This window comes from Theropithecus gelada, chromosome 11 (genome assembly GCF_003255815.1).
Source record: "Theropithecus gelada isolate Dixy chromosome 11, Tgel_1.0, whole genome shotgun sequence".
NCBI classification, from domain to species: Eukaryota; Metazoa; Chordata; class Mammalia; order Primates; family Cercopithecidae; genus Theropithecus; species Theropithecus gelada.
In genome coordinates, this window is record NC_037679.1 from 69,867,727 (window position 1) to 69,999,065 (window position 131,339).

The window sequence follows — 131,339 nt, forward strand, 5'->3', positions numbered from 1 at the left end:
TTTTTTTTTTTTTTTTTTTTTTGAGACGGAGTCTGGCTCTGTCGCCCATTCTGGAGTGCAGTGGCGCTATCTCGGCTCACTGCAAGCTCCGCCTCCCGGGTTCACGCCATTCTCCTGCCTCAGCCTCCCGAGTAGCTGGGACTACAGGCGCCCGCCACCGCGCCCGGCAAATGTTTTGTATTTTGTAGCAGAGACGGGGTTTCACCGTGTTAGCCAGGATGGTCTCGATCTCCTGACCTCGTGATCCGCCCGCCTCGGCCTCCCAAAGTGCTGGGATTACAGGCGTGAGCCACCGCGCCCGGCCTACAAATTTCTTCCTGTTTTTTTTTTTTTTTCTTTTGAGACGGAGTCTTGCCCTGCCGCCCAGGCTGGAGTGCAGTGGCCGGATCTCAGCTCACTGCAAGCTCCGCCTCCCGGGTTTACGCCATTCTCCTGCCTCAGCCTCCCGAGTAGCTGGGACTACAGGCGCCCGCCACCTCGCCCGGCTAGTTTTTTGTATTTTTTAGTAGAGACGGGGTTTTACCGGGTTAGCCAGGATGGTCTCCATCTCCTGACCTCATGATCCGCCCGTCTCGGCCTCCCAAAGTGCTGGGATTACAGGCTTGAGCCACCGCTCCCGGCCTCTTCCTGTTTTTTAAAATGTCATTTACTTGCTGAAGACCCTGGAGCCTTGTCCTTCAGTTTCCAACATTCTAGAGTTTTGCTAATTACGTTCCAGGTGTTATTTATTGTTAGCCTCCATATTCCTTATAAATGGGTAGTTAATCTACAGACTGGATTAGAGTCACATGGGGCAAGAACGCTTTATAGGGATTCTTATCTGCAACACATCAGGAAGCACTCAATGTTTGGTTATCCCACTTGGAGTGATGTCAAGTTTGATCAGTGCGTTCAGTGAATGATTTTAGACAAGGTTGGGATACCCGGGGGAGACTTCCTGGAGGAGTCAGGTTTGAGTTGAGCCTCTTTTTAAAAATGAATTTTATTTACTTATTTTTAAGACAGGGTCTTTTAAGATAGGATCTCTGCTCCGAGTTGAGCCTCTTTGAAAGATGGGCGGGATTTAGATAGGCAGAGAGAAGGAGGACACATCCAAAGTGGGGAGGGAGGGGTGGATGGCATGAGTCAGAGAGTGTTTTGAAAATGCAGAGCAATAACCAGCAATAACCTTCTGTCAGCTTTCTTTGTTATCCTCCGGTATAGAGGTCAGGGCAAGAACCAGATTTTATCTTAGGTTCTAATTCTAATGGGTTGGTAATGAGTACATGGAATACTTTGTTGAGATACATTGTGAAACCACATTCTTGCTCAGTGGGAAACTTGCTGTAATTGACTAGTGATGTCTGTCATGGATCTGGGAAGCATTGGTGGTGGTACAATTGCTATGAATCTGCTCCAGATCAATGCCTCTGCTCCCGCCTCGGGGTCTTTGACATGGAAGCCCATAAGGAAATGAGGGCTGAAAGGGATATCTGACATGGACTGTGGCAGACCTTACCAACATTCATTCACTTTTTAAAAATTATTTTTATTTTTTTGAGGTGTAGTCTCACTCTGTCACCCAGACTGGAGTGCAATGGCATGATCTCAGTTCACTGCAACCTCCACCTCCCCAGTTCAAGCGATTCTCCTGCCTCAGCCTCCCAAGTACCTGGGATTGCAGGTGTGTGCCACCATGTAAAGCTAATTTTTTTATTTTTAGTAGAGATGAGGTTTCACCGTGTTGGTCAGGCTGGTCTAGAATTCCTGAGCTCAAGTGATCTGCCCCCCTTGGCCTCCCAAAGTGCTGGGATTACCGGCATGAGACACTGTGCCCAGCTGCTCCATTTCCTTTTAAGGCGAGCCGTGTTCCAGCTGCTGAAAGTGGTGTCCTCAGAGAGCATCCAGGTGTCCGGCCTTTGGGCTGAACCCCTGCCTCACCTGCAGAAGGCCACCTTGCCCAAGGTTACATAAATTTCCTGCGGTGTCCCATGTCTGGTAATTTTGATTATGTGATATACAAAGATCTGGCCATCTTGGCTCAATCTAGACAATTCTGAACAGCCATTTTAACTTCCTGTTTCCTGGCGGGTTGGTTAAGATGGTGTTGCACCTGCATTTCAGGTCAACTTCTCTCCCTACCCACTCCTGCTTCCTCTCCGCTCCTTCCCCAGGAGATGATATCAAGGGGGCTCCTTCAAATGTCCCCTGAACACTAAATTCTATCTTAGAGTCTGCTTCCTGGGGATCCTAACGCCGGACACACATAAGTCAAACAGGAGTTTTGCGAAAAATATTTATCTTTTCTATGTGTCATGCATTCTCATATTATCTATACTATTTTGTCTATTTTCATGTTGGTCATGACCCACTACATTGATTTCAATCAGCCATGGCTTTGGAAACACCTGCCTGGGCTATACCCATGAAGCATGGAAGATGGTTACTGTGTCCTTTGGGCTGTCTTTGGCTGCAAGACCTGGCTAAACATGGATTAAATACTAGGGGTTCCTTTTTTGGATAACAGATTTTAATAATAGGTGATTTCAAAGTTAGTTCATGACTCAACAACTTCATCAATGACCCAGGTTCTTTCCATGTATTTCCTCTCTGACACCCTTGACATGTTGGCTGTGTCTCCTCATAGTCACAGAATGGCTGTCGTTGCCACTGCCAGGCATCACATCGTCATACAACTGCCTCTAAAGGAAACAGGCATGGAGAGCAGCTCCTCACATATTTCTTTTAATTCAGAAAAAAAAAAAAAAAAAATCTGCAGTTAAATTCAGAAAAAAAAAAATTCTGCAGAAGCCCCAGGAGCAGCCTTCCCCTTATGTCTCGTTGGCCAGAAGTGGGTCATTGTTCATGTCTAAGTGAATCTCTGCCCATCCAATACCTATGGTTTCATTAGCAAAAACAAAAAGATGACTAGGCCGGGCACAGCGACCCACTCCTGTAATCCCAGCACTTTGGGAGGCTTTGGGAGGCGGAGGCTAGGGGATCACTTGAGGTCAGGAGTTCAAGACCAGCCTGGCCAACACGGTGAAACCCCATCTCTACTAAAAATACAAAAATTAGCTGGGTGTGGCTGTGCTTGCCTATAATCCCAGCTACTCGGGAGGCTGAGGCAGAAGGATCGCTTGAACCTGGGAGGCGGAAGTTGCAATGAGCTGAGATAATGCCACTGCACTCCAGCCTGGGTGACAGAGCAAGACTCTATCTCAAAAAAAAAAAAAAAAGGAGCATTTAATGCCCATCACAGTGTGTGTGTGTGTGTGTGTGTGCGCGCGCGTGCGTGTGCGTGTGCTTGTGCGTATGTTTGTGTTACTAGACTGTGATGCTAATGTCTTCCTTATTGTGGGTCCTGGTCAGAGTATCAGAGTGGTTTGCAAGCCCCTGGCTGGGCTGGGGTGTGCTTCTGCCTGAGTTGTTTTTCTCCTAATTGCCTTGCAGGGTGTAGTCACTTTTTCCAAGGCTCCGTTTGTGAGAAGCAGCCCTGCATTTATGAGGCAGCCCCCTGGCATATTCGAACACCAATGCCAGGCAGAGCTGTTGGTTCCTCCCATGCATTAAGAAATGGCAGCTGCTGCTGATGTCCCCAAACGAAAATGACTAAGGAGGGCTAAAACCAAGCAATGTCGCTGCTACCTCTGATGAATACACTTACAGGAGCCCTCTGGTTTCCAGGGTCCTCCTCTATCCTGTCTTGGCTGCCTCCTCCTTGACCCTTGGTTTCTTTCTTTCTCTGTCTGCCTTGCCAGAAGATTGTCTTCAGCAAATTGTATTTTAAGTCATGTAATGATGAGTTGGTTAGAGGCTCAGAGCAAGCTCTGCCCTTGGCAAAAATCTGGATGAACCTCTCACGCTGTTGGTTTGCAAAGCCCTCCATGTGTGGCTCTTTGCTTGTTGCAGGAGGGAGGGAACAGCAGGGAGGGACAGGAGAGTAAGAACCTCAGGGGCTGTGCTTCTGCCCTCTGGGAATGGAGGCTTGCGTGTCTGCAGAGCTCATGTGTTAAGCTTCTTGTGTGCCCAAGTGCCCTAGGGAGCATGCTAAAAGTGCAGATTCCTGAGCTGCTCCAAAAGTCCAGTGAGTGACCCAGAGATCTGCATTTAAAAAAAAACAAAACTTTTCACTGCCATAATTTCACCCTTAAAGAAAAGTTGCAAGAATAGTTCCAAGGAGTCGTGTATAGCTTTTCACATTTGCTCTATCACTTCTCACTTTCCAGATATAAATATGCATATTTTTTTTTCTGAATCATTTGAGAAGTTACAAACGCAATGCCTCTTTACCTGAGCTTACCTCCTGAGAACAAGGAAATTGTCTTGCATAACTCAGCACTGAATTATGAAATTTAGGATACTCATCATCAATACTAATATCTAATCCACAGTACATAGTAAGTTTCCCTAATTATCACCACCCCTTTATTTTTTAATGATCACACATTGCTTTAGTTATATTAGAACAAAAAATTCGTTCTCTTTTTTTTTTTTTTTGAGACAGAGTCTCACTCTGTTGCCCAGGCTGAAGTGCAATGGCGTGATCTCGGCTCACTGCAACCTCCGTCTCCTGAGTTCAAGCAATTCTCATGCCTCAGCCTCCCAAGCAGCTGGGACTACAGGTGCGTGCCACCACACCGGCTAATTTTTTTGCATTTTTATTAGAGATGGGTTTTCACCATGTTGGCCAGGCTGGTCTTGAACTCCTGGCCTCAAGTGTTCCACCCGCCTCAGCTTCCCAAAGTGCTGGGATTACAGGTATGAGCCGCCGTGCCCAGCCTATCTCTTTTAATCTGAGAGTTCTTCAGTACCCCCCACCCCCATCATTCATGACCTTAGCATTTTATTTCTTCTATCTCTTCCTTCTCCTCCTCCTCCCCTTCTTCTTCTTCTGCTTCTCCTTTTCCTTCTCCTCCTCCTCCTCCTCTTCCTCCTTCTCCTTCTCCTTCTTCGTTTTCTTTTTCTTTTTCTTTAGAAATGGGGTCTTACCATGGTGCCCAGGGCAGTCTTGAACTCCTGAACTCAGGCTATCCTCCCGTGTTGGCCTTCGCAGACTTGGTCATTTTACAAGTGTTTAGACCACTTGTTTTGTAGAATGCCCCTCAGTTTAAATTTGTCTGGGGAACCTGTATTTTTAACATCTCTGTTGAGCTTGAAACTTTTGAGAGGACTAGACAGCCCTGTGTAAGATGCAAATATTTACAACTCTTACCTTTCAAGAATTCAAGGGACTTGAAAAAAATAGCTTTGCAGGGCATCAGATTTAGTTCCTCAGAGGTGTTTTGAGTTGGGGACTTTTTTTTTCAAGATCCGATTTGCTCAGAACTCAAATCCCAGAGATTTCTTAATTGCCTGGGTGCAAACTGGCTGAGTCTTAAGGGATCCTGCTGGGCTTTTAATTTCTCTGACTTTGATCCTGTGGAAGGCGGGAGGGTTTTGGCAAGGTTGAGGAGCAGGCTGGCAGGTGGGAAGTGGAGGGCAGACAGGGGTCAAGGCTGGGCAGGGATAAAAACAGCAACGTGGCTGGGTGCAGTGGCTGCCTGTAATCCCAGCACTTTGGGAGATGGGCGGATCACTAAAAATACAAAAATTAGCCGGGTGTTGTGGCGGGGGCCTGTAATCCCAGCTACTTGGGAGGCTGAGTCATGAGAATCGCTTGAGCCCGGGAGGTGGAGGTTGCAGTGAGCCAAGATCATGCCATTGCACTTCAGCCTGAGTGACAGAGGGAAACTCTGTCTCAAAACAACATCAACAACAACAAAAAACCAAAAAACAAACAAACAAAAACCTCAAAAAACAGCAACATGTCCTCCCTGCACAATAAGTGCTGGCAATGTGCTGGGCACTCTGGGCTGACCTGTCTCCCGGGACTCTCACTGTTCTATCATCATTAGCTCCATTTCGCAGATGAGGCGACTGAGGTTCAGAGAGGTGACATCACTTATCCCTCATTGCTTAGTTAGGAAGTGGCTGAGCTGGGATTTTGTTGTTTTTTGAGACAGGATCTCACTCTGTCACCCAGGTTGGAGTACAGTGGTGCAAACATGGCTCACTACAGCCTGGATCTCCTGGGCTCAAGTGATACTCTTGCCTCAGCCTCCGGAGCAACTGTGACTACAGGTGTGTATCACCATACCCAGTTTATTTATTTATTTCTGAGACAGAGTCTCACTCTGTTGCCCAGGCTGGAGTGCAATGGCGCCATCTCAGCTCACTGCAGCCTTGACCTCCTGGGCACAGGTGATCCTCCTGCCTCAGCCTTCTGAACAGCAGGGACTATAGGCATGCATCACCACGTCTGGCGAATTTTAAAATTTTTCTTGGTCAAGGCTGGTTTCGAACTTCTGGGCTCAAGCAATCCTCCCATCTTGGACTCCAAAGTGTTGGGATGACAGGTGTGAGCCACCACACCCAGCCTTGAGCTGGGATTTGAACCTAAGCCTGTTTGACTGCAAATAGGCTTTCACTGTGTTTGCTTAACCATTGTGGCATCCCTGTCACCAGGGATCAAATAAGTTCCAGAAAGTTCTGGAAGGAACTCAATTTCATGAATGAGAAGCATGCAATTTGACCCAAACACCAGCGTAACTGAGGCTGTGATCCAGCTGTGTTGGGGTGCTCCCCATCTGTTAGGTGGTCTTTAGACCTCGCCATCTGCAGCTGAGTACGTGCGGGAGCCAGATGGCTTGAGTGTGAATTGTGGCTCTGCCATTAACTAGCAGCGTGACCCTGGGCAGTACTGGGTGTCTTCTGGTGGCCTCCCCAGATCCCTTCCCTGCCCCCTCCACTTTCTCAGCACCTGGGAGTTTGCCCTCTGCTTTTGGGTGGATTTGGTCAATTGGGAACCTGGATGGAATAGAGGGCGAGAGGGGAGGGGGCTCATGGTGTTCATTTTCCCAGCTCCTTCCGGTGGGGACACCATGCATTCTTCTACTGAAGGCCACGGTTTCAATCAGGCTTTTCTCCCAGCCAGGACAGCCACTGGGTCTGGTTTTGGAAGCCTCCCCTTCTAAAACCCTCCCTCCTGTTTCCTTTAGGGCTGCGGTGCTAACGGCTCCTGGCTGGTTTTTGTTTTTTTTTTTTTTTTTTGAGGTGGATCTCACTCTGTACTCCCAGGCTGGAGTGCAATGGTGTGATCTCGGCTCACTGCAACCTCTGCCTCCTGGATATAAGTGATTCTCCTGCCTCAGCCTCCTGAGTAGCTGGGACTACAGGCACCCGCCACCATGCTTGGCTAACTTTTGTATTTTTAGTAGAGACGGGGTATCACCATGTTGGCCAGGCTGGCCTTCAACTCCTGACCTCAAGTGATCTGCCTGCTTCGGCCTCCCAAAGTGCTGGGATTACAGGCGTGAGCCACCGTGCTTGGCCCCAATAGCTACTTTTATTGAGTGCTTACTATGAGCTAAGATTTGTGCTATATCCTTTGCATTACTCAATTCCTCCTCGCAATCCTAGGAGGTAGGTACAATCACCATCCTGTTTTACAGATGAGGAAATTGAGGTTCAGGCAACTCAAGCCACTTGTTCAAGGTTACACAGCCGAGAAAACAGTGAGACCCTAGGCCCAGGCTGTAGCCACTACCCCACCTCTGCGGCATAAAGGCAAATATGTGGTCTGAATGGGAATTCATGATACAAGAGGGCAGAATTGTGTCAGCCTGGCCTTGGCCTTGGGAGCTGAAACATTTGGGGCATTTTTGGCAGGGTGGTAGGGTGACAGTGAGGTGTTTTGCTCTGACACATGCCCAGGGTCACCTGGTCCAATTCTTGCTCAGCTACTTCCAAGGCTTGTCACCCCAGCAAGTTCCTTAACCTCTCTGTGCCTTAACTTATCCTGCTGTAAGATGGGGATACCACATTACCTGCCTCAGAGGTAATGTTGTGAGGATTAAATGAATGAATGTATTAAAGAGCTCAGAGCAGCATCTGGTAAATATTTCGTGACATTAATGTTAGCTATCATCATCATCATCATCATCTCACCTGTTGGACAACCCATGTGTGTGTGGCTGAGGAAATGGAGTGCGTTTGGCAAATTCCCTCCTTCCCTTGCTACCTGGATCTCATCTGGTGCATCTGAGCTGGTCTCTGCTGAGTCATTTTACTTCTTTGTCCTCCGCAGCCAAAGGGAGTCCTCTCCATGACTCTACCTGGCCTTCAGACACTTTCAGAAGGCGGTTAACACCATCTGGCCTTGAGAATTCTGAGTCCTTATATTTCAGGATTGAGCTGAGAGCTTTTGTGAAACATCATCTCCGGGAGGGCCAGCCTGCGCCCAGCTCACAGACATAAGCTGTCCTAATATCCCAGCTTCTCATTGACTCAGACATGCACTCGGTGCTTTATTGAGCACCAACTGTGTGTCAGTCGCTGTGCAAGGTGCTGGAGCTGTACTGTAGCAAGGAAAACAGGAGGCAAGGTCCCTGCCATCATGAAGCTCACATGCTACAGGGAGTGACAGACAGCAGGTAAGTAAACAATAACAAATGAAAATATAATAGCAGAGAAAAATAACAGCAATGGAAACAAGCAGAGCAGGGGAAGGGGGCTAGACAGTGACTAGGACAGGGAGGTGGATGGTGTGTGAGTATTTTAAATTCAAGGAGGTGCTTCTTCTTGGGATGCTCTGGGATATTCTGGGATACCTGAGATAGCCAGGTAAAATCCACTGGGAATTTGTTGCTGACACTGAGGCAGGAGAATAGCGTCTGGAGGCAGGGAACCTAAGGTCGATTCACACTGACTTCCTAGAACTAAATCAAAAGGAAAATCCCAACTTTCCAAGCCCAAGTGAAAAAAGGACTAGAGGAGCAAAGGACCAGAGGCTGGACCGCGCCCAGCCTGTTCTTCCTATAATCTTTATGCAGATGCAGACAAATGTGAAACCTAGAGTTTTAAAAAGTCTAAAGGGAGCTAGTTAGAATGTCAACAGAGGCTACTCACAGAACTGTAAGAGGCAGAGGAGATAGAGGATGGAACCTCGTTTCTGAGCCTGGCTGCCTGGGTTCATATCCTAGCCTTGCCACTTGCTAGCTGTGAGAAGAGGGCAAATCACTTCACCTATGTATGCCTCCGTTTCCTTGTCTGTAACATGGTGTAATAATGACATGCAGATATGCGATTATCTTACTATTTATAAAGCACTTCCAATAGATCTAGTACATGATGAAACCGATCTAAGTGTTTTTTTTCTAACTGTATTGAAACAAGTGGGCATGAAAAGAGATTCCTTTTCCACCCTGAACTACAGATTGAGAAGTTTTTGGGGCTGGGTTCTGCTACCTGCATTAAATATATATATATTTTAAATTAAAAACCCTTTGTTATAGAAAACGTGGAACATATATGAAAGTAGAGAGAATATTACAATTTTTTATTTTCTTTTCTTTTAAGACAGTCTTGCTCTATCACCCAGGCTGGAGTGCAGTGGCACCATCTCAGCTCACTGCAACCTCTGCCTCCTAGGTTCAAGTGATCCTCCTGTCTCAGCCTCCCAAGGAGCTGGGACTGCAGGCATGTACCACCACGCTCCACTAATTTTTTGTATTTTTAGTAGATACAGGGTTTAATCGTGTTGGCCAGGCTGGTCTTGAACTCCTGACCTCAAGTGCTCCTTCTGCCTTGGCCTCTCAAAGTGCTGGGATTACAGGCATGAGCCACTGCACCTGGCCTATTTTTTATTTTCTTGAGACATGGTCTCCCTCTCTCACCTAGGCTAGAGTACAGTGGCATGATCATGGCTTAGTCACCTCAAACACCTGGGCTCATGGGATCCTCCCACCTCAGCCACCTAAGTAGCTGGGACTACAGGCATGCACCATTGCACCCAGATAATTTTCTAGTTTATTTTGTAGAGACGGGGTCTTGCTATGTTGCCAGGGCTGGTCTTGAATTCCCAGGCTCAAGAGATCCTCTTGCCTCGGCTTCCCAAACTGCTGGGATTATAGGCATGAGCCACCTTCCCTGGCTCAGAATATTACAATTAACCTTTGTACACCCATTGTTCATGTCAACAATTAGCAACTCATGGTGACACCTGCATTTTTAACAAGGCCCTGGTGCACACTACATCTTAAGAAACCCCCAGTGGAATTCTAGGACACTCCTGAGGCTGTTACCGGAAAGGGGTCCCGATCCAGACCCCAAGAGAGGGTTCTTGGATCTCTCAGAAGAAAGAAGTCAGAGTGAGTCCATAAAGTGAAAGCAAGTTTATTAGGAAAGTAAAGGGATAAAAGAATGGCTACTCCATAGACAGAGCAGCCCCGAGGGCTGTTGGTTGCCCATTTTTATGGTTATTTCTTGATAATATACTAAACAAGGGGTGGATTATTCACACCTCCCCTTTTTAGATCATATAGGGTAACTTCCTGACATTGCCATGGCATTTATAAACTGTCATGATGTTGGTGGGAGTGTAGCAGTGAGGACGACCAGAGGTCAGTCTTGTCACCATCTTGGTTTTGGTGGGTTTTAGCTGGCATCTTTATTGCAAACTGTTCTATCAGCCTGGTCTTTATGACCTGTATCTGCCTACCTGCTATCTCATCCCGTGACTTAGAATACCTTAACCATCTAGGAATGCAGCCCGGTAGGTCTCAGCCTCATTTTACCCAGCCCCTATTCAAGATGGAGTTGCTCTGGTTCACATCCCTCTAACAAGACCTGTTGGACACATGTTAGTTTGTTGGGATTTTGCTAGACAAATTGCTAATCTTGAAATCAGAACAGATGATAACAAAAAACTTTTTTTCTCTCTCAAGAAAAATTTTGTCTGCTCCTCAGACGGGGATTTTCTATCCAAGTTCAGTGGATGAGAGCACCAGACACCCCCTGGAAAGGCTCAAGATTCCAGCCCTGTCCTGTGGTCCCTTCAACTGACAACAACCACTCACTACCCAGCCCCATTTACTATCAAGGGAGGCCAGGCTCTGCTTCACCCAGGCCCCGGGAACAAGGTTTGAGAAGCACATGAATTGTGTGCGTTAATTCAAGGGCCACCTTTGGCTCCCTTAGCAGCACAAATTGTCCCTGAGGACATTGACTCGATTCTTGGATACAAAGGGAGATACAATTTACCTTTGACTGCTCTCTGGGCATTAAAGCTGGTCTTGAATGTTTTCTCTGGGCGGTTCCCTGTCATTAGGGAGGTGCCCACATTTACCAAATCAATGAGCCTGATTTCACCTGGTCACACCCCTCCTTGGCACAGAAAACAGTGACTTCTTTTTCCTCCTGCTAATTTGCTATCAAGATCTTCTACTAATCATCATCATAATTACTAATATTCATTGCCACTTAGTAAGCTCTTTATACCCATTAACTCAATTCATTCTTGCAATGACCTTGTGAGGTGAAACTATTGTTACCCGCAGTTCACAGAGGAGGACACTGAGGCCCAGAGAACTGTGGCAAAGACTGCTCCATGTTCCCAACATCCATTTTTTTCCCTCTTTCAAAGTAAAAGAAATCCAATTTTACCAGGGAACATGGCTGTCCAGAATTTCCCAGCCTCCTTTGTGGGTAAGTGTGGCCATGGTACTCTGGTATGGCTAAGGATGTGGGGGGAAGAGTCCTGCAGTGGTTCTGAAACACTCCCTCTAAGAGGCCACTGCTTCTTCATCCCTTCTTTTATTCTGGCATCTGGAACTTGAAGGCTGCCATCTTGAACTATGACGGTGGGGTGCCCTGAATGGAGGAGCATCTGGCTGGGAGGATACCCGTGACCACCATACCAGGCCTAGTTAAGAAAGAAGTAAACTTCTTCCTTTGTTCTTCCTCTTCTTCCTCTTTCTCCTCCTTCTTCTCCCTCTCCCCCTCCCTTTCCCTTTCCCCCTCCCTGCTTCCCCCCGCCTCTACCTCCCTCTTTCCCCCTCCTCTTGTTCTTCTTCTTTCTTCTTCTCCTCCCTCTCCTCTCCCCTTCCTTTTCCCCCTCCCCCCTCCCTCCCCCCTCCCTCCCCCTCTCCTCCTCCCTCTCGTCCCCCTCCCTTCCTTCTTCTTCTTATTCTTCCCCCTCTCCCTCCCCTTCTACCCCTCCCTCTCCCCTCTGCCCTCTCTCCCCTCTCCCTTTCTCCTTCTCCTCCTCCTCCTTCTTCTTGTCCCTTTCTACCTCCTCTCTCCCCCTCCCCTCCCCCTCCCCCTTATTCTTTCTTCTACTTCTCCTCCTTCCTTTTCTTCTTTTTTGGTAGAGATGAGTTCTCACTGTGTTGCCCAGGCTGGTCTTGAACTCCTGGACTCAAGGGATCCTCCTGCCTTGGCCTCCCAAAGTGCTAGGATTACAGGCGTGGGCCACTGTGCCCAGCTTCTTCTTTCTTCTCAAAGTTTTACATTTTTATTTATTGAGTCAAACCTCAGTACCAAACATGGTGACAGAATTGGGACTTGAATCTACATCTGTGTGACTCTTAACTAACCTATCTGCAATTGTGGGGTATGTTGTAATACCCTGTAAGATTCAGAAAACCCTTGTCTAAGGCACTATCTCACATGGTCTCAGATATCAATTCACTTTTGAGTAAGGAGTCTGGTTTTTTGTTTTTTTTTTTTTTTTGAGACAGTTTGCTCTGTTGCCCAGGCTGGAGTGCAATGGCACAATCTTCGCCCTCCACCTCCCGGGCTTAAGTGATTCTCCTGCCTCAGCTCCTGAGTAACTGGGATTACAGGTGTGTGCCACCAAGCCTGGCTAGTTTTTGTATTCTTAGTAGAGACTGGGTTTCACCATGTTGGCCAGTCTGGTCTCGAACTCAAGGGCTCAGCGGTCTGCCCTCCTTGGCCTCCCAAAGTGCTGGGATTACAAGCATGAGCCACCATGCCTGGCCAGAGTTGTACACTTTAAAAGAGTGAATTGCAATGTATGGGAATTATATGCCAATAAAGCTGTTAAAAAAAATAGTAGTGCTGAGGTTGAGAAGCCCTGAACTAGGAGGTAATTGATTTGAAAGAAGAAACTTGGATCAGGTGAGGGGACAGGCAAGGCAGGCTAAGGAGTTTTATCTCTGTTACCACTGATGGGTGACAAGATTGGTGGACTCACCCCTGGAGATGCATTCATATTTCAAGGTTGTTTGGGCACCTACCTTGTGCTGGGCATTTTCATGTATAGCATTCTGTATTATCCTCATGATGAATCTGCAGTTAGGTCTGGCTAGCTCATTGTGGAGATGAGTAGCTGAGGCTCAGAGAGGTTTGGTGACTTGTCCAAAGTTGCACAACTGGTAAGTTGTATAGCTGGAGTCTGAACATGTTTGGACCCTGTGGCTTTCTATGCTGCGCCCTGACTCTCACTGAGGGCTGTGGACCAGCCAGTGGCAGGGGGATCATCTGCTTCTGCTCTCTCCTGTTAGAGCCCTGGTTGCAGCTTGAGTCCTGGAAATGCCCCCAGGAGACCCTTCTCAAGAGTGCTGATGTCATCCCTTGGCTGGGGTACAGCTGGCATCTGGATGGGGGATGGTTGCTTAGCAATGCAGATGCAGATTCTGCCCTGAGCAGAGGGACCCATCGTAGAGTCTTGGCTGCGCGAACTTCAAGGAGAACAGCCCCAGGGGGGCCTTGGGAACCTGGGGCCTGTTCTGAGTTGGAAGAGCTGGGAACAGCTTTGTCCCTGGGCTGGACTGAACAGGGAGAGCCCTCCTTAAGGGGGTGATTGAGCTTTAGAGGACAGAAAAGGAGAACCATGAGGCCTGGGTTAATCACAGTGATATTGTTATTATAACCACAGCTACCTTTTGTGAGCACCACCTGCACTATGCCAGGTACCGTGCTAAGTGCCTTAATTCCGTCATCCTCCCTGAGCCCCTTGCTATAGGTTACTATTAGCATCCCCTTTGCAAAGAAGGAAGCCAGGGCTCATAGAGGTTAATTGATTTGCCTGTAGCCAGAAAGTAGAGCAGCTGGGACCTGAACCCCAACTTCTCTAACACCCTGGATCACCTCATATTGCAGCTCTGACTGGGCACCTGGTGGAGAGACTTCACCATGTGCCTCCAAGGTCCTGTGTGGTCTGTTCCATGCTCTCTGTGGCTCTCTTTGGCCAGCTCCAGACATCATGTCCTCGTTTCATTATCGGAAACACTCTGACCTTCCAGCTACAGGGCCTTTGCACTTGCTGTTCCTCTGTTCAGGGTGCTTTTTCATCCCTCCCTTCACGTGGTTTGCACTGACTCATCCTGGTCTCCAGTGGAACATCCTTTCATTCATTCATCTATTGATCCAAACGTAGTTATTGGTCGGCCATTGTGGCTCAGGTCTGTAATCCTAGAACTTTGGATGGCCAAAGTGGGTGGATCACCTGAGGTCAGGAGTTCAAGACCAGCCTGGCCAACATGGTGAAACCCCATCTCTACTAAAAATATGAAAATTAGCCAAGTATGGTGGCATGTGTCTGTAATCCCAGCTACTCGGGTGACTAAGGCACAAGAATCGCTTGAACCCATGAGACAGAAGTTGCAGTGAGCCAAGGTCTCGCCACTGCGCTCCAGCCTGGGTGACAGAGCAAGACTCTGTCTTAGAAAACAAAAACCAAAAAAACTCACATAGTTACGGTGCCTCCCAATGCAGATAAACATTAGTAAATAGAGTATACACGATCCCAGACCTCTTGGAGCTTACACACTGGTGCCAGAGGCAGACAATGAGTGATAAACGCAGTTGCGAACTCCCTCTCCTCCTGGGAAACATTCCCTGACTCCCCTGCCCTTTGGCAAGAATAGATCCGGTCTCCCTTTCACAGTGGTTATCACTAATAATCACAATAACTAATCACTTAATTGTGTAATTATTTAATGCTGGTCTGCCCTCTTAGGCTGTGGCTTCTGTGAGGCCAGGGACTGTAAGGCCATCTGGGACTTGCTCATGGGTTTGTTCATAGCATCTACCATAGCTGCTCCTTCAACGCTGTTTAACAATAATAACAAACACTTACACAGCACCTGTGAAGCACCAGGTGCTGTTCGAAGTGCTACCTGTGCAGCAAGTTATTAAATCTTCTCAACAATTCTGAGATCAGACTATTTTTTTTGACAGAGAATGAATAACTATTCCTATTCATATTTCACAGATAAGGAAACTGAGGCACAGAGCGTTTAAGCAACTTGCCCAAGGTCACACAGCTGGTAGTAGATGAAGCTAGGTTTTTGTTGTTGTTGTTGTTTTTGAGGCAGAGGCTTGCTCTGTCACCCAGGCTGGAGTGCAGTGGCACGATATCGGCTCACTACAACCTCTGCCTCCCAGGTTCAAGTGATTCTCCTGCCTCAGCCTCCAGAGTAGCTCGGATTATAGGCATCTGCCACCACACCCGGCTAATTTTTGTATTTTTAGTAGAGATGGGATTTTGCTGTGTTGGCCAGGCTGTTCTCAAATTCCTGACTTCAGGTGGTCACCTGCCTTGGTCTCCCAAATTGCTAGGATTACAGGCATGAGCCACTGTGCCTGGCTGGAGCTAGACTTGAGCTCATGGCTCCAGGGCCCATGTTTTCAATCAGTAGTCCCTGAATGAAAGTAAGAAAGGAAGGAAGGGAGGGAAGAAGTAGGGAAGGAGGGAGGGAAGGAAGGAAGAAAGGAAGGAAGGAAGGAAAAAGAAGGAAGGAAGGAAGTGAGGGAAAGGAAGGAAGGAAGGGAAAGGAAGGAAGGGAAGGGAACTAGGTGCGGTAGCCCATCAAGTGGTCATGCCTGTAGCCAGCTAGGTTTTGAAGGAAGTTGTCATCTTTTTCAGAGCTGGGAGCCCAGCCTCCTGGATTCCTGCCTTCCCTCCTGCTGTGTGACAACCAGGGTTATACAACAGCTTGGGGAAACTCTTAATAATAGAACATGCCACCCACCAGCTTGTTTTGGGCCACAGGCAGGGAACCAGGAGAAGGCAGCTTTGAATGTGACAGGGGCCTTTGGGATGTTCATTGCAACTTCTGCTTCTCAGCTGGGAAAACCAAGATCTCGAAAATCTGATCTCACAGGTCCTGAATCCAGCCCAGAGTTCTAGAAAGTACTCGGTTACTCTGTGCCAGTATTCCAAAGAGTGCATTCTCACAAATCTCTGAGCCAATGGGCTTTCTGGGGCCTTCTACATTGTCATACCAAGGAAAGATTCTGGCCAGAGAGCCCCAGAGAACAGTTTTATGAAAGGTTGGGGTCAGAGCACAGAACCAATCCCGTTTTATACAAAAGAAGCCTAGTGATGTTGAGTATGTGCCACGTGCCAGGCAGTGTGCTAAGAATTCTACATACACCCGCACCTTCAGCAGCCCTTCTTGTCTCTGTTGGATGTAATTTTATTCCCTGTCTTGTTAGCTGTGACCTTAGGCAAGTCCCTTCATTTTTCTAAACTTCCATTTCTGTTTGACATCAGAAAGATGAGGGGACTTGGCCAAAGTCACAGAGCTAGTAAGAAGGAAAGCCCAATGTGTCTGTTCACAAACATTTCCTTAATGTATGAACACCTATTACTATTTGGGGCAGGGAGTGGGAAGAGCTGATGAATACTCTACTAGAACTCGTGGTTTGTCTTGACAGATAACCTGGATCACTTGGTAACGGCTGCCTGGTGGGTTGCATCCTGGATCTATGTGGAAAGAGTGCCAGGACTGTTTAGTAATGTCTGCCATGGGATCAGCCATGGAGAACTAAATATTTGCCGTGTCTGGAATTGGAAATACCTGAGGGAAAAGAGGGAGGGAGAGACAACAACTTATAATTCAAGGAAAACTCTTCGGTGACAGCAGAGGTGCTCTGAGTGGGAAGGAGTGGACTGTGGCTGTGAAGATGTGTGTGGTGTTGCATCCACCCAAACTGGAGATCTCTGGAGACAGAACAGCAGGCTAGAGAGTGCACTGGCCCTGGATTAAATAAAATTTTGGCTTTTTTGTTTCTTTTTCTTTTCTTTTCTTTCTTTCTTTCTTTTTTTTTTTTTGCTGGAATGCAGTGGTGCGATCCCAGCTCACTGCAGCCTCTGCACCCTGGGTTCAAGCAATTCTCCTGCCTCAGCCTCCTGAGTAGCTAGGATTACAGGCATGCACCACTATGCTGGGCTAATTTTTGTATTTTTAGTAGAGACAGGGTTTCACCATGTTGGCCATGCTGGTCTTGAATGCCTGACCTCAAGTGATCTGCCCAACTTGGCCTCCCAAAATGCTGGGATTACAGGCATGAGCCACCACACCCAGCCTGTTTTCTTTTCTTTAGAGACAGGGTCTTACTCTGTCACTCAGGCTAGAGTGCAGTGGCAGTGATCATGGCTCACCGCAACCTCAGTTTCCTGGGCTCAAGTGATTCTCCCACCTCAGCCTCCTGAATAGCTGGGACCACAGGTGTATGCCACCACACCCAGCTAATTTTTAAAATTTTTTGTAGAGGTGGGGTCTCACTATGTTTCCCAGGCTGGTCTTGAACTCCTGGGCTCAAGCTATCCTCCCACCTCGGCATCCCAAGGTGCTATGATTACAGGCATGAGCCATCCTTGCCCAGTGTGAAAGAAATTTTGTATTCAAATTCTGGCTCAGTCATTTATTTGACCTGTGACCTGGGGCATATCATGTAACCTCTCTGAACCTCAGTTTCCTCTTTTGTAAAATGAGGAGAAGGCTACTGGGATGATTGCTGAGAGCCTACTCTTGACACGTGGAGCCCTAACTACCATATTCTGAGGGAGGCAGTATTGTCAGTGCAACCACCTTGCAGGACCTTGGGGAATGGCATTCAATGTATTGTCTGTGTAAGTGGCGCCCCCTGCTGCACCAATGTGAATGGTGTTTCCTGGAATTGTGCAACATGGCAGCCTGGATTAGGAAGCAGAGGCCGGGAGAGGTTAAACCACTTGCCCAAGTCACATCGCAGAGGTGGGATTTGAGATCAGGTCTGTCTGCCTCCACCACCCAAGCCTATAACCAGCATGCCCTCCTGCCTACTACCAATTTACCACATCTGCAACAGTTCAGCATCCGTGACTGCTTGAATGTCGGGAGACCACTTCAGCTGTGTAACCACCTCACGTGGCTTTTCCTGCAGCGGTGTACAACACATGAGTTCACGTCTGCAAAAATCTCTAGCACACTCCCTTGAGTGTGGTGGGCACTCGGGCGGGGAGGGCTGAGCGTAAAAATCAGAACAGCGAGGAGGAGGCTTGCTGGGAGATTGCCCCCACTTGAAGCTAAGTGTGAGAGGGGAAATCCTAAGAGAGGTGACAGCCCCTCCCCGGAGCATTTTCTTTCTTTTCTTTTTTCCCTCCCTTCCTTCCTTCCTTCCTTCCTTCCTTCCTTCCTTCCTTCCTTCCTTCCTTCCTTCCTTCCTTCCTTCCTTCCCTTCTTTCTCTTTCTTTCTTTTTTTCTTTCTTTCTTTCTTTCTTTCTTTCTTTCTTTCTTTCTTTCTTTCTTTCTTTCTCTTTCTTTCTTTCCTTTTTTTTTTTTGAATTTTTTAAATTAAAAAAAATTTTTTTTAAAACGAAGTCTCACTCTGTCGCCCAGGCTGGAGTGCAGTTAGCAGGATCTCTGCTCACTGCAACATCCACCTCCCTGGTTCAAGCGATTCTCCTGCCTCAGCCTTCAGAGTAGCTGGGACTGCAGATGCATGCCACCATGCCCAGCTAAGTTTTGTATTTTTAGTACAGATGGGGTTTCTCCATGTTGGCCAGGCTGGTCTCAAACTCCTGACCTCAAGTGGTCCACCCACCTCAGCCTCCCAAAGTGTTGGGATTACAGGCATGAACCACTACGCTGGCCCCCAGGGCATTTTCAATGAAATGGAAAAGTCCAGGAGTCCTTGGCCCGGAGGCAAAGAGGTAAAGGGAGCCAGGCAAACAATGTAGGGAGTTGGGGAAGGTGTGCTCAGCTCTCCAAATGACTGCTGGGTCTCCAGATGTATCAGTTAGGGTCCCGGGGAGACAGTCAGGTGGGAGTGACAAGCAAGTGTGTGGGCAGGATGGGGAGAGCCAGCAGGGATGGCGAAGTGCCTGGGACTGACAAGTGCAGGGGAAGGACTGTCCTGGAGTCTGAGATCAGAAGCTGTGAGAGAGGGGCACGGGGCAGCTTCCACAACCTCATGGACTGAGCACTGGGAGATGGGATGACCCTCCAGAGGAAAACTGGGGTGCTCTTACAAGATGAAGGCAGAAAAAGCCAACAATGGGTCCTTACACAGCCCTGGACAGGAGAATTTCTTTCCTCCCCACCCCCCCCCCCCCTCTCCTCTCCTCCTCTTCCCTTTTCTCTTTCTTTCTCTTTCTCTTTCTTTCTTTCTTTTCTTTTTTCTCTTCCTTCCTTCCTTCCTTCCTTCCTTCCTTCCTTCCTTCCTTCCTTCCTTCCCTCCTTCCTTCCTTCCTTCCTTCCTTCCTTCCTTCTTTCCTTCCTTTCTTCTTTCGTCTCTCTCTCTTGCTTTCTTTTTTTTTTTTTGAGACGGAGTCTTGCTTTGTTGCCCAGGCTGGAGTGCGATAGCGCAATCTCGGCTCACTGCAACCTCCATCCCCCGGGTTCAAGTGATTCTCCTGCCTCAGCCTCCCAAGTAGCTGGGACTACAGGCACCCACCATGCCCGGCTAATTTTTGTGTTTTGTTTTGTTTGTTTTTTGAGATGGAGCCTCGCTCTGTTGCTCAGGCTAGAGTGCAGTGGCGCAGTCTCTGGTCACTGCAACCTCCACCTCCCTGGTTCAAGTAATTCTCCTGCCTTAGCCTCCCAAGTAGCTGGGATTACAGGCACGCACCACCATGCCTGGCTAATTGTTGTATTTTTAGTAGAGATTGGGTTTCACCATGTTGGCCAGACTGGTCTCGAACTTCTGACGTCAAGTGATTCACCCACCTCGGCCTCCCAAAGTGCTGGGATTAAAGGTGTGAGCCATCGTGCCTGGCCAATTTTTGTATTTTTAGTAGAGATGGGGTTTCATTATGTCGGCCAGACTGGTCTCGAACTCCTGACTTCAAGTGATCCACCTGCCTTGACCTTTCAAAGTGCTGGGATTACAGGCATGAGCCACCATGCCCAGCCCGAACAGAATAATTTCAGAACATGCTGGCAGCTCTCAAGTTTTTTAGTTTGATAACTATTGACTTGACCAGCTTTTATTTTCCGGGACATTAAATTGTATGGAATTTTAAAAGCGCACAGCTTCTGGGCAGGGTGCGTGGTTGGGGGGAGGGGGCCGAGGTCTGAGACCATGGGTGTTTAACTACAGCCCTTCCTCAGGTGGCCTTTGTGTTCAAGCCACCGATGCTCCCAGAAGGTGAAAATGCACCATCTCCAAACTCCCTGCTGTTATTAATCAGCGAACGTGTCAGGGGCAGGTGCGCATGAGTGAATTTTGGGGTCACGGAGGGTAATTGGGTCTGGCCGGGCTGAAGCAGGTGACCTGACTGTCCACTTGATCTTGAGCTATTGGATAAGGAGATTAATCTAATTCTGTCTGAGGAGAGGATGGCTTTTTGAGAAAGCCTGGGACCCAGAAAATGAAAGTTGGACTTAAACCTCAGGCTAAATTCCCAGCCCCGGGGCCGGCGTGACCTGAGGCGTGTTCCCGGGGGATCTTTTGGCAAGGCTGTCTTTGTGCTTGAGCCCCCAGGATGTGAGGAAAGAAAACACAGAGCTCAGAGGGGCCTGGGAGGAATGGAAATGGGAAATTGGGGTGGGAGCTGGGGCGAAGTGGGGAGTCCATGCCCTCCTCGAGGGGTTAAGACCCAGTGCTAGCTGATAGTCACTGCCTAGAGCCAGACAGTTCAGGTTCAGATCCTGGCTCTGCCCTTTACTCATCGTGTGACATTGGACAAGTCACTTCCCCTCCTTGTGCCTCCGTTTTCTCATCTGTAAAACTGGACAATAGCAGAACCCATCTTGGCCGGGTGCAGTGGCTCACACCTGTAATCCCAGCACTTTAGGAGGCTGAGGTGGGCAGATCACCTGAGGTCAGAAGTTCAAGACTAGCCTGGCGAACATGGTGAAACCCCGTCTCTACTTAAAATACAAAAAAAAATTAGCTAGGCATGGTGGTGTACACCTGTAATCCCAGCTACTTGGATGGCTGGGGCAGGAAAATCATTTGAACCCAGGAGGTTGCAGTGAGCCAAGATCATGCCATTGCACTCCAGCCTGGGTGACAGAGTGACTCCCACTCAAAAACAAACAAACAAACAAAATAGAACCCATCTCATAGAGTTGTTCTGAGAGCTGAGTAGGTGAAAGTTTTGCAAATGCTTAGAACAGTGCGTGGTGCAGAGTAAAAAGTATTATATGACTGGTGGGGTGGCTCGCACCTGTAATCCCAGCACTTTGGAAGGCCGAGGTGGGAGGATCACTTGAGCTCAGGAGTTCAGGACCAGCCTGGTAACCTAGGGAGACCCTGTCTCTACTTAAAGAAAAAAAAAAAAAAAAAAAAGCCGGGCATGGTGGCACATGCCTGTGGTCCAAGCTACTTGGGAGGCTGAGGTGGGAAGATAACCTGAGCCCAGAAGTTCAAGGCTACAGTGAACTGTGATCACGCCACCACATGCCAGCCTGGGTGACAGAGTGAGACCCTGTTTCAAAGAAAAAAAGGCATTATATATAACATTTGCTAAATAAATTAGGTAAATAAGAATGTAACCTTTTTGTTGCCAGATCTTCTAATCTTTTGAAGAAAGTAAATCTGGAAATCAAAATTTTCATAATTCTATTAATGCCAAACACTCAGGCAGTTCCAAAACATCTTAAGATGTTAAATATTAACAAAACTTTATGACGTAGATACTGTTATTACTCCCATTCTACAGATGGGGAAACTGAGGTTCAAAGATGTCACATAACACGTGCTGGGTCGGGTGTGGTGGCTCATATCTGTAATCCCAGCACTTTGGGAGGCCAAGGCAAGGGGATCACTTGAAGTCAGGAGTTCAAGACCAGCCTGGCCAACGTGGTGAAACCCCATCTCTACTAAAAATACAAAATTAGCCAGGTGTGGTGGTGCGTGTCTGTAATCCCAGTTCCTCGGGAGGCTGAGGTAGGAGAATCACTTGAAGTTGGGAGGTGGAGGTTGTATTGAGCCGAGATCACACCACTGCACTCCAGCCTGGGTGACAAGACTGAACAAATGAACAAACAAATGTGCTAAAATTATACTAGTTATTGGTAACTGGGATGTAGGGTGACCAGCCATTCTGATTTTCCTGGGACTGTCCTCAGCTTTTGCACTGTAAGATCCACGTCCCAGGAAACCCTTCAGTCCAGGAAAACCAAGACTGTTCATCAGCCTAGACTGAAAGCTGGTCAGTGTGGCTCCTGCCCTTCACTCCTGTGCTCCGTTTTCTCTGGCGTGAATGCTCTGGAGTTTTAAATGTTGGTCCCTGTGAGCCAAACGAACAAGCTGCAATTCTTGAAAGACTGCTGCTTCATGACATTAGATTTCCCACTTATTATAGAGATGGGCCTCAGTTTCCTCACCTGTAAAGGGGGAAAATTATAATCTAGACCTCATAGGGTTGTTGCGAGCATTAAATGAGTTCATAGATGTGGAGCGTTTAAAAACTCTGCTTGGCACAAAGAAAGTGCTTTACAAATGTTTGTGTTCATGTTTTTGTTGTTGTTGTTGTTGTTGTTTGTTTGTTTCTTTCTTTCTTTCTTTTTTTTTGAGACAAAGTCTCATTCTGTTTCCTAGGCTGGAGTGCAGTGGCATGATCTTGGCTCATTACAATCTCCACCTCCCAAGTTCAAGCAATTCTCCTGCCTCAGCTTCCTGAGTAGCTGGGACTACAGTCGCACGCCACCAAGCCCAGCTAATTTTTGTATTTTTAGTAGCAATGGGGTTTTGCCATGTTGGCCAGGTTGGTTTTGAACTCCTGACCTCAAGTGATCTGCCTCAGCCTCCCAAAGTGCTGAGATTACAGATGTGAGCCACTGTGCCTAGCCTATGATTGTTGATAAATACATTCTCAAGATTCTTTCAGACTTCCTGAATCGAAATCTCCAGCCATGTCTCTGTGACTGGCGCCCAATAAAAAGCCTGGACACCAAGGCGTGGGTGAGTCTTCCTGGTTGGCAGTGCCTCTGACGTGTTGGTGTACATCATTGCTAGGAGAATTAAGTGACGTTTGTAAGACTCCACTGGGAAAGGACAACTGGAGGCTCATGTCTGCTCTCTGCGCCTTTCGTCCTTACTGATTTTGATCTGTAACCTCTCACTGTAGTAAACCATAACCATGAATATGACAGCTTTTCTAAGTTCTGGGAGTCCTTCTGTGGAATCATTGAACCTGAGGTTGGTCTTGGGTGGCCGTCTTGGAGCATATCTATTACAAAAGGAGGGAAAGTGGGAGATTTGCCCCTCATGGGCTTCTCCTTTTTGAGCAGAGACTCCCTGCAGAGATCTCTGTATGCCTCATTTGCCTGAAAGGATATGCCCACCCCTTGACTAATATGTTGGGTATGGTTTAGCTCAAAATAATCCATCCCCGGGACTAAGGAAGAAGTGTAATCGCAAGTAGGCAGGCAACTAAAAGTGACTTCTGTGCTGATGGAGTGGGCGCCGTCATTACCCTCACTTTGCAGAAGAGGAAACTGAGGCCCAGAGAGGTAAAGTGTCTTGCCCAAGATCTCACTGCTGGCTAGTGGCAGCCCAGGTCTTCCTGACTCCAGAGCCTATGTCTGGATGCTGTGATGTACTACTGCACCCAGCTTAGTGCCCTACAAACAGCAGACCCTATGGAAATGAGTTAGGGAACCAAAGATGCACGGCGGAGGGCCCAAGAAGAGGAAAGCGGCACCTGTTTCCTCTGAGCTGTGCTGGCAGGGCATGGAAACGTCTCTTTTTATTTATCAAGAGAAACAGCTTGATGTCTCATTCTTTAAAAAACAAAATCAGGAATAATGATCGTTTTTAATGTTGTCTGTGATTGAGCTGGTTGCCCAAGAAATGTGGGAGAAGCTCTCTTAGGGTGAAAATTGCTCTCTTATCCTTCCTAGCTCCTTCCGTTTTCCCCGAGCCAGTCTAGCAGAATCAGGAGATGAAAAGGGTTTTTTTTTCTTTCTTTTTTGTTTTTTTTAGATGGAGTCTCACTCTTTTGCCCAGGCTGGAGTGCAGTGGCTCAATCTCGGCTCACTGCAACCCCCACCTCCCGGGTTCAAGCAGTTCTCCTGCCTCAGCCTCCCAAGTAGTTGGGATTACAGGTGCCTGACGCCATGCCCAGCTAATTTTTTTTTCTTTTTTTTTTAGTAGAGATGGGGTTTCACTGTGTTGGCCAGGCTGGTCTCGAATTCCTGACCTCAGGTGATCCGCCCGCCTCAGCTCCCAGAGTGCTGGGATTACAGGTGTGAGCCACTGCATCCGGCCAAAAGGGGGTTAAATTTATCAGCATAATGTACTAACCAAGATTCTGATTTTTGGATGGTCCAGGAGAGTGGGCAGTGAAGACTTAGCCTGAGTTATTCTCAGTTGCCTCATCTGTAAAATGGGGATAATGTGGGTACCTACCCTGTGGGGTTGTTATAAGAATGTTGGCCAGGCGCGGTGGCTCACACCTGTAATCCCAGCATTTTGGGAGGCTGAGATGGGTGGATCATTTGAGGTCAGGAGTTCAAAACCACCCTGGCCAACATGGTGAAACCCCCTTTCTAATAAAAGTACAAAAATTAGCTGGGCATGGTAGTGGGTGCCTGTAATCCCAGCTACTTGGGAGGCTGAGGCAGAAGAATTGCTTGAGCCTGGGAGCTGGAGGTTGCAGTGAGCCGAGAGTGCACCATTGTACTCCAGCCTGGGTGACAGAGTGAGACACCGTCTCAAGAAAAAAAAAAAAAAAAGAATGTTAAGTGAGTTACTGTATGAAAGGTGCTTAGAACAGTGCCTGGTACATAGTAAGTGTTCAACCACTGTTACTACTACTGCTGATATTATTATTGCCATTGCTATTATCATGGAAGAGAGAGATTTTGATTTTCTATGGCGGGGGCAGGAAGCTATAGGGGGGTGAGTGATGATCGCGGCCTAAAGAGAAAGATATTCAAGGGAGAAATTCCCTGTCGTAGGGAAGATTGTAGAACTTTATTAGTCAACTATATTAGCAGTTATGTAGGTTGCTAAATCTAAAACCTGAAAAAGAGTGGGCTGGGTGTGGTGGCTCACGCCTGTAATCCCAGCACTCTGGGAGGCTGAGGTAGGTGGATCACCTGAAGTCAGGAGTTCGAGACCAACCTGGTCAACATGGTGCAACCCTGTCTCTACTAAAAATACAAAAATTAGCCAGGCATAGTGGCACATGCCTGTAGCCTGTAATCCCAGCTACCCAGAGGCTGAGGCAGGAGAATTCCTTAAACCCAGGAGGTGGAGGTTGCAATGAGCCAAGATTGCTCTACTGGACTCCAGCCTGGGTGACAGAGTGAGACTCCATCTCAAAAAAAAAAAAAAAAAAAAAAAAAAAAAAGTTAATGCTCTATTTTTCTCTCAGATAAAAGAAGTCTGGAAGAGGTAGGAGTCTAGGACTGTTGGCTACCCAAAGTTATCAGGAAGCCACAATCCTTCTGTTCCTACGCTTATTATGGTTACAAGATAACTGCTGGAGCTCCAGCCATTATATCTATGTTTTAGGCAGGAAGGGAGATAATGGTAAAAGAAGGAAAGAGAGAGCATGCCAGCTCAGTCAGCCTGTGTTTTAGGAGATTTCTTGGAAGTGTCATGCTTAGGTCACATTCTCCCAGAAGACTCTGAACCAAAGATCCAGATGCAAGTGATAAATTTGGGAAATGCTCCCAGGGGAAACTGGTCAGGGAGTGAGGGAAGCAGAATGAGGAAAAGGAACACGCCAAGCGAGAGTGCAACTTCAGGGCAGCCTCAGCTGGATCCTTGGGGAGCCTGGGAGTGTAAATTACATCTCAGAGTTTGTCCTGCCTCAGAGGAAAGGAACTGGGCTCCTGCATTCCAACCCAGCCATGGGCTGTCCAGAAGAGATTGGGAGGGAGTAAATCTCCAGGAACTTCTGACTTTCCATACAGCAGAGGTGGCACCATTGCCCAAATCTATGTTAGAAGCATAGAAAGGCTGCAAATGCTGGTGAATGTTTGTGGAGTTAGTAAAGGGCAGGCATCTGCTTAGAGCATCAGCAGAGCTCCTTCTACCCCATCCACCATAGTTGTTGGGCCAGATCTTAGTCATATGGCTGTCCATTTCTGTAAAGGAGACTGGGAGATGCAGTTTTTATTTTTTACTTATGTTTATTTTTTGTTTTTTGAAATGGAGTCTTGCTCTGTCACCCAGGCTGGAGTGCAGTGGCACGATCTTGGCTCACTGCAACCTCCGCCTCCCAGGTTCAAGCAATTCTCCTGCCTCAGCTTCCCAAGTAGCTGGGATTACAGGCGCACGCCACCACGCCTGGCTAATTTTTGTATTTTTAGTAGAGATGGGGTTTCACCATGTTGGCCAGGCTGGTCTTGAACTCCTGACCTTAAGTGATCCACCCACCTTGGCCTCCCAAAGTCCTGGGATTACAGGCATTAGCCACCATGCCCGACTGAGATGTGGTTTTCAAAGTTGGGCATGTGCCATTCCCAGTAAAAGTAAGAAAAGGGAGGAAGAGAGAGTAGACATTGAGGAGGCAAACGGTCACACTGAAGCTTCCGTTTTCCCTTGAGGAGGAGGCCAGACAGACATGGGCTTTGCTTAGCGCCGCTGAGCAGCACACGGGTACGTATACTGCTTTGGGCACCAGGTCTCTGCTGCCGCCTCCCGATGGGCAGCCATGTGTTCTCCCGTGCCTTGCAGGGTCACAGCACGGCCTGCAATTTTCTCTCTTCCTCTCACTCGAGCTCTGTGAGCTCCACCTGTTCATAGCCTCAGCTGGGGAAAGTGGGACCATGACGGGGAGAGGAAGGTGGCATACAGGGGGAGGGAGAGAGCTCAGTTCTTTACTTTTTCAAAAAGATGAAACAAGGCTGAGGCAGGAGGATCACTTGAGCCTAGGAGGTTGAGGCTGTGCCGTGATTGCACCACTGCACTCCAGCCTGGGTGACAGATTGAGACCCTGTCTTGAAAAAAAAAAAAAAATAGAAAAAGAAAAAGATGAGACCAAGTGCAGTGGTTCCCACCTGTGATCCCGGTACTTTGGGAGGCCGAGGCGGGTGGATCACCTGAGGTCAGGAGTTCGAGACCAGCCTGACCAACATGGTGAAACTGCGACTTTACTAAAAATACAAAAATTAGCTGGGTGTGGTGGCATGCTCCTGTGATCCCAGCTATTCAGGAGGCCGAGGCAGGAGAATTGCTTGAACCCAGGAGGTGGAGGTTGCAGTGAGCCAAGATTGTGCCACTGCACTTCAGCCTGGGCAACAGAGTGAGACTCAGTCTCAAAAAAAAATAAAATAAAATAAAAATAAAATAAAAAATGAAAGCATTTGGCACAACTCCTGGTGCCAAATTGAAATTATTGCTGGCTTCACTCCCGGGCTGGTTCCCATCACTCTGCTGAAGGCACAGTCTCTGCAGCATTGAACCCAAGAAGGTCACTGCTTGTCACATGGGAAGGTGAAGAGTGGCTGTGATGGTCAGGGCTCTGAAGAAAACTGAATCCAACCCAGAGAGTTCAAGAGACTTTAAAGAAGGACTTCTCTTAGAGTGTGGGCAGGATTAAGGGAACAGAGAAGGGAGATTGAGGCCCTGAGAGAATAGCAAGAAAAGGAAGCCATTGCCACACTAAAGGTAGGACGAGGCAGGAAAAGGAACTGGTATGATGGATGCCCAGTGAGGGCTGCAGCTGGGGAGGGGGGAAAATAGACAGAAGCTGTAGCTGCACAGGGGTGTAGCGACTAGCAGGGACAGGATGTCAACGCACGCAAGAACTTTGAAAGAAACGTCTCACATCTCTCTCACCCTGCCCGGCTGGTCTCCTGCTGGTCTCTCTCATCGGCCACATTCAACCAGAAGACAGAAGGCAAGGGAGCCCTTGAGTGATGTGGATCACACTGTCCACTTCTTGAGACACACAGCAGGAAGAGAAGGGTGGCGAAGGAATTGCAGGGAAGATGAACTAGACGAGGTAAAACAATATGTACATACCATGCATGTGCTTAATAGATATGGGTATTTTATTTTATTTTATTTTATTTTGTATTAAACATTTTTTAATAGAGATGGGGTCTCACTATGTTGCCCAGGATGGTCTCAAACTCCTGGGCTCAAGCGATCTTCCCACCTTGACCTCCCAGAGTGCTAGGATTATAGGTGTGAGCCACTGCACCAGGCCAGGTGTGGTTATTTTTATATTTTTCGATGTTCTAGCATGTCCCATGAGTAGATAAGCCATAATTTACTTTAAAAATCTTCCTCTTGGCTGGGTGCAGTGGCTCACGCTTGTAATTCCAGCACTTTGGGAGGCTGAGGCGGGCAGATCACGAGTTCAGGAGATTGAGACCATCCTGGCTAACATGGTGAAACCCCATCTCTACTAAAAATACAAAAAATTAGCTGAGCGTAGTGGCGGGCACCTGTAATCCCAGCTACTCGGGAGGCTGACAGGAGAATGGCATGAATCTGTGAGGCGGAGATTGCAGTGAGCTGAGATGGCGCCACTGCACTCCAGCCTGGGTGAAAGAACGAGACTCCATCTCAAAAAGAAAAAAAAAAATTCTCCTTTTGTTCATCTGTCTAGAAAACTTTTGTATCGGAGTACAATACACACGTATAAAGGGTCCATATCAGAAGTGTACGGCAGGATGAATTTTCATAAATGAAACTGACCGTGTAACAAGATCAAGAAACAAAACATCTGCAGCCCGGAAGCCTCTTGATTTCCCTTCCACTTATTCCTTCTCCATCCCCCTGTACCAGATAACCTCTATTCTGACTTCTAAAGGCAAAGTTAGCTTCCCCTAATTTCGTGCTTTAAATGAATGGCATTTTTCAGTATGAGCTCTTTTGGGCTTGGCTTTTTCATTCCAAGTGTTTATCTTGTTGATTTTTACTTATTTCCACTTGCCTATGTAGAGATGATTTTACAATCGGTATCTTTGTATATATGGAATTTTTTTGCCTTTGGCTTATTTTCTTTTTCTTTTTAAAAAGTGCAGTGCTGGCCGGGCGCGGTGGCTCAAGCCTGTAATCCCAGCACTTTGGGAGGCCGAGACGGGTGGATCATGAGGTCAGGAGATCGAGACTATCCTGGCTAACATGGTGAAACCCCGTCTCTACTAAAAATACAAAAAACTAGCCGGGCGCGGTAGCGGGCGCCTGTAGTCCCAGCTACTTGGGAGGCTGAGGCGGGAGAATGGCGTGAACCCGGGGGGCGGAGCTTGCAGTGAGCCGAGATCGCGCCACTGCACTCCAGCCTGGGAGACACAGTGAGACTCCGTCTCAAAAAAAAAAAAAAAAAAAAAAAAAAAAAAGTGCAGTGCTGTTAATGTAACTTGAAAAACACCTCAGCACTCTAAACATACAAAATATAGAAGATTCCTCTTGTTTTTTTGTTTTTTTTTTTTTTTGATGGAGTCTCACTTTGTTGCCCAGGCTGGAGTGCAGTGGCAAGATCTTGGCTCACTGCAACCTCCCCCTCCGGGGTTCAAATGATTCCCCTGCCTCAGCCTCCCGAGTAGCTGGGATTACAGGTGCCTGCCACCACGCCCAGCTAATTTTGCATTTTTAGTAGAGACGGGGTTTGCCATGTTGACCAGGCTGGTCTCGAACTCCTGACCTCAGGTGATCTTCCCGCCTCAGCCTCCCAAAGTGCTGGGATTATAGGCATGAGCCGCCGCACCCTGCCTGATCCTTGAATTTTCAATTATGGGTGGCTCTTTGCTTTGCTGACAAGGAAGAGGTCTGTAGTTTGTTTAAAAGAGAACTTGTTTCAGGTGCAGTGGCTCATGTCTGTAATCCCAGCACTTTTGAGGTGGGAGGATCATTTGAGGCCAGGAGTTCAAGACCAGCCTGGCCAACACAGACCCTGTGTCGGTTAAAAAAAAGGAGCTGGGTGTGGTGTAGTTCCAGCTCCTCTGGAGGCTGAGGTGGGAGGATCACTTGAGGCTGGGAAGTCAAGGCTGCAGTAAGCTATGATTGCACCACTGGACTCCAGTCTGGGCGACAGAGGGAGACCCTGTCTCAAAAAGAAAAAAAAAAGGCCGGGCGTCGTGGCTCACGCCTGTAATCCCAGAACTTTAGGAGGCTGAGGCGGGTGGATCACCTGAGGTCAGGAGTTCGAGGCCAGCCTGGCCAACATGGCGAAGCCCTGTCTCTACTAAAAATGCAGCAATTAGCCAGGCGTGGTGGTGGGTGCCTATAATTCCAGCTACTCGAGAGGCTGAGGTAGGAGAATTGCATGAACCCAGGAGGCAGAGGTTGTAGTGAGTCGAGACTGCACCATTGCACTCCAGCCTGGGCAACAAGAGCTAAACTCTGTCTCAAAATAAAACAAACAAACAAACAACAAAAAAAACCCCAAACACTTCTCATGCCAGCTGATCCCACTTTGTCCACAGCTAAGAATGGCAGCAGAATGCTATATCACTCTATACAGAAACAAGACCACCTGAAGCTAAGTAGATGCTTACCACGGAGTCAACAGGTCCAGTCTCACAGTGAACGCCCTGAGCTACCACTCCGTCGAAAGCCATCTTCCCCTACGGCCTCACTGTCAAGTGAGGAGCATCAAGAGTTTGTCTTGGTTGTTTTGTTCTTTTTTACAAACTATGAATATGTACAGTTGATAACTCAGGATTTCTAGCCAATAACCATATAGTTAACATCGTCTTAGAATTTTTTAAAATGCCAGAAACATCTTTAAATGCCTTGTCATACCATCAAAGGGCACAGAGAGAGGAGAACACAGAGTGCCTTTGAATTTTAAAAATCTTTGACTTGGCCGGGCACGGTGGCTGATGTCTGTACTCCCAGGAGTTTGTGAGGCCAAGGCAGGTGGATCATGTGAAGTCAGAAGTTCGAGACCAGCCTGGCCAACATGGCAAAAACCCATCTGTACTAAAAAATGCAAAACTATCTGGGTGTGGGGGTGCACACCTGTAGTCCCAGCTACTCGGGAGGCTAAGGCAGGAGAATCACTTTAATCTGGGAGGTGGAGGTTGCAGTGAGCTGAGATAGTGCCACTGCACTCCAGCCTCAGTGACAGAGGGAGACTCTGTCTCAAAACAAAAACAAAAACAAAATCCCCAACTTTGACTTATTTTCTTAGGCTGAATCTCCACATTTAGGTTTCCTGGGTTGAAGAATATAAACATTTTTGTAACTCTTGCTGTGTGAGGCCAAAATGTTTTCTGAAGAATGTAGACCTGTGTGAGAAGTCTGTCACTGAGATAATGAGTGGCACTTACCTTATGGATTAGTACTGTTTTTATTTTGTTTGTTTGTTTGTTTTTTGAGATGGACTCTCACTCTGTTACCTAGGCTGGAGTGCAGTGGCGTGATCTCAGCTCACTGCAACTTCCATTGCCCGGGTTCAAGCGATTCTTCTGCCTCAGCCTCCCGAGTAGCTGGGACTACAGGCAAGCACCACCACACCCAGCTCATGTTTGTATTTTTAGGAGAGATGGGGTTTCACCATGTTGGCCAAGCTGGTCTTGAACTCCTGACCTCAGGTGATCCGCCTGCCTCAGCCTCCCAAAGTTCTGGGATTACAGTGTGAGCCACTGTGCCCAGCCCTGTTTTTATTTTGAATGTCATGGGTGGGGTAAAATGTTTCACAATCTTTGCAGGCTTTAAAGTTCTCCATTTGGTCTTGGCAGTCTCAATAAATCAAGGCTCAGAAAGGTCTATTTGCTCTTCTAGGGGCACACGGCAAACCACTGGCAGATCCAGGACTCTGGCATTCTCTTCACGGCGCCATTGTGCCTCACTGTGTTACAGGAAAGGGGTCCGGATCCAGACCCCAAGAGAGGGTTCTTGGATCTCGTGCAAAAATGAATAGAGAGTGAGTCCATAGAGTAAAGTGACAGCAAGTTTATTAAGAAAGTAAAGGGATAAAAGAATGGTTACTCCATAGACAGAGCAGTCCCGAGGTCTGCTGGTTGCTAATTTTTATGGTTATTTCTTGATGATATGCTAAACAAGGGGTGAATTATTCATGCCTCCCCTTTTTAGATCATATAGGATAACTTCCTGACATTGCCATGGCATTTATAAACTGTCATGACTCTGGTAGGAGAGCAGCAATGAGGATGACCAGAGATCACTCGTCGTCATCTTGTATTCGGTGGATTTTGGCCAGCTGCTTTACTGCAAACTGTTTTATCAGCAAGGTCTTTATGACCTGTATCTTGTGCTGTCCTGCTATCTCATCCTGTGACTTAGACTGCCTTAACCGTTTAGGAATGCAGCCCGGTAGGTCTTAGCCTCATTTTACCCAGCCCCTTCTCAAGATGGAGTTACTTTGGTTCAAATGCCTCTGACAATTGGAAGGGAGGCCAAGAGGGGTGCAGCTCTGGATCCCACTGGGGAGGAATTGGAAACTCTGGATGTCAACAATGGCCACTGTCTCTGCATCTGACAGTTCTTTTTTCTTTCCTGCCTCAGTTTATTTGTACAAAGAGCACAGGAGGACAATAGTCCCATGGGGATGACAGCCCAGGGGCCACACCAGTCCTTCCGTCCTCAGGTAGGCAGACAGAGACCTCTACTGAGAACACTTTGTCAGGGCCTGGGTGCCTTTGGGAGCCTGAGCTGGAAGTGAAGCTGGACCCTGAGCCTTGGTTTGATCCTTGGCCTTGGCCTTTGGCCGACAGAGCCTGAGGCCCTTGGTAGTGCCAGCACGAGGCAGGAGAATCACCTGAACCCAGGAGGCAGAGGTTGCAGTGAGCGGAAATCGCACTACTTCACTCCAGTGGGGTGATGCAGGCAGGTTGATTGAGCTTCCCAAGCTTGGAGTGGGCGATGCAGGCAGGTCGATCAAGCTTGTGGCTGATGCCCTTTGGGATCTTGGGCTTAGCCTCCTCGGACTTTGCCAGGGCCTTGATAGCCTCAGCACATGCACCCACGGCCTTGGCATTGTTGGCCTGCATCTTCTTCAGGCTCTTTTTGTTGTGCTTCTTGGCAAAGCGCATGTTCCTCAGGAACTTGGGGTCCACCCCCTAAAGAGATTCATATCTTTGCGATCAGAATTTTTTTTTTTTTTTTTTTTGAGACAGAATCTCCCTCGTTCACCCAGGCTGGAGTGCAATGGTGCAATCTCAGCTCACTGTAACCTCTGCCACCCAGGTTCAAGCGATTCTCCTGCCTCAGCCTCCTAAGTAGCTGGGACTACAGGTGCGTGCCACCACGCCTGGCTAATTTTTTTTGTATTTTTAGTAGAGACAGGCTCTCACCATGTTGGCCAGGCTGGTCTCAAAGTCCTGACCTTTAGTGATCTTTCCACCTTGGCCTCCCAAAGTGCTGGGATTACAGGTGTGAGTCACCATACCTGGCCTGTGATCAGAATTTTTTGATGCCATTTCTGTGCTGTTTTGGGACTGGTTGTCTGCAGTGTGGTTTTTGGACTTGGCTGCACCATAACCTGCAGCCACTGAAGCACCTGGTTCTGGAAGGGAAAGCCTGTATCTGATAGTTCTCGGTTGCAAACAACAGAATCCTCTCCAGCTGGCTTAAGCAGACGTGGAATGCACTGAAGGCCATTAGGCCTTGGATGATCTGGCGGGCTTGGTGGCTCTGCAGCAGGAACAGAACTCACCTCCCTCCACCTGTAGGCCCACGCACTTCAGCTGACACCATGGACTCTGAGGACTGGAGACATTCGGCCAGCACCTGTCCCAAGTTCTCCCAGCAGAATTCGCCTCTCATTGGCCACCCTGAGATCTCAGGTAGGCTCAATGAGATCTTCAGACCTGTGAGATCCAGGGTCCTCCACCCAAGTCTAGAATAAAAATCAGGACTTTGCTAGCAAGGAAAACATGAGGGAAGGGCTTTGTGCATGGTCTGCCTGTGCGGCCACAGCAGTGTAGACTTGGCAAAAGTAGGCTACCCTGGCCTGACTTCACACAGTCTGTTGGCTCCAACATCCAACACCTCATTAACCTATTCATCAATCCTTTGTTTCCCAGGGAATTTTGTGTCCAGATTCCATTTCCTGGGAAAGGAGCTCTGATTGGTTTAACTTGTGTGAGGTGTTCTCTTCTCGTCCAATCCACCATAGAAGGGGGGAGGATTGGGGGAGCTCAAATGCCACAGGCGTGGAGATTAGGCCACTCGGCAGGGCAGAGGAAGATGGAAGGGGCTAGAGTGGCCTCCTTCGCTGAGGAAAAACAACAACAGTTTATTTGTTACCCAGAAAACAAATGAAGTGAGACTAATGGCACTAGTGAAGTCGGGACACCCACACTTTTTTTTCCCCCAAAATGATTTGTTATGTTATTCAGTATACATGACAGCAGAAGTGGGAATCCAGACTACTTCACACTTAGCTTGTGGATCGGTACTGTTTTTATTGAATGCCATAGGTGGGGTGAAATGCTTCACAACCTTTGCAGACTTTAAAGTTCTCAATTTGGTCCTGGCAGTCACACCAAATTGAGGCTCAGAGAGGTCTGTTAGCTTTTCTCAGGGCACAAAGCAGAGCAGTTCTCTCCATTACACTACTGTGCCCTCCCTGCCTATGCCCCCTTTCCTAAGAATTTATTTTTATTTTTATTTTTTATTTTTCTGAGATAGGGTCTTGCTCTGTTACCCAGGTTGGAGTGCAGCGGCATGATCATAGCTCACTGCAGCCTCAAACTCCCAGGCTCAGGTGTTCCTCCTGTCTCAGCCTCCTGAGTAGTTAGGACTATAGGTGCATGCCACCGTTCCCAGCTAATCTTTGTATTTTTTTGCAGAGACAGAGTCTTGCCATGTTGCCCAGGCTGGTCTTGAACTCTTGAGCTCAAGCAATCAACCCACCTTGACCTCCCAAAGTGCTGGATTACAGGCATGAGCCACTGCGCCTGGTGAGAATTATTTTCACAGTCCCTGTTGGGGGCCACCTGACCATGGTCCCCTGGACCCATGCCATTGGGACAGGACATCAAATCTAGACTTGGACAATTGTGTTCTCTTGGGAAGGCAGGAGGACATTGGAGCATCTCTTGGGAAGAGATGAGGAAACTGAGATGAGGACATTTATTTATTTATTTTTTTAAGCTGAGCTCTAAAATGGGAACTCCTAAGAAGCAAGATGGGAGGAAGAGGGGACAGCAGAGAAAATAGTCCTTAAAAGAAAGAGGCCAAGTTGAGAGACCAGGTGGTTCCAGAGAGGGCTGGAGGGAGGAGCTGCCTTGGTTTCTGACAGCTTACTAGTTCTGGGTTCTTGTTCTTCATGGGATCTGCCTCCAACCGTCGTGAGGTAGCCCTAATATTCATATGATGCAGCATGCTTTAGATGAAAGAAACAAACTGCAATCCACACTGGCTAAAAAAACCAAGAAAACATATTCATTTACATAATAGGAAGTGCAGAGTTCCTATTGTTCCTAAGGTGGATTTCAGGCATGGTATGATCACCATGCCAGCCACATTGTTCTGTAATTCTCCCTAGGCTCTTCCCTCCATCATGTGTTAGCCTTGATCGCACACTGGCTTCCCTCATAGTTGCCAGAGGGCTGCCAGCAACATGAGGGGCAACATGCTTTCTTGTTTGCATCCATAAGGGTAGAAAAGCATCACCCTCCCACCCAAGTTATTCCTTTCTGTCTGATAGGCCACTGTCAGTTGCATGCCTATTCCTGGACCAGTAGCAGTTTCTGAGAGAATGCTATGCACTAATTGGCTTAAACTTAGATTCCCAGTCATTGGCAAGGAGGATGGGATGGCTGTGATTGGCTTACACTAATGGAGATCTACCTTGGAGGTGTGTGTAAAACTCAACTGCTTCTGGTTACATAGGCTTAACGGGGAAGGACTGTTACCTGAACAAATTGGGATCGGCTGGGAAGAAGGAAAGGGAAACAGATGCTGAGGAGGCCAAAAAAAAAAAAAAAAAAAAAAAAAAAAATCATTTTGAGTTAGTTCGAGTGGGTTTCTGATTTTTGTAACCAAAGAGTCACTTGGACTGTCAGTTTTCTGGTCTGCATCCAAATGCCTCTGCCCGGTCCCTCTGCGGCTTGGCTCTAATTTCCTCCTGTGTTCTAGAGGCTCTGCTGTCGCCAACATTTCCCACCGCTGGCTCATCGCTTTGGCAAGCTGGCATCTCACCCTGCTCCAAGTCCCGCTGATGAAGCAGAAGGTCCCTTTAGCAGAATCGATTCTGACATGTTCTAATTAAAAAAGCCTGGTACGTCTCTGCATGGGGGCTGCTGAGAGCTGCGCCCATAAAGACACAGAGAGTAAATTCGTCAGAGGAAGGTCTATTTTTAACAAGTCCTGAACCTAATTGAACTTAATCATTTTTCAGACGTCGACACTTGAAATGTGTGAGTCACTGGGCTCTGCGTGGAGCTGAGTGCTGGAGCAGCCCTTTATATATCAGAGATGAGAGATATCAGCTTGCAGGGCTGCTCAGCTTTGGGGCTGCGGTTTCAGTCAGGTTATGGAAAAGCGTGGGGCTCTAGAGACAGAGAGCCTTGGGTTCAAATCCTGGCTGCTCCACTGACTGCAAAACTCGGTTTCTCCAAGTCTGTTTCCCCATCTGTAAAATGAGGATGGTCAAATGTATCCAAAACACTTCATATGAATCATTTGGAGGCAAGGCCTGACATGTAGCTGTTCAAAATCTATCCTCCTTACTTGACATGAGTATTGATGCTTCCTTGCAGAAACAGTACTGTGTTTGGTTTGGACCGTGTTGCCCAAACCCTATATGTAATATACTGTCCCACTGACTTCCCTCATGGTTACAACGTGGCTGCCAGCAACATCGGGGCAACATACTCCCTTGTGTACCATATTATCTTTCTGAAACCAAAAATATGGTAAGTTCTTTTCTTTTCTTTCTTTTTTTTTTTTTTTACTGCAACCTTCGCCTCCTGGGTTTAATCAATTCTCCTGCCCTAGCCTCCCGAGTAGCTGAGACTACAGGCACCCACTGGGTGCGCGCCACCATGCCGGGCTAAATTTTTTGTATTTTTAGTAGAAATACGAAAAAAAAAAAAACAAAAAAAAACCACACACACACACACACACACAAACATAGGGTTTCGCTATGTTGGCCGGGCTGGTCTTGCACTTCTGACCTTAAATGATCTGCCCTCCTCAGCCTCCCAAAGTGCTAGGATTATAGGCATGAGCCAGCACACCTGGCCTTCAAAATATGGTAAGTTCTAAAACACATCCTGTCCCAAGAATTTACGGATCAAGTGGAGACCTTAGCAGGGCTGAGGCCCCATGGGCTGTGAGTTTGAGACCCTTGAATCCACTCAGGGGGCGAGGAGTTAAGGTGGAAATCACATGGAATCAAAATTACTGTAGAAAACGCGTACCCCCAATAATTTTCCATAAATTCTGTGATTGTTTCTAGAGCTTAGCCCTAGAGGGGCTGACTTGTGTTTCAGGGCCGATTGTATGAAAAATGTGTATCTTTAAACTACTAAACTCCGTTAGGGCAGTGAAAAGCTCACTTGCCTGGATCACACTTGGGTTCTCGTGTTATCTTTACAGTGGGTGGGGGTCAGGTGAATGTTCTGAAGAAAATTCTCCCGCACTGATGAAGTTATTTTTCTCATAAATGATTTCTCTTCCCCCCACCAACTGTTTTTGTTTTGTTTTGTTTTGTTTTGTTTTTCAGAGTAGGGAAAATTGGGCTCCTTTGAGTTAGCTGCGTGTGAAGTCCGTACCTAGCAGGGCTGCTGTGAGCATGAGTGTAGGTGTAGGCTAAGAAGACAGTGAATGGGCTGTGAGTGGGGTGAGGTTGACCAGCGATTGCATGGCGTTGGCGGAGGGAGGGGCTGAGATTGTTGATTGACTCAAGAAGTCACTTAGCGTCATGAGTAGTGTGGTAAGGGATCTTTAGAGAGTGCATCGCCCCTCTCCCCCCTAGGACCCTGTGCCCTCCCTGTGGACTTGCAGGGGAGAACGTCCATGTCTGTGCGGGTCACAAAGGCGCCCGTTCCAGGGGTCCCAGAACGCCCGGGCGTGGGGCTGGGGGTGTGGCGCAGCGAGGCCGCGCAGCAAGCAGTCCTCCCGGCACCGTGGGACTCGCAGTTGCAGCAGCGTCGGACAAGCGGCCCAAGCCGCCACCGACAAGGAGTCCGGGCCCCGCCACTGGTAAGTTTTGCCGCCAGTCCGGCAGCGCCTGCTGCGCCACAGCTCCCCCTGCCAGGGAAAAGCAAAGAGCGGTGGCGGTCCCCAGCCTATTCAGATCTCGCTGCCCTAAGCCTGGAAGATATCAGGGTCTCCCGCAATCTTGCATAAATAAATTGTAGCGCGTAAAATAATTCCAGGGCCGCGCGAGGTGGTTCACGCCTGTAATTCTAGCACTTTAGGAGGCTGAGGTGAGAGGATCGTTTGAGTCCAGGAGTTCAAGACCAGCTTGGGCAAATTCGTCTTTACAAAATATTTAAAAACTTAGCCAGGGGTGGTGGCACCACCTGTAGTCCCAGCTACTTGGGAGGCTGTGAGGGGAGGATTGCTTGAGCCTGGGAGGTTGAGGCTGCAGTGAGCCGAGATTGAACCACTGCACACTAGCTTGGATGACAGAGAGAGACTCTGTCTCAAAAAAAGGAAAAAAAAAAAATTCAACAAATTATTTTCCTCCCATAATAATCCTTTTTTTAAAAAACAAAACAAAACAAAACAAAACCCGTGTATGTGTTTCTGTGCTCCTGTTTGGCTAGTGCCCTAAGCACATGTTTAATTCCATCACCAGGTTGTTCAGCCTTGGCTCAATATGATCCCTATAGCTGCCTGTCCCAAGGTCAGCTAGGGAATCCATCATGGGGCAGGCTTGTCTTTTAAAGGCAGGTTGTTAAAATTCAGAAGCAGAGGAGGTGCAGGCCTAATTAAATATTAGATAAATGAAGATGATCTCTGCCTGGAGGAAATTTCATTCATTCAAACTGTGTTTGCCAAGAGCTTCCCATATGCCCAGGACCATGGATGCTGTGGTGAATAGACTGAGGCCCAAGGAGCAGGAGACCCTTGCCTGACGTCCCCTGACCTGGGCCACTGGACTTCTCTGCACTTTTCCTTGCCCACGCTGTTCCCCAGAAGTGGGCAGGTTTTAGATTCCTACCAGGAACTGCAAATTCAAATTCCTGCTGGCTCTGGGCAGTTACAGAAAAAGTAGAATTAGGGGGAAGGGAGGTTAGCCAATAGGGAGGAGTGGGGCCTGTGGCCAGGAGAGTGAGTGCATGACCCACATTTATGTTTTGAAACGCTGTGGAACAGAACTGGAGGCAGGTTGATTTGGCCCCATGGACTGTGAGTTTGAGACCCTTGAATGAGAGGGTGGTAAGCCAGGGGTCAGGACATCCAGGAGATGCTCTGCAGGCCAAGCTATGAGGATGGGGTTTGGGGTGGGGAGATCTGTTCCCCCAGGGAACATAGAAGCCCATCCTAGAGGGCACTGACTGAAAGGGAAAGGCCTGGGTTAACATCCGGAACCTGAAGAGAAGCCAGCACCCTAGGGGAGAGTGACGGCGTATGTGCGTATGAATCAGCACAAAGGCAGGAGGTGACAGAGACTTTGCTTCCTGGAGGATGGTGCATAACCCAGCCAGTGATCTCAGGGGCCAGACAGACTGGTACTTGCAAATCCTAATTCACAAATCAGCTACATTCACCCAGCATCTGTCATGAACTAGGCACATGAACTAGGCACTATGCTAACCACTTTACCGACATTATTTTACGCTGAGATATGGGTGTGGGTATCCCCATTCTACAGATGAGGAAACTGAGGCTCAGAGAGGTCAAATCACACTATCAGTGAAAGTCAGGAATACCCAATTCAAGCTGTTAAGATGGTGCATTACAAATCCACTTAGGACCCAAAGGGCCCTGGAACATAGAACAGCTCCTGGACAATATGAAATTGGAGCTGCCCCAAATTCCAGGGTTGAAAGAGGCCTCAGAGAGAGTATCCTTTGCCCAAACCTTGTTAGTCAGGTAAATCCTCCTACAGCTACTACCCCCACCTGGAGGTGGGGATCATTCCAGAAATGATCAAGATACAGAACCATTGTCTTATACCACTTCCCTGCCTGTGGGAATTTCCCAACATCAGACAATTCACTTGGCCCCCAAACCCTCAAAAACATCAGGGAAAATGTGGAGGTTCCTACATTACCAGCCACTATTTTCCTATCACCCATTAACCTGAGAATCATTTTCAACATATGCATCATGTGAGTTAGGAATGCTTTAGGCTTCAATGAACAAAATACTTGGTGACTGCCTTAAACAACAATGACTCTTGTTATTTCACCTAACACGATGTCTAGAGGTAGGCAGTTCCAGGGATGGGGCAGTAGCCAACAGTATCAATTGGGACCTACATTTTTTCCCATCTTTCCTCTTTGCTGTTTTTAGTGTGATGGTGATATTTCTCCTCATGGTCATGGGATGGTTGCCACTGCACCATCATGCATGTCTTCACAATAATTTCTAAAAGCAGAAGGAGAGGGGAACACGGACAAGCTCTCACTAATTTTTTTTTTTTTTGAGACGGAGTCTTACTCTGTTGCCCAGGCTAGAGTGCAGTGGTCCAATCTTGGCTCACTGCAATCTCCATCTCCCGGGCTCAAGCGATTTTCCTGCCTCAGCCTCTTGAGTAGCTGGGATTACAGGTGCCTGCTACCATGCCCAGCTAATTTTTGTATTTTTAGTAGAGAAGGGGTTTCACCATGTTGGCCAGGCTGGTCTCAATCTCCTGACCCCAAGTGATCTGCCTGCCTTGGCCTCTCTAAGTGCTGGAATTACAGGCGTGAGCCATCGCGCCTGGCCCAAATTCTCATTTTTTGTCACAAAGGAATGGAATAGACTTCTCCTCATGTCTCATTGGCCACATCTGGGTCACATGTCCATCCTTAGACCAATCATTGACAAAGGGAAATGGGGTTACTATGATTAGCAGGAACCAATCATCAGTCATCCTCTGGGACTGGGCACATTGAGGGGGTAGAAAATCAGATTTGTGTTAGGAAGAAAGAAGTTAGGGTATTCTCTGAGGCTTGCTAGCTGCTGTAAAAAATACATCCCCACATTTCATTGGTTTAACATAACAGAAGTTAATGTTGCATTTGTGTAACAGCCCAGTGAGGATGTTCATGGTTGGCAGGTGACTTCCTCTACAAGTTGATCTGGGGACGTGTCTTGTGGCTCTGCTTCCTATAAATGTCAGATGGGGCAAGAAAGGATGGAAAGGTCACACCCACTTCTTAAAAGTAATGGTCTGGAAGTGACAGACTTCCCCTCTACTCACATCCCATTGGTTAGAATTCATCAGAGAGCCCTGCCTGGATCCAAGAGGAGCAGGGAAGCGAAGCCCTGGATGGGCAGCTAACTCAAACAACAATGCCACATGAAGGGAAGTGACTGTTGGGGAGGCAATGAACTGATCTCTTTCAGGCTGATCTTATCTCATCCTTGCTTTTAAGAAGCATCCAGGCTGGGTGTGGTGGCTCACGTCTGTAATCCCAGCACCTTGGGAGGCTGAGGTGGGTGGATCACCTGAGGTCAGAAGTTCAAGACCAGCCTGATCAAAATAGTGAAACCCCGACTCTACTAAAAATACAAAATTAGTTGGACATGGTGGTGCATGCCTGTAATCCCAGCTACTTGGGAGGCTGAGGCAGGAGAATCACTTGAACCTGGGAGGCTAAGGTTGCAGTGAGCCAAGATCGTGCCATTGCACTCCAGTCTAGGCAACATGAGCAAAATTCCATCAAAAAAAAAAAAAAAAAAAAAAGGCAGCATCCAGTCTTTTCCAGATCTCTTTGCTAGTCACTTTCCACTAGACACTGCCTATACTTGAGCACAAATCATTTTCTGAACACTCCTTTCAGTCACTTCCTTCTCACCCTTTGCCTGGGCAGTTATCTCTGCCCAGAATACCCCCTTCCACCCTCCAACTTTTCTTTTCTGCCTGGTGAACTCCTATTCATTCTTCAAAACCCAAGTTAAAAGTCATCTTTGTGGAGCCTTTTTTACTGTTTTGTCCTAGGCAGGATTTATGGCACTTCGCAGGCTGACTTACCACTGAATTCCACACAATGTGTAGCATACAGTGGGGGCTCAGTTTATGTGCTAAATAGATGTAAGTATTTCAGGTATGAGAACTCATTTGGTTGCAAGCAATAGAAAATGCATCTCAGGTTGCTTTAATGGAATATACTGATTTCTGTAATTGGACATTACCCAGAGGTATGTTCAAGCTTGGCTAAATGCAGGTGCTTGGATGATGTCCTCAAGCCTCAAGATTCAGTCTGTCTTCATTTTGTCTTCTCTATTCCATTTTAGCTTGGTTCTCAGTCTCTGCCAGATGGCTGTCAACCCCTCCTGACCTTATCCACCGAGGTTCAAGTGCAGCAGGAAACAAAGTCTCTCTCTTCATGAGTGTTCCAGCTTAAATTCCACCATTCACTCCGGTTGGACTAGCTAGCTTCATGTGCCCATCCACCCCTGAAGAAATCCCAGGCTAGAGGGCTGAGATCATGCAGACTGACCAGGATCTGGTGCTCTGACTTGCCCATCCAGAGTCAGATGCCCCAATCTTGAAGATGGTGGGGTATGGTCAGCCCCCAGGAGTGCAGGAAGGTGTGGCTTCCCATGGGAACGTCAGGGTATTGTTACCAGGAGATAGAGGAACACCCCTCTCACCCTTATCAACATTCACCACCCTGCACCTTCACCCTCTGAAACAATCCACATCCTGCCATATCATCCCAGCCACTGGGTACTGAGCACTTACGATGTCCCAAGCACAGTGCTGAGTGCTGAGTGGCTTACACACTCAAATGACATGGCTTCTAGAATTTCTCCCATTTTCCAGGTGAGGAAAATGAGACCTAGAGAACTGAAGTGACTTGCCCAAGGTTGATAAGTGGCTTTGGAGGAATTTGAAATGAAATCCGATGACTGGCACAACCAATGCTTTAAACCATTGCATGGCAGGACCCTCAATGGTGGCAAAAATGGAATTTCTGCTTTTGGAACCCAGCTCCTGCAGTCTGGAATTGGCTGTGCAGCGGGTCTCACAACCTCAAAGGATGCGTGGGATTAATGCTGTCCCTTGCTCTGAATAACTATGGGCCAGATGAAGTTCAAGTGGTGACATGATAAGAATACTGACTCCTGTTCTAAGATGGGAGGGTGGGGATTCCCCGACAGCTGTAGCTGAAGTTGGGCACATTTCTGTTTAACTCCATCAGGGGACACACTGCCCTGATGCCTTGTTTTTTGAGATGGAGTCTTGCTCTGTCACCCAGGCTGGAGTGCAGTGGTGCGATCTTGGCTCACTGCAATCTTTGCCTCCAGGGTTCAAGCAATTCTGTCTCAGCCTCTTGAGTAACTGGGATTACAGGTGTGCATCACCACGCCCTGCTAATTTTTTTGTATTTTTTGTAGAGACGGGGTTTCACCTTGTTGACCAGTCTGGTCTCAAACTCCTGACCTCAAGTGACCCACCCACCTCAGCCTCCCAAAGTGCTGGGTTACAGGCATAAACCACTGTGCCCGGCCCCCTGATGCCATTTTGCCCCCTCTTTGGGTACACAGGGAGCAGGAGGGTAACTGACACACCGCAACCATCTGCCCAGCTCCTAATAATAACTGGTGAGAGAAACAAGTTCCAGGCAAACATTGCTTTAAAACCAATAAGTGCCTTTTATCACACCCGGGCAGCCATCTGGGTATCCTCCTCATGTGCCAAGGTGTGGGTGGAGGAAGGGATGGCAGGGGGAGGGAGGAGGTGCCGTTCTGACCTGCACCCCCCAGCAGGGGTGGCTTACAAGTTCTCTTCCTTTCGCCACCATGAACAGGGCATTGCAGAGAGAGAGAGAGAGAGGCAGGCTCACTGGCTTTGAGCTCCCTGGATACAGTGTCTGAGTGGAGGCAAAGTGCGGTTCCTTCAAGATGTCTGTGGTAGGTGATGCCAACTCCTGGCCACAGAACACCTACTACGGGGTCAGGCACTGTGCTGTCCACTTTACACATGTTAGTTCATCTCATCCTGACAACAGATCTGTGCTCGCCCATTTCGTAGGTGGGAGGCTAGAGGCTCAGAGACATCCAGTAATCTACCCAAGTTCCCACTAGATGGCACAGCAAGAGCTTGAACCCAGAACCCCAAAGAATACCCTCCCCCGACCAGAGTATGCAGTTACAAGTCAGTCATCTCTCCACCCTAGCAAGCCAGGGTGGGTTTTCCATGTAATAGACAAGCAGCTGACATCACCCAAGGGAAGGTATTCCACCTCCAGCCCTGGCCCAGCCATCCCCACTGCCCTTCACCCTTAAGCCCATCTGTGGGCTTCTGTAGCCACCTGACCCACTACGGCCTCCCACTCCCCTCCATCTCCCCCAGTTGAAGAAGCACAGAAGAAAAGACTCCGACACTCCCCAGGAACTTTCGGAGAAGGCCAAAGAGCAGCAGGCAGAGGCAGAGCTCCGGAAGCTAAGGCAGCAGTTCAGGAAGATGGTGGAAAGCCGAAAGTCTTTTAACTTCCGAAATCAGCAGAAGATCGCGAGTCAGTAGTAAGTGATGGTTGGAGTTTCACACTGAGTGACCTTGGAGGAAAGTTGGGGTTGGGTTTCGTGGTGCTTGTCTTCTGCCTTGTGACCCCTGGGGCAGGGAGCCACCTCTGAGCCCCATTGGAGGACTCATGGTCTTTTATCTGCAGAGCCTAGTTTCAAGAGAAACCCACTTGAGATGGCTTCAGTGGAGAGGGGGGATTTATTATCAGAATGCAGGGTGTTTTGGGGACCCCCGGGGGCTGGGCACCCAGATCTCAGGGAAGGACCTAATTGAGGAAGGAGTTCTGGTTTCTGTTTTTCTCCACACATGACTTTTGTTCTCTCTCTCTCTGAATTTCAGCCCCAGCTGGTGAGAAGTGGCTGCTCCAACTCTTAAGTTTACCAGCTGCACAGAGAAAGGGTCTTGAATCAATTCGAACCCCACATTCCCGGGAGAGGGAGACTCTGATAGGCTCAGCTTGGGTCAGGGGTCTCCTCCTAGTCTAATCAGCTGTGGCTTGAGGGGGCAAGGGACACAAAAATGTCTGGGGCTGTCACTCCCTTGGTCCAACAGGGAAGTGGAGGAGTTCCCAGAGAAGGTGGAAACCCCAGTGACATTTCCTAATTGTGTGTCCTTATGAGAACTGAAAGATAGAATATTTGAAATTGGGTTGCATCAGAAATTACAGAGTGTATTGTTTCTTTTCTTTTCTTTTTTTCTTGGAGATGGAGTGTCACTGTTGTTGCCCAACCTGGAATTGGCAATGGCATGATCTTGGCTCACTGCAACCTCTGCCTCCCAGGTTCAAGTGATTCTCCTGCCTCAGCTTCCTAAGTAGCTGGGATTACAGGTGCCCACCATCGTGCCCTGCTAATTTTTGTATTTTTAGTAGAGGCAGGATTTCACCATGTTGGCCAGGCTGGTCTCAAACTCCTGTCCTCAGATGATCCACCCACCTCGGCCTCCTAAAGTGCTGGGATTACAGGCGTGAGCCACCGCGCCCGGCTGAGTGTATCATTTCTTCAGGCAACAGAAAGGTGTTCCCTGGGGTTAAATACACAAACATTAAACAGGCTTTCTTAGATTCCCTCCAAGGGAATGTAACTCCTTAGCTGCATCCATATTGTTTATAAAGGCAGAAGCTGTCCATTGTTAGAAAGGAAATCTTACTGTTAGATGTGAAGTTCACAGGATGGGGAAAAGGAATTTTTATTTTTTATTTATTTTTTTAAGACAGGGTCTGGCTCTGTCACCCAGGCTGGAGTGCAGTGGTGCCATCTCGGCTCACTGCAACCTGTCTCCCAGACTCAAGCGATTCTCCAACCTCAGCCTCCTGGGTAGCTGGGATCACAGGCGTGTGCCAGCACGCCTGGCTAATTTTTTGTATCAATGGAGTTTCACCAAGTTGCCCAGGCTGGTTTCAAACTCCTGAGCTCAAGCAATCTGCCTGCCTATGCCTCCCAAAGTGCTGGGATTACAGGCGTGAGCCACCATGCCTGGCCTGAAAAGGGATTCTTTAGATTTTCCATGGATTCAACTTACTCAGGGCCAGGACTAGCCCATAAGGGACCTCCATGTGAATTTTTTAAAAAGCACACTTTCTCAAGACACTTTACTGCCATCTGTTGGAAAAATTGTCATTATGTAGAGATTTTGTTAGAACAAGAAAGTGTCTCCCAGAAAAGTGTAATAAATCTACAAAACAGTGGGATGTTTTCAAACTGGTGGTGCTTCCGAGGGCTGTACAGGCCACAACCTGCACATCTGTGGCTGGCTGACCTGATTCTCAAGCCTACCTCTGGTGTGCATCAGGAAATGCCTCCTTTTGATGTGTCTCTGACAATTTTTTTTGAATTTAACCCTTCTTCACCCCAGCCCCACCCCACACACAGGCTTCTGGATCTACTAAGTCCATCCATTTGATCTGGTTTCACTTTGATGGAACTGAAGGGAAGGAGGGTGGAAGAATGGAGAGTTTAGGTTCTTATTATTTTATTTATTTATTTTTTGAGATGGAGTTTCCTCTTGTTGGCCAGGCTGGAGTGCAATGGCGCGATCTTGGCTCACTGCAACCTGTGCCTCCTGGGTTCATGCAATTCTCCTGCCTCAGCCTCCCAAGTAGCTGGGATTACAGGCATGTGCGACCACACCCAGCTAATTTTGTATTTTTAGTAGAGATGGCGTTTCACCATGTTGGTCAGGCTAGTCTCGAACTCCTGACCTCAGGTGATCCACCCGCCTCGGCCTCCCAAAGTGCTGGGATTACAGGCATGAGTCACCGCACCAGGCCAAGTTTAGGTTCTTTCAAGTGAAATACCCATACAGTATTTAAGGAGGCACTTTTCCCCAGTGCTGACCCTGGCTTACAACATCCAGAGAGTAACTTAAGGTTTTGGGGCACTTCACTCCCTTTATACCAGTTCCAGCCCTACCTGCAAGACAAACTTTCCTTTTGCTTTTACCAACCCTCTCTGAAAACCTCTTTTTTTTTTTTCTTTTTTTCTTTTTTTTGAGATGGAGTCTTGCTCTGTTGCTCGAGCTGTAGTGCAGTGGTGCAAATTCGGCTCACTGCAACCTCTGCCTTCCACGTTCGAGCGATTCTCCTGCTTCAGGCTCCTGAATAGGTGGGGCTACAGGCGCCCACCACCACGCCTGGCTAAGTTTTGTATTTTTAGTAGAGAAAGGGTTTCGACACGTTGGCTAGGCTGGTCTTGAACTCCTGACCTCAGGTGATCTGCCTACCTTGGCCTCCCAAAGTACTGGGATTACAGGCATGAGCCACGGCGCCCTGAAAACCTAACTCTTGTAGAGTGTTATACTCTCTTTTTTCTCTCCACCTTAACAAAGACACTCACCCCCTCTTCCCTCCCACTCCCCGCCTCCTTCCAGGAGGGGCTTAAGCAGGGGAGATGAGTCCCCAGGACTGTTGAGAAGACAGGTGGTCATTGGCCAAATGTGGCTATTTACATTTGTAATTAATTAAAATAAATAAAATAAAATAAAATTTAGTTCTGCTGAAATAGCCGCATTTCAAGTGCTCAGTGATCACTTGTGCCTAAGTGGATACTATGGGCCCCTCAGAGAACATTTTCATCACTGCAGAACTTCCTATTAGAACGGGATCTACAAACTACGGCCAAATCTGGATGGCTGCCGGTTTTTGTCAATAAAGCTCTATTGGCACACAGCCATGCCTGTTGGTTCACTTTTTGGCCCGTTACAGAAAAAGGTTTGCCACCTCCTGTCCTAGGACATTCTTTTTTTTTTTTTTTTTTTTTTTTGAGACAGGGTCTCACTCTGTGTCTCCCAGGCTGGAATGCAGTGGCACAATCTCAGCTCACTGCAACCTCTGCCTCCTGGGCTCAAGCAATCCTCTGACCTCAGCTACTTTTAATGTATTTGTAGAGATAGGGCCTCACTATGTTGTCTAGGCTGGTCGCAAACTCCTGAGTTCAAGCAATCCTCCTGCCTCAGCCTCCCAAAGTGCTGACATTACAGGAGTGAGCCACTGCTCCAGGCCTGTAGAACATTCTTTTTTGTTTGTTTTTGTATTGTCGAGATGGAATTTTTATTTTTTATTTATTTTTTTGAGACAGGGTCTGGCTCTGTCGCCCAGGCTGGAGTGCAGTGGTGCGATCTTGGCTCACTGCAACTTCCGCCTCCCAGGTTCAAGCAATTCTCTGCCTCGGCTTCCTCAGTAGCTGGGATTACAGGTGCCTGCCACCACCCCCGGCTAATTTTTTGTATTTTTAATAGAGATGGGGTTTCGCCATCTTAGCCAGACTGGTCTTGAACTCCTGACTTCGTGATCCACCAACCTTGGCCTTCCAAGGTGCTGGGATTACAGGCATGAGCCACTGCGCTGGGCCTGTAGAACATTCTTTGCTATTCTATAGCAGTGTGTCCAAAACTGTTGAAGCATCTGGACACTTGATCTTGTAATGAAGCAGGTTCTGATCCAATTGGTCCCAGGTTGAGCACCGGAGATTCTGCATTTCTCCAGGCTTCGAAAGGACATTCAAGCTACTGATCCACAAACCACATTGGGCAGTGGGTGTCAGTCTCCAGACTGCCAGAAACTCAGCTCCTGTGCCATTTCCCCTTGTTCCATTGTTGTGCAGTCTTTCAAGCTCCCTTTGCTCTTTTCCAAATCCCAGTTTTCCCACATCCCAGTAGACAGGGAAAGGAGGAGACTCGGATCAGCTCATTTCATCATTAGCACCCCAAGGAGAGAAACTGCTGGAGCTTAGAGGCTACTATGCATCCCTGTGTTGATGCAAACTTGAAAAATCCTGCCTGGCCAGGCGCGGTGGGTCGTGCCTGGAATCTCAGCACTTTGGGAGGCCGAGGCAGGTGGATCACATGAGGCTAATAGTTCAAGACCAGCCTGGCCAACATAGCGAAACCCTGTATCTGCTAAAGATACAAAAATTAACCGGGCATGGTGGTGCACAGCTATAGTCCCAGCTGCTCGGGAGGCTGAGGCAGGAGAATCGCTTGAACCTGGAAGGCGGAGGTTGCAGTGAACTGAGATCCTGCCACTGCACTCCAGCCTGGGCAACAGAGCGAGACTCTGTCTCTAAATAAACAAAGAAAGAAATAATCCTGCCTGATGGTTTGCTCCTCATTACTGGAGCTAATTGGCGGTGAAGTCTGGAAAGATGGGCTGCAGAATCAGACAGGTGCCAGGGAGTTGCTGGCAAAAGAAAACCTGGGGGCTTCCTCCATGTCTGGGTAATGGCGTTTGACAGGCACAGCTGCAAATCGTTCCCTAGGAAAAATACCCACTTCAGAGAAGGCAAGGCAGCAGGAAATCATGGTGAACCGGGTCTCAGGTGATGAGTCTTCCAGACCTGGATCTGAGACCCTGGACACGTCCCTTTTGCCTGCTTGCTTAGGTGGGAAGTTCCTCTCTCCCAGTCTCCTTGCAGGACTGATGTGCCTGGAGTGCTCCATCAAGGTAAACTCAGGGGTTCGGGGTTAATCACGGGCTGCTTTTCCAACAGCAAGGAGATCCAGAGCCTGAAGGCAGAGCAGGATGAGATCACCCTGCTGTTGAGTCTCATGAAATCCTCGAGGAACATGAATCGGAGTGAGAAGAACTACATGGAGCTGTGTCTCCTGCTGCAAACCAAGGAGGACTACGAGGCCTTGATTAAATCCCTGAAAGTGCTGTTGGCTGAACTGGATGAGAAGGTGTGGTCTTTCTCTTAAAGGGTTAACCAGAACATAGAGCAAAGGGGAGGAGTTGGGGTGCATATTCATGATGGCTTAGGCCAGACCTCACACCCCAGTATCGCAGTATCTCCTCTGGACAGCCCGCTAAATGTGACTGCTGCTATCGTCTCGCTACCCTTGAGACCTCTGGGCTCCAGTATCCAGGCTCAGCCATACCAATCCATCCCTCTGCCGTGCTCCCCAGCGCCACCCGCTGCACCTAGGATAAACCCCCACAGCTGCACCCTATCGATTAGAAGAGGCTTGGTTATGCTGCAGGAATAATGCCACCCTCTCACGCATGCTCAGTGGTTTAAAACTTAAGTTTAAGGATTCTTACTTGTTGATGCTACATAACTGTTGTGGGTTGGGTAAGAGCCCTTATATCTTCTCACACTGGGACTAGGCTGAAGGAATAGCCACCATCTTGAACATTGCCAGGTGTTATGGGAAAGAAAGAGTTCTAGAGGGTTTCATGCTGGCAATTGAATGTTTCAGTATGGAAGTGAAACATGTCACTACTTCTTTTTTTTTTTGAAACAGAGTCTTGCTCTGTTGCCCAGGTTGGAATGCAGTGGTGCAATCTTGGCTCACTGCAACCTCTGCTTCCCGGGTTCAAGCGATTCTCATGCCTCAGCCACCTGAGTAGCTGGTATTACAGGCATGTACCACCATGCTGGCTAATTTTTGTATTTTTAGTAGAGACAGGATTTCACCATGTTGGCCAGGCTGGTCTCAAACTCCTGACATCAAATGATCTGCCTGCCTCAGCCTCCCAAAGTGCCGGGATTACAGGCGTGAGCCACTGTACCTGGCTAAAACACGTCACTTTTGCTCATGACCCAGGGGCTCAAAATAGTCATGTTTTCTAATTATGGTAACAAAAAAAAAAAAAAAGAGAAAGAGAGAAAGAAAATAAAAAGCAAGAGAAAATAGTCACGTACGGGACCCTACCCGTCCACAAAGGGGTCTGGGAAGTGCCACCCTCTCATTATCTGGAAGACAAAGAGCTGGAGGTATTTGCAGGACAGCATTAATGCTCATGCCCCTTACCATGGCTTGAAAGGCCCTGCGTGATCCAGCCCCTGCCTACCCCTTGGCCCACCTCAGGGCCTTTGCCTGTGCTCCCCCACTCCCACCCCTTCCTCTACTCCCCCTTGTCTTTCAGGTCTCAACTTAAATGTGACTTTCTCAGGGAGGCCTTTTCTGTGCCCCGTCTCCAGTTTATACCTCTCTGTGTCAGTCAGGTTCTGGCGGGAACACAGAGCACCCCCAGCAGGGTATTTTGAGAACAGTTTAACTCAGGAACCATTTAAAAGGATGTGGGCATGAGTAGGGACGTTGAAACACTAGGGTTCGCAACAGCGGGGAAGGGGGCAGTGGTCTGGAACTTGGAGAGCCTGGGGCAAGCCAGGGGAAATGGCTCCTCTTTCTTCCAACCCTCTGATCCTCAGTGCAAGGGAGCCCCTCAGGGATGCAGCCAGGTCAGCCCATTAGGGCACAGAGCAGTGGGTCTGGGGGGCAAGCAGGGGATCCCATGGACTCCACAGTATCCTCTTCATAGCTCTTCTCGCCATTGTCATGAGGCCTTAATCTGGTGTTGTTTAATGGCTCCCTAAGCAGCCTGACAGCTCCACAAGGGCGAGGACCACATCTGCTTTGTTCCCTACCGTGTCACCCCTGCCCCCAACCCTGTGCCTGTCCCAGTGTCCCGCACACAGTAGATCCTCAGTAAACATTTACTATTTCTATTATAGCATTAATTAATTGCTATAAAGAAGTGGCTGAGACAGGTAATTTATTTATTTTTAAATATTTATTTATTTATTTATTTATTTATTTATTTTGAGACAGGGTTTTTACTCCTGTGGCCCAGGCTGGAGTGCAGTGGTGCGATCTTGGTTCACTGCAGCCTCTGCCTCCCAGGCTCAAGCAATTCTCCTGCCTCAGCCTCCTGAGTAGCTGGGATTATAGGCATGCACCCCCACGCCCAGCTAATTTTGTATTTTTAATACAGACGGGGTTTCACCATGTTGCCCAGGCTGATCTCAAACTACTGACCTCAGGTGATCCACCCACCTCGACCTCCCAAAGTGCTGGGATGCCAGGCGTGAGCCACTGCATGCAGCCAAGACAGGAAATTTATAAAGAAAAGAGGTTTGGGGCCGGGCGTGGTGGCTCACGCCTATAATCCCAGCACTTTGGGAGGCCGAGGTGGGCAGATTACCTGAGGTTGGGAGTTTGAGACCAACCTGACCAACATGGAGAAATCCCGTCTCTACTAAAAATATAAAGAAAAGAGGTTTAATTGGCTCACAGTTCTGCAGGCTATACAGGAAGCATAGCAGCTTCTGCTTCTGGGTAGGCCTCAGGAAACTTATAACTCATGGCAGAAGGCAAAGGGGGAGCAGGCAAGTCACATGGCAGCAGCAGGAGGAAGAGAGAGATGGGGAGGTGCCACACTCTTAAACAATCAGATCTCATGAGATTTCACTATGACAAGACAGTACCAAGGGGGATGGTGCCAAACCATTCATTAGAAACCGCCCCCCACCATCCCATTGTCTCCCCCAGGCGCCTCCTCCAACACTGAGGATTACGATTCAGCATGAGATTGGGGAGGGACACCGAGCCAAACCAGACCACTACTGAATGAATCTGGAAATCTCTTCACGTCTTTTGTCTGCTTCAGACCCTTCAGAAAGTTCCTGTTGTTCTTTCCATAAAGGCCCTACTCCCCAGTGGGGCTGCATCAGCTCTGCCTGCCTCTCTCACCTCCCCCCTGCCCCCACCTGCTCTGTGTTCTACCCACAGAGGCCCTCTTCGTGTCCTTTGAGCCCACGGTGCTGTCCCTCACTTCCAGGCCCTTGCATGTGCTGTTCCCTTTGCCTGGAGTGCCTTTCCCTGTCCTCTTTGCTTGGAGACCTCCTATTTATCACTTAGGTCTCAGCTCAAATGCTATTTATTTATTTATTTATTTATTTATTTAAACAGAGTCTCACTCTGTCACCGAGGCTGGAATGCAGTGGTGTGATCTTGGCTCACTGCAACCTCCACCTCCTGGGTTCAAGCGATTCTCCTGCCTCAGCCTCCAGGGTAGTTGGGACTATAGATGCCTGGCTAATTTTTTTTTTTTTTTTTGTACTTTTAGTAGAGATGGGGTTTCACTGTGTTGGCCAGGCTGGTCTTGAACTCCTGACCTCAAGTAATCTGCCCTCCTCTGCCTCCCAAGTGTTGGCATTACAGGTGTGAGCCACTGTGCCCGGCCTCAAATGCTATTTCTGTGGGACGTCATCCCTTCATCTTTCCCCACTAGATGCTCCTCCTACTGTGTGTGCCTGAAGTACCTTGTGTCTCCCATCCCCTAGGGCTTGGCGCCCCCTTTGTGGCTTGTTTCCAGTCCTAGAATGTAAGTTCTCGGAGGGCAGAGACCCTCTGTCCTGATTATTGTCATCACCCACCCCTGCTGTCTGACACCAGAGCAGGTGTTTAATAAACACTGGTGAATGAATAAATGACTGAAAGATGACCAAGGAGGCAATAAAGGGAATAAAGAGAAAAATTGAAGAAGAGCTGGTGCCATGGGTCTTCAGAAGCATTAGGAAAAGGCAACACAGTGTGGGGTCCTCAGAAGTTTCTGGGGCTCACTGCCCAGTGCAAACCGTCTTTGCCCAATTTCATTCCAGGGTGGAAGTTCCCAGAATCCCTTCCTCCTATGCCCACCCTCGATGGGCAAAGCCTCATCCTCACAGGAGGTCACTGGAGGTGGGGACTCCCCAGGCCCTACCTGGCCTTCCTCGCAAAATAGTTAATAAGCTGATGGGAAGACAGCATCTTGCTTAGGGAATATAATTCTGCACCAGCCACAGCCTTGGAGAATGTCTTCCCTTGGGCAGAGGCTGAATGACTCCCAGCATCACAAAAGCAGCATCTGACATAAAGACTCCAAAGGAAATCCAACTCTGAATGTAATCATGAGAGCCACCAGGAAATGCTGATGCCACAGCTTCCCTTGATGGGGAGCTGGAGCTGGAGGACTGCAGGCCCAACTCTAGTGGGGGCCTGCCTGCCTTCAGAGCAGGTGATGGTGCAGTCTGGAGATGCCACCGTTGCAGATATGAAAACAAATTGGTTGTTTTGTTTCTTTTCTTTTCTTTTCTTTTTTTTTTTTTTTTTTTGAGACCGTCTCACTCTGTCACCCAGGCTGAAGTACTGGGGTGTGATTTTGGCTCTCTGCAACCTCCACCTCTCGGGTTCAAGCAATCCTCCCACCTCAGCCTCCCGAGTAGCTGAGATTACAGGCACCCGCCACCATGCCTGGTTAATTTTTGTATTTTTAGTAGAGATGGGGTTTCATCATGTTGGCCAGGCTGGTCTCAAATCCCTGACCTCAGGTGATCCACCTGCCTTGGCCTCCCAAAGTGTTGGGATTACAGGCATGAGCCACCATGCCGAACTGTTTTGTTTTATTTCATTGGTGAGTTAGTGAGGGTTTGCACTGGGGGCGCTGCCTGTGCACGGAACAGAAGGAACACCAAAGCAGAGCAGGGGGCCTGACCCCACTGTGTGTGTCAGAGCAGGTGAAGCCCTTTAGTCTTGCTTTGAGTGACGCGCGTGCGTGTGCGTGTGCGCGTGCGTGTGCGCGTGCGTGTATGTTCCAGCTGAAGTCCAAACCACGGCTAGTATCCATCGTAAACAGCATTCATGTGCCTCACCAGTTTGTGTGAGACCCAGCAGTTCCCTTGACACCTGATCTCCTGAGCTGCCACTTGCATGATGTACCAGTGAGGAAAGGTTGGGCTGCAAGTGACAGAATTCTCAAGTGGAAGTAATTGAGAGGGTAGAGGTTTGCTGTTATCACATAACAAAATGTCTGACTGGAAACAGGCTATCCCAGGGATTTTTTTTTTTTTTTTTTTTTTGGAGACAGTCTTGCTCTGTTGCCCAGGTTGGAGTGCAGTGGTGCGATCTCGACCCATTGCAACCTCTGCCTCTCGCGTTCAAGCAGTTCTCCTGCCTCAGCCTCCCTAGTAGTTGGGATTACAGACACGTGCCATCATGCCTGGCTAATTTTTGTATTTTTAGTAGAGATGGGGTTTCACTGTGTTAGCCGTGCTGGTATTGAACTCCTGACCTCAAGTGATCTGCCCACCTCAGCCTCCCAAAGTGCAGGGATTACAGGCGTGAGCCACTATGTCCGGCTTCCAGGGATGGTTTAGCATCTCTGCAATGATGGTTTGTCTTTTTCTCTCTGATCCTCTTTACTGGTCTGCTCCTCATGGTCACAAGGTGGCTGACAAAGCATAGCTGGCATCAGCTTCTGCCATAGCCACATTCATCCTCACAGAACCACACTCAAAGACATGAAGATGAGATGGGAGAGAGTATTTCACAAAATCCCTCTGGCAGATTTTCCCTCATCAGCCATGGCTGGCATATATGCCCATTTCAATGTCAGTCACTGACAAAGGGAAGTAGAATTTCCAGAACTGGCTTTGAGTAGACCAGGGGTAGCAAATTACAGGCCGAGGGCCAAATCCAGCCTATCTGTTTATAGTCTTCCAGCAAAGAATGGTTTTGACATTTTAAATGATTGTATTAGTACCTGGTTATAACCTCTTAGTCCTTGGAGCTTAAAATATTTACCATCTGGCCCTTTAAGAAAAGTTTTCTGAGTCCTACACAGTTGCGCCTGTGGTCCCAGTTACTGGGGAGGCTGAAGCAGGACGATCTTTGAGCCCAGGAGTTTGAGACCAGCCTGGGCAACATAGCAAGACCCTGTCTTAAAAAAAAAAAAAAAAGAGAGAGTGGGAGCCGTGACTCATGCCCATAATCCCAGCACTTTGGGAGGCTGAGGCGGGAGGATCACCTGAGGTCAGGAGTTCCGAACAGACCAGCCTGGCCAACGTGGTAAAAACCCCGTGTCTGCTAAAAACACAAAAATTAGCTGGGCATATGGTGGCACATGCCTGTGATCCCAGCTACTTGGGAGGCTGAGGCAGGAGAATCACTTGAACCCAGGAGGCAGAGGTTGCAATGAGCCAAAATCATGCCACTTCACTCCAGCCTGGGCAATAGAGTGAGACTCCATCTCAAAAAAAAAAAAAAAGGAAAATAAAATGTTTTCCACTTGGCTTAGGCCAGTGATGCTCTATCCCCTGGAGCTGGGGTAGAGACCACCTTCCCTGGTAGATGACTGGTAATAAGGAAATGTTTTGTCTCATATGGCAGGAAGTGCAAAGGTAAGGCAAGCTTCAGGGTTGGTTGGTTTAGCAGCTCAATTTTGCTGTCAGCTATGTTGGGTATTATCCTTTGGCTGGGGCAAGATGGGAACAGCAATTTCAGGCACCACACCCAGACTGACACTACCTTCAGGAGATGTACCCTCTCCTCCAATAACTCTGTTTTAGGAATGAGAAGACTTCTTCTAGAAGCTTCCTTAGCAGACATCCCTTCCCAGTGCAGAGGCCCCAGCTGGTTTAGTCCCGCTCACTCTGGAATCAATACATCACAGGCAGAGGGGGTAGAATTCTCACGGTGGCCTTGGATATGGGAGGAACAGATGTAGGGGGCCACCATCCACTGTGTCTACCACAGTCCTGGGTGTCACCTCTGCCAGCTGTCTGGCTCTGGGTCACTCTTCTGTCTTCCACTGGGCACTTCTTGCTGCCTAAAATCCATTTTTCATCAGGGCACTGTGGTTCCATGACTCTAAATGTGGATGTAGACCAAGGATCTCAAACTGGTAGATCTCAGGATGGATTAAGTCTGGTTACATGAAGGCTTTGGCCCATTTATTGTTTAAGATTTAATTAGTTGACAACATGTTAATAATTGACAGATGTTCAGCATATACCAAAAAAAAAAAAAAAAAAAAAAAGAGACAAAGAAAAAAGAAAAAGAAAAAACAGAGAGATTTCATAAAGAAATAAGATTTCCGGCTTCTCTTTTTAGAAACTGAAAGATCTGGTGACATCAGGCCTGAATTTTTATAGAACAACCATTAACTAAATAGCGTTGTGGGTGACACTGACAACTGTTCCCCTATTGTCTACTTTTTCTTCTCTAACAGATTTCTGACCTTGTTCAAGCTGGTCTTGTGCCCAACTAAAATGCTCTTCCCATCTTCCCTTGCAGCTAAGGGTGGACAATGAGTTTTAAGAGGAAGTCTGTTGGGGTTTCTGGGAAAATCTTGCTTTCCAGAAAGATGACCTACCTCTTCATCTGTATTGCATTTTCTACTTTCCTCCCTGGAATATGACTGTGAAGGTCGGTGCAATGGCAGGCATCTTTTAACAATAAGGGAACAGTCAGGTGAATTACAGAGATCTTGTCCTTCTTACTTGAGCTATGGAACTTAGCTCAGCAACTTTTTTTCTTTTTTTTTTTTTTTGTGAGACAGAGTCTCCCTCTGTCACCCAGGCTGGAGTACAGTGGTGCATCCTTAGCCTACTGCAGCGTCCACCTCCCAGGTTCAAGCAATTCTCGTGCCTCAGCCTCCCAAGTAGCTGGGATTACAGATGTGCACCACCATGCCCAGCTAATTTTTGTATTTTTAGTAGAGATGGTGTTTCACTGTGTTGGCCAGGCTCATCTTGAACTTCCGACCTCAGGTGATCCACCTCCCTCGGCCTCCCAAAGTACTGGGATTACGAGCAGCAGCAACTTGCTATGAGAAAAAGATAAACCGTAATTTGCTTAAGCCACTCTTTAGTTGGGCTTTCCGTAACTTACATTTTTTCTTAACGGATAACAAGCTGGTGCCCCTTAATATAGGGTGCACACATTCTAGTTTGCTATCATCTCTGTCATCCTGTCATGTCTATTAGCTGGCCCACTTTTGTATGCCATCCTCCTGCCCACATTTTTCAGCCCACTAGTGTAAATTTTTCTCTCAGCTTCCCATGATGATAGCTGAGACTGTGCTGTGTAGACTTTCTGAAGACTTGGGGATAACCAAAGGGAATTAAAGCTCAGGGATGCTAACATGGAATCCCAGATGCAACTGCTAGCAGAATTCACCAGCCCAGGCTTTGCACAGGGCCCCTGATTCCCAGCTGGAGGCTAGCAAACTTTGTATTTCACAACACTGAGCACTTAAGCCTTCCTCATCTAGAACTCCTCACTTTCAGAACAGGAACTGAGCTTTAGATTATCCTCATCAAGCCACCATCTTGACACAAACAGGAACAAACCAAGTGGCTTCGAATGTCATTGTCCCTTTCATTCCCTGTTGCCTTTATCTACCAGGGTTCCAAAAAGATATCTCAGAGCTTAGTCTCAGCTCAGCCTCCAAGAAGAGAATGTGCCTCTGTTGTGCTTAGGATCTGGTACTTACCAGTCTTGAAGGGCACTCTTCTTTAGATACTAGTTCTGAAACTTCTCTAAGGCCTTCTGGGACTTAGCATTAGCCATCTGCTTCTAGATGGGGTTGAATATTGAGGTGGGGTTAAATATCTGAAACTTCTCTAAGGCCTTCTGGGACTTAGCATTAGCCATCTGCTTCTAGATGGGGTTAAATATTGATAATGAAGATATTTGCCTGGGTGTAGGCTAAGGCTGCATCACGGGCTGGTTATGCACACTGCTAGCAGTGTTTCTGAATACCTCATATGAGAAACTATGGAGTGAAGTTTCTGAGACTGGCTGCGGAGCGTTTGGGTCTGGAGAACTGGGCTGGCATTACGAGGGTATAGAGAGACACTAACATTTTTTCCTGCCAGCCATGGCAGGGTAGATTTCACTTATTTGAAGTCAGACTCAGTCATCCTAATGAGTAAAGTGGATGGTGTGTCAGGAATACTTTTGACTGCAAGTAACATAATACCCAACCAAGGAGGCTTGGACAAAAGGATATTTATCAATTATTTTTAATAAGTTTTTTTATTTTGGCATACTTTAAAATTTACAGAATGGTTACAAAGATAATATAGTTCTCACATACCCTTCACCCGGCTCCCCCTAATGTAAACATTGTACATTACCATGGGACATTTGTCAAAACTAAGCAATGAATGTTGATATGTTACTATTAACTGAACTCCAGTTTTTATTGGAGTTTCTTTTCTTTTCTTTCTTTCTTTCTTTTTTTTTTTGAGACAGGTCTCGCTCTGTTGCCAGGCTGGAGTGCAGTGGTGATCTTGGCTCACTGCAACCTCCGATTCCTGGGCTCAAGCGATTCTCCTGCCTCAGCCTCCAAAGTAGCAGGGATTACAGGCACATGCCACCACATCCGGCTAATTTTTGTATTTTTGGTAGAGACGGGGTTTCACCGTGTTAGCCAGGATGGTCTCAATCTCCTGATCTCATGATCTACCCGTCTCGGCCTCCCAAAGTGCTGGGATTACAGGCGTGAGCCACTGTGCCTGGCCGCTTGGAGTTTCTTTATTTAAGACGGAGTTTTGCTCTTGTCTCCCAGGCTGGAGTGCAATGGCATGATCTCACTTCACTGCAACCTCCACCTCTCAGGTTCAAGCAGTTCTCCTGCCTCAGTTTCCTGAGTAGCTGGAATTACAGGTGCCCACCACCATGCTTGGCTGATTTTTGTATTCCTAGTAGAGACGGGGTTTCACCATGTTGGCCAGGCTGGTCTCAAACTCCTGACCTCAGCTGATCCACTCGCCTCAGCCTCTCAATGTGTTGGGATTACAGGCATGAGGCACCACACCCGGCCCTTTATTGGGATTTCACTGGTGTTTTCCATTTATGTCCTTTTACTGTCTCAGGATCTAATCCAGGACACCACTTTGCATTTAGGTTATTTACATTTTACTTAGCAAAAAGTCCTCTGGATGTAGGTGGCCTCAGTGTTGTTTCATCTGCTTTAAAAGACTGTGGCAGCCATGCCTTTCCCTGCACCCCAAGAGGATGCAGCCCTCCATCCTCTGCTCCATCTGCATTGCCTCAGAGGGAGAGGTGTCCCATTGCCTTTCTATAAGGCCAGACCCCTCCTGTGTTAGGCCTCCCTCAGTCGCATCCCCCATTATTAGGGAAAGACCTCGCTCCATCAATGACAGCCCTGCTCTCATCTTCGCCTTCTGTTTTGTCAAGGTATCCCTCCCTTGCCTCTTTTATCTCAAAATAACCTGAAAACTGAGCACAAATGAAACTTAAAACACAACCCACCTGCAATCCCAAATTATTGCCAGCTTCCCCCTTTCTAGAAATTTCTAGAAAGACTCGTCTACATTCCCTGCTTCCCTTTCTTGGGCAGGTGTTATTTCCACCTCCATCTGTGGTGATGGGAAGAAGTCACCTCCACTGAAACTGCTTTCTCTGGGGTCACCAAGGACCTCGACCTCTCTAAGCCCAGTAGCTTTGCCTCAGTTTCCACCCCGAGACTTTGAATCTGTGAATGCCAAACTTACAAGCAGGAAAGGACCTCCCAAATACACAGCCCGTTTGTGGATCCCTTTAGGACAGTGGTTCTTAAACCTATCACTCCCAAAACCCATAACACCCATTTCTCCCTTTCTCTCTCTTTCCTTTCCTTTCCTTCCTTCCTTTCCTTCCCTCCCTCCCTCTTTCCCTCCTCCCTTCCTTCCTTCCTTCCTTTTTTTTTTTTTTTTTAACAGAGCCGTGCTCTGTCACCAGAGCAAGACAGTGCAGTGCTGTGATCTCAGCTCACTGCAACTTCCATCTCCCAGGTTCAAGTGATTCTTGTGCCTCAGCCTCCCAAGTAGCTGGGATTACAGGCACATGCCACCACACCTGGCTAATTTTTGTAATTTTTAGAAGAGACAGGGTTTCAGGCCGGGTGTGGTGGCTTACACCTGTAATCCCAGCACTTTGAGAGGCTGAGGTGGGTGGATCACTTGAGGTCAGGAGTTCATGACCAGCCTGACCAATATGGTAAAACTCTGTCTCTACTAAAAATACAAAAATTAGCCAGGTGTGGTGGCACATGCCTGTAATCCCAGCTACTTGGGAGGCTGAGGCAGGGGAATTGCATGAACCCAGGAGACGGAGGTTTCAGTGAGCCAAGATTGTGACAAAGCAAAGACTCCATCTCAAAAAAAAAAAAAAGAGAGAGAGATAGGGTTTCACCATGTTGGCCTCAAGTGATCCACTCATCTCAGTCTCCCAAAGTGCTGGGGTTACAGGCGTGAGCCACCACGCCCGGCCTCTAACACCCATTTCTTTTCCTTTCTTTCTTCTTCCCTTCCTTCTTCCGCTGAGTTGTTAATTACACATGGTGAGATGCACATGTCTTAAGGATACAGCTCAATGAACTGATACTTAAGTATATACTCAGGTAATCATCACCAAGTTCAAGAGGTAGATTATTGCAGCATCCAGAAGACTTCCTTGGTCTCTTTCGCAAACCACCCCTGAGGAACCTCATCCTGATCTCTGGCATCATAACTTTGTTCTGTCTGCATATAGAATTGCATGTAAATCACCTCTTCCAGGATATGCACTTTATAACTGGCTTTTTTCATTCAACATTATGTCTGCCAACACCCTTTTCAACAGCAAATAATTATCCCTTTACAATCCTGAAATGAAATCCATAAATGATAGAATATTTTCCCTTTACTTATGCTTTAAAATCAATATGATGCCTTAATTATAATATAAAGAAGAAATAAAAATTATTTGTACTAAAATGATGTTTATTTTAATATGTGAATGTCCTCATCTGACTTACCTAGAACAGGGTCAGCAAACTGTTTCTGCAGGGAACCAGATAGTGAATATTTTGGCCTTGTGGGCCACATGGTCTCTGTTACAAGTCCTTAGCTCTGCCTTTGTAGCTCGAGGGCAGCCATAGACAATACATAAATGAAGGGGCATGGCTGGGTTTCAATAAAACTTTATTGACAAAAACAGGTAGTGGGCCAGATTTGGCCACGGGCTGGAGTTTGCAGACCCCTGGCCTAAAAACTGCACTGATAGGCAGAATCGCCAAACATTATACACACTACAGACAGATGCAGGCCGACTGTATCCACAACTTGAAGAACATGATTCAGGCTGTGCTGGTGATGTGATTTTCAGAATGGTGACCAACTCTTAGTAGAGTTACAAACAAATCAAAGAATAATCTTCTCTTAATTGATACAGTGACTACAGTCTTGGATAATTCAGTGTCTATTAGAATTGAATGGAAAATTCTGTGTGTGTACATAGAAACGATAGTTGTTTTTTTTTGTTGTTGTTGTTGTTGTTTTTTAAGATAGGGTCTTGCTCCGTTCAGGCTGGAGTGCAGTGACACAATCATGGCTCACTGCAGCTTTGACCTCCCAGGCTCAAGTGATCCTCCTGTCTCAGCCTCTCAAGTAGCTGAGACTGTAGGTGCGTGCCACCATGCCTGACTATTTTTAGATTTTTTTTGTAGAGATGGGGGTCTCACTTTGTTGTCCAGGCTGGTCTCAAATTCCTGGGCTCAAGTGATACTCCCACCTTGGCCTCCCAAAATGCTGGCCAAATTTTCTGTACCTAGAATCAAACTATCTTTTTTGACCAGATGTGGAAAAGGAGCCAGGCATAGTGGCTCATGCCTGTAACCCCAGCACTTTGGGATGTTGAGGCAAGTGGATCACTTGAGGCCAGGAGTTCAAAACCAGGCTGGCCAACATGGCAAAACCCCGTCTGTACTAAAAATACAGAAAAAATTAGACAGGCATGGTGGTGCATGCCTTTAGTCCCAGTTACTCGAGAGACTGAGGTAGGAGAATCGCTTGAACCTGGAAGGCGGAGGTTGTGGTGAGCCGAGATTGTGCCACTGCACTCCAGCCTGGGCGACAGAGTGAGGCCCTGTCTCAAAAAAAGAAAAGAAAGTCTCAAAAGAAAATAAAAATATAAGGAGGTCTCTCATCTACGTAATATCCAGAGGGGCACTGGGAAGTCACAAGGATGGAGGATAAATCTTGGATGCCTGGTGCTATCTCACATGCTGCAGGGTATGTGACCTCTCGTGACCCACCCATTACATGCCACTAGTGCCTTCATCATTGCAAGAGCCAAAAAATCACTTCTCCAAGGTTACAGAAAGCCCCTCGGAGGAGGACAACGTCATTTCTGCTGGAAACCATGGCTTTGGGTAGGCAGAATGTATGTCAATGTATGTAAATGTCACAGGTGAGTGATATTTACATGCACAGGTGACAGCAGATCTCCAGATTGCTTCATTGTACCCCAGACTGGCTAAGATTCAGTCTAATTGAGGAGGCATCCAAGAGATAAGTTAAAATTCCATTTATAGGAAAAGAAAGAACATTGCAGTTTTTGTCTGAGCACACTTCAGTTAGTGAACTGTAGAACTGGTACCCATACAGATGCTAACACAGCTGGAATTTCTCTCTCTCTTTCTCTCTCTCTCTTTTTTTTTTTTTTTTTTTAGATTTTTTAGATGGAAAAAAAAATCGCAAACCAAAAACAGATTTTCACAAAAATACAGGAGGCCAATAACCCCCGGAAACTGCAGAAACAGATTCACATTTTGGAAACCCGTTTGAATCTCGTATGTAAGGTGTTCTCTGCAGCTCTGCAAACAGCTCTGCCCGACTTTGCTCAGAGCAAAGAATGATGTCTGCCCAGTCATTAGCAGAACATACCCATTTCCCTGGTTGACTCAGCAGCAGGTGAACTAATGGACACACATGCCAGGAAGCCTTTAGGATTTACCGTCCACCTTAGCAAATGTGGTTATCCCCTCAAATCCTTACCCGAATCCCCCAACCTATGTGGGATGCCTACTCTTAGTTCTCTGCCCCAAACTTCCTGTTTGTTTTCAAGAAGCAGCTCAAATATTACCCATTACCAAAGCAGCATTAGTTAGACCTTCCTCCTCCGTGACAAGCTGCTCATGCCTCTGTCATATCCAGTGCCTTTTTGTTGTTGGTGTTGTCTCTAAGAATTAGTCGGCATAGATATGCATAACTTGATAATGGGAAAGGTGACACTGATCACCCTCAACCTATAGTGACTTTTGTATTAAGCAGGGTTCCCTAAATTGCAATCTGGCTTAAGCAAAAAGGGGAACGTGTTTGTCATAGAATTGAAAGATCCAGAAGAGGAAGTGGGGCCTTCAGGCATAGCTGGATCTAGGTGCTCCATACATGTCTTTAAGACATATTCTCTGTCCATCTCTCCTCTGAGTGGATTTCGTTTTTGGGTAGCCTCCAGTGTGAACAAATGCTAGTAGAAATGAAACATCTTTTTCCTAAGAGTTTAATCACATATTCTGGGGAGAGTTCCCACTGGGCCAACTTGGGTCATGTGCCCATTTCTGAACCAATCACGGTGGTCAGAAGAATGAAATACATGGGCCTGAGTCACATGGCTACCCTGGGGCCCCTCTCTCCCAGATCCACCCACTGGCACCCCAAGTCAGGGAAGGGCAGCCCTATCCAAAATATGTGGATTAGAGGAGAGGTGGTTCCCCTGGAAAAGCAAAAAGAGTGGAGAAGGAATGACGGACAGGGACAAACAACACATTCCAGTCTGGTTTGTGAAACTGTAGCTCCCACGTGAGCTACTAGAGAGAGAAAGTGAATGGATTTGGAAGAAAGCCTGTCATTCCCTCACTAAACAAAGCTCCTAGCTTCCCCTGGACTTTGACCCCCAGGCTTTGACCAGGCATGGTGGGAGCTAACTGGATCTGATCTCTGTATACCTCCCCAAGTTGCTGCTGAAGGACAGGGCAGTGTCTTTTTAATATCCATGACCAGTGATTTGCAGCTGTGCCTCAGGATTCCCAGGATATGTGTTAAAAATACAGATTCTTGGATCCCCTCTGGATTCACCAAATCAGAACCTCCAGGGCGTAGGTTCAGGCATCTGTACCGTTATCAGCAAACCCAGAAAGACTGAAGATCCCATTGGTTAAGAATCATAGATGTAATGCCTGGCATGGTGTTTCATGCCTCAGCAAATGTCTGTTGATTGAATGAGTTACTAAATGCATGCATGATTTAATGATGACTTGTCTATAGGTACAATTTTTTTTTTTTTTTTTTTTCTGAGACAGAGTCTCACTCTGTCACTCAGGCTGGAGTGCAGTGGCATGATCATGGCTCACTGCAGCCTCAGAGGTCTGCTTTTTTGTTCTAAGTCTATTCAGATGTTCTATTCTTCTCAAATCAATTTCAGTAGTTTGTGTCTTTCTAGGAATTTGTCTATTTCATCTAAATTATCCTAATCTGTTGGTATATAGTTGTTCCTAGTATATCCCTTGTAGTTTTTCCATAAGATCTGTAGTAATGCTCCTTTTTATATTTCTGAGAGGTCTGTTTTTTGCATCTCAAACTAGTCCCCTCTTCCCTTCATCCCTAACCAGATGTGATTGTGCCTTTTAATAGGTTAGGCAGCTGGCCTGGTGTGGTAACTCATGCCTGTAATCCCAGCAATTTGGGAAGCCAGGGTGGGTGGATCACTTGAGGTCAGGAGTTTGAGACCAGCCTGGCCACCACGGTGAAACGCTGCCTCTACTAAAAATACAAAAATAAAAATAAAAAATAAAAATTAGCTGGGCATGATGATGCATGCCTGTAATCCCAGCTACTTGGGAGGCTGAGGCAGGTGAATTTCTTGAATCTAGGAGGCGGAGTTGCAGTGAGTCGAGATGGTGCCACTGCACTCCAGTCTGGATCTGGATGAGAGAGTGAGAACGTGTCTCAGAAAAAAAAAAAAAAAAAAAGAAAAGAAAGAAAAAAAGAAAAAGGTTAGGCAGCCATCTCTAAAGGTGATTTCGGGGTCTCAGAGTACCCCCATGGTCCTAAATATCCTCCACCTACTCAGTGGGGCCTGAGAGTCCTCCCCCTAGGTCAGGTCTTCCCCCCCACAGTCAGAGGATAGATAGTATGCCTACAGTCCTGGAGCAAAATTCACAGTGAAGAGCCAATAACTGATAACTGATAACTGTCCTCCCCCTAGGTCAGGTCTTTCTCCCCCACAGTCAGAGGATAGATAGTATGCCTACAGTCCTGGAGCAAAATTCACAGTAAAGAGCAAATAACTGATAACTGATAACTTCCCAAGAGGAAGTGGAGGATGCAAAGATAGAATCAGAATGCTCTGCTCCTAGGGACTCCCCTACCTTGTGTGGTGGCTGTGGAGACACTCAGGAACACCCGGAGCTGAGACTAGCAGAAGCAAGCAAAGAGCTCAGGATGCAACATTTTAGGAGGTTCTCCTGCTCAGGCTTGAGGAATCACAGGGCTGGCACCTGAGAGAGAGTGCCTCCTTAAATTTCATGCCCTGGTTGCCTCACTTGCTTTACCCCGGTGTTGGCCCTACAGAAACCAAATGTTTCTTAGAACATACTTTGAAAACCTCCAAAGAAATTAAATCCCTTTGCTGTTAGGAATATTTTTTTGGAGTTGTTTCTTCTCAATGCTTATGGGAGCACTTCACATGGTCTTTTAAAAAAACTTTAAAAATTATTTTATTTAAAAAAAGATAGACTGGGTGTGGTGGCTCACACCTATAATCCAAGCACTTTGGGAGGCTGAGATGGGAGGATCATTTGAGCCCAGGAGTTCGAGACCAGCCTGGGCAACTTGGTGAAACCCTGTCTCTACTAAAAATACAAAAAAATAGCCCAGCATGGTGGTTTGCACCTGTAGTTCTAGCTGCTCGGGAGGCTGAGCTGGGAGGATTGCTTGAGCCTGTGATTGCACTACTTCATTCCAGCTGGTTGACAGAGCAAGACCCTATTTCATAAAAATAAAAACTAAATTCTACTGCGTATATTTAAGGTATATAATATATAATTGGATACATATAGATATTAAAGTGGTTACTATAGTGAAGCAAATTCATATATCTGTTATCTCACATAGTTACCCATTTTTGGTTTTGTGACAAGAACCTCTAAAATCTGCGCATTAGCAGGAATCCCAAATACAGTACAATTTTTTTTTTTTTTGAGACAGAATCTGGCTGTGTCCCCCAGGGTGGAGTGCAGTGGCACAATCTTGGCTCACCAAACCTTTGCCTCCGAGGTTCAAGCGATTCTCCTGCCTCGGCCTCCTGAGTAGCTGGGATTACAGGTGCCCACCTCCACGCCCAGCTAATTTTTTGTATTTTTAGTAGAGACAGGGTTTCACCATGTTGGTCTCAAATGCCTGACTTCAGGTGATCCACCCATCTTGGTCTCCCAAAGTGTTGCGATTACAGGCATGAACCACTGCACCCACCCCAAATACGGTACAGTCAGAGTCCCTGGAGTCCTCATGTTGTACCTTAGGGCTCTAGACTTGCTCCTCCTCCATATCTGCTACTTGCTATCCTCTGACCTCCGTCTCCCTGCTCCCTTTCCCCTTCACCCCACCTGCCCCTGGTAACCACTTTTTTATTCTCTATCTCTGTATATTTGCCTCTTTTTTGTTTTGTTTTGTTTTGTTTTTTGAGACGGAGTCTTGCTCTGTCGCCCAGGCTGGAGTGCAGTGGCGCAATCTCGGCTCACTGCAACGTCTGCCTCCTGGGTTCACGCCATTCTCCTGCCTCAGCCTCCCGAGTAGCTGGGACTATAGGCGCTTGCCACTATGCCCAGTTAATTTTTTGTGTTCTTTAGTAGAGACGGGGTTTCACTGTGTTAGCCAGGATGGTCTCGATCTCCTGACCTCGTAATCCGCCCACCTCGGCCTCCTAACGTGCTGGGATTACAGGCATGAGCCACCACGCCCAGCCTTTTTTTTTTTTTTTTTTTTTTAAGACTCAGTCTCATGCTGTCACCCAAGCTAGAGTGCAGTGGTGTGATCTCGGCTCACTACAACCTCTACCTCCCAGGTTCAAGCGATTCTCCTGCCTCAGCCTCCCAAGTAGCTGGGACTACAGGTGCCCACCACCACGCCTGTCTAATTTTTGTATTTTTAGTAGAGATGGGATTTCACCATGTTGGCCAGACTGGTCTCAAACTCCTGACCTCAGGTGAGCCACCTGCCTCAGCCTCCCAAAGTGCTGGGATTACAGGCGTGAGCCACTGCACCCAGCCTTGACTTTTTTTTTTTTGTTTAGAGTCCACATATAAATGAGATCATGCAATATTTTTCTTTCTGTGTCTGGCTTATTTCACTTAGCATAATGTCCTCCAGTTTCATCCATGTTGTGGCAAATGGCAGAGTCTCCTTTTTTAAGGCTCAGTAATTGGGGGTGATTTTGCCTCCAAAGGGACGTTGTCTCCTAAGGGAGACACTGTTGGTTGTCATAACAGGGTTGGAGGTGAGGGTGCCACCTGAATGTAGGGGGTATTTAATATCCCACAAAGCACAGGACAGCCCCCTGTTGCAAAGAGTCATCCAGCCCAAAGTGCCAGTGGTGCTGAGTTTGAGAAACCCTGTATGAAAACAGCCCCACCCCATTTTTTTTTTCATGCTATCAATTTGTTGAGGAGTCCAAGTCAATTGTCCTGTAGAAAGTTCTATTAATACCTTCTCAGTTTGGCTTATTATTTCCTATGGTGTCATTTAGCTTGTTCCCCTCTCCTCTGTTAATTGCCTAAAACTGGAAGTTAGGTCTAAAAGTAGTTGAGGAATTTGAGATACAGTAAAAAGGATCCACTAAAGGGCCCTTAGCCAGTTGGTGGGCCACTCAACTGACTCCAACCAGTTGAACCTCTTGCCTAGTGCTCCAACCATGGCCCTTGGGAGTGAGATGGGCAAAGACCTGACAGTCCTCCAGGTACCTTCTGGAACCTTGTCTTACACCCCAGAAATGAGACCTGTTTTGAAGCATGGCCTTTTCAACAGGTCACTGTTCACTTTGACAAGATGCTGACCACTAATGCCAAGCTCCGGAAGGAGATTGAAGACCTACGATTTGAGAAGGCTGCTTATGACAATGTCTACCAGCAGCTCCAGCGGTGCCTGTTGATGCAGAAGAAAACCATGAACTTGGCCATTGAGCAATCTTCTCAGGCCTATGAGCAGAGGTGGGCTGGTGATAGGTCCAGGGGCAGTGAGGTCTCTTAGCCCCTTGCTGAGCATCTAGCTTTCTACTCTGGGCCACCACTGCCCCTGGTCCTTATGTGCTGGGGAATCTTAAATCATAGTAGTAATAATTCTGAACACTGACTGTGTGCCAGGCATGATGCTAGGTACTCTGGTGGGTATTGTTTTAACTCTCACAACTGCCCTAGGAGTTATTATCCCCATTTTACAGACTAGGACATGGAGGCTTAGAGATGCTAAAATGCCTACCTGAGATCTAGGTAAGTGGGATTGTGGTGAAGTTGCGATTCAGACCTCTGTGCTGTGCCATCTCCAAGTGCCCCTGCCTCTAGTCCAAGGGGATCTTTCTCAATCTGGGTCTCTGCTGGCCTCACACTCATAGGAGCAAAAGGCATATAGTTTGGCTGTAAAGGGCATAGGCTTTAGAGTCAGACAGATCTGGGTTTAAATCCTGGTTTCATCACTACTATATTGTTGTAGGAGTTCTTTAGACGGTGAAGAGGATTAAATTATATATAAATGTAAGGTAGTGCCTGGGACACAGTAATTGATAAGTGGTAATGGTGGTGGTGACGATAATGATGGTGATAATGGTGACGGTAATGATAATGACTGTGGTGATGGTGGTGGCGATGATGGTGATGGCAATGATGATGGGGATGATAGTGGTGATTAGGAAGATAATGATGATGGTGATGGTAATCATGGTGATGATGGTGATAATGGTGATGGTAATGATGGTAATGATGGTGATGATGGTGGTGGTGGTGATGATGATGATGATGGTGGTGGTGATGATGGTGGTGGTGGTGGTGATGATGATGGTGATGGTGGTGGTGATGGTGATGGTGGTGATGATGATGGTGGTGGTGATGATGGTGGTGATGATGGTGGTGGTGGTGGTGATGATGGTGGTGATGATGATGATGATAATGGTGATGGTGGTGATGAGGGCGATGATGGTTATAGTGGTGGTGGGGTGATGGTGATGGTGGTGATGATAGTGGTGATAATGGTGATGGTGGATGGATGATGAGGGTGATGATGGTTATAGTGGTGGTGGGGTGGTGATGGTGATGGTGGTGATGATAGTGGTGATAATGGTGATGGTGGTGGTGATGATGGTGACAGTGATGATGGTGATGGTAGTGATGGTGATAATGGTGATGATAGTAGTGATGGTGATAGTGGTAATGGTGATGGTGGTGATGATGATGGTGATGCTGAAGGCAATGATGATGATAATGATAGGAAAATCATTTCTGGGAGTGATCTAGAGCTTACAGCTCTTGTTGTTCAGGTAAGGAGGGTTGTTTTTACACAACCAGAAACCATTATGATTAATAAAAGTGATAGTCATTGTCTAGGCAGGAAGGCCTTCTGGACTGGCAGGGAAAGGGAAGCAGAGAGGAGGAGCCTCAGATGCTCAGGCTCTGTACCTTTTGCCCAGGGTGGAGGCCATGGCTCGAATGGCTGCCATGAAGGACCGCCAGAAGAAGGACATCTCTCAGTACAACCTGGAGATCCGAGAGCTGGAGCGTCTCTATGCCCACGAGAGCAGGCTCAAGTCCTTCCTGCTTGTCAAGCTGAATGACCGCAATGAATTCGAGGAGCAGGCCAAAAGGGAGGAAGGTACACTCTACAGGAGCAAACTTGCTCTCTCGCTCTCTTTCTTGCCTTCTTTCTCTCTCTCTATTTAAGTGAAGGTGCCCAAGTCTCCTTGTGGTTGCCAAATTTAGCAAATAAAGATATAAGATGCCTAGTTAAGGTCGGGCACTGTGGCTCACACCTATAATTCCAGCACTTTGGGAGGCCAAGGCAGAATGATCATTTGAGGTCAGGAGTTTGAGAACAGCCTGACCAACATGGTGAAACCCTATCTCTACTAAAAATACAAAAAAATTAGCTGGACATGGTGGTGAGTACCTATAATCCCAGCTACTTGGGAGGCTGAGGCAGGAGAACCACTTGAACCCGGGAGGCAGAGGTTGCAGTGAGCCAAGATCATGCCATCGCACTCCAGCCTGGGCAACAGAATAAGACTCTCAGACCCTGCCTCAAAAAACAAAAAAACAAAACAAAACAAAAAAGCCTAGTTAACTTTAAATATAAAATAAACAATAAATAAATATTTAAGGATAACTATGTCTCATGCAGCATTTGCGACATACTTCTGATAAAACTTTTTGTTTATCTATAATTGGGACATATTTATCTTAAAAATATATTTGTCTGAAATTCAAATTCAACTGGGAACCCTCTATTTTATCTGCGAACCCTAATTTACGGCGTGTGTCTTCATTTGGGGCTCTCTTTCTATTGTTTAGAGGGAGACTTATTGTCGGGGTCCCCAAGTTCATCTCTAGGTTTGATGATTCACTAGAATATCTCGCAGGACTCAGCACAGAGGCACCTGCACAGCTGTGATGCATTACAGTGAAAAGGTGCCAAGCAAGGTCAACACGGGGATAAGGTGTGTGGTCTGGTGTCTGGAGGAAACTGGGCGCAAGCTTCCCAGTAGAATCACACTGAGCACACGTGGTTCTTCCAGGATCTAACTGTGACCACACATGTCAAGAGTTATCTACTGGGCTGGACATGGTGGCTCATGCCTATAATCCCAGTACTTTGGAAGGCCAAGGCGGGAGGATCAGGAGTTGAGGCCAGGAGTTTGAGACTAGCCTGGGCAACAGAGCAAGACCCCATCTCTATAATAAATTCAAAAAATTAGTTGGGCATAGTGGTACGTGCCTGTAGTCCCAGCTACTCGGGAGGCTGAGGTTGGAGGATGGCTTGATCTCAGGAGGTCTGATGGTGACAAGGTGCTGAGGGGTAGAAAAAAGCAGATCCTAAGCCCAGGAGTTTGAGGCTGCAGCAAGCTATGATTGCACCACTCCAGCCTGGGTGACAGAGTGAGACCCTGTCTCTTGGAAAAAAAAAAAAGGTTGTCTCATAGTGGGGTATACTAGAGATTCTGTGCCCCAAATTCTTACTGGGGGCCGGTCGTGTAGACATCCTCTGCCTAGCACATACCAACATTCTAGACCCCCAGAGGAAAAGCAGCTGTTTGGGATAAACTGCTGGGCATGGTGACACTTGCTGTGGCCTCAGCTACTGGGGAGGCTGAGATGGGAGGATCGCCTGAGCCTCACCAAAACAGTGGGGAGCCACTACCTGTAAAAGGTCACATGGTCAGGTGTGCCTAAAAGATCCTTTTTTTTTTTTTTTTTTTTACAGGGTCTTGTTCTTTCTCCCAGGCTGGAGTGCAGTGCTGTGACAGTCATAGCTCACTTTAGCCTTGACCTCTTAGGTCCAAGCCATCCTCCCACCTTGGCCTCCCGAGTAGCTAGGACCACAGGCACTCACCACGACACTTGGCTAATTTTTTAAATGTTTTTTCTTTTTTTAGATGGAGTCTTGCTCTGCTGCCAAGCTGGAGTGCAGTGGCGCAATCTCGGCTCACTGCAACCTCCACCTCCTGGGTTCAAGTGATTCTCCTGCCTCAGCCTCCTGAGTAGCTGGGACTACAGGCACACGCCACCACACCCAGCTAATTTTTGTATTTTTAGTAGAGACGGGGTTTCACCATGTTGGCCAGGATGGTCTTGATCTCTTGACCTTGTGATCCGCCTGTCTTGGCCTGCTAAAGTGCTGGGATTACAGGCATGAACCACTGCACCCGGCCTAATTTAAAAAATTTTTTTGTCAAGGTGCGGTCTTGCTATGTTGTCCACGCTGGTCTTAAACTCCTGGACTCAAGTGATCTTCCCACCTTGGCCTCCCAAAGTGCTGGGATTACAGGTGTGAGCTACCATGCCCGGCCAGGGCAGGGATTTTGTATCAGCAGTGCCTAGCACAGTGTGTGTGGTTCATAGTAAATGCTTCATGAGATATTTGTGAAATGAATGATGGGTGAAGCTTCTGCTCTATCTCCTGGAAACATCTAACCTCATCCCTAAGGCATACTACTACTAGTACTACTCCTACTCCTCCTCCTCCTCCTCCTCCTACTGCTACTACTATTACTACTACTACTACTATTACTACTACTACTACGTATATATAAATATATATACACATACACACATATATGTATATGTGTGTGTATATATATATATTTATTTTTATTGATTTATTTATTTGAGATGGAGTCTTGCTCCGTCACCCAGGCTGGAGTACAGTGACGCAAACTCGGCTCACTGCAACCTCTGCCTCCCGCGTTCAAGCAATTCTCCTGGCTTAACCTCCCATGTAGCTGGGATTGCAGGCACGTGCTACCACACCTGGCTAATTTTTGTATTTTTAGTAGAGACGGGGTTTCACCATGTGGGCCAGGCTGGTCTCGAACTCCCCACCTCAGGTAATCCGCCTGCCTTGGCCTCCCAAAGTGTTGGGATTACAGGCGTGAGTCACCATGGCTGACCATAATGATAATATTGATCACGCTACTGTCTGCCTGGCATGGATCTGAGGCGCTTCCTTTTGAGTGTCACAGTGGCTGATTTTTCCTTTCCTAGCTCTCAAGGCGAAGAAGCATGTCAAGAAGAGCAAGGGAGAGAGTTTTGAGAGCTACGAGGTGGCCCACCTCCGGCTGCTGAAGCTGGCTGAGAGTGGGAACCTAAACCAGCTCATTGAAGATTTTCTGGCCAAGGAGGAGAAGAATTTTGCTCGGTTCACATATGTCACGGAGCTCAACAACGACATGGAGATGATGCACAAGAGGACCCAACGAATCCAGGTCAGGGTGGCTCTGCTTTCCTAGGCCCTGGGGCCCCTGTGTCCACAGCAGCCTTTCCAGAGCAGTCTCCCAGGAAGGCTCTGTGAGAGGCACTATAGAAAGCAGTTTGGTCAACACCCCTCTATTCCCCCTACATTTTATTTTTGAGACAGGGTCTTACTCTGTTATCCAGGCTGGAGTGCAGTGGTGCGATGTTGGCTCACTGCAGCTTCGACCTCCCGGGCTCAAATGATCCTTGCATCTCAGCCTCCTGAGTCGTCTGGACTACAGGTGTGCACCACCATGCCTGGCTAATTTTTGCATTTTTTGTAGAGTTGGGATTTTGCCATATTGCCCAGGCTGGTCTCGAACTCCTGACCTCAAGCGAGCCTCCCACCTTGGACTCCCAAAGTACTGAGATTACAAATGTGAACCATTGCTCCCACTGTCCCCTTACTTTTTATTTGTATTTTTGTTTTTGAGATGGAGTCTTGCTCTGTCATCCAGGCTGGAGTGCAGTGGCATGATCTTGGTTCACTGCAACCTCCACCTCCCGGGTTCAAGAGATTCTCCCGCCTGAGCCTCCGGAGTAGCTAGACTACAGGCGCCCACCACAATGCCCTCTTTTTTTTTTGTATTTTTAGTAGAGACGGGGTTTCATCATGTTGGCCAGGCTGGTCTCAAACTCCTGGCCTCAGGCGATCTGCCTGCCTCAGCCTCCCAAAGTGCTGGCATTATAGATGTGAGCCACCGTGCCTGGCCTGTAACAATGGATACCTACATTTAATGTTTTCATGTCCCCCAACCCAATAGTGACTTTATAATCCATGGCGTGTTTTATTAACCAGCGTTCAGCAAACTACAGTCCATGGCTGTTTCTGTGCAGCCCATGAGCCAAGAATGATTTTTACATTTTTAAAGGATTGTAAGAAGAGAAAAAAAAGAGAGAGAGAGAAATATGCAAGAGGGACCTGCAAAGCTGAAAGTATTTCTTATTTGGCCCCTTACCTGACCCTTGTGAATTAACAGTTTCGAGGAGAGATAACTCATTCTTATCTTGGTGAGACTTGATGCACATGAGCATAGTAAAGGCCCTGACAAGTCCTGCAGTAAAGAAACCTGCCTACCTTTGTTGAACCCATAATTTCCCAAATGTCACTGGCGTCCTGGGCTATTTACATGCCAGTAGATAAATAAACATCCTTTGGAACTATCTGCATGGAATAGAGTCTAAGCCCCTTAGTGTGACATTCCAGCCCCTTCAAAATTTGGCTCCTACCTGCCTTTGCAGACACAGGTCCTGTTGTGACCTCCAAGACACCCTCTGCTGCTGCCAGCCCCAGCTGTCCCATGCATTTCCCTCCGCCAGTGTCTTCCCCGTGCTGTTCCATCTCTCTCCCCTCCTTTTCTCTTCTGATGAAATCCTGCGCATTAGTCCTGACCCTGCACAAATGTTGCCTCCTCTGGGAATTCATTACTCCTCCTTCTGAGGGCCCTGTCCTCTGCTTACGTGATGAGGGGAGCTGCTTTCCTTTGCAATATATCACTGTTTCCCACATGTGGGGTATGCACGCTGGCCATGTGCAAATAGATTGCAGCTAGAATATAGGTAAAAATATTTTCATTTACTAGTGATGAATTAATTTTTAAAGGAATAATAGAGCTTCCAGAGCAAACTTGTGATTTAATGGATATTAGGGTAGTAAGTAATAACAGTAAACAAAGAATAATAAACATAATAAACAGAATGGCTTGGTTTACAGAAAACGATTATAGATAACAGTCCATGTGGCTGCAAAAAATGGAGTGAAGGTGACTTTATCAGCTAGGGTTGTCACAGGAAACAGCACAGCCAACATGGGTAAATTGGTCAGGCATGGTGGCTCACACCTGTAATCCCAGCACTTTGGGAGGCTGAGGCAGGTGGATCACCTGAGGTCAGAAGTTCAAGACCAGCCTAGGCAACATAGTGAAATCCTGTCTTTACTAAAAATACAAAAAATGAGCTGGGCGTGGTGGCGGGCACCTGCAATCCCACTACTCAGGAGGTTGAGGCAGGAGAATCCTTTGAACCTAGGAGGCAGAGGTGGCAATGAGCTGAGATGGCGCCACTGCACTCCAGCCTGGGCGATAGAGCGAGACTCCATCTCAAAAAACAAAAACAAAAACAAAAAACCCACCCCAAAAAACCACCAAAACCCAAAAATAAAATGGGTAAATTGAGGAGAGTTTTTACAAAGGGGCTGTTTCCAGCCATCTGAGGAAATTAAGAAGGCAGCACGTGGGAACAGCCAGAGCTCCAAAATGGGTCAGGGGAGGGAGGAATGAGGAGACGGCTGCCTGCTATGCCCTTCCTGGACTGGTGCAGCCAAACTAGGGATGGACCCAGGGGGTGGCAAATACCCCAACCTCCCTCTCCTCCCACCCTTTATCTCCCACTTGTGCCTCCCACTGGCTGGGCTGCCCAGCAGCCAAGCACAAGGGAGACCATAGGTACAAGCCCCGCAGGTCCCAGGCAGGGCATGGGGAGGTGCAGGGTGGGAGGTGCATCTGGGGTTGGGGAAGACAGACTTGAAGGACCCTCATGCCACTCTCTGTCCCCCTCCTGGAAGGAGGTCCTCCTGGACGAGGGTCCAGGACAGGCACAGGAAATGGTTCTTCCCCAGAAATGACCTAGACCTCCCATTCACCTTGAGGCTGCTCTCTCCTTTCCTCCCGCAGCTGCACAGCATCTCCCGCACAAGGACAAGTGCAGGCGCTCTGGGACTCCGTCTCTCTATCTGTAGAATGGCACACACACTTGGACTAGAGGATTCCTCCAAGTCCAAACTCTTTTTATAAAAAAAAGTTTCAAACTTTTATGTAAAAAGCTACAAAAGTTTGTTTTTTCTTTTTCTTTCTTTTCTTTTCTTTTTTTTTTTTGAGACAGAGTCTTGCTTTGTCACCCAGGCTGGAGTATAGTGGCACGATCTCGGCTCACTGCAACCTCCACCTCCCAGGTTCAAGCGATTCTCCTGCTCAGGCTCCTGAGTAGCTGGGACTACAGGCATGAGCCATCACGCCTGGCTAATTTTTGTATTTTTAGTAGAGACAAGGTTTCACCATGTTGGCCAGGATGGTCTCGAATGCCTGAACTCAGGTTATCTGTGTGCCTCAGCCTCCCAAAGTGTTGGGATTACAGGGGTGAGCCACCACGCCCGGCCATACAGAACGCTTTTGTTTAATTCCATGTTTTGAGGAAACACTGGTATATAAAACATAGGAAATGGAGCAGACCTGGATGGAGGAGTGGGGGTGGGATGGGCCATGCGAGGGGGCTGGGACCCTACCTTTTTGCCTTCTTGTGGCATCTTTGCTCAAACTAAGGGATCAGGTAAAAAAAAAAAAAATTTTTTTTTTTTTTTAATTAAAAACAATTAGGAGGCCGGGTGCGGTGGCTCACGCCTGTAATCCCAGAACTTTGGGAGGCCGAGGTGGGTGGATCACGAGGTCAGGAGATCGAGACCATCCTGGCTAACACGTGAAAACCCGTCTCTACTGAAAATACAAAAAATTAGCTGGGTGTGCTGGCGGGCGCCTGTAGTCCCAGCTACTCAGGAGGCTGAGGCAGGAGAATGGCGTGAACCCGGAAGGCGGAGCTTGCAGTGAGCCACTGCACTCCAGCCTGGGAGACAGCAAGACTCCGTCTCAAACAAACAAACAAACAAAAACACACACAATTAGGATTCTAACATCTGACTGCATCCCTCCCTAGAGGGCTGGGGGTGGAGACTCATAAACCAGCCTCCGGAGTAGCTGGGACTGCAGGCGAGCGCCCCCACGCCCAGCTAATTTTTGTATTTTTAGTAGAGACGGGGTTTCACCATGTTGGCCAGGATGGTCTCAATTTCTTGACCTCGTGATCCGCCCGCCTCGGCCTCCCAAAGTGCTGGGATTATAGGCGTGAGCCTCCACGCCCGGCCCCAGCTTTCTGTTTTAGTTTCGTTTGGTTTCCTCCACCTCCCCAAGTTGTTAAATTCTTAGTGGCAGTGATTTAAAAACCAGGATATTCCACATGAAACTCTGAATTTCTGGTTTCTCTTGGAAAATCAGATCTGACTCCTCCCGCCCACATTCCCGCGGGAATCCGAGTTCCTACAAACGGAGCCATTGGCTCCCTGTTAGCTCACAGAGACAAGCCGGACCGAAGTGCTCCGCGGCCCGCAGAGGTTAGCGGGCCTTTGAGTTGCTGAGGTTCAGGCGCGTCACCACTGCCCTCTGGCGGCCATTTGCGGTATCGCAGGGAAGGTCTTTGCGGGCCCGCCTGGAAGTGGGCAAGACCCTGAATTCTTGGGCCCCAGTGGGACATTGAGGACAAGCCCTAGCAGAGTGTGTGAGGACCCCGGCTGGATATCCTGACCTGATAGAAAATATTCCTGAGCTGACTTGGCCTTGATTTTCCCCACTCCTTATAAGGGGACCCTCTTCCTTAGGGTCATGACAAATGTGTCTAAGATGGGTAAGCGCTGCCCTCTCTGGGCCTCAGTTTCCCCATCTGTAGAGTGATGTTTGGACCAGAACAATAGCTTCCAAGCTGTTTGTTAAGGTTACAGAACTGTGCCTTTTTGGGCTCAAATAGAGCTGCAAATGCCTGTTGAATAAGTCCAGAGAGCACTGATTTCCAATGGTAAGACTTAATTTTGCAAAAAATGTTATGGGACAAAGATATGCTCACTGTAGAAAATCTGGAAAGCAACTAAAGATGGAAGGAATTTTAAACCACCCACTATCCCATTGCCTGAGACAATCACTGGTGACATTCTGAAATATTTCCTTCTAACTTCCAACTTTTTTATTTCTTGGCCCTCCCTTCCTGCCTGCCTGCCTGCCTGCCTTCTTTCTTTTCTTTTTCTTCCTTTCTATCTTTCTTTTTCCTCCTTCTTTTTTTGCAGGATCTCACACTGTCACCCAGGCACAGTGGCTTGATCTTGGCTCACTCCAGCCTCAATCTCCCCAGCTCAGGTGATCCTCCCATCTAAGCCTCCAGAGTGGCTGGGACTACAGGCTTACACCACCACACCCAGCTAATTTTTGTATTTTTTGTAGAGATGAGGTTTCAGTGTGTTGCCTAGGCTGGTGTCAATGGTTGTGCTTTTAAAATGTAAAACTTTATATAGTTATTACCATATAAAGTTGTGTATCTGATTGAAGCAAATGTCCTTTTGATTATTCATTCATCCAGCAAGTATTTATTGAGCACATACTGTGTTCCAGGCACTGCTCTAGACCCTGATAATGTGACAGTGAACAGGATGACAAAAAGTTCAGCCCTCACAGAACTGCTGTTTTTGGCAGGGAGAAAGAGACAATAAGCAACAAGCCCAATACTTACGCAAATTATAGAGTAAGTTAGAAAGGGAGATGCAGTGTGGGTAACAAGATGAAGTAGCGCAGCGTAAGCCGGGTTTTGGAGCGGGTTGTGGGCCCCGGGCAGTTGGGAAGTTAAGATCTGGGTGAACTTACAGGTGAGGGATTGAGCTGTCCAGATCTCTGGGGAAAAATGCTCCAGGCGGAGGAAACAGCACCCGCAAAGGCTCTGACGCAGCTTGCAAGCAGGCCAGCGTGTCTGGCACACAGAGAGAGATATGGGAGGGAGAGGGGATGAATCTGGGAGGTGAGGGCTGCTGGGCACATTTCCGGAAGAGGTTTTGGCCATTTCTCTGAGAAGTAGGGGCCATGGGAGGTCTCCAAGCAGGGGAGTGGTGCCACCGACTCAGGTTATTGATGCAATTTGCAAACTACTAAAATGTCTCAATGTGAATCCCATCACCTGGATATGGCATTGGTTCATCTTTTTGGTAGAGATCCGCCACCCCACCCCTGCCCTGTAAGGATGGGAAGACTCACTTCCTTTCTATTTTTTTTCCAAAATAATATATTTTTTTCTGATTAGAATTTTTTTTCACAATTTGGAAAATACTAAAAAGTATAAATACCACCCCCAAATCAGGAATAATTCTATCACATGGATATAGCATTGTTTCATCTTTTTGGTAGAGTTCTTTCTTGCTTTTTAAAAAATTAAAAATTTCCAGGACTTTAGGAGGCTGAGATGGGCAGATCACTTGAGCACAGGAGTTTGAGACCAGCCTGGGCAACATGGCAAAACCCCATCTCTACAAAAAATACAAAACACAAAAAGAAATTAGCTGGGTGTGATGGTATGTGCCTGTAGTCACAGCTACTCAGGAGGCTGAAGTGGGAGGATTGCTTGAGCATGGGAGGTCGAGACTGTAGTGAGCCAAGGTTGTACCACTGCACTCCAGCCTGGGCAACAGAGCAAGACCCTATCTCAAAAAAAAATTAACAAAAATTTAAAAATTAAAGGAGATGAGCCTTCTAATCTTTACAGGTGGGAAAAAAGCAAGAAAGAGCTCTTACCAAAAACATGAAGCAATACTATGTTAGGAGATGGGATTCTTCCTGATTTGGGTTTGTATTTGTTCTTTGCAGAATTTTCCAAATTGTATAAATATATTATTATACACCTGTGGGAAAGTGTAGGCAATTCAGAAAAACATAAAGAAAAATTAAAAGTCACCAAGATATCATTACCTGGAGATAATTAACATTTTCTTGACACTGCTTTATGAAGGCAGTCTGTGGTTACACGTGTGCACACACAGACACACACGCCCATTTACAAGCCTATTTTTAGTACTAGATCATACTAGACAGTTCATGCTGTTTTGTAAACCTTTTGTTTCCCAACGATTTACCATAGATACCTCCCAACATCTTCTCCTTTTTTTCTCCTTTTTTTTTTTTTTTTTTTTGAGACAGGGTCTTGCTCTGTCGCCTGGCTGGAGTGCAGTGGCGGGATCTCGGCTCATTGCAGCCTCCGCCTGCTGGGTTCAAGGGATTCTCCTACCTCAGCCTTCCGAGTATCTGGGGACTACAGGCGTGTACCACTATACCTGGCTAATTTTTATATTTTTTTGTAGAGATGGGATATCACCATATTTCCCAGGCAGGTCTCGAACTCCTGGGCTCAAGAGATCTGCCCGCCTTGGCCTCCCAAAGCACTGGGATAACAGGCGTGAGCCACCATGCCCAGTCCACTGTGTGTTTTTAAATGGCTTCTGGAGACCCTAGATGCTCTGTAGTACGGAATCACAAGATGCTTCTTAAAAATGAACATTCCAGGGTGGGCGTGGTGGCTCGTGCCTGCAGTCCCAGCTACTCAGGAGGCTGAGATGGGAGGATCACTTGAACCGGAGAGGCAGAGGTTGCAGTAAGCTGAGATCACACCACTGCACTCCAGCCTGGGCAAAAGAGCGAGAGCTTGTCTTAAACAAACAAATAAACAAACCAAAAACCAGAAAAATGCACTCCTGGCCAGGCACAGTGGCTCACACCTGTAATCCCAGCATACCGGGAGGCTGAGGCAGGAAGATTGCTTGAGCACAGGAGTTCAAGACCAACCTGGGTAACACAGTGAGACTCCATGTCTACAGAAAATTTTTTTAAACATTAGGCATGTGCCTGTGGTCCCAAGTGCTTGAGAGGCTGAGATGGGATGGGAGGATCGCAGTCAAGGCTTCAGTGAGCCGTGATTACGCCACAGTACTCCAGCCTGGGAGGCAGAGAGAGACCCTTTCTAAAAAAAAAAAAAAGAAAAGAAAAGAAAAAGAAAAGCACGTTCCCCAGAACCCCTCCCGCTCCCATACCTACAGACCTAGCTTCTCTGTGGATGGTCCAGGAATCTGCATTGAGCCATATTTTAACTTAAGACCCTCTCCCCTGTTTTATGAATGTGCCATCATTAACTGACCCCCTATCAGGAGACAGGTGGATTGTCCCCAACTAGGGTCCACTAAACAAGAATACGACAGCCCTGAGGGTCCACCTTTGCCGACCTGTTCTGTTGTCTCCATGGGACAGACTCCTAGGCATGAGATTGCTCAGTCGAAAGGTGTGTGCTTTTTTCTATCAGGGCACATGGTTTAAGCCCAGTGGTTCTCAAAGCTGGTCCCCGGGACAGCAGTGGCAGCATCACCGGAGAACTTGTTAGAAATGCACTTTCTTAGGCCCCACCCAGACGGACAGAATCAGAAGCCCTGGGCTTGGGACCTGGCATTCTGCATTTTCACAAGCCTCCAGGTGACTCTGGAGAGTATGCTCAGGTTTGAGAACTCCTGCTCCACAGCCACGCTGTTCAACACCATAGCCACCAGCCACGTGTGGCTTTTTCAGTTACATTAACTGAAATTAAATAATATCTAAAAATTAGTTCATCAGAGGTTGGGCACGGTGGCTCATGCCTGTAATCCCAGCACTTTGGGAGGCTGAGGCAGGAGGATTTCTTGAGTGTGGGAGTTTGAGACCAGCCCAGGCAACATAGTGAGACCCCATCTCTATAAAAAGAAAAAAGAAAAAAAAGAAAAATCAGTTCCTAGTGGCACCAGTCATATTTCACATGCTCAGCACCACGTGGCTAGTGACTACAGTATTAGGGCGGATAGGACATTACCATCAGAACAGAACATTCTATTGACTGCGTTGTTCTAGAATATTCCAGAAGAGGCCGAGGTGGGCGGATCACCTGAGGGCAGGAATTCAAGACCAGCGTGGCCAATATGGTGAAGCCCCGTCTCTAGTAAAAATACAAAAAGCTGGGCATGGTGGTGCGTGCCTGTAGTCCCAGCTACTTAGGAGGCTGGGGCAGGAGAATCACTTGAACCTGGGAGATGGAGGAGGTTGCAGTGAGCCAAGATTGCACCATTGCACTCCAGCCTGGGCATCGCATCAATACTTCATCTCAAAAAAAGAAAGGCTGACTCACCCCTCCTACCCCGTTTCATGCTCTCACCCTCCTTTTACTTAAGAAACGTCAGAAGAAAAAAAATAACCCCATGGGCGTAAGAGGGGCCCAGGAGTTCGGGGCTCTTTGAAACGGATCATTGAAATCCTCATCGACTCTTTGAGGAGCACGCTTATTTTTGGGAGCGGTGGGGAGGGACGAGCCCGCTTTTCCTCATGGTCTTGTTCTCTCCCGAGCAGGACGAGATCATTCTCTTGCGATCCCAGCAGCAATCGTCCCACGATGACAGCCGCTCTGCCCTGAGACAGCTGGAGGTGAGACCAGGATCGGGAGGGAGGGATGCGGGAGCTTTTGTTGTCTGTCTCTGTGTCCGACGGGAGCTTCTGTCTGTCCGTTGGGCATCGGTCAGCTGATTCTCAGGAGCAATAAGAGGTCTGCCCTGTGACTCGAGGCTGGCCTGGATCATATCCAGACGTGTCCTGATGTTTTGTCCCGGGCAGCCTCTGCTACAATGTCATTGTAGAATTCTGTCCCTTCATCCATCCTAAAGGCTCCCCCATTTCAGGGAGTCCAGCCCCGGCTCTTGGGCCTGCAATTTCATCCCCGATGGGCTCCTTCCACGTGGATCTCTGCCTCTTTCCTTCTTTCTTCCCCTTGTCCTGCCTGTGCCCTGTTCGCAATCAGTAATAGCAAATACACACATTTCTGGAGTAATTACCATGTACGAGGCGCCGGGCTCAGAGCTTGGCCTGCACTTTCATTGAATCCTGACGGCAGGTGCTGTTGATCTCACCGTTTTACAGATGCAGAGGCTAAGGTTCACAGAAGTTAAGTCACTTGACCAACATCAAGGAGCTGGGATATTATATAAGTTTTGAGTTTTATTCAGCTGCTAATAATAGGGACTCCAAATAATAGTGGCTTAAGTAGACACAAGTTTATTTACTTTAAGAAGTAAGTCTGCCACCCTGGTGAAACCCCGTCTCTAATAATAATACAAAAATTAGCCGGGCGGTAGTGGCACACACCTGTAATCCCAGCTACTCAGGAGTCTGAGGCAGGAGAATCACTTAAGCCTGGGAGGTGGAGGTTGCAGTGAGCCGAGATCATGTCACTGCACTCCAGTCTGGGTGACAGAGTGAGACCCTGTTTCAAAAAAAAAAAAAAAAAAAGTCTGGAAATAGGCACTTCAGGGCTGGTTTGGCACCTTTATGATGTCATCAGTGACCTGGGCTCCATCTGTCTTTCTGTTTTGCCATCCTTAGTGTGTGACTTACATACCAAGGGCACCTCATGGTTGCACCGTAGCTTCCACAGATCCAGCCATTGCATATACATTCCAGATAGGAAGAAAGTGGGAGCTGCAAAAAAAAAAAAAAAAAAAAAAAAAAAAAAAAGGGCCAAAAAAAAAAAAAAAAAAAAAAAAAAAAAAAAAAAGCCCTCACTAGCAGAGTCAGCCAGCTTAAAAGTGCTTTCCCAGAAGTCTCAGTCAATGACTTCTGTATTTACACTTCATTGGCCACCCCTATTGCAAGAGAGGTTTGGAAATGTAACTTTTAGTTGGTCACATTGCCACAAATACAATCAGAGTTTTGTTACTGAGGTATAAGGAGAGAGTGGATAGCATATGTCTGACAAAGACCTGAGAACTGCCCTCCGGAGTCATTTCTCTTCCCTTCCTTGCGGCTGTTTTCTGCTTTTATTCTGTCTGACACGCACCTGGAAGACAGGGATGGCCACCAGGGTGTTATTCTCCTCTGGGCCACTGGATGGCAGCAAAGCACATGCTGCCCATTGAGGCGCTCAGAGCGGCATCTCCTGGGTATCTGGGTATGGGGAATAACAGGGTTCCAGGCACGGTCCAGATCCACAGAGACCCTCCCCAAGCTGGGCAGATGCCTGGGGGCCCACGTCCTTCACTCGGAGCCACCTAGAATCCAGACTTTTGTTGGGGTTGAGACTGGTGCCCCTCACATCTTGGGGTTTGGAAGAGGTTGATCAGGCAACCCCAAACATCTCACCGGCCTCTGCCTGAAGCCCCTCCGCTAGCTTTTTGTTGCTTTGGCTTTAGCATGACTTTGAGGGGCTTCTTTTCAAATGCAGATACTCTAAGCAGGATAATTGGTCTTCTATATTTTTATTTTATTTTATTTTATTTATTTATTTATTTATTTTTTGAGATGGAGTCTCGCTCTGTCACCCAGGCTGGAGTGCAGTGGCATGATCTCGGCTCACTGCAACGTCCACCTCCCAGGTTCAAGTGATTCTCCTGCCTCAGCCCCCGAGTAGCTGGGATTATAGGTGCCCACCACCATGCCGAGATAACTTTAATTTTTAATTTATTGTTCTATCTATCTATCTATCTATCTATCTATCTATCTATCTATCTACCTACCTACCTACCTACCTACCTACCTATCTACCTACCCACCTACCTACCTATCTATTTTGAGACAAGGTCTCACTCTGTCGCCCAGACTGGAGTGCAGTAGCACGATCTCGGCTCACTGCAACCTCCACCTCCCAGGTTCATGCGATTCTCCTGCCTCAGCCTCCCGAGTAGCTGGGATTACAGGTACATGCTACCATACCCGGTTAATTTTTTGTATTTTTAGTAGAGATGGGTTTTTACCATGTTGGCAAGGCTAGTCTCCAGCTCCTGACCTTAGGTGATCTGCCCGCTTTGGCCTCCCAAAGTTCTGGGATTATAGGCGTGAGCCACTGTGCCTGGCCGGAATTAGTCTTGATAGCAACGATCTCACAGATGTTTCCTACCCCCTGCTAAAGAGCACTTCCACCTGCTCTATTCTTGAAACTCTTTATTTCATCTTCTCCTTCCCCTTTGGGAGAAATGGTGGGACCACATCCATCATGGGAGGGTTATTAAGCAACCAAGCTCTGGGAACCTGGCTATGACTTGCAGAAAAGTCACTTCCTAGCTGTGTGACTTTGGGGTAGTGACTCAACCTCTCTGAACCTCAGTTTCCTCATCTGTAAAATGGGGATAATAATCATACCTACTTCTTAGGGCTGTGAAGGTTGAATATCACACATGTGTACATTTGACACACTGCAATGCAGACAGTTGTACATTGTAGCTATTATTATTGTTGTTATGTGAGCCAGAAAAACTGGTAAGTCACCCTTACTTTGTTACTAAATCATTGCCCAAGTAGAGTTGAGCTCAAGGTCAAGCCTTTGGATGAACTTGGTACAGGGAAGCTAAACATGAGTTCACTTTTCTTCTCTGACCTCAACATTCCTCATCTGAAAACTAGGCCGATTATGAGGCTGAGTTCAGATGATGTGTGTAAGATACCTGGAATATTTTAGGAGCTAGACACATATTATCACCAGCACATCAAGCTTAACATTGACTTTTAAAAAATGAATCCTGTGATTTTTTTAAAAACGTGATTTTTAAAATGCACTTTTATTATAATTTATTTTTTGAGACAGGGTCTTGGTCTGTCACCCAGGCTGGAGTGCAGTGGTGCGATCACAGCTCACTGCAGCCTCGACCTCCCAGGCCAAGTGACTTTCCCACCTCAGCCTCCCAGTGTGCTGGGATTACAGGCATAAGCCACCATGCCTGGCCTAATGCACCTTTAGAGAGGGCCACTCTTGTCATATGGGAAATTTGCAGCCCTGGGAACTAAACATTCTAGTAGCCGGATGCAGGAAGCCAGCTGATGTGCTGCCGAGTTCACTTCCTGGCTTCCTTCTCCTGACTGTGTGCCTCGGAGCCTCAGTTTTCTCACCTGCAAAATGGGGGTGTGAATAGGGCCGACCCTGTGGGATCATTATCCGGGATGGTGCGTGCAGAGTTCACCTGCGGGAATGGAGCCGGTTCATCCAGGGTCCAGTTCACCTTTGCAAGCTGAGATCTCTGAGGGAGAGGCAGGAATCAGTGAAGGAAATACCCTAGAACAGTGATCCTCAGTCCAACTGCACGTCACAATCACCTGGGAGGCTTTAATGAGAACTCCCAGATGCCCAGGCTACACCTCAGGCCAATTAAGACTGAATCGTTGAGGGTGGGGTTGGGCAGCAAGCAGGTTTAAAGTTCCCAGGTGATACCAGTGTGAAGCCAAGGTTGAGATCCAACGGGCTGGCAGAGGCTCTCAGACTTGACTGTGCACCAGGATCACCGGGAGGCTTGCTAAAACCCAGGTGGCCTGGTCCACCCCAGGGCCTTTGATTAAGACGGAGGTGGGGCCCAAGAATATGCATTTCTAATAAGTTCCCAGGTGAAGCTGATGCTGCTTGTCCTGGGACCACCCTTAAAGAACCACTGGGCTAGGGCAATGTGTTTTAAACTGTGAATGGTAAAATCGGTTTATTGGATGGTAACCAACATTTTAAAATAGTGAGATAGAACAGAAGAGAAAATATTAGAACATATAATAAAAATATTGATTTGAGGCTGGGTGCGGTGGTTCACATCTGTTAATCCTAGAACTTTGGGAGGCTGAGGCAGGAGGATCATTTGAGCCCAGGAGTTTGAGACCAGCTTGGGAAGCATAGTGAGACGTTGTCTCTAATTTTATTAAAAAATAAAAATTAAAAAGAATATTGATTTGAACTGGCACGGTGGCTCACACCTGTAATCCCAGCACTTTGGGAGACTGAGGTGGGAGGATTGCTTGAGCTCAGGAGTTCAAGACCAGTCTGGATCCCATCAAAATCCCATCTCTACAAAATTTTTTTAAAAACCCAAAAACTTAACTGGGTGTGGTATTGCATGCTTGTAGTCTCTTCTGCTCAAGAGGCTGAGGCAGGAGGATCACCTGAGTCCAGGAGTTCAAGGCTGCAGTGAGCTGTGATCACACCACTGCACTCCAGCCTGGGTGACAGAGCAAGACCCCCAACTGTATTTTTTTAAAAAATTGATTTGTGAAACTTTTATATTCATTTGATTAGATAATATGAATAAATCTACATACACAACATACGTATGTATGTTTGTATGTGTTGGCTGCAATGTATTTCTTCCTGTGGACCACCTTTTTTTTTGAGATAGTCTCACTCTGTCGCCCAAACTGGAGTGCAGTGGCATGATCTCGGCTCACTTCAACTTCCACCTCCTGGATTCAAGCGATTCTCCTGCCTCCTCCCCAGTAGCTGGAATTACAGGCACACGCCACCATGCCCAGCTAATTTTTGTATTTTTAGTAGAGACAGGGTTTTGCTATGTTGGCCAGGATGGTCTTGAACTTCTGGCCTCAGGTGGACCACCATTTTTTAAAAAACGAGTGAACTGGCTGGGCAAGGAGGCTCATGCCTGTAATCCCAGCACATTGGGAGGCCAAAGTGGGAGGATTGCTGGAATCCAGGAGTTCGAGACTTTGAGACCAGCCTGGGCAACATGGCAAAACCCCATCTCTAAAAAAATACAAAAATTAGCTGGGCATGGTGGTGTATGCCTGTAGTCCCAGCTACTCTGGAGGCTAAGGTGGGAGGATTGCTTGAGCCCAGGAAGCTGAGGTTGCAGTGAGCTGAGATTGGGGCACTGTACTCCAGCCTGGAGCCTAGGTGACAGAGCGACAGCTTGTCTCAAAAAAAAAAAAAAAAAAAAGAGAGTCAACAGCTTTTAAAAAATATTGTAGGCTGGGCATGGTGGCTCATGCCTGTAATATCAGCACTTTGGGAGGCCAACATGGGCAGATCACTTGAGGTCAGCAATTTGAGACGAGCCTGTGTCTCTACTAAGAAAATAATAATAATAGTAAAAAAGTTAGCGTGGTGGCACCTGCTTGTAATCCCAGCTACTTGGGAGGCTGAAGCATAAGAATTGCTTGAACCTGGGAGGCAGAGGTTGCAGTGAGCTGAGATCATGCCTCTGCACTCTGGCCTGGGTAAAAGAGTGAGACTCTGTCTCAAAAAAAAAAAAAAAAAAAAAATTCGTAATCCTGTAGACATGTAGACACACACACACACACATAAGTGAAGCAAAACTTACGTTGAACAATATTTACCCTTATGACTCTCAATGTACACTAGTATTTTCTCTTCCTTTCTTTGCCATCCTATTTTATTTTGTTTCTTCAAAATTCGATGGAAACCCATTTAATTGATCTCATGCGCCCTCAGAGGTTTGAAAACCTGCAGTTTGGAGACCCTGACCCCAGAGGGTCCCAAACACCCTGCCCACCGAAAGTCTTCCTGAGCAGGTGGGAATTGGGGTCTGCCACCAGGATAAACTGAGGAAGACCACGGAGGAGGCAGATATGTATGAGAGCAAGTACAGGGAGGTCAGCAAGACCTTGGATCTACTCAAGAACTCAGTGGAGAAACTGTTCAAGAAGATTAACTGTGATGCCACCAAGATCCTGGTGCAGTTAGGGGAGACGGGGAAAGTCACCGACATCAACCTTCCGCAGTATTTTGGTGAGTCAGGCTGGGGCCCGTTGGAGTCTTAGGAAACATTTCCAGAACTTTCTGTGACTGGGCATGAGGACTTGCTCTTATGGAGTAGTGAGCTTGGTGGTGAAGTGTGTGGGCACTAAAGCCAGCCTGCCTGGGTTCGAATCCTGGGTCTACAGTTACTAGCTCTGGAGCCTTGAACAGGTTTGTTTTTGGCTTTGTTTCTTTTGAGACAGAGTCTTGCTCTGTTGCCCAGGCTGGAGTGCAGTGGTGCAATCAAGGCTCACTGCAGTCTCAACCTCTTGGGCTCAGGCAATCCTCCCACCTCAGCCTCCCAAGTAGCTGGGACTACAGGCATGTGCTGCCATGCACGGCTAATTTTTTGTATTTTTTGTAGAGACAGGATCTTGTCACATTGCCCAGGCTGGTCTCAAACTCCTTTGCTCAAGTGATCTGCCCTCCTTGGCCTCCCAAAGTGCTGGGATTACAAGTATAAGCCACTGTACCTGGCCAGGGCAGGTTTCTGAATCTCACTGTGCTTCAGATTTTTGATCTACAAAAAGGGGTCTCTTTTAATGCCTTCAGTTTAAAAAAAAAAAATGGGTGTAAACCCAGTATCTACCTCATAAGACTGTTGGGAGGCTTAAATAAATATATAGTTATTTGAGAAAAATGATATTATCACCTCAATAAATGCAGAAGAAGCATTTGATAAAATTCAACATCCATTCATGATCTTAAAAAAGAAAACTCTCAGCTGGGCGCGGTGGCTCAAGCCTGTAATCCCAGCACTTTGGGAGGCTGAGGTGGGAGGATCACGAGGTAAGGAGATCAAGTCCATCCTGGCTAACATGGTGAAACCCTGTCTCTACTAAGATCAGGAACAAGGAAGGGATGTCTGTGTGCTGTCACCATGCCTATTCAGTGCTGTACTGGAGGCCCTAGCCAATGCAATAAAGCAGAAAAAAGAAATAAAAGGCACACAGATTAGAAAGGAAGAAATAAAGTGCTCAGAGTAGTGCCTGGCATGTAGCAAATCTATTAACAATCACATACATTTCTAGGCATTGACCCTAAGCTCAAAGTGGACAGGGAGGGACATACCTGCACAGATCCTGACAATTTGGAATGAATGGCTTCCACTGCTCCTTGAATTAAACCTCAGATTCTTTTTTTTTTTTTTTCTTTGAGGTGGAGTCTCACTCTGTTGCCCAGGCTGGAATGCAGTGGCATGATCTCAGCTCACTGCAACCTCTTACCCCCTGGTTCAAGTGATTCTCCTGCCTCAGCCTCCTGAATAGCTGGGATTACAGGCACATACTACCACGCCCTGCTAATTTTTGTATTTTTAGTAGAGATGGGGTTTCACCAGGTTGGCCAGGATGGTCCATGATCTCTTGACCTCATGATCCACCCGCCTTGGCCTCCTAAAGTGCTGAGATTACAGGCGTGAGCCACCATGCCCAGCCAAACATCATATTCTTAATACACTCTATGTTTGGGAGGTTCCCCAAACCCATTCTATCCTCCTGGCCACATTCAGTGATTTGCTAGAGGACTCCCAGGACGCAGTATATAGTCACACATATGGCTACGATTTATTACAGTAAAAGGGTACAGAACAAAATTAGCAAAGCGACATGTTAGTGTGAACCATGTGATAAACCATATTGTGCAAATTAGGCAGGGTGAGACACTCTTTTAAAAAATTAAAAAAAAATTTGTGGGTACATAGTAGGTGTGTATTTTGTGAGGTACATGAGATGTGATACAGGCATGCAGTTCACAACAATCAAATCATGGAAAATGGGACATCCATCCCCTCAAGCATTTATCTTTTGTGTTACAAACAATTCAGTTATACTCTTTTAGTTATTTTTAAATGTACAGTTAAATTATTTTGACTATAGTCACCCTGTTGTGCTATCAAATACTAGATGTTACTCATTCTTTTATCATTTATTTATTTGTATTTTTTATTTTTTTGTAGAGATGGGGTCTCGCCATGTTGCCCAGGATGGGCTCGAACCCCTGTACTCAAGTCATCCCCCTGCCTGGGCCTCCCAAAGTGCTGGGATTACAGGCATGAGCCATTGTGCCCAGTCTTATTCATTCTTTCTGGTTTTTGTATTCATTAACCATCCCCACCTCCCTCCCACCTGCCACTGCCCTTCCCAGCCTCTGATAACCATCCTTCCACTCTCTATCTCCATGTGTTCATTGTTTTGAGTTTTTCATCTTGCAAATAAGTGAGAGCATGCGAAGTTTGTCTTTCTGTACCTGGCTTATTTCACTTAACATAATGACCTCCAGTTCCATCCGTGTTGTTGCAAATGACAGGATCTCATTCTTTTTTGGTGGCTGAATAGTACTCCATCGTGGATATGTACCACATTTTCTTTCTTTCTTTCTTCCTTTTTTTCTTTCTCCTTCCTTCCTTCCTTCCCTCCTTCCTTCCTTCCTTCCTTCCTTCCTTCCTTCCTTCCTTCCTTCCTTCCTTCCTTCCTTCCTTCCCTCTCTCTCTCTCTCTCTCTTTCTTTTTTCGGAATTTCGCTCTTGTCACCCAGGCTGGAGTGCAATGGCGTGATCTCGGCTCACTGCAACCTCTGCCTCCTGAGTTCAAGTTATTCTCCTGTCTCAGCTTCCTTAGTAGCTGGGATTACAGGTGCCTGCCACCACGCCCAGCTAATTTTTGTATGTTTAATAGAGATGGGGTTCCACCATGTTGACCAGGCTGGTCTCGAACTCCTGACCTCAGGTGATCCACCTGCCTTGGCTTCCCAAAGTGCTGGGATTACAGGCGTGAGCCACCATGCCCGGCCATCACATTTTCTTTATCCATTCAGGTGAGCCACTCTTATCAATTAATGGTGTTGGGAACCCTGCTGAAATCCAGGTTCCCGGATGCCAGCCCAAGCCTGACCTGGTCAACAAGGCTTTCAGAGGAGAAAGCCTCACCCTGCTGTGTTAACTTTTTTCTGTACACAGCCTATCAGGTTCTTCCTAGCCTGGCCTTGCTTACATTTCTCATTTCCTCTTGTCCTGCTCTGTCCCTGGCTCACCACCTGCAGGCACACCATCCTCCTCTCGATCCTTCCAGTCTCCCCCACTGCTGCCCCTGCATCTTGTTCCCACCTCGGCGCCTTTGCACAGGCTGTTCCTGGAAGACCTGTCCCATGCCCAGTTCCTTCACATTCTCAGATCTCAGTTTCATTGTCCTCCCTGCACTGAAGCTGCCCTGTCCCTACCCATCTGAAGCTGCCTGTGCCCCTCCCGCCACCACTATTATTCCCTCTCATAGCAGTCCTAGTATTTAGCATTCACCCAATTTGTCTCTATGGACAGGTCGCTTTCAATGTCTGGATCTATGTGGTTCCTAAGATATGATAGCAAATTTTGGATGCCAATATTTTTAATTTATTTATTTATTATTTTTTGAGTGTCACTCTGTTGCCCAGGTGGAAGTTCAGTGGCACAATCTTGGCTCACTGCAACCTCTTCCTCCCAGGTTCAAGTGATTCCTGTGGCTCAGCCTCCCAAGTAGCTGGGATTACAGGTGCCTGACACTACACCCGGCTAATTTTTTTTCTTTTTTTTTGAGATGGAGTCTCGCTCTGTCACCCAGGCTGGAGTGTAGTGGCACCATCTCGGCTCACTGCAACCTCTGCCTCCCAGGTTCAAGTGATTCTCCTGTCTCAGCCTCCCGTGTAGCTGGGACTACAGGCCTGCACAACCACATCCAGCTAGTTTTTGTATTTTCAGTAGAGATGCGGTTTCACCATGTTGGCCATGCTGGTCTCAAACTCCTGACCTCAAGTGATCTACCCGGCTTGGCCTCCCAAAGTGCTGGGATTACAGGTGTGAGCCACCGTGCCTGGCCTAATTTTTGTTTTTCAGTAGAGACAGGGTTTCACCATGTTGGCCAGCCTGGTCTTGAACTCCTGACCTCAAGTGATCCACCTGCCTCAGCTTCCCAAAGTGCTGGGATTACAGGCGTGAGCCATTGTGCCTGGCCTGGATGGTAATATTTTTGATCCCTGATTTTCAGATAGAATAGCAGCAGTCTGGACAGTGTGAGGTTTATTCAAAAAACATACCCAAATCCAGTAGTTATTGAATCAGATAATGAACCTCTGGATGGCGAGGGCTCCCTGTTAGTGACCTGTTCAATTGTTGAACTTGGCTTTCTCTCTATGCCTCCATACACACTGAAGCTCTGGTAGGGCAAGGACTGTATTTTTGTTGTTAGTGTTGTCATTGTTTTGTTTTTCCTCCATTGCATCCTTAGCGTCTAGCACAGTGCATGGCGTGGTAGGCATTGAGTAATCATTTGCGAATGAATGAATGTCTTGTGACTGCATGGGGCTATGGAGCTACAGTGCAAGGGGATGTCCCCTGAATGAGGCAGGTCAGGGAAGCATTCCTGCAGGTGGCGAGGCCTGACCTGAGTTTTAAAACACCTCTAGGGGGTTATTCAGGGAAGTGTGTAGGGAAAGACATTCTGGCAGAAGGAACAGCATAAGTAAAGGCCTGCAGACTTGAAACAGAGAGCACTGGGGCAAATCAGGAGTTTAAGGTGGGGCTCCCAATTTTTAGTGTAACCTGGTGTTTCTCAACCTTCTTTTCGTTATCATCCTGCTAAGGAGCCTCTCTAGACGTATTTTCCTAATTGCCCTCCTTATGAATACAATATTTTAATATCATTGAGATACTGTGTGTCTGCTTATGTCCTGTGTGTATCTGTGTTATATACATTAAGAAGTCAGAGGCCAGGCACGATGGCTCACGCCTGTAATCCCAGCACTTTGGGAGGCCGATACAGAAGGATCACTTGAGACTAGGAGTTCAAGACCAGCCAGACACGGTGTCTACAAAAAATACAAAAATTAGTTGGGCATGGTGTCATATGTCTTTGGTTGCAGCTACTCAGGAGGCTGAAGCAGGAGAATCACTTGAACCTGGGAGTCTGAGATCGCAGTGAGCCAAGATCATGCCACTGCACTCCAGCCTGGGCAACAGAGCCAGACCTTGTTTACAAAAACAAAAACAAAAACAAAAACAAGTCAATTATTTTTCTCTCAAGAACCAAATTTCAGCCTCTAAGGGTGAGGAGTGATGTTGTCCTGTTGAGAATGCATGGTGACACCCAGGAGAAAGCCTTGTCCTTGTCAGAGGTCAGATCCCGCACCTCCTGTACTTCCTGCTCCTCCCCACCTTCTGCAGTGGGGGCGCCACCCCCAGCGCCCCCAGCGCTCCCAGGTCTAGGTCTCTCAGCAGCCATCTTGGTCCTACTTTTTGTTCTCCAGCCATCATTGAAAAGAAGACCAATGACCTGCTGCTGTTGGAGACCTATAGGCGCATCCTGGACATGGAAGGGGCAGAGGCTGAGATCACGCCACCCTTCCTCAACCCTTTCTGGGGTGGCTCTGCCCTCCTCAAGCCCCCAGAACCCATCAAAGTCATCCCCCCAGTGCTGGGGGCTGACCCCTTCGGCGACAGGTTGGATGATGGTGAGTTCTCTCTCTCAATCTGTGCAGGTTGCTGGGAAACCTGTGCCTTCAGGTCTGGGGAGGCCTTGTCCAGGCGCCCGAGGGGGTCTGCAGTGTTGAACCTCGTTTTCCCCTCTTTATGAGCCATTGTGGCCTGCCAGTTCCCTTGGGTGCATTCTTGGCCGTGGTCACTTGGTATCATTTGCTTGGGGACTTTTCTCTCTATGATGCTAGGGTGACACAGATCCTGAAGTTCAGTTATTTTGGATATTTTTAAAAGTCAAAACTACCTTTTGATCATTTAAAATGAACCTTAAAATATCAAAAGTTTACAAATTGGCAAGTTATGGGTAGACATAGTTCCCAGACTCTGTGTCTCACGCTCACCCTATCTATGCTCCTGAGTCTCACTCGCCTATGACCTCCCTTTCCCTGACCCATTGTGCCTCTAGGACCCATCCTTGGCCCCTCCCCATTTTTGTCCCCTAACCCCACGGTTGAAGCAGCTTCAACCTGGTCCATGCCAGAAGCGAAATGGTCAACCGTGGTTCTTCCAATACTGGCCCATTGATCTTCTTCTTTTCCAAGGTGGAACCTCACTCATCCCCCTCATGCAGAGAGCCAGGCCTTCACTCTGAAAGTGGGAATCAAATTGGCCTCACCTGCTTTTTGGAGAGCAGTTTGGCCACATATATGGGAACCGATCCTTCCAGAAGGACTTACTCAAGGGTCGAAGGTGAAAGGTGGAGGAGTGGAGGCTGTTCACTGTAGCTCCAAACTGGCAACAAGTGTAATGCCCACCCCTTAGAGATTGGTTAAATAAGGTCCAGCTCAACCACCCATGCAGTGGAATTCTAGGCAGCCCCAAAAATGAGGCATAGGGCCAATATGAAGAGACTAGGAAGATGCCCTTGATATTAAGACAAAAGGGAAAACAGTCAATTGCACGACAATTGTCTGGGCATCCTGAGAAGTACTGTATTGTATAATCCCATCTTTCGAAAAACATTCTCTACATATGCGTGCAATACACAGGCACACACATGCGTGTATATATGTGCATGTGTGTATATGTGTATAGATGTGTGTATGTGTGTGTATATGTATGTGCGTGTGTGTATGTGTATATATAGGTGTGTGTGTATATATGTGCATGTGTGTATATGTGTATATATAGATGTGTGTGTATATATGTGCATGTATATGTGTATATATAGATGTGTGTATGTGTGTATATATGTGCGTGTGTGTATATGTGTATATATAGATGTGTGTATGTGTGTATATATGTGCGTGTATGTATATGTGTATATACAGATGTGTGTGTATATATATGTGCATGTGTGTATATGTGTATATATAGATGTGTGTGTATATATATGTGCGTGTGTGTATATGTGTATGTATAGATGTGTGTGTATATATATGTGCGTGTGTGTATATGTGTATATATAGATGTGTGTGTGTGTGTATATATATATTTTTTCTTTGCCAGTAGTCCTCAGTCAGGGGTGATTTACCCTTTATGGGACATTTGGCAATATCTGAAGATATTTTTGGTTGTCACAACTGAAAGTGATGGTGTTGCTGTCATCTAGTGGCCAAAGATGCTGCTAAAAATCTCACAATGCACAGGACAGCACTTCACAACCCTGATACGTAATAAGAGATATAAGACATCTGAGAGAGGGGGAGGGAGAGGGAGAGAAAGAGGAAGGCTCAGAGGCAGGAAGAGGAGGAGGAGGAGGAGGAAGGGAGGGAGGGGCGATGAGAGAAAGGGAAGGAGGAAGGTTTCTAGATTATGCATAAAAAACCAGAGGTGTATAAGCCACCTGTTACAGTGGATGATTGTGGATGGTGGTTTGCAGATAACGTTGCATTTCTAAGTTAAACAATTCTGTATTGTTTGAAATTTTCTCTTACAATGACCTTGCATGACTTTAGTAAGTAGAGAAAAAAATCAATTTTTAAAAAGCTGCCGCCATTTCTCTGAGCGGGATAGACCCCCAATAAGCACATGTGCACACACACACATGCACACAACACATGCGTACACACATGCACACACAGAGATCCTGTGTGTTTCAGCTGAAGAGACTGAAATGCGGCAGGAGTGAAAGCTAGGCCAGATGACACCCATCTCAGCACAACTTCCACCACCCTTTCAGTTCCTAAAAGGCTGGGGGGAGAGGTGGGCAGAGCTGCTGGTGGGTTGTCCTCACAAGGTCGGAAATGTACGGATACTGTCTTCACCTCTGTTCACGGGAATGTCGATGAACTTTAGTTTCTCCCAGCCCACTGGCCTCTATGGCCTACAGGTGTGAATTAGAAGAGGGGCCACTTTTGGGTAGATTAATTAGAAAAAGGTGCCCCTTCTGGGTAGCTATGGCTCAGCAATCAAGTGGGGGCTGGATTTCAACCCATCTGTCTACCCCTCTCCTCTAAGTGTCTTTGTGTAGTGCACATCCTGAACAACTGCACATGGTGGCCCTAACTCCTTAACATTAAATCAAATATTCGTCACATCCTTGTCTGGGAGGAAAACTAGTCATTGTCTGGGCAGCCCCGAGAAGTATATTTCTGTTTATTCTCCCCTCCTTGAAACCTGAGAATTTCCAGGCTCCACTCCCCAATGCTATGGAGGGATGCCAAACCAGGCTTGGCCATCCCTGCCTTGGGCAGAGAGACAGAGTCACTGGGAAGGAAGCCCCAGCCCTGGGTTTGATTTCCCAGCACCTCACACAAACCTGGTCTTGGTGCAGTGGAACAGCCCCTGGATCACAGCAGCCTTCGGCAGCTGATTCTCGACAATTACATCCTGAAGGAGAATCGGAGTAAGGAAGTGCGCGGAGACAGCCTGCCTGAGAAAGTGGATGACAGCAGGTCCAGGAAGAGGGTAACCATGTGAGGTGCATGCATGGGGCCACCTTTGCACAATAACTGAAAAAATAAATGTTTTGTTCTGTAGCCTCGTGCCTGTCACACGCATTACTAAGGGCTTTGGGTGCTGGGGCCACCTCTGGGCTGGGACCGAGGAGTGAGAAGTAAAAGCGGGAGCAGGGGGCGGGAACCGTGTGAGGCCATCAAGGCCCCTGGACACCTCTGAGCTGGAGACCAACACAGGCCACCCCCAGACATGCAGAGACACAGATGCAGACGCGGTCCACCAGGTGTAACGGACTAGCCCGGGGGAGGGGCCATGCTGGAGCCAAAGTGTGGATCCTGAGACGCCTCTGGCCACCCGAGGTGTGGCAAACACTTGCGGATGGGAAGTGGGAGCTGGGGGCATGCTGGATCTGCTTCTGTGGGTGTGTGTCTGTGTACATGTGTGTATATCTGTGTTTCTGAGTCTGTGTCTCTGTGTGTTTGTATCTGTGTGTCTGTATCTCTGTGTATCTGAGTGTCTCTGTGTGTGTCCATATATGTGTGTACCTGTGTGTGTCTCAGAATCTGTGTGCATCTCTGTATGTCTCTGTCTCTGTGTCTGCACCTGTGTGTGTCTCTGTGTATCTGTGTGTCTCTGCGTGTCTGTATCTGTGTGCATCTCTGTATGTCTCTGTGTCTCTGTCTCTGTGTGTCTCTGCATGTCTCCACCTGTGTGTGTCTCTGTATGTCTCTGTGTGTCTGTATCTGTGTGTGTCTGTGTGTATTTATGTGTCTCTGTATCTCTTTGTATGTCTCTGTATGTCTGTTTCTGTCTCTGTGTCTCTGCATGTCTGTATCTGTGTGCATCTCTGTATCTCTGTGTGTGTCTCTGTATGTCTCTGTGTGTCCCTGTCTGTGTGTCTCTGCATGTCTGTATTTGTGTGTGTCTCTGTATCTCTGCGTTCATCTCTGTATGTCCCTGTATCTCTGTCTCTGTGTGTTCTGTGTGTCTCTGCATGTCTGTACCCATTCTTGGGATTCTCTTTCTTCTTCTTCTTCTTTTTTTTTTGAGACAGAGTTTGGCTCTGTCACCCAGGCTGGAGTGATCTCGGCTCAGTGAGTGGTGTGATCTCAGCTCACTGTGTATCTGTGTGCATCTCTGTGTCTCTCTGTGTGTCTCTGCATGTCTCCATCTCTGCGTGTGTCTGTCGTGGGTGAGCATGTCACTGCAGATCTGAGTGCACAGTGTCCTGCCCAGAACCACGCACTGCCCTGGAGTGTCCTGAGTCCCGCCTTCTTGGTGCCGGACTGCATCTCTGACCACAGGAGCCCGGGGTATGAGGGTCTCAGCCTGGACCGACTCTGGAGTGCAGGGAGGCTGTGAGGGGGGGGGCATCCTGGGTCATGGGGTGGGGCCGTGACTCCCCTGGGTCCCTGCCCACGAAGCCTGCTTTGAAAGGGGCCCCAGGTCTCTGCAGCCAGAAGACAGTTTCGTTCATCCTGTCGCTGGCTCGGCCCTGAGCTCCTGCCACGGATGGCACTGTTGCCATTGTCAAGCCTGGAGGACTGGCCCTAACTGTGGCTCCTCTGGCCTCCTGAGCCCTCCTGCCTTCACTGTGACCCCAGCTCCACTCTGTCACCAAATTTCAGCTTGTTCCCATCACGTCATTGACTTGGGCTGTGTTCTTAGGTTCTTGGGATTCTCTCTTTTCTTTTGAGACGGAGTTTGGCTCTGTCGCCCAGGCTGGAGTGATCTCAGCTCACTGCAACCTCCTCCTTCTGGGTTCAAGTGATTCTCTTGCCTCAGCCTACTGAGTACCTGGGATTACAGGCATGTGCCACCATGCCCAGTTAATTTTTGCATTCTTGGTAGAGACGGGGTTTTGCCATTTTAGCCAAGCTGGTCTCGAGCTCCTGAACTCAAGCAACCCGCCCGACTCGACCTCCCAAAGTGCTGGGAGGGTTCTTGGAATTCTCTTGAAAACCTGAAGTGCCTGAAGTCCATTCCCTGCTGCTTCTCGGGTTTTCCTCCGGGGAATCTTCCCGCCCATCTCTAGGCCATATGGTTCAGGAGGGCTCTGATTTCAACCCCAGCACAGGGCTGATCAGTTGAGCCAGGCCCGTCCATCCATCAGAGCACTGCCTTTGCCAGTCCATGGTGATTGGTTCAGGGGTCAGGTGCCCCAGAGGGATCCCACGAGGCCCTGTTCTGAGGTTTGTATGGAGTTGGGAGAGAGAGGAGTATGCTCTTCTAGGATTGCTAAGGGGCTGGAAAGGGGGCAGGAACTGCTTTTAATTATTTTGCCACTGCCGAGAGCAGAGCAACATGACAGGAAACAGAGGCCTCCCCAGCCTCTGAGGGCACTGTCTGGGCTCCTAGATGCAACTGTGCCTGAAGCCCTTGGACTTCTTAGTTATTTGAACCTATTTCTTTTTCTTTTTCTTTTTTTTTTCCTTTTCTAAGAGACAGAGTCTCACTCTGCCACCCAGGCTGGAGTGCAGTTCACTGCAGCCTCAACCTCCTGGGCTCAAGCGAGCCTCCCACCTCAGCCTCCTGGGTAGCTGAGACCACAGGTGCACACCACTATGCCTGGCTGTTTATTTTTTGTAGAGATTGGATCTCACTATGTTGCCTAGGCTGGTCTCAAACTTTTGGGCTCAAGTGATCCTCCTGCCTCAGCCTCTCAAAGTACGGGCATCACAGGGATGAGCCACCACACCTGGCCCTATTTGTTTCTTACATTGGGAATCTTGCAGCCATAATAGACCTGAATGCTTCAACCATGACTGTGGTCACTCAAAATCAAGGGTCAACTCACATCCAGGCCTGGGCCCTAGACAGGGTCAGAAGTCAGTATCACTCCCCTAGTTTGCTAGGGAAGAAGTACAGACAACTTCTACTTTATCTGAAACTAGAAATCACTCTCTTAGAATTGGCAGGTGTGATTACTGTTGAAGGAGCTATGTTCCTACCATGTGTCAGGCCACTTCCTTCTTGTCACTGTCACTGGCAGGAGAGGCATTCCGATGGCATCCTAAGGGAAGGATGTCGTGGAAGCAAGGCCCTCTAAATGCTTGAGCTCTTTGGAAGAGAGGGCTGTGGTCATCCAGGTAACATTCCAGTAAAACATGGTCCTTAATAGAAACAGTTTTGAGTGGCTGCAAAGGTCTACCTTAAATAAAGAGTCACCAAGATTCAATAATGACTGCAAGGCTGTCACTAACTCATCTGCTTTCGCCTTCCTTACTTGAGGCACTATCTGTCAGAGAAATGTCATGACCAAATACACAACCTCCTGTTTATTGTAACATGGCCTCTGGATAGATTTCCATCTCTAGGATGTGCGGCCATGAGGTTATCTGTAGCCACCCAGGCTGCAAAGAAGATGAAGGTGGATAAATGGGGCAGCCAAACAGCTAACAGACAAGGTGGGGACAGAGGCAGTACTGGGGGGAGAGAGATGAGGGCACGGACCACTCTGCAAAGACGAGCCCAGGGCGCAGCAGCCAGCCCCCTCCTAGTCCTTCTCTTCTCCGTGGGTGATGATGTGCACCAGGTTCTTGTAGTTCAAGTTGCCAGTCACGTCAGGGGGGAAGGCGGCGAACATCTGGTCAATCTGCAATGAGCCAGCAAGACATGCTAAGGATGAGGGGAGGGGAACTGAGACAGAGGGTGGGGGGTTGTGGGCGGGGCCTGAGTGGACGGGTAGCTGGGGTGGGGGATGGGAACATGGGCCACTCAGAGGGTCCTCCAGAGAAGGACTTCCCCAGCTGCTGCAGGGCCCCCTCGCCCAAGGTCATGCCCTTTCTGGGGCAGCCTACAGCCGGCGGATGGGATTGGTGTGGGGGTATAAAGGCGCGGCCATCTCGCCCAACTTGCTGCCTCCCAGGAGAGCTATCGAATGAGCTCCCTGCCTGGGGAGTCAGCGGTGCTGGTCTTTGGGCCTGAATCTTGGCTCAACTTCTTCCTTCATGCACTTTTCCTTCCTTGCCCTTCCCTGTTCTTCCCTGACCTCAAGGGCCCTCCCAAATAAACATCATGCAGAGATGTCCCTGGAAACCCAGCCTTCCACCAGCATCACAAACTCAAGAGTTTCAAGGGGCCAGGCAGGTGATTTAAGGGAGCAGGATAGGTCCTGTGGCTAAATGGAGACACATGGCAATCTAAAAAGGTGACATGAAGGTGGCCACAGGGACCAGGGCATCAGAAATCTAGATTTTTGTTTTTATACAAACTTTCCCCATTTAAAAAGCATTGGCTATTTTTTTTAAAAAACCATACTGGCTTTTCATAGCCAGCACTTGTATTGCCTTTGCCACAAGTTCACATTTTCCCCACATTAACGTATCAAATCCTTGCGATCTCCTATGCGGTAGCTTCTATTATCATTCCCACTTTACAGATGAGGAAATTGAGGTGCAGTGAGGTTAAGGAGCTTGTTCAAAGCCCACAGCAGGTGGAAAGTGAAGGCAACCCTTTTAGCTGCTTGAATTTTGGGGGAGGGGAAATCTACATACAATTTTTAGTAAAATGTGGAACTTGATGGAGAGAGGCCTGTGAGGCTATGAGGGGGCATTTAAAATCAACTCATTAAGGTTCACTAATAAGGTTGACGGCACCATTACTTGCTCATACAGAAGCTTTGGCAAATTAGCAAAAATGCCCCTTCTACCAAACTCACTACCGCATCTCCAGAAAAAGGTCACTGAGTTAAAAAAAAATTATTACCAGACAGTTTACTGCCAGTTCTGGAAAGCTGTTGCAACAAATACACAGTCTGATGACTGTGTATTTTCTAGATGTCAGTTTTATGAAACTGACATCTAGAAGAGTTGTTCAGTGCACAACTCACATGACAGTATGTGGCAGCCCTTCACACTACAATAATTTCATGCTCTAAGCAGGTCTCTATGCATCGTGAGGAAGGCAGAACCTGCAGTCACATAGACCTAGGTTTGAATCCAGGTCCTGGCATTTACTATTAGTTTTGTTATCTTATTTTATTTTATTTTTGAGATGGAGTCTTGCTCTGTTGCCCAGACTGGAGTGCAGTGGCGTGATCTCGGCTCACTGCAACCTCTGCCTCCCGGGTTCAAGTGATTCTCGTGCTGTGCCTCAGCCTCCTGAGTGACTGGGAATACAGGCGTCCACCACCATGCCCAGCTAATTTTTGTATTTTTAGTAGAGGCAGGGTTTCATCATGTTGGCCAGGCTGGTCTCAAACTCCTGGCCTCAAGTGATCCTCCTGCCTCGGCCTCCCAAAGTGCTGGGATTACAGGTGTGATTGTTGTTATTTTAGACAAGTGACTTTACTTCCCTGAGTCTCAGTTTGCCCATCTGTATAATGGGAGTTATGGTAGTCCCTACCTCATAGGGTGGCAGAGAATGAAATGAGGCCAGGGCTCAGAAGACAATAGCTGGTTCCCTGTCAGTGTGGGGTCAGGGGTGCTTTAGACAAGAGGGGGAGATAGAGCCCCCCAGAGGGAGAACCCAGGAGCTGGGGTACAGGGAGTGCTTGAAGGACCCCATTACCTCCTCCTTGGAAAACCTCTCCGCCTGCGTGGTCAGCATGTCCCGAACACTGCAGAGAGAGGAAAGCAGGTGTTGGTGTCAGTTGTACATGTGTAGTGGGGCAGGGGGCAAGCAGGGAACCCCCTTCCTCCCCACAGACCCCACTCACTAATCAGCCTTCAGCACCCCTTTGCCTTCAGGGTCAAACACTTTGAATGCGTTGAGTATGGTTTCCTCAGGGTCCGCTCCTGAAACGGAACACAGGGGTTACATGTACAGGGGGTGACTGGGAACCACTGGCACCCCAGGCAGCTGGGCCCAAGTTCCCCCAGAGATGAAGGGGCCAGAGCAAGGCTGCTTTGCATGGAGGAAAAATACCCTGCTTTCATCTGATCCCTGAGCCTCTATTTTGAAAGAGAGGGCTGAGAACCCACGGTCAAACATCATCTAGATTCGAAAGCCTGGGATTCGAATCTTAACTCTGGCACTTGCTAGCCGTGTGGCCTCAGACAAGTGACTTTCTGTCTCTTAGTCTCAGTTCCCCATCTGTAAACTGAGAATAAGAATAGAGCGTACCTCCTAGTTGCTGTTAAGTGGGGTAATGCGTATGAAGTGGTTAGCATGAGGTCTGACTTAGGTTAAGTCCTGGAGCAATGTTAGTTGCTGTGTTTTTGTTTTGTTTTGTTTTGTTTTGAGACAGAGTTTCACTTTGTTACCCAGGTTGGAGTGCAGTGGCACAATCTCGGCCCACTGCAACCTCCGCCATCCCGGTTCAAGGGATTCTCCTGCCTCAGCCTCCTGAGTACCTGGGACTACAGGTGTACACCACCGTGCCTGCTAATTTTTTGTGCGTTTTTAGTAGAGATGGGGTTTCACCATGTTGGCCAGGCTGGTCTTGAACTCCTGACCTCAAGTGATCCACCCACTTCGGCCTCTGAAAGTGCTGGGATTACAGGCATCAGCCACTGCGCCCAGCCAAATTGCTGTTTTCATTATTTTTTCCAATGGTGCTTTATCTCTTTTAAAGTTAACTATCTTCTGCCAGCCCCCCAAAGAAACATAGACACACACACACACGACCTTACCCTTAAGTTTCTCCCCAAACATTGTGAGGAACACAGTAAAGTTAATTGGACCCGGAGCCTCCTTGATCATTTCATCAATTTCTTCATTTTTCACGTTCACACGCCCTAGGGTAGGAAACACACACTCAGGGACTCAGAGCTGGGGGAGAAAGAGCCATTATGACACTGCCATTGGCTCCTGGGATTCCACTTCAAGAAATCTAGTCTAGAAATAATCGGAGATGGGGTGGATGGGGGCAAAGATCTTATGTGAGAAGATGTTCTTGACAGTGTTATTTATAATAACCAAATGACTGGAAGCAACCCTAACATCTGATGTGGGAAGGGGTTCATTATTTACTTATTTTTCTTTGAGACAGGGTCTGGCTCTATCATCCAGGTTGGAGTGCAGTGGTACAATCTCGACTCACTGTAACCTCCGTCTCCCAGGTTCAAGCAATTTTCGTGCCTCAGCCTCCTAAGTAGCTGGGATTGCAGGTGCACGCCACCGTGCCTGGCTAATTTTTGTAGTTTTTTGGAGAGATAGGGTTTTGTCATGTTGCCCAGGCAGGTCTCGAAGTGCTGGGTTCAAGTGATCTTCCAGCCTCCGCCTCCCAAAGTGCTGGGATTACAGGTGTGAGCCGCCATGCCGGCCAGTTCGTTATATTTAAAATAGTGTCTTCAGAACCTGGAACATTTAATGCAGATATTTTCATTTTTCACTCAAATGGGAAAGGCTTGTATTGTAAATTAGCCCTTCACAGTTGGAGGCAGGAGAGACGGATCAGGATCACCTGAGGGAATTTTTTCAAGTTAAACCTGCTGTAACCCACAGCCTTGGAGGTTCTGATTTACCTGCTCTAGTCCTGTCACAAGCCTACCTTTGTGCAAATAAGAAAAATCTGTCACTTTTTAAGCCAATGTATGTTTTAAGTATAAAAAGCTACACGCACTACAAATGTGAATAGTTCCCTGTAGAATTGTGCAGTGCACCATCTGCACAGCTGTGTATGGTTGCCCTGAGTTCTACGGTTAGGAGTAAGGTGGTGGTGGGTAGCAGATTAGACATGTATATTTTGAAGAAACTCCATGTACTCGTGCTCACACTGTTGAGATGATACATTTTAGAAGATGAATTCAAAAGAGAATGATTCCAATCATTTAAAAAACTAAAACCCAAACCTAACAGACATGTCTAGAAAGACTTAGAGTAAAGAGGCTGGAATGTTCACAGTGGAATATGACCTTCTGGGTGATGTCATTTTCTCCTTTATACTGTTCTGCATTTTTCCCCATTTTGAGCTGACATTGCATTCAAAATCACACAAAAAAGTTATTTCAGGAGATAAAAGATATCTGAAGACACTCAAAGGCTAAACACTTCTTTCCCATCCCCTGAAATTTGTCTTAAAGAGCAGTTGTGGTGGAGTTGTTTCTTTGGGAAATGACACCCATCTTGGGCTTTTCTGATGGTCCCACCTCGTGCTCCTCATGGATGTGAGATAAAGAGACCCTCCTGCAGGGCTAGAGGGTGCGACATACCAAGGGCAGCAAAGGTGTCTCTCAGATCGTTCTTGTCGATGAAGCCATCCCTGTTCTGGTCCATGATAGTGAAGGCCTGTGGAAGGGAAGTGATTGGCAGCTCAGCCTGGGAGAAACTGGCAGAGTTGCCCAAGAAGTTGGGCCAAGGACTTGGCAGGAGTGGATTCTGGGATCTTCAAAGATCATTGCAGGACCTCAGATCAAAAGTCAACAATTGAAGATAATCCAACAATTTCTTCAAAATGTTAGGCCTCGTGTTATCATATGACCCAGACATTCCACTGCTAGATATATACCCAAGAGAAATGAAAACATGTCCACATAAAAGCCTGTACACAAGGCTGGGCATGGTGGCTCATGCCTATAATCCCAGCACTTTGGGAGGCCTAGGCTGGTGGGTCACTTGAGGTCGGGAGTTCAAGACCAGCCTGGCCAACATGGTGAAACCCCATCTCTATGAAAAATAGAAAAATTAGCCAGGCGTGGTGGCGCATGCCTGTAATCCTAGCTACTTGGGAGGCTGAGGCAGGAGAATTGCTTGAACCCGGGAGGCGGAGCTTGCAGTGAGCTGAGATCATGCCACTGAACTCCAACCTGGATGACAGAGCAAGACTCCATCTTGAAAAACAAAAACAAAAACAAAAACAACCTGAACACAAATGTGTGTAACAGCATTGTTCACAGTAGCCCAAAACTGAAAGCAACCTACATGTCCATCAGCTGATGAATGGATAAACCAAATGTGGTCTGTCCATACAATGGAATATTATTCAGCCATAAAAAGGAAGGAAATTCCTACAAAGATTACAACATGGATGAGCCTTAAAACATATGTGAAAGAAGTCTGACACAAATACCACATATTGTATGATTCCATTTCTATGAAATGTCCAGAACAAGAAATTCATGGAGACAGAAAATGGATTAGCGGTTGCCAGGGGCTGGTGGGAGAGGGAGGAGCAGGAAGTGACTGCTAATGGGTATGGGGTTTCTTTCTGGGGTGATGGAAATATTCTGAAAGTAGATAGTGGTGATGGTTGCACAACTTTGTGAGTATACTACAAACCACAAAACAGCACACTTAAAAGATGAATTTTATGATATGCAAATTATACCCCTATAAAGCTATTTATTTATTTATGAGAAAGAGTCTTGCTATGTCGCCCAGGCTGCAGTGCAATCTGGTGTGATCTCGACTCACTGCAACCTCCACCTCCCGGGTTCAAGCGATTCTCCTGCCTCAGCCTCCCGAGTAGCTGGGACTGTAGACACGCACCACCAATGCCCAGTTTATTTTTGTTTAGTAGAGTCAGGGTTTCACCATTTTGGCCAGGCTAGTCTCAAACTCCTGACCTCAAGTGATCTGCCCACCTCGGCCTCCCAAAGTGCTGGGATTACAGGTGTGAGCCACTGTGCCTGGCCCATGATTCCTCATTTGTGAAATACTTGGGCATTTATAAAGTTCTGAGAACCTCCCTGGCCGCCAGCTGAGACAGATTACTGGTCCCATTTTACAGGCAGGGCAGGCTAGGGAGTGGGGAGGTCAGATGAAACACCAGTTTTTAGCTTTTTAAAAAAATAATAGCTTTAGGCCAGGTGCAGTGGCTCACGCCTGTAATCCCAGCACTTTGGAGGCCAAGGCAGAAGGATCACTTGAGGCTAGGAGTTTGAGACCAGCCTGGCTAACACAGTGAAACCCTGTCTCTAGTAAAAATACAAAAAAATTAGCCAGGCATGGTGGTGAGTACCTGTAATCCCATTTACTCAGACAAACAAACAACAAACAAACAAACCCAAATGGGGAATCCTGGCTACGTGTTTTGAGCTCTTTGCATCCCCTGCCCACACCCCCCGTAGCTGATTCCGGGGGTTGGGAAAAGAGGCGGGTGTAGCTTTCTCCCTGGAAGGTGACGATCTCAAGTTCAGATATGACACTTGTCTCAGGAATTTCTCTTTCCCTATGGGACACAGCATTCCTGCAATCTGAATGTTAGTGAGGACAAAAGGTACAACTGCTCATTTCCTGTTTCGAAGCCCAAATGGTTTCCCCTTTGATATAAAGCACGTTAGGGCAGGGTGTAGCGGCTCACGCCTGTAATCCCAGCACTTTGGGACGTCAAGGCAGGAGAATTGCTTGAGCCCAGGAGTTTGAGACCAGCCTGGGCAACACAGGGGGACTCAATCTTTACAAAAATCACAAAAATTAACTGGGCACGGTGGTGTATACCTGTGGTCCCAGCTACTCAGGAGGCTGAGGTGGGAGGATCGATTAATCTGGGAGGTTGAAGCTGCAGGGAGCCATGGTTGTGCCACTGCACTCCAGGCTGGGTGACAGAGCCAGACTCTGCCACACACACACACACACACACAAAAGCAGACTGATCTCTTTAGCATCAGTTTAGCATAGTTCCCTCTGGACAGCCAGGTAGTAATGTGGATGAGTCAGTGTGAGCCCTCACAACTGCTGGAAAATGAGTTCCGAGCCTGTCCTTCCAAGCCTGTGTGCAGTTTGGTCTAATTGGTACTTGGGTTCTCTTCATAAGGTCCATTGCCATCGAATGCGATGGGGTTTCAAACGGGGCTAGTGGTTAATAATCAAAGACTGTAACATTTAAAACCCAGAAGATACTGCTTTTTACCTCTCAGACTGGCAAAAACAATTGTGACTATTAATACCCAGTGTTGATGGAAATGTGGGGAAAGGCACTCTTCTTGAGACTGCTGGGCATAGGAATTAGTGCTGTGATTTTGGGGGGCAATTCGGACCAGCAGTTCTGCCTGTTTTTAGTTCTTTTGTTGTTGTTGTTTTAAGTTCCTTTGACCCAGCAGTTCTGCTTTTAGGACTTTACTCCCAAGAAGTAACCAGAGATACAAGCAAAGAGGTGTTATTTATAATAGTAAAACATTATAAACAAATGTCATATTTAACCATAGAAAAATGGTTTAAATATATGATAGGAAATGTTAATGGTGAATTTCTCAAAGAAAAAAATGCAGGTAGTAATCAGTGGGCACAGAAGATTATAATTTTGTTTAATACACATATACATAGATAACAAAAATGGCTTGAAGGGTATATACCAAAATGCGAACTGATTATCTCTAGGTAATAGAATTTTAGGTAGTTTTTATTTCCTTTTTTGTGCTTTTCTGAAAAATTTTCTGACATTTTTCAACAAGGAATATATTTTACTTTGATAATCAGCGAAGTTATTAAAAACAGTTTCTTTTAAAAATTTGCACATCCATTCGGGCTGAATTTGGGATTGTTTGGAGGACAGAGGCGTCTAATGAAAAGTCCCTGCTGGGAATATGGAACAAAAGGAAGGTTCTCCCTCACGGGTGGGATTTCCTTCCATGTGGATGATTCAACAGCTGCACCCACCTCCTTAAATTCCTGGATTTGGGTCTGTTCGAACATGGAGAACACGTTGGAGTTGGTGCCCTGGGCTCTCTTCTTTGCTTTCTTAGGTGCCTGGGGGAAAAAAGCATTGATTAAAAGAGTGAGAGGCTGGGAGTCAAAAAAACTAGATCAGGCCCCTTCTCTGGGTGAGTTCATCTCTGTTGCAGGGCTCAGCTGCCCATCTGTGAAATGCAGGTACAGCGTCCACACTCAGGTCTCAAAACAGTGACGCTGGAGGGAGCAAAGGACACGACATAAAGTTTCTCCAGAGCCTCCTGGTCCCAGGGGATCATAAGCATTTGTGCATCTTGTAGTGGCTCCTTCATTAACTAGGAGAAGCCACAGGTGTGTCCCTGGGGATGGAGGCCACACCTACAGATCGTCCCTGCAGGATCCAGCCGCTTTTGTTCCGATGCATTTCACAAAAAGCTCAGTAATGCACAGAATGAGAATTGATTGGAGGGAGAGAAAAAGTCAGGCTCACTAAGCCATGATGAATGCCAAGATGAAATGACAGTTCTTCAAGGTGTTAAAACCCAACTGCGCCCCACACCCCACAATTTTCCCTTGATCCAAATGGCAGCAAAACCTCCTCTCTGAATGTCCTGTCCTTGCATCATGTCAACAGGGCAGAGAAGAGCGAGTTGACCTTTCCTCCCCACCCCACTTCTCTCTGACTTTCAATAACAGCAAATGCTTCAATACTCTACATATGTATTATTATTTAATTCTCATAACCGCTCTGTCAAGCGGATACTATTATTATCATCCCCATTTTACAGGGGAGGCAACTGAGGCTCAGAGAGGTTGGGTCACTTGCCCAAGATCGCACAGCCACACACACACAAAAGGCAGAGCTGGAGTTGAACTTGGGTATTGAACTTGGAGAGTTGAACTTGGGCATTCTGACTCCAGAGTTCCTGCCCCTAACCACTCTCCGTCCTGCGCTGACCCTGATTTGGGAGCTGCCCACTTCAGGAGGGGGACACGCAACTCAACAGCACAGGAAGAAAGGTTTTACATTTGCAAGTTCAAAAGGTGAAAACAAAAACATTCTTTTTCCCAGCCGCCTGAACAAGAGAAAAGAATTACAATTTGATCCTTAAAAGCGTTCAATCCCATTTTGCAAGCCCTGGGAGTTATTGATTCCTTGAGAGGTCAGTAGACAAGCCATAAAAAAGCCAACTCTCTTATTTTGTGTTTGTGAGTCCCCGGGAGCTGCTGTTATTTGTGGCCTATCGGGGCATTGATTGGGGTTCCTCTGTGCGCGCGCAGTCAGCGGGGCTTTTTCCACAAGGGGCTGGAGGCTTTGAGAGCCTCCTTCCTCCGCCTCCGCCGTGGTCCCCTGCTTGTAGTGGCTTCCCCTCCTCGCCCACCCGGCATCATCACGTCCTGGAGCCCTTGTACTCACCATGGTGGAAGGGACCCAGCACTGCCTCCCGAGAAGAATTCCACACTCCGCCCAGCTCTCCGCAGCCCGGGAACAATAAATACTTCCTCCCCATGTTTAAAAATAACCCCATGACCGCTTTTGGCAGTCATAGGTGAGGCGGGCACCACCTAAGGCCCCCCCACCCCATGCCGTTCTTCTGAAGTAAGGGTGGCTCACTCGCCACTGGGTGACACGTGAGCCCCCAAAAAGGCATTCAAGGTTAAAGAGGCAGTAGCTGGGTCATGGTCACGGGGAGAGATGCTGCGCTCTCTGCAGTGCTTGGGCCGGGGACACTTGTGCTTGTCAATTTTGAGAAAGAAAATGGCAGGGAGAGGAGACTGCTAAAATGCTCTGTTTTATCAGCCTGGATCTGGCCTCAGGGCCTTTGCACCTGTGTGCCTTCTACCTGGAATGCCTTTCCGTCAGTCATTGCACGGCTCCTTCCTTCACCTCCTTCATTGCATCTTTGCTCAGATGTCATCTCCTGAGTAAAGCCTCCCCATCCACCCTATTTAAAATAACCATGAAGGCTGGCACTGTGGCTCATGCCTGAAATCCCAGCACTGTGGGAAGCTGAGGCGGGAGGATCGCTTGAGCCCAGGAGTTTGAGAGCAGCCTGGGTAACATAGGGAGATGCCTGTCTCTACAAAAACAAACAAACAAACAAACAAAACCCCCAAAAAACCCCACAAAAACAAAACAAAACAAAAAAAACAATTAGCTGCTCATAGTGGTGCATGCCTATAGTCTCAGCTATTCAAGAGGCTGGGACAGGAGGATCACTTGGGTCCGGGAGGTTGAGGCTGTGGTGAGCCACGATCACACCACTGCGCTCCAGCCTGGGTGACAGAGCAAGACCCTGTCTCAAAACAGACAAATAACACAGCCACGGACCCGCTGCCCGTGGATCTCCCTTCTCAGCTTTGTTTCTCTGCACAGCGTGAGGCGGTCCTGAACGCTGCCTGCAGTGCACTGACTCATTCTGTTAGGTGCCAGTGGAGCGTCAGCTCAGAGGACAGGGATCACTTTAGTTTCCCTCACCACTGACCGTCTCCCCAGCTCCCAGCTTGTGACGCACACAGCAGCAGCTCAAAAATGAGTATTTGTTGACTGAAGAAATGACAAATCTCATTGACTGAGCGCTGGCACGTGCTGGGCACCATGTGCTCATGGCTCCCACACACAGTTTTCCAACCACCCTAGAGGGTGGGGACCACCTCATCATCCGTGCCCCGATTTTACTAATGAGGAAACAAAAGCTCAGAGAGGCAAAGTGAGCTGCTCAGGGTCACACAGTGATGGAGCTGGGCATGGACCCCTTTGGAGGCCCCTTTGTCTCCAGAGTCCAGGCTCTTTGAGGGCCTTGAAAACAGCAGCTGCTCTCAGAATGCAAGGTGTTGTTATATAATACTTTTACTCAAGACAGCTTTCCTGCTGAGTGCAGTGGCTTATACCTGAAATGCTAGCACTTTGAGAGGCTGAGGCGGGTGAATCACTTGAGTCAGGAGTTCAAGACCACCTTGGCCAACATGATGAAACCTGTCTCTACTAAAAATACAAAAATTAGCCAGGTGTGGTGGCGTGGGCCTGTAGTCCCAGCTACTCAGGAGACTGAGGCAGGAGAATCTCTTGAAGCTGAGAGGCAGAGGTTGCAGTGAGCCAAGATCGCACCATTGCACTCCAGCCCTCCAGCCTGTCTCAAAAAAAAAAAAAAAAAAGACGGGCATGGTGGCTCACACCTGTAATCCTAACAGTTTGGGAGGCCAAGGTGGGTGGATCACCTGAGGTCAGGAGTTCAAGACCAGTTTGGCCAACATGACAAAATCCCGTCTCTACTAAAAATACAAAAATTAGCTGGGCGTAGTGGCACTTGCCTGTAATTCCAGCTACTTGGGAGGCTGAGGCAGGAGGATTGCTTGAACCCAGGAGGCGGAGGTTGCAGTGAGCCAAGATCGCACCATTGCACTCCAGCCTGGGTGACAGAGCGAGACTCCATCTCAAATATGAGAACAAAAAAACCCCCAAACCAAACCAAAACAACAAAAGATGGCCATCCTCTTATGCCCTTAAAGACAGCCTTGGGATTCAGGGAGCAAGAACTCGGGGCTTGGAATCATCGTGGTTATTTAGTGGCCATGGGTGGCAGGACTGAGTGCCAGAGGTCACACCTCTAAGAAGGAGAATGTCCCTCTGCCCTCCCAGTGGTGTGGGCACAGGGCTGATGGTTGAACCAGCATTCTTTCCCCTTAATGGAGCCCAGCGCAAAGCAGCAAATTTCCCGCCCTTGAGGTGCATAAGTGTGAGGGGAAGATGGACAAAGAGAAAGTAAACAAATGCACAACCCAGACAGTTGCAGGCAGTGACGGATCTCATGCAGGGATGAGACAGAGGCATGGCAGTGGCCAGGTGAGAGCCTCAGACGGGGACGCAGGTGGGCTCCTCCAAGCAGAGTCTGCAAAGGGGGCTCCAGGCAGCAGGGACGGCACGTGCCTCAAGGCAGGGAGAATTTGGAGGCTTTGAGGAACAGAAGTCCCCTTGGGGCTGGAGTTTTCCAGAACATAAAAAAAAAATAAGTTTTCTTATTAGGTTTTCCGCAAGGTAAAAGGAGGTAAGACCTGGTAAATGGTAGCTATCACTCACTCCCCTTCTCAGGTGGAAAAAACATCTCAATTTTGGGGCACACAAACCCAAGGACCATTTACGGCTGTGATAAAAAAAAAAAAAAAAGGTGTGGGGTTTTTTCCTTCTCTGCAGTCATACATGGGTTAGAATTACCCAGGAGACTCTTCTAACAGTCTTTAATAACAAAAGATGTGTTCATGTGTAGGCACATGTGTGCACAGACAAAAACACATCTGCACTTGCATAGAGACACACAGACACGTGCACGCACACGCATCCACATACGTACAGCGCACACATCAAGAGGAGCTTTTCTGTCCAAGGTTCTCTGACAACACCGGAATAAATGTTTCCCTAGCTAATAGCACACCATGGATTTTCGTTAAAACCCTGTGCGAGCAGTCAGTAGCTCTAACTGGCCAAGTGAAAAGGTTGTTGCAGCCACAGAAGATGTGGAGAGTGTATGATGGGGGTGGGAAGCCCCGGGGTGGGGATTAGGATGGGCTGGGCCCCCAGAGGCGAGTGGGGGTGTGTGTTCCTGAGGGACGCCTGTACAGCCAGGCCTCCAAAAGGGGTACTAGGGGAACAATTCTGGCTGGATAGCAAGAGGAGTTGTCAAACAAGGCACTCACCCTCTCGGGCCTCAGTTTCCTCACCTGGAAAATGGAGATCACACACCCCCATAAGGCTGCTGGGAGGATTAAGTGAGATTGTGTCTAGGGATTCTGGGAACATGGCAGCCTGAATGGGGCATGGAACCACGTGACTGCTGGGACGTGGAACTCATGGGCTGTGGGTTAGGCCTTGGGGCCTGTTGAGAGAGCCAGAGATCCAAAGTCTCTCTCACCAGTGGCTTGTGTTGCCCCGGGGAGCCCACAAGACCAGGGACAAGGCCCTGGGATTGGAGAATCCAGGGAGGACTTGGGTGTTGGTTCTGTGTAAACTTCAGGGGTTCCTTTCAGCATCAGCCTCAAGACCGCAGGGGCTGGGGAGGGAGCGAGTGGGCGGCTGGGGCTGCTGTGCCCTCGAGGCTGGGTGGTGGAGGCCTCTTGCTGTGACGCACAGGCCCACAGGACCTGAGACCCCTGCCTTTTTGCTATCTGTGGGATTCCTACAGCTAATAAGTTTCCAGCAACCAGACCTAAGTCCCACCGAATAGAAAAATAACTGCTCACTTGAGGTGTCAGAAGCCAGAGAGAAGCACAGTGGGCCGATCCATTAGAATAGCAACTTCTAGAAGAATCAGAAGCTCAAGTGTATTTGTTTCTTATTGCTGCTATAAAAATATTACCGATTTGGTGACTTAAAACAGACAGGGTCTCACCCTGTTGCCCAGGCTGGAGTGCAATGACACGATCATAGCTCACGGCAGCCTCGAACTCCTAGGCTCAAGTGATCCTCCTCACTTGTCCTCCCGAGTAGCTGGGATTACAGTCATGCACCACCATGCTTGGCTAATTAAAAAGGTTTTTTTTGGTAGAGACGGGGTCACATTATGTTGCCCAGGCTGGTCTTGAACTCCTGAGCTCAAGCCATCCTCCTGCCTCGGCCTGCCAAGGTGCTGGGATTACAGGCTCAAGCCACCACACCTGGCAACATATTTAATATCTTGCAGTCACAAATAGGACTGTGTTCCTTCTGAAGCCTCCTGGGGAGAACCCAATTTTTGCCTTTTCCACCTCGGAGGATTCAGAGGTTGGAGCGATGTGGACCACGAAGTGGGGAATGAGGCACCGACATTCCTTGTGGACCACGAGGTCCCCACCTTCCTTGGTTCATGGTCCGCATCACTCCAACCTCTGAATCCAACCTCTCTGACTCCTCTGCTTTCATCTTTTTATTTTTAGTCGGGGGGTGTGGACAGGGTCTCACTCTGTCAACTAGACTAGAGTTCAGTGGCATGATCTCGGCTTACTGCAACCTCTGCCTTCTAGGTTCAAGAAATTCTCCTGCCTCAGCCTCCCAAGTAGCGGGGATTATGGGCACCCGCCACTATGCCCGGCTAATTTTTGTATTTTTTTGGTAGAAATGGGGTTTCACCATGTTGGCCAGGCTGGTCTTGAGCTCCTGAGCTCAAGTGATCTGTCTATCTCAGCCTCCCAAAGTGCTGGGATTACAGGCGTGAGCCACCGCGCCTGGCCCCATTGACAATTTTAAAAGAAGAGATGAAGAGAGGGAAAATATGTGAGTATTCGTCATAGGTACACACTGCTTTTAAGTAAGAATGATGTTAACCCCAAATCGAAGAACATGAATTTACATATAGATATTTATTTGAGCCCCACTATGTGCCGGGCGTGATGTACATCAGTAAAGCTTCATGCAATGTAAGGGGAGATATATACATATTAAGCTTAAATTCAAGAAAAGTGGAAATTTATGTTCAACTGTATTATGGTACGACAGTCTTCATTTTTGAAAATAGAGCAGTGTATTAATTTCATTATTTTTTAAAGCCCAAGTACTGTTTTGCTCCAAAAAATAAAAATAAAAACAAACCAACAAAAAAACCTTAATTCAAGTGAAACCCAAAATGACTTCCTAGAGCTTTAAGACCTGATTTTCAAACTAAAAATGAAGTGAATGAATTGCAAGAAAGGTTAGTTTTGTTGCAATTTAAATAGTGGCCTAGAAGATGATATCTTGGGAATATCATGAAGCAAAATAACAAAGAAATGCAAATAAAAAACATTCCAGAAACAGAAGCCAAAAGTGAGCAAGTAATACAAGAAAATGTTCTTCAGCACAAAAGAGAACAAAATCTGCAGGATGAAAGAACTCCCAAACTCCAAGCTGGAAGGATAAGGAAAAACACACACGAAGGTGCATCCCAGCAAGATTCACAAACTCCAAGGATTAAGAGCATACCTGGCCTACTTCTGAGCAGAAAGAACATAAGTCTAGTGGAAAAGTCCGGCTGGTGTCGTACTTCTTGGTAACACTGCCAAAAAGGAAACAGAGCACAGAGGGCTCCGACACACAGACCCTAAGCCTGACAAGATATTGATCATCTGCCAGATTGAGGACTGGGGGAATATTTAGTTTTGATTGGCCTGACGTGGTAGCTCAGGGCTTTGTAATCGGACTAGCCAAGGTTTGCATCCAGGCCAGCAATGTGACTTTAGATAGGCTTCTCGCCGAGTCTCAGTTTCCTCCTCTGTAAAGTGTGATAATAACAGTACTCACCTCCTAGGGCTGTTATGAGGATTAAATCAGAGTGTGCATTAAGACATATTTGATCTCTGTGGCTCACACCTGTAATCCCAACACTGTGGGAGGCTGAGGCGGGTGGATCACTTGAGCCCAGGAGTTGGAGACCAGGCTGGGCAACATGGTGAAATCCTGTCTCTACAAAAAAATACAAAGGTTATCTGGGTGTGGTGGTGCACACCTGTATTCCCAGCTACTCGAGAGGCTGAAGTGGGAGAATCACTTGAGCCAGGGAGGTTGAGGCTGCAGTCAGCTGTGTTCACTCTATTGCATTCCAGCCTGGGTGACGGAGCTAGATGGACCCTGTCTCAAAAAAAAAAAAAAATGTATGAATAAACAGGTAAAAAATGAATCTGAGCTGTGAGAAGTCAGGATAGAGGAGGGTAGTGATGAGGAGGGAACATTAGGAATGGGATTGCCAAGTTTAACCAAAAAAAAAAAAAAATTATAGAACATCCATTGAGAGCAGAATTTATGATAAGTAAGTAGGGGACGTCTTGGGAGAACTGGGAATGTCGCGGATCCTGATCTGGGTGTGTCACGGGCTGCACATTTATTATCCGTGCACTTGTCTCTGTGCATGCTACACGCCACGCCCATAAAATTACATTAATATAATGAGAGCAAGCACATTCTTACTATAAAATAGTTGACCATGTTACAGAAGATATTGACTAAAACGTCCGCTTCCTATCATGACAACCAGAGCCTCTCCAAGAGGAACAGGGTTTGCAGTTTCGTGTGAAGCCTTTCAGATGCTACCTTTTATTCTTTGCTTTTAAAATTGAGATCGCAAAGTGCATGTGTCTTAAGTGTCCAGTGAGATGAGTTTCTACACAGACGCACACTGTGTAACCACCACCCAGGCCAGGACACAGAACATTCCAGCCCCAGAGCTTTTCCTAGTGTCCCTTCCCAGCCAACCCTCCTGAAAGTCAGCACCTCTTGGCCTCTAGCCCCGTAGATTAGTTTTACCGTTTCAGAACTTCAGCAGATTCCTTCCAGACATTTTTAAATTAAAAATTGTATTTAAGAATTTATATTAAAAGTGGCAGAGTTCTCCTTTCCCCTGGCCCAGTTTCCCTGATGTTAACACATGTTACATGACCCTAATACATTGGTTACAAGAAGGAAACTGATATTGATGCATTACTATTGACCAAACTCCTGGCTTGATTTGGATTTCACCAGGCTTTCCACTATCCTTTTGCTGTTCCAAGATCTAATCCAGCATATCACATTGCATTTAGGTTTCCCAACTCTCTGTCTCTCTCTTTCTCTCTGACACACACACACACACACAGACATGCACACACAAATATATACTTTTTTCACAATAATGATGTCATACCATGCAAACAGAGATACACATTTTCACGTTAATGGTATCATAACTCATACACGTGCACATACCCGCCCCAGCCACCTGAATTTTCCCACTCTATGGTGGCCTTGGAGACCTCCTTTGCAGTCCCTACCTCACTGATGGAGGCTGGTGTGGCCTCCCCTCAAGCTGAGCCAGGCCGTGCAACTGGCACATTTAATACATGGCACATTTAATACATGCCCAGAGCACCAGAGGTGCCAGTGACAACAAAAACCCAACAAACTTTTTTGGGAGAAAGGATACATATATATATATATATATATATTTTTTTTTTTTTTTTTTTGATAGAGTCTTGCTTTGTCGCCCAGGCGAGAGTGCAGTGGTGTGATCTCAGCTCACTACAACCTCCACCTCCCAGGTTCAAGTGATTCTCGTGCCTCAGCCTCCTGAGTAGCTCTGATTACAGGCGTGCGCTACCACGCCCGGCTAACTGGTGTACTTTTAGTAGAGATGGGGTTTCACTATGTTGGCCAGGCTGGTCTCGAACTCCTGACATCAGGTGATCCACCTGCCTCAGCCTCCCAAAGTGCTGGGATTACAGGCGTGAGCCACCGTGCCCAGCCAATTAATTTTTTTTTTAAGTCAAAATAGCCACCATGGGAAAAAATCCGAACATGGAAGGATGCTCTCCTGCTAGCTGGACCATTAAGTACTGTTTTTATCTTTCATTTGCTGTCAGGTGGTGACAGTCAGCATCTTTTCAGTCTTTGGGGCATTTAAGGGTTTCAATCCAGCCTTGCTGGAGGCATATTTTAATTCGTTTCTTCTGCAGGGGCTTTTTGCACTTTAGCTCCTGGAATTCAAGTCTAAGCCATTACATCCCATATTGTAAGGGAGAAAGGGAAAGGCTTCTCTACGTGTTTGTCTTATAAAACCCTTCAGCGGATCACATAAGTGTTTATGTTAATATCAGTAGCTTACAGAGTTAATCTAGTAATGCATTAATATTTAGGACAGAGCCTGGCACAGGAAAGTGTCACATAAGTGCCCACCATGATTTCCATTGGAAGCAAGTAGCACAGTGGGTTAACTTGCCTTGGGGTGTAAGGCCCCTTTAAAGAGGGCAGTGAAGTCAGCCACCTCTTGATAGAACAAAGGCATACCAGGCCCTGCCAGCCCAAAGCCGGGTGGCTGATGGCTTTTGTCACCAAGTGATAGCCTATCTCCTTCTGTCAGGGCCCCCAGGCGTCAGTGAGAGCCACCAAGTGGGGAGGGTGGCTTCTCTTGCAAGTCAGATGTAGGTGGACCAGGCCTGTGCCCAGCAAAGATGGGTCAGTCACATAATGGGGCACCCCCTGTGTACAAAGCACCATTGGGACAAGTAGCATCAGCTCTCTGTACCTCAGTTTCCTCATATGTGAAATGGGAACGTGTAATAGAGGTCCTTACTTCAAAAAGTTATCATGAAGTTTGAATAAGTTAATTACTGCTTCTAAAGTTCTAGAATACTGCTAGGCACAGTGATGTTCAGTGAATGCCAGCTCTTATTCCAGAGCACTGGCTGGGCACCCATGTCAGTGGAGATGGAGGTAAAAGAAATAACATTCCAGCACGGTGGCTCACGCCTGTAATCCCAGCACTTTGGGAGGCCGAGGCGGGCAGATCACGAGGTCAAGAGATTGTGGACCATCCTAGTCAACATGGTGAAACCCCATCTCTACTAAAAATACAAAAATTAGCTGGGCATGGTGGTGTGCACCTATAGTCCCAGTTACTCGGGAGGCTGAGGCAGGAGAATCACTTGAACTTGGGAGGCGGAGGTTGCAGTGAGCCGAGATTGCACCACTGCACTCCAGCCTGGTGACAGATTGAGACTCCATATCAAAAACATTAAAAAAAAGAAAAGAAAAAAAAAGAAAAGAAATAACATGTTCCATAATGAATTCATTTTCTCTCCTCTTCCTCTCCCAAATCCTTTTCCTATTAATGACTTTACCTCTCTCTTAGGTTCCCAGACCAAAATCCTCAGCCATCTTGATTCTGCCCCACTAGTGGCAAAATCTGTCTATTCTTCCTCTAAAATGTCTTGCAAATCCATTTCCTCAAGTCCCACCCCCGCTCTGGTCTGTGGTAGTAGCTCCCAACTGGTTTTGGGCCTCCTCTCTCTTGTCTTTATATCTTGCCCTTCACACACTCTGAGTCAAACTCCTTTCCCCCATACCCCATTCTGATGATGACTTGCACATGCTCTAGAACACTCAGTGGCTCCCCACTACCTCAGAAGGAAATCTCCCCTCCTTGGCCTGACAGCTAAGATCTTTTATCACTTGACCCTACCCTACCAGAATGGTGTTATGATTGTAAGTTGAGTTCCAGGTCAGCTCCTCCACTTCCTTGACTGTGGGGCCCCTGGACAGGTGACTTAACCACCCTAAACCTCAGAGTCTTCACTTGATAAATGGAAAAAACTATCATGCTAACCTTGGAAGAGTGTCATTCAGGTGAAACTAGATAATTGTGATACTAACGATAGCAGCTAACATTTATTGTGTGCTTATTCTGTTCCAAGCACCATCCACATGGTCACTCATGCATGAGTGTAAATGGCTTTGCACAGTGCCAGGCATGGAGTACAGGCACTGTGTGTGAGAGAGAGTGTGTATGTGTGTGAGTGTATGTGTGTGACTGTGTGACTGTGTGTGTGTATGTGTGTGACTGTGACTGTGTGTTTTTGTGAGTGTGCGTGACAGGTGTGTATGTGTGTGAAACTGTGAGTGTATGTGTATGAGAGTGTGACTGAGTGTATGTGTATGAGTGTATGTGACTGAGTGTATGAGTGTGTCACGAGTCTGTGTATGTGTGTGAAAGTGTGTCTCTATGTGAGTGTGTTTCACGTGTCTGTGAATGTGTGTGAAAGTGTGTGTATATGTATGTGAATGTGTATATGTGAGTGTGTTAAAGTGTGTGAGTGTGTGAGAGTGTGTATGAGCATGTGTGATTGTGAGAGTATGTATGTGTGAGTGAATGTGTGAGAGAGTGTGTATGTGAGAAAGAGAGTGTGTGTGTGTGTGTGTATGAGTGTGTGTGGTTTTACTGGTTGTCTTCCCACCCTCATTTCCTACTCCGGCCCCCACCTCACCCTCCAGCCCGTCATTCAGTGCTCTTAGGGACAGCTGCCCTAAGCTGGCGGAGTACAAGCTATCATGTATGGAGTGCTCCAGTGTAGTGGGAGAGGTAGGCCTGCCCGCCATGGCCACCACCCAGCTACTGCATAGCTCGCCAAACTGAAGTACCAAAAGAAACCAAATCGCCATCATCCCCCTTCCCTAGAACTCCCTGCATGTCACACACTGAGCCACATGCTTTACCCACCATGGGATTTAATCTTCACAACACTATGAGGAAGGTACTAATATTAGACCCATTTTCCAGATGAGGAAACTGAGGATCAGGGAGGAGCAGTCACTCCCCAAGGCCCTACCCCTAGCACCTGGTAGCACTGGGCTTCGAACCCAGATTGTCGGACTCCTCTGTATACGCTTTTCCTCCCCATGGTATTCTGGTTTCAAAGCTGGGGGATCCGGCCCCACCTCTCACTACCCTCCAGGATCCCAGAGCTCAGGTCCAGCCTCAAGCATCCAGATAGCCCTTCAGTGGCTTTCTTGTCCCTGGTATATTTAGCCCTCGGTCATCTATCTTGCCTGCACTGGGGACAGAGGCACCTAGACAAGCCCATTTTTACTGGTGCCCTTCAGATGCCCGTGGGATCAGCTGTCTCAGTCCTGGCATTCCGGGGGCATTGTTCCTCTCTATGAGGCCCAGATTCCAGCAACAGCTGCTGCCCCGGGCTCCCCGCCAGCTTCCCCCTGCCATCCCCTTGCCTGCCTGCCAGAGCCCCCTTGCTGAAGAACGTGGCACTGTGACAGCGGAACCTGGTCCCGCATGCCTGGGCCCAGAGCTATATAAAGGCCACACTCCTGGCTCATTAGTCATCCAACCTGAGGTTGTCGGGTGAAGGACCTTTCAACGAGTCTTCAGGGCACACCCAGCTCTGCAGGCCCAGGCCCCTGCTCCTCCCCAGCACAGATGCAGGCGTCTGCTGGGCTTCCATTCCGGAGTAGCACGCTCATCCTGGGCTCTATGGACGTTTGGGGCTGGATAATTCTTTGTTGTGGCAGTGGAGGGTGTCCCGTGCATTACAGGATGTTCAGTCGCATCCTTGGCCTCCACCCAGTAGCAGCCATTAGCAACCCCCACCCCACCCCGCCCACCCCCGCCCCACCCCGGCCAAATTGTGATATCCAAAAATGTCCTCAACATTGCCCACTGCCCTGAGGGGCATACATTATCTCAATTTCAGCACCATCGACATACAGAGCAATTCCTAGGACGGGAGAGACAGGTTCCCTGCTCGTAGAGTTTGAGGATGGTTTAGGGCTGCCCGAGTCCACCGACCTCCTGAGGTCTCCTGGCTGGGGACCTTAGAGAAGAAGGGACATTTGGAGTTGGGTCTAGGCTAGAATGTCACCTCTGCTGCTTGCTGGCCGGATGACACAGGTCCGGTGGCTTTTCCTGGTTCCATTTCTATTTCCCTTTTTTAATCTGCGAAATGTATTGGGTCAGAACACTGACCTCATGGGGGCGCTGTGAGGCTGGCTTGAGATAATTTTGAGCAAAACACTTTGTTCTTTATAAATTCTGTTCCCTGGGGCTAATCTGTGCCGGTTCTCAGAAGAGAAGTCAGGATTTTCCCGCTCACTCGTAGGGAAAAGGACAACCCTAAGATCACTGAGTCCCAAATAGTCTTTTTTTTTTTTTTTTGACAAGGTCTTGCTCTATCATCCAGGCTGGAGTGTGTGTTCACCATCTTGGCTCACTGCAACCTCTGCTTTCTGGGCTCAAGCAATCTTCCACCTAAGCCTTCCAAGTAGCTGGGACTACAGGTGTGCACCACCACACCCAGCTAATTTTTGTATTTTTTGTAGAGATGGGGTCTTGCTATGTTGCCCAGGGTGGTCTCCTGAGCTCTTCTGGGCTCAAGTGATCCACTCACCTCAGCCTCCCAAAGTGCTGGGATTACAGGCATGAGCCACCACGCCCAGCCCCAAATATAGTCTTAATTCAGTGTGTGGAATGCGCAGCCCCAAGCGGTCATCACAATTCAGAACTCCTCCTGAGAGTTCATGTCTAGTCTCCAGGCCTGCGGTAGGCACATAGCCACCTAGAGCCACACCGGCACACCTGCTCTCCTGGTCTCTGCTTCTGCCCTTGCCACACGGCAACCAGAGGGACATTAAAGAAAAACAACAGCAACACCCAGCTCGGTCATCGCCATCGCATTTTTTTGTTTGTTTTTTGGATAGAGTCTCGCTCTGTCGCCCAGGTTGGAGTGTAGTGGCGCCAACGTGGCTCACTGCAACTCCCACCTCCCAGGTTCAAGCGATTCTCCTGCCTCAACCTCCTGAGTAGCTGGGATTATAGGTGCCCACCACATGCCCGGCTAATTTTTGTATTTTTAGTAGAGACGGGGTTTCTCCATATTGGCCAGGCTGGTCTTGAACTCCTGACCTCAGGTGATCTGCCCACCTTGGCCTCCCAAAATGCTGGGATTACAGGCGTGATCCACCACGCTCAGACACCCACATGTTTAAATGGCTGCCTGCTCTGGTAGGATGCAGACCCTTCCATCTGCCTGGACCCCCCTCCATCCCCTCATTTTCTGTATGGGGGTTTCTCACCTTTGGCACTGCTGACATTGGGGCCAGGTCGTTCTTTGCTGTGGGGCTGTCCTGTGTCTCAGAAGATGTTGAACAGCATCCCTGGCCGCTACCCACGAGATACCACCCAGTCATGATAACCAAAGATGTCTCCAGACATTGCCATGTGTCCCCTGGGAGTTGGGGCAAAACTGCCCCAATTTGAGACCACTGGTCTGGTGAACTTTTGTTTGTTCTCCCCGGACTTCCAGACCAAGCCCTCCCAGCACTGCATCCCTTTCTCCCTCCCAGTGTTGAACCACAGCTGCATTCTACTTTTTTTTTTTTTTTTGTCTGATTAGCTGATGAACACCCAGCTTTCTGCTCAGACCATAACTCAACGGGACAGGCACCATATCTATCTTGCCCACCGCTGCTTCTCCCGCACCCAGCACGGCACCCGGCACATAGCGGGCACTGTGTCAGCGCTTGTTGAATTCTGCTCTCTTGTGGCACTTTCTGCATTCTGCTTCATTGTTTGTTAGTCTGTTTCTTCCGCTAGAATCTTCTGGGCCAGGGGCCAGGATTCATTCATCTCTGTAGGGCCCTCGGTCCTGGCACATAGTAGGTGATCATGATAGATTTGTTCCATGGCACTGAATTCAACTGAGACCAAAGACGATCCTGGAGTGAGTCCAGGACAAATGCTGGGAAGGGCCTGACCAACTCTCTGTGCTGTGTCTCCAGGGATGAAGGCATTGATCCTTGCACACCCACCTTGCTTGCTCAAGGCTCTCCAGGCCAGCTAGGTCCCGTCTGGCTAAGAGAGAATGGGGATGTCAGGCCTCAGGACAATTTTTTTGAGGTGAGTGTGAACTTTACTCTTTATCCCCTGTCTCCAACCATGTCATAGAGGTCAGGGTTTCAGCTCATCTCCCCTGCCAACTACACTCAGTAAGAAAGAGTGCTGTGATTGATTAGCAATGTCTGCCATGGATTGAGTGAAGGAAGGGTGACACGTATGCCATTGCCACGTGCTATGTATTTGCTATTCCTCCTTCGTAGGTGCCTTTTAGACAGAAAGAAAGTTCTAGGGCCATGCGCGGTGAAGAGAATAGGAGAGACTTTTGGGGTTGGGACACACAGTGAAACAGTTTCATTTCCCCCAGGAAAAGCCAGCCAGAAAAAGTTAGGCTGGCCCTGTTCTCTTGGGTGACTTTAGACAAGGGAACAGGAGCCTGAGGGATTAAGGGGGAGGGTGCACTAATACCTCTGTATCCTCGTAGGGGGCCAGGGCATTTCACAAAGGACAAAAATAGACAGGAGAGAGAAGAAAGACAAAGAGGGATGGCTCATGGAATCCTCTCTGGAATGAAGGTGTGTGGCCAGCAAGGGCCTCGGAGGTGAGTCATGGTTTTACAAAGGGAACAGGCCCCAGGGAGGGGTATGGGCTGCCTGGTGCAATGCCCAGACACTGTCCTCAAGGTGAACCAGAGAATATTTAGACAAATGGAGAAATCAGGCTGATTTTAATTCAGAACAGAGAACTGGGACCCCGGATCAGTGAGGAATGTTCTGGGATGCAGGTGATGGAAAACCATTAGCAGCAGCTTAAACCAACGGGGGATTCGTTTTCTCTCAAGGAGTTGGGGAACAGGCAGTTCCAGGGTTGTTCAGCAGCTGGACATGACCAGGGGCCCCAGAGTTGTCTCTGTGACTCTGTGGGTTTCCCTCTTGTGCTCCCAAGATGGTGGCAGCAGAGCCAAGTGTCCTGTCCTCACGACACTACATTCAAAGCAGGAGCTGGGGCGGTGGGGGTGGGGGTGGGGGAGGGGTCAGGTGTGTTTTTTTACTTCTCATGGAGGACAATATCTTCACGGGGAAGCCCCTAGGAGACTTTTCATACATTTCACTGGCCAGAACAAGGTAAGGCGCCCACATTTAGACCAAGTCTGACCTACCTGCTTAGAGATCCAAGGTTCTTTGGCCTAATCCTGAACATAACCAGAGTTCTATTAGCAAGAAAAAAGACAGCAAATGGACTTGGGGTAGGCAATGAATAATGTCTGCTCCACCCAAACCCCCAATAACAGAAGTAATATTTCCCCAGTATATATGGTAGAGCACACAATATCCTGCAACAAAACGGTTCTACAGGCCAGGCGCAGTGGCTCACGCCCATAATCCCAGCACTTTGGGAGGCAGAAGTGGGCGAATCATTTGAGGTCAGGAGTTCGAAACCAGCCTGGCCAACATGGTGAAACTCCGTCTCTACTAAAAATACAAAAATCAGCTGGGCGTGGTGGCGCACGCCTGTCATCCCAGCTTCTTGGGAGGCTGAGGCAGAAGCTCTTGAACCTGGGAGGCGGAGGTTGCAGTGAACTGAGATCACACCACTGCACTCCAGCCTGGGTGACAGAGTGAGTCTCTAAGGGAAAAAAAAAGTTTCCATAGCCAAAGAGTGAGTCTAGTTCAATAGGTTCCCCAGTTGCAGATCTTCTCAGAGCCTTTAAACAGTAATGACGACTGCTTATTGACTATTTGCCAGGTACTGCGTCCATAGCTACATATCTATGATCTCATTAAATTCTTATCATAACTCTAAGGGACAGAGGAAGTAGAAACTAAGGAAGGGGGCAGAGCCAGGATTTGACCCAGGACTCTGATTCTAGACTCCTATGCTGTCCTTTTACAACAGAGTAAACATCTACTAAAAGGGACAAGTTATTCTTCTCTAGGGAGATATTGAATTAAGATCAAAAGCCTGGAAACTTCCAGCTTCTCTCTTACTATTCCTTTCTCCCCGTAGACTGCCCCTGGCTTCTGGGAGAGGAATTCAGATTAAATCTCATGTCTTCAGTGTGGATTCCCAAAACTGAAGTCTGCTCTTTAAAATATTTTTTTTGTGATACCTTGTTTTTCTCTTTCAGGGCACTTACCTTAGTTTTTAGTTAGATATTTTCATTTATTTGTGTGTTAGGGACTTGTCTCTTTTACTGTAATATCAGCTCCATAAAGGCTGAGGCTTTTGTCTGTCTTTTTCGCTGCTGTAGCCCCAGTACCCAGAACCGTGCCTGGCACACAGTAAATTCACAGTAAAAATGATGAGTCAATGAACAATCTTGACTCAGCTAATTGATAGGGTTTGGCTCTGTGTCCCCACCCACATTTCATCTCCAATTGTATTCCCCACTTGTCGGGGGAAGGGCCTGGTGGGAGGTGATTGTATCATGGGGGCGGACCTCCTCTTCCCCCTTGCTATTCTCCTGATAGAGCTCTCCTCGCTTCTCTCTCTGTCTCTCCTGCTGCCAAGTGAAGAAGGTGCTTGTTTCCCCTTTGCCTTCCACTGTGACGGTAAGTTTCCTGAGGCCTCCCAGTCATACTGCTGGTTAAGCCTGCAGAACTGCGAGTCCATAAAACCTCTTTTCTTCATCAATTACGCAGTCCCAGGTAGTTCTTTGTAGCAGTGTGAGAAGGGACTAATACATTTCCTCTTTCTGAAACTGCGTATGCACATTTGTTGAAAAGTCTGGGTAAAAACTTGGTTTGAAATTCTGGTTTTGTGGGGTGAGTTTGATAAAAGGATACATGTTCACCACAAAACCTGCGAGCAAACCTAGGGAAACCAGAAATTCCAAAAAGAGATCCCTGGGAATTGGCCTTGAAGGGCACCTGACTTCCATTAAGGTCAGTCTTGGCCTCAACAGGAGAAACCCATCCATTGCGAGATGTGGACTCTGCTTGAATCCAGGTCCTGCAGCTGAGAGAATGGGCTGCATTTTTTTCTCGGCTTCTCTTCCTTTCTGAAAGAGGGTCTGTACCTCAGACCCATCTGGCTGCCTCACCCCCAATGACCTTTCCACCCTGTTCCTTTCCAAATTTCCAGGTGTTTGAAATGTTATCTGGCCCAAGCGCTGAGCGTCCGTGCTGCATTTCTCCAAACTGCCCAGCAGGGGACGGTGCTACTTTAGGGCTCCGCACAGCCACGGCTTCCCGCTGGCGAACGAAGGGCGCGGAATCCGGCGAGGGTGAGGGACATCTTTCCTCCCACCTGTCCCCTCCAGCCCTGCCAGACCCGTCTCATCCGTGCCGCTGCTTCTGAAAATCAGAAGGGTGAGGATGAAATAAAGTCTTCATAAAGGAAAACGAGTTGCTTGTTTAGATTTCATTCATTCATTACTCAAATATTTACTGAGCTCCTACGGTGTGCCAAGCCCTGTTCTATGCCCTGGGAGTCAACAGGGAACAAAATAGACACAAATTCCAATTCCTGCCTTCCTGGAGCAGTCGTTCCTGCTGGGGGCCGGTGGGCAGGAGGTCCTAGATGACAAACGTAATAAACAAGCAAACGACCTAGGAGGTTAGAATTTGATACCTTCTATGGAGTAAAATAGGAAAATAGAACAGGGTAAGACGGAAGAGAGACAGAGACAAAAAGGAAGAAAGAGAGAGATACACAAGATTTTTTTTTTTTTTTTTTGAGATGGAGTCTCACTCTGTCGCCAGGCTGGAGTGCAGTGGTGCGATCTCGGCTCACTGCAACCTCTGCCTCCCAGGTTCAAGTGATTCTCGTGCCTCAGCCTCCAGAGTAGCTGGGACTATAGGTGCGCGCCGCCACACCCAGCTAATTTTTGTATTTTTAGTAGAGACGGGGTTTCACCATGTTGACCAGGATGGTCTCGGTCTCTTGACCTTGTGATCCGCCCGCCTTGGCCTCCCAAAGTGCTGGGATTAGAGGTGTGAGCCACGGTACTCGGCCGATTTTTTTTTTTTTTTTTTAAATATACCTTATTGAGACAGGGTCTCTCTCTGACACCCAGGCTGGAGTACAGTGGCACCATCATAGCTCACTGCTGCCTGGAACTCCTGGGCTCAAGCCATCCTCTCACCTTAGCCTTTGAGTAGCTAGGGTCACAGATGTGTGCCACCATGCCCAGCTATTTAAAAAAATATATTTTTTATAATGGATAATGTCTCATTTTGTTGCCCAGGCTGGTCTTGAACTCCCAGCTTCAAGTCATCCTCCCGCCTTGGCCTTTCAAAGTGCTGGATTACAGGCGTGAGCCACTGTGCACAGTCAAGACACAATTTTAAATCAAGTGGTCAGGAAGCCTCCTGGAGAAAATGACATTTGAACAAAGATGTGAAGAAAGTGGAGAATATTTGGGGAAAAGCATTTCAGGTAGAGGAAACTGCTGGGGCAGAGGCCCCAAGGTGAGACTGTGCTAGCATGTTATTTAGTTTTCAGTCTTAAAAAGTGCAAAGTAATATCCATTTACTGTGGGAAAATTAGACATTAAAATATCACTTCCAATCCCTCTACCCAGAAATAACTGGTACCATGGTGGGGTATATTTTTGTCGTCTGTTTTTAGGCATACACACGTATATGTCTGTGTGTATATTATATGGGTTTTTTTTGGTTTTTTTTTTTTACAAAATCGGGGTCCTACCATACATACAGTTTCATAACCACTTATTTGCCTAATAATATAACAAGGCAATCATTCCACGTCAATAAATATTGATCCGCATCATTATGGAAATGGTTGTAGAATGTTCCATCTCACAGATGTTCAGATTTTATTCAACCATTCCCCCACTAAAGGGCATTTAGGTGATTTTCCCAACTATAAATGGCGATGCAGCCACCATTCTTGTAGAATTTCTATACTGAGTATCCAATTATTTCCTTAGGATGCACTTCTAGAGTGGGAATGTTGCAGCAAAGGTTGTGCACTCTAACAGTCTGTGAGGCCTGCGTCTTTCTCAAGGGGGTTTGGGAGGGCTTCAGGGGCACCCCATGGAAGCCTGAGAACATTCCCTTTGGTAGGAAATCACCTTTTCTGAAGAGAAATGAGTACCCTACCACATTGCCAGGGCTTGCCTCTGGAGGGCTGGTCGTTTGGGTAATTTTAATTTTCTTCTTTATTCATTTCTATATTAAATTTTCTATACTGGACATGCATTGCTTTTTGTATTAATTTTTCTAACAAAAGCAATTTTTCTTGTTATAAAAACCCAGCACAAGAGAAGTACGTTCAGTAGACAGAAAAGGCCCACATCTCCCTGGAAGTTGCCAGGGTTCATTCTGTGTGTTCACCTGCTAGACCTGGTTCAGCTCCTGCACAACTTTTGTGATGGGAATTTCCCCTCAGTAGGAAGAGAATACTGTCATAAAATAAAAAATTTAAATAAATTAGTATCATGTTACACATTAAAAAAACCTTCAAAAGGGCTCATTTAAAACATGATTTCTATTCCTTGCTTTCTTCTTTTATACTTCTTTAACGCTTTTTTTAAAAAAAGTATTAATTTTTGATTCTTTTAGAGACAGAGGGTCTTGCCACTTTGCTCAGGCTGGTCTCAAACACCTGGGCTCAAGCGATCCCCCAGCCCTGGCCTCCCAAAGTGTTGGGATTACAGGCGTGAGCCACTGTGCCTGGACCTTGCTTTCTTCTCTTAACAAGACAGTCGTCCCTTGGCATAGGCAGAAGATTGGCTTCGGGACCCCTTTGGATACCAAAATCCTTGCATACTCAAGTCCCACAGTCAGCTTGAAAAAAATCCGTGTGTAAGTAGATCTGCATAGTTCAAACCTGTGTTGTTCAGGTGTCAACTCCCTCTCTTAGAAATTGTTCCCTATAGGGGCACACGGGCTGCCTTGCTCTGTGTTTTTTTTGTTTGTTTGTTTGGTTGGTTTTTTTTTTTTTTTTTTTGAGACAGGGTCTTGCTTCGTCACTTAGGCTTGAGTGCAGTGCTATGATCATAGCTCACTGCAGACTCGACCTCCTGGGCTCAAGCGATCCACCTGCCTCAGCCTCTGGAGTAGCTGGGACCACAGGCATGTGCTACCATGGCTAATTTTTTATTTTGATTTTTTACTGTTAGAGACAGGGTCTCACTATGTTGCTCAGGCTGGTCTTGAACTACTGGCCTCAAGCGATCCTCCCACCTTGGCCTCCCAAAGTGCTGGGATCACAGGCATGAGCCATCATGCCCAACCTGCCTTGTACTTTTTAATTGATGCAGCAATTTTCATTATGTAAAGGTTGCGTGAGTTATTTATTCAATCCCCTGTGAATGGATAGCTGGGTTATTTTGCCATTAAAACAATGATACATGGAACATCTCCATGCTCTAGTGTATAATGAGAGCAGGACCGGGCTGAGCAGGGCTGAGAGGGCCCATGGCCTCCATCAGGCTCACCTTTCAGCTGCATGACTACAGTAGCTCAGCTAGCCTCTCAGAGTCTCAGTTTCCACATCTGCCAAATGGGTACAATCACAGTTCCCACTTCACGGTATTGTGAAGATTAAGTGGCCAATGTTTATAAGTGTGTGGCACAGGACTTGGCACATCATACGTTCTCAGGAAATTGTAACTAATGTTTCTGGTGGATATTTCCATCATTATTTCATTTCCATGAGTGGCTAGCTTGAGAGAAGTCCAACTGTACCCATTTTACAGGTAAAGAAGTTGAAGAAAAAGGCTACACACAAGCCAGGTCACCTAACCCATAACCCATGCATGGCAAAGAACTTGTCCGGGGCTGCACCATGTTCCTCAGCCCACTAGCATCTCCCTTGGTGTCATTCCTTGCCTTGATGAAAGACCCCAGAGGGTCAGGATGGGAACTGAGACCTTGGGCCCATCCCTGACTGCTCTGAGCCACTCACTACCTCACCTTCAGAGAAGGACTTCAGACGAGTTGGCCTCTGCCCTCTAAGCCTGAGATCTCACCATGATGGACCCAAAACATTGGCCTCCCCTAGAGTATCAATGTCACATCCTTGCTTGGGAACTCCCAGCTCTCCTGGGGGCTGGAGCGGGAGAGCAATGGGGCGGGCCCCTCCGCCAGCCTCTGTTGCTTGGCTCTGTGGGTGCACAAATGACCTCGTTGCCAGGAAAGCTGAGACGTGAGCCCCGGCACCTGCAGGATAGCATCTGTCACTGCCTTGAGCTGAGCTCCTAGCAGATCTCAACACAGAAGGGATGCACAGGGTTGGTTCCTGGGGAGGTGGAGGTGGGAAAGACAGGCAGGGAATTTTTCTTATTAAAAATAGCTGCCTTTCTTTGAGCATTTCCCATGTGCCAGGCGCTCAGTTAAGCCTTGGTGTAAATTATGCCATTTAGACCTTGGGCCAACCTTGGGAGATAAGCACCATTATTACCACCCTTGTTTCACAGATGAGTGCGCTGAGGCTCAGTGAGGTGCTGGGACTTGCTCATGGTAATGGGGTGGTGGCCGTGGAATGTGCTACTCTCCCTTCAAGAGATCACCTCTTTCCTCAAGGTGTTGGTGACAGCCCCCAGTGTCACATCTTCAGATGGACATGGTGTCCATTGACTGCTCTCAGCCAATGGCTGGGCATGTCTGGGGTGGGAGAGCTGAGTCACGCCTGCCCAAGACAGGGACAGGCAACCCTTGCTCTGGGCTCCCCATCAGCCTGGGGACTTTCTCAGAGCTGCACTGAAGTCTGAGGTTCCTCCTCCCGTCTTTCATCCTTTGTCATTCCCCTCTCCCTTCCCAGGTGTCAGACCAGCATCAGGATCTGAAGGCACTCCCTTCCCCCTCCTACTCTCTCTTTTTCCATTCCTTCTCTCTCTTTCTTTCTTTCTTTCTTTCTTTCTTTCTTTCTTTCTTTCTTTCTTTCTTTCTTTCTTTCTTTCTTTCTTTCTTTCTTTTCTTTCTTTCTT

The 131,339-nt window shown here is 47.6% G+C and overlaps 2 protein-coding genes and 1 pseudogene across 3 annotated transcripts; 1 reads left to right on the forward strand and 2 right to left on the reverse strand.

Annotated features, from left to right (window-relative positions):
• Positions 1 to 32,521: 32,521 nt before the first annotated feature.
• On the reverse strand, positions 32,522 to 33,612 carry LOC112634961 (annotated as a pseudogene).
• Positions 33,613 to 37,940: 4,328 nt separating this feature from the next.
• CCDC63 (coiled-coil domain containing 63) lies at positions 37,941 to 96,934 on the forward strand. Its single transcript, XM_025401830.1, is given in 12 exon segments — positions 37,941 to 38,070; positions 43,785 to 43,887; positions 44,330 to 44,499; positions 49,486 to 49,675; positions 63,042 to 63,161; positions 68,392 to 68,573; positions 70,043 to 70,224; positions 73,110 to 73,330; positions 82,352 to 82,426; positions 88,310 to 88,502; positions 93,785 to 93,988; positions 96,730 to 96,934. Coding segments are annotated over 11 exon segments (1,692 nt in total). The 5' UTR covers positions 37,941 to 38,070; positions 43,785 to 43,878; the 3' UTR covers positions 96,876 to 96,934.
• Positions 96,935 to 100,093: 3,159 nt separating this feature from the next.
• Positions 100,094 to 115,740, reverse strand: MYL2 (myosin light chain 2). 2 transcript variants are annotated; one of them, XM_025401831.1, is made up of 9 exons: positions 115,663 to 115,740; positions 108,336 to 108,425; positions 107,590 to 107,591; positions 105,463 to 105,562; positions 104,951 to 105,026; positions 103,430 to 103,534; positions 102,514 to 102,592; positions 102,366 to 102,414; positions 100,096 to 100,449 (listed from the first exon to the last, which is right to left on the reverse strand). In XM_025401831.1, the coding sequence occupies exons 1-9, from the start codon at positions 115,738 to 115,740 to the stop codon at positions 100,351 to 100,353; spliced, it is 678 nt and encodes a 225-aa protein (XP_025257616.1). In that variant the 3' UTR covers positions 100,096 to 100,350. The 2 variants fall into 2 exon arrangements, with proteins under 2 accessions (XP_025257617.1, XP_025257616.1); XM_025401832.1 differs by lacking the exons at positions 105,463 to 105,562; positions 107,590 to 107,591; positions 115,663 to 115,740 and adding an exon at positions 109,765 to 109,960 and having other exon boundaries at positions 100,094 to 100,449.
• Positions 115,741 to 131,339: the final 15,599 nt, after the last annotated feature.

Excerpts from the sequence above, each read along its gene's own strand:
- MYL2 (XM_025401831.1), bottom strand. The coding sequence starts at position 115,740 with ATGTTGCCCAGCCTGGTCTCCAACTCCTGGGCTCAAGTGATCCACCCG. Across the intron at positions 108,426-115,662 it reads CCACAGTGTTGGGATTACAG|GCACCTAAGAAAGCAAAGAA; the intron begins GTGTGAGCCACA and ends TTTTTCCCCCAG. Across the intron at positions 102,593-103,429 it reads GTTTGGGGAGAAACTTAAGG|GAGCGGACCCTGAGGAAACC; the intron begins GTAAGGTCGTGT and ends GTTCCGTTTCAG.